Source organism: Leiobunum rupestre, chromosome 9, assembly GCF_980474605.1.
Source record: "Leiobunum rupestre chromosome 9, qqLeiRupe1.1.hap1, whole genome shotgun sequence".
Lineage (NCBI taxonomy): Eukaryota > Metazoa > Arthropoda > Arachnida > Opiliones > Sclerosomatidae > Leiobunum > Leiobunum rupestre.
The window spans coordinates 20762021-20886506 of NC_143392.1; the positions used below are offsets into that span (position 1 = coordinate 20762021).

The 124486-nt window shown below is 35.7% G+C and overlaps 9 protein-coding genes and 1 long non-coding RNA gene across 15 annotated transcripts; 4 read left to right on the forward strand and 6 right to left on the reverse strand.

The window, feature by feature from the left end:
• Positions 1-7051: 7051 nt before the first annotated feature.
• Positions 7052-20183, reverse strand: LOC149926801 (uridine phosphorylase 2). Its single transcript, XM_090158301.1, has 8 exons — positions 20065-20183; positions 16814-16967; positions 14123-14284; positions 13877-13991; positions 13095-13165; positions 11335-11476; positions 8124-8270; positions 7052-7290 (listed from the first exon to the last, which is right to left on the reverse strand). Exons 1-8 carry the CDS (start codon positions 20103-20105, stop codon positions 7154-7156), a joined length of 969 nt encoding a protein of 322 aa, XP_090014427.1. The 5' UTR covers positions 20106-20183; the 3' UTR covers positions 7052-7153.
• Positions 20184-23196: 3013 nt separating this feature from the next.
• LOC149926802 (uridine phosphorylase 2-like) lies at positions 23197-38205 on the reverse strand. The gene is made up of 8 exons (XM_090158996.1): positions 38084-38205; positions 30392-30495; positions 30175-30333; positions 28978-29092; positions 28768-28838; positions 27613-27751; positions 25661-25807; positions 23197-24529 (listed from the first exon to the last, which is right to left on the reverse strand). Exons 2-8 carry the CDS (start codon positions 30491-30493, stop codon positions 24381-24383), a joined length of 882 nt encoding a protein of 293 aa, XP_090015122.1. The 5' UTR covers positions 30494-30495; positions 38084-38205; the 3' UTR covers positions 23197-24380.
• Positions 38206-57267: 19062 nt separating this feature from the next.
• On the forward strand, positions 57268-64206 carry CAP (Cbl-associated protein). Of its 4 annotated transcripts, none has more exons than XM_090158297.1 (20): positions 57269-57502; positions 58663-58850; positions 58927-59206; positions 59348-59401; positions 59656-59840; positions 59904-59985; positions 60041-60127; positions 60190-60392; positions 60461-60507; positions 60574-60734; positions 61376-61450; positions 61937-62052; positions 62121-62209; positions 62271-62399; positions 62464-62578; positions 62644-62793; positions 62865-62991; positions 63048-63139; positions 63201-63435; positions 63515-64206. In XM_090158297.1, the coding sequence occupies exons 1-20, from the start codon at positions 57436-57438 to the stop codon at positions 63562-63564; spliced, it is 2532 nt and encodes an 843-aa protein (XP_090014423.1). In that variant the 5' UTR covers positions 57269-57435; the 3' UTR covers positions 63565-64206. The 4 variants fall into 4 exon arrangements, with proteins under 4 accessions (XP_090014425.1, XP_090014423.1, XP_090014424.1 ...); XM_090158300.1 differs by lacking the exon at positions 57269-57502 and adding an exon at positions 58259-58397 and having other exon boundaries at positions 63515-64205; XM_090158299.1 differs by lacking the exon at positions 61376-61450 and having other exon boundaries at positions 57268-57502.
• A 1395-nt stretch (positions 64207-65601) lies between these two features.
• On the forward strand, positions 65602-69186 carry LOC149926804 (nucleolar protein 9). The gene is made up of 9 exons (XM_090159196.1): positions 65602-66224; positions 66294-66731; positions 66789-66890; positions 66961-67093; positions 67170-67362; positions 67420-67548; positions 68426-68605; positions 68673-68816; positions 68887-69186. The coding sequence occupies exons 1-9, from the start codon at positions 65657-65659 to the stop codon at positions 69184-69186; spliced, it is 2187 nt and encodes a 728-aa protein (XP_090015322.1). The 5' UTR covers positions 65602-65656.
• A 1326-nt stretch (positions 69187-70512) lies between these two features.
• LOC149926805 (vezatin-like) lies at positions 70513-73232 on the forward strand. Its single transcript, XM_090158863.1, has 2 exons — positions 70513-70917; positions 71152-73232. Exon 2 carries the CDS (start codon positions 71179-71181, stop codon positions 73210-73212), a length of 2034 nt encoding a protein of 677 aa, XP_090014989.1. The 5' UTR covers positions 70513-70917; positions 71152-71178; the 3' UTR covers positions 73213-73232.
• On the reverse strand, positions 73228-77947 carry LOC149926806 (glycine receptor subunit alpha-4-like). The gene is made up of 9 exons (XM_090158864.1): positions 77864-77947; positions 77661-77803; positions 77269-77333; positions 76700-76944; positions 76555-76637; positions 74815-74946; positions 74049-74309; positions 73827-73990; positions 73228-73759 (listed from the first exon to the last, which is right to left on the reverse strand). Exons 1-9 carry the CDS (start codon positions 77899-77901, stop codon positions 73376-73378), a joined length of 1515 nt encoding a protein of 504 aa, XP_090014990.1. The 5' UTR covers positions 77902-77947; the 3' UTR covers positions 73228-73375.
• A 1916-nt stretch (positions 77948-79863) lies between these two features.
• synr (BH3-only protein sayonara) lies at positions 79864-104072 on the reverse strand. Its single transcript, XM_090158370.1, has 11 exons — positions 103950-104072; positions 95224-95353; positions 89372-89470; positions 87488-87663; positions 87302-87425; positions 87086-87212; positions 84756-84954; positions 82904-83048; positions 81908-82252; positions 81742-81847; positions 79864-80892 (listed from the first exon to the last, which is right to left on the reverse strand). The coding sequence occupies exons 2-11, from the start codon at positions 95272-95274 to the stop codon at positions 80708-80710; spliced, it is 1557 nt and encodes a 518-aa protein (XP_090014496.1). The 5' UTR covers positions 95275-95353; positions 103950-104072; the 3' UTR covers positions 79864-80707.
• A 3697-nt stretch (positions 104073-107769) lies between these two features.
• On the forward strand, positions 107770-109091 carry holn1 (CD2 antigen cytoplasmic tail-binding protein 2 homolog holn1). Its single transcript, XM_090157625.1, has one exon. The coding sequence runs from the start codon at positions 107911-107913 to the stop codon at positions 108973-108975; it is 1065 nt and encodes a 354-aa protein (XP_090013751.1). The 5' UTR covers positions 107770-107910; the 3' UTR covers positions 108976-109091.
• Positions 109066-115416, reverse strand: LOC149926809 (uncharacterized). Of its 3 annotated transcripts, none has more exons than XM_090157624.1 (16): positions 115207-115416; positions 113794-115051; positions 113617-113732; positions 113431-113557; positions 113322-113365; positions 112892-113262; positions 112537-112830; positions 112076-112473; positions 111844-112014; positions 111667-111779; positions 111255-111602; positions 110943-111174; positions 110612-110876; positions 110502-110545; positions 110039-110290; positions 109066-109436 (listed from the first exon to the last, which is right to left on the reverse strand). In XM_090157624.1, exons 2-16 carry the CDS (start codon positions 115028-115030, stop codon positions 109171-109173), a joined length of 4278 nt encoding a protein of 1425 aa, XP_090013750.1. In that variant the 5' UTR covers positions 115031-115051; positions 115207-115416; the 3' UTR covers positions 109066-109170. The 3 variants fall into 3 exon arrangements, with proteins under 3 accessions (XP_090013750.1, XP_090013748.1, XP_090013749.1); XM_090157622.1 differs by having other exon boundaries at positions 109067-109436; positions 110355-110545; positions 115207-115410; XM_090157623.1 differs by having other exon boundaries at positions 109067-109430; positions 110355-110545; positions 115207-115404.
• Positions 115417-117508: 2092 nt separating this feature from the next.
• Positions 117509-118125, reverse strand: LOC149926810 (uncharacterized). Its single transcript, XR_016474163.1, has 3 exons — positions 118050-118125; positions 117905-117974; positions 117509-117834 (listed from the first exon to the last, which is right to left on the reverse strand). It is a non-coding gene; the product is annotated as an uncharacterized LOC149926810 (long non-coding RNA).
• Positions 118126-124486: the final 6361 nt, after the last annotated feature.

A 124486-nucleotide genomic window follows, 5' to 3' on the forward strand; every position in this document is an offset into this window, starting at 1 on the left:
AACCTACTTTTCCCAAATAAATTATGTTTAAAAAATTGTACATTGGGTAAATTCCGGTTAATTAGGGTAAATGCGTGTAAACTTGGGAAAAAATAAGCAAATTGGATAAATACAAGTAAATTTTGGTTATATTATTTAATATGGGTAAATGCGTGTAAATTTCGGTAAATATTAGTAAAATGTGTTAATTAGGTTAATGCAAGTAAATTTGACTAAATTTTGGTTATGAAAGTAAATTTGCTTAAATTTTGGTTATGGAAGTAAAATTGACTAAATTTTGATTATGGAAGTAAAATTAAAAAAATTTTGGTTATGGAAGTAAAATTGACTAAATTTTGGTTATGGAAGTAAAATTGACTAAATTTTGGTTATGGAAGTAAAATTGACTAAATTTTGGTTATGGAAGTAAAATTGACTAAATTTTGGTTATGGAAGTAAAATTGACTAAATTTTGGTTATGGAAGTAAAATTGACTAAATTTTGGTTATGGAAGTAAAATTGACTAAATTTTGGTTATGGACGTAAAATTGACTAAATTTTGGTTATGGAAGTAAAATTGACTAAATTTTGGTTATGGAAGTAAAATTGACTAAATTTTGGTTATGGAAGTAAAATTGACTAAATTTTGGTTATGGAAGTAAAATTGACTAAATTTTGGTTATGGAAGTAAAATTGACTAAATTTTGGTTATGGAAGTAAAATTGACTAAATTTTGGTTATGGAAGTAAAATTGACTAAATTTTGGTTATGGAATTAAAATTGACTAAATTTTGGTTATGGAAGTAAAATTGACTAAATTTTGGTTATGGAAGTAAAATTGACTAAATTTTGGTTATAGAATTAAAATTGTAAAATGCTATTATATTGGATAAATTCGGGTAAAACTCAAGTAAAGTGGCTAAATTTAGGTAAATGCCATTAAATTGGCAAAATTTTAAATAATATAACCCAAATTTACTTGTATTTACGCAATTTGCTTATTTTTCCCCAAATGTACACGCATTTACCCAAATTAACCCGAAATTACCAAATGATAAATTTTTTAATATAATTTATTTTTTTAATATTTAAAATTTTTTCAAATCAGCGATTTTTCCATTTTAATTGCCATAGGGAAAGGTAGGTTTTAAGTAATCAAAAACATTTTTGGTTGCCATGGCAAAACTAAAGCCCGTCGAAACTTCTCCTTTTGGGAAATTTCAAGATACATAAAGGTCTACTTATCCCCCGAATTTAAACAAAATCAGTGAAAATCACCTCGGGTCTCCTGTAAGTAAAAGATTAACACGCGTAACTGACACACTTATAAGATTAACTTTTATAAACTTGTGATAAAACGTGAATCGGATGAATTCTTTTGAAGAATTTGCTATTTGGGGATTGCGAACCACTGTGACAGGTATAAAAATACCTCAATTTTTTAAAAAAGGAATCTCTCAGGTATAATATATTTATCCGGTTTGCTTCTTCTACTGCCCGCTTTTATAGATTGTATCAAGTTGGCCGTTCTCTTCTCGTCCAACTCTAGGGCGTTCCCCTTTAATTCCACGACACAGAAATTCCTCAAATATTTTCTTAACTCCTCCCCCTCATCCACTTCATTTTTACACACAACCCCCAGGGATTTGTGTATACAGGGTGTTTCGAAAGGTTATGCAAAAATTTTAAGGAGTTGTAGGGAGTGAGTTGAGAAGTATGCCTGTTTTTTTACCTCTCCGAGGGGACAAAGTTTTTTCGCTCACCGTCGTGACGGTTTGGTGTAATACGTTTTTGTAATGTTTATGCGTAGGTTGTGAGTGTTGAATTGGTTGTGTTTGTGTTTCGATGGTTGTGCATGTTGAGTCTGTTGTGTTTATATGGGCGTTTTCTCTCCAACTTCTTCTTAATGACTTTGGGACGGACCGAGTGCTGAGTGTAATGCTACCTCTCAAAGTCCAATGGCAGGGTTTCAACCAGTTGTACACGGTATTCGTCTTAGTATCAATTTGCGATCGCATCGGGCGGGATTTGAACCCCGAAACCTCCTGCTTGACAGGCGGACGTTCTACCACAGAACCACCGACACTTGTTACGCCTTATTGAAAATTAGACCTTCAGCTTTATCGGAAGCGTATTTAATAGAGTACGAAATTTTGGTTTAATTGAAATAGAATTGAAATTGAAATTATTGCATCGAAGAAATTCTAATTTAGCGTTTCTCTATTGATTAAAAACAAATGCGCCACCCAGGTTTCGAACCCAGACCATTCGGCTTGGCAGTCGAGCGCTCTACCACAGAACCACCGATAGCTGCTTAGATTCACTGAAATTAAGACTCGCATCGTAAGCATAATAGGCAATAAAGTCTTTTTTTATTAATGAATTTATGAAGGCCTAATCAGGTTTTTTTACGAATGAAATTTTAAAAGTTAAATCTTGTTTTAGCGCAGTCGCCGAGATAAGAGGGTTAAAGGGTAGACCCTGTGGGTGGTCCACTTTGTTAGTTTTTTTGTTATTTATTTACGGGTATTCTTAACGACCTATATATAGTTGTGTTAATTCAAAGGCGATTATTTACCGTTTATTGCTTTAAGAGCTGGCGGTTAGTCAAGTGGCTCTCTGTGCTTTGTTGATGGTAAGGTTTTTGCTTCTTGTAAATATATTTGGTGTGGATATTTGGATATCTACGATTTCTAACGCAGTCAATGATTTCCTGGGTGTGCGAGTCATTATATGATATTGGAAATTGGACGGCATTGATCTTTTTCATGCGGTATGTGTCACAACGTCAACTGGAAGTCTACGAGTGTTGAAATAAAATGAGCGTTAAAGATGCGGCAAGTATTTCGTAAGCGAGAAAAATACAAATACCATCTGTAGATGTTTCTTTCATTAAAATTTGCTTAGTATTATATTCAACTGACAAACATGTACTGTAAAAAGGGTTAAATTCAATTGTGCATTGTTTTAGTAAGTCTAACTCGCTGTTGTAACTACTTAATTTATAATATTCTGAATAAATTAAACTCGATTGTTTCGTCTCAATTATTTAAATTAAAATTAAAATTTTATACCGGGTAGGGTTTGAACCGAGAATACGTTTTTCGTAAATAACCCTGAATTGCGGAGATATCTTTGGAGGTCGTGTCGAGAAATTAATACCACTAGGGACCATTCTTCCGAGGAGAGGTATATTTTGGCTTGCCAACTTGTTTCCTTTTTCCTACGATGAGTTAAAGGAGCGCCAGAGAGCTTCAAAGTGTGGCCTACTAGCCCCTGGAAGTAGGCTGCAACAAGCGCAAAACCAAGCAGCAGGGAACTTCGAACATTAAGGTTTGGGTTCGTGTGATAAGTACCAAAGGACTTTGTAAACAAATCGACGTAATCAGCGTAAGAAAGTAAACTGAAACAGTATTTAAAGTCGTGATGGACCGCGACTTCTCATCACTTTCAAACTGCAACAATGGAGTTTACTTCGGAAGAACTGGCGGATATTCATTTCGTGCATGGACTAGCGGATGGTAATGCTTTGGTTGCTCAACGTCTCTACCCGGAAAAGTACCCGAACCGGCGCACCCCCGTGCTTGTTGCAGCCTACTTCCAGGGGCTAGTAAGCCACATTTTGAATCTCTCTGGCGCTCTTTTCACTCATCGTAGGAAAATGGGGAAAAAACAGGCATACTTCTCAACTCACCCCCTACAACTCTTTCAAATTTTTGCATAACCTTTTGAAACACCCTGTATTAGTTTCACGTATTGTGTCCGCCGCTAGCGTTATAAAAACAACTGATACGTCAATCGATTGGAAAAATCTAGCCATCGCCGGCATGGTTAACATTTGAGAGATCGGGGCCCCAGAAGTGGGTCATTTGCCCATTTTAGTGATTTTGGGCGATTTTCAAATTTAAATGTACATATTTTTTTAAATTAAGAGCGACTTGGTTGAATATTATATTTTTAGTTAGTACTGATCATTTCAGAACTACGTTTTCGGTGGCAATAAGAAATTTTAATTTTAAGTGAGATTTCTTGCCGAATCGCTCACTATTGTCATATTTGAATTTCGTCCCAATTGATACTGGCGCCATCTAACTCGTTCGCGCGTCGCTACTTTATTTCCAAAACCAGGCTACTCGAAAAATTCGATTTGTCTAAAAATTAATTTAAATTAATGTGTTGGCGTGTCGCAACGTTATTTCCAAAAACCGGTAACTCAAAAAATTATTTTCCGATTAAACTCTTCTTGGGTTTATTAAGTGAATGTACAAAATGATTGAAAATTTTTCAAATTAAATATTTAAATATAGTTTTAACATCGGGGGGGGGGGAATTGTGTGTACATCTTGTACTTTCTTAGCAAGAGCCGTTCACACTATACAACGATTAAAGGGCACTTAGTTTGGCCACCAAATTTGTTCAACTAATTGGTTGTGAATGAAGCGGTGTGAAAACTTTGGTACACTTTGGGGGAACAACACGCAATTATTTTCGGGCAGGCGAACGAATTGTGAGATGTAGAAATTTTAAATCCACCAATGAAATTAAGATATTCCAGTGACGCGTTAACTTTGAAATCTTTGACCCGTCGTCCGCTTACTATCTAATATGGTTTATGCCCACTGCGTAGTTTCCATTTGCGCGGTTTCCCAAAAGCGCGGTTCCCATTTGCGCGGTTTCCCAAAAGCGCAGTTCCCAATAGCGCGGTTTCCCAAAAGCGCACTTTCCCGTTTGCTCACTTTCCCGAAAGCGTGGGGCCTCATGTGGTTTTCCACCGCCACAGTTTCCCATTAAAAACAAAGAGTCGTAAGCCCTATCTCAACAAATGGGTTGAAAACACCTAACCTAACGTACAGTGCCTACGCGCCTGCGGCGCTCCCGGCTGACCTAACCTAACCTAACCTAATTCCTTTGGTTTATTTTCATTAATTTTTATATACATATACGTAATAATCGAAACCGCGCTTTTGGGAAACCGCGCTATTGGGAACTGCGCTTTTGGGACACTGCGCTTTTGAGAACCGCGCTATTGGGAACTGCGCTTTTGGGACACTGCGCTTTTGGGAACCGCGCTTTTGGGACACTGCGCTTTTGGGAAACCACGCTATTTGGAACTGCGCTTTTGGGACACTGCGCTTTTGAGAACCGCGCTTTTGGGAAGTGCGCTAATAGGCATATACCTCTAATATTGCAGGGTAACCACACTTCCTATATTTTATAATGTTCCCTATATTTTTCTATTTTTCGTACTTTGCGCTTTGTTTTCAATATAGTTTTGCCAGCCTTTTACTAAACACCTAACCTAACGTACAGTGCCTACGCGCCTGCGGCGCTCCCGGCTGACCTAACCTAACCTAACCTAATTCCTTTGGTTTATTTTCATTAATTTTTATATACATATACGTAATAATCGAAACCGCGCTTTTGGGAAACCGCGCTATTGGGAACTGCGCTTTTGGGACACTGCGCTTTTGAGAACCGCGCTATTGGGAACTGCGCTTTTGGGACACTGCGCTTTTGGGAACCGCGCTTTTGGGACACTGCGCTTTTGGGAAACCACGCTATTTGGAACTGCGCTTTTGGGACACTGCGCTTTTGAGAACCGCGCTTTTGGGAAGTGCGCTAATAGGCATATACCTCTAATATTGCAGGGTAACCACACTTCCTATATTTTATAATGTTCCCTATATTTTTCTATTTTTCGTACTTTGCGCTTTGTTTTCAATATAGTTTTGCCAGCCTTTTACTAAACACCTAACCTAACGTACAGTGCCTACGCGCCTGCGGCGCTCCCGGCTGACCTAACCTAACCTAACCTAATTCCTTTGGTTTATTTTCATTAATTTTTATATACATATACGTAATAATCGAAACCGCGCTTTTGGGAAACCGCGCTATTGGGAAACCGCGCTATTGGGAACTGCGCTTTTGGGACACTGCGCTTTTGAGAACCGCGCTATTGGGAACTGCGCTTTTGGGACACTGCGCTTTTGGGAACCGCGCTTTTGGGACACTGCGCTTTTGGGAAACCACGCTATTTGGAACTGCGCTTTTGGGACACTGCGCTTTTGAGAACCGCGCTTTTGGGAAGTGCGCTAATAGGCATATACCTCTAATATTGCAGGGTAACCACACTTCCTATATTTTATAATGTTCCCTATATTTTTCTATTTTTCGTACTTTGCGCTTTGTTTTCAATATAGTTTTGCCAGCCTTTTACTAAAACACTAACGGCTAGCTGGTGTTTTAAAATTAAAATGTAATATAACATTAATACATATCTCTAGTTACAAAGTTAATATGGTTTCATGTTAAATGTAATATTACTATTAAACCAAAGTTGCTTTAAAAGCATTGGTTTTATCTTATTGAAATTATTCCTATAATTTTCTATAAATTCAGCTGGACGTTCCTATATTTACGTAAAAATTAATCATATAATTTCCTATAAAATGACTAGGATTTCCTATAAAAATGACTAGGATTTCCTGTATAATGACTAAGATGTCCTATAAAATGACTAGGATTTCCTATAAAAATGACTAGGATTTCCTGTATAATGACTAAGATTTCCTATATAATGACTAGGATTTCCTATAAAATGACTAGGATTTCCTATAAAATGACTAAGATTTCCTATATAATGACTAGGATTTCCTATAAAATGACTAGGATTTCCTATATAATGACTAGGATCTCCTATAAAATGACTAGGATTTCCTATATAATGACTAGGATCTCCTATAAAATGACTAGGATTTCCTATATAATGACTAGGATCTCCTATATAATGACTAGGATCTCCTATAAAATGACTAGGATCTCCTATAAAATGACTAGGATTTCCTATTAAATGACTAGGAATCTAGGATCTCCTATAAAATGACTAGGATTTCCTATAAAATGACTAGGATTTCCTATAAAATGACTAGGATTTCCTATTAAATGACTAGGATTTCCTATTAAATGACTAGGTATTTACTATTTTTCCTATAAAAATTGGACAGTTGTCGTACCATTGCTAACCGCACCAATAATAATCCATTGAAATTCCACGTCAGATTGTATAAATTTTAATTTATAAATTTCCTATAACAATATACATTGTATATTAGTTTTAAAATTTAGTTTTTTTTAAGTTATAAATACGTAAATAATGAGTTGAAAAAGGCAAGTTTTATTTCATTTCTCTTTTGGCGATAAATTTCGCCAGAAGTTCCTGAGGTCTGTGTTGCCATTCTTCCAAAGTTTCTCTCGATTCTCGGACTTGGTCGCCTCTCAAACGATCCACAATTGCCACGCACACCACCGCGCCTATTCCAAAGAACAAATATCATTCAATAAGATTGCCAGAATAAATTATATCCACAATATACGATAGATATCACACTAAAACGTAAACTTTGTTTCACTCCATTTTGTACAAACCACGACATGCAGTGGGTAAGAAATTCATATACCGGTGCTCCAAGCGAATCAAAAAGCCCACTACACCGGTGGTCTCATCATAATGGCCTACGCCAACGTCCAGAAGCCCGGACTACTGATGGTCTCACCCTCGACCCGAGCCACTCATCCCGACAAAAGGCGCGGCAATGGGGCGACCAGCTTCCACTGTAAGAGTGGATGCTATAGCAACTCGGAAACTCCAGCCGACACCCAACCTACGTAGGTAAAGAGTCATACCCTTTGGAGAGAGCTCCCAAAGGGGAACGATGGGCACACAGCGGCCCACGTAACCCGGCACAACTGGCACCGGACACCCGGTGTTGCCCCACAAGGCCGGGAAACAGGACCACTGCACCTCATACGGAGACCCGCCGCCCCACAGCAGGCTACCCAATCCGCCGAGGCGGCCAGTTTGCCTGGACCATCTCCGTTAGCCTGAGCTGAAGCTCAGTTTTCAGCCCAAAACCTGACCGAAGTCGGAGGTGGAGATACGACCATTTGATCAGAGCTAACATCTCCCATTGTGCCACCGCCCGTATGGGTTACAACAGCCGGACCCCGACTCCCCGGTAAAGCCACCAGTTATTGCACACTCTGACCTATTAAGGGCCAACCACGACAGGCAGCTAGAATGTGGGTTCAAAATTCCAAATCCCGTACTCAAAATTTGCAAATATCAATTATCAATGTGGATTTACATTTGATGCCGGCGTGATGGCACAAAGCCGAGAAACCAACGGATTCCATTTCGATGTTAGTGACTCCGTTCTTCTGCAGTCGTCTCAAAAAGGCCATTTTGTCCGTAGCAGTGTAGTCGCAAAACGCCCCGTCCAACCTGCCTTGACCTGCAAGCGCGTCATTAAATCAAACGCTGTTTTATTCCCGAATTGTAATTTTTCACTTAAATAGAGCCACCTAGTGACTAACACGACATAAGCTCTCCAAATTGCTGGATTTTCGTCATTTACAAAATGATAAGTGAATAAGAACCACGGCTATGGACTGCATTGCAAAGAGTGGTAAACACACGAATAGGTAGAATAGTTCTAATGGACAAATAAGCTAAAACCTAAACCAATTAGTAAAAACTAATATAAATAAAATAGCCAGATTTAGGCCTAAGGTGGTGCCTTGGGTATTAGCCTAGCTGATTATTATTATTATTATTATTATTTTCAAACTGGTCTATCGTTGGAATTTCTGACTATTTTATTTAGTTTTTTACTCGAAGACCTATTGGTACGAGTTATTTGTAAGTTTTTTAGTGTTGTAAGTCGGAAAATATTCCGCGAAAAATGACCGCTCAAGGCCTTTTTTCCGGAAAATTTTCCGTATTTTTCCGAAAAAAATAAAAAAGTTTTCATTCCATGATTAGTCTAATATATTTATTGCAAATTTAAATAAAGTGGGATTTACGCCTCATTTTTTCGAATCTAAAAGTAAAACTTAACCTCTAGACTAGTTTAAACTGATTAACAATGTAACACTATTAATGTTTTGTAGTATGTTTACTGATATTAGACACTTTATATCGATAAAAAGTTAAACACATTAAAAACCCTTAAAAAGTAATTTATGTTTAAATTTTTATTTTTCCGATTTGCGGAAAATTTTCTGGGAATTTTTATTTTTCCGGAAAATTAACAACACTAAAGTTTTTTAATTTCTTTTGTCCATTTTCATTACGGACTATTCTCCCTATTCGCGTATTTTATCACTATTACCTTTTACAAAGTTTGCCATTTCAGTTCGGAAAAAAAAAACACATTTTCGTTTTGGAAATTACTTTTAAAACTTCACTCTTAACTGCATTAAATCGACAAATCAATCCGAAGGCTACCGACAATCCACCGATCTAGATTAAACAATTTAAGCCTCTGCTAAAAAGAGACGAGCGTGTAGCAGACTAAATCCAGCAGTTTGAAGAGCTTCTAACGTTATTCACTAACAAAGGATACAACCCGAGCTCATTTTCACCGATTTTGTTTAAATTCGGGGGAAAAGTAGACCTTTATGTAACTTGAAATTACCAAACGGAAAAGTTTCGACAGTCTTTAGTTTTGCCATGGCAAACAATAATTAAAATCTACTTTTCCCTATGGAAATCAAGAAGCAACAAACACAAGGAGAACGCAGCTAGCCTTTCAACACGCTAACGAAGGGTTGTGTACGAATTTCATTGGACGAGCGTCACGAGCCTTTACGCTGAACGTTTTACGGGCGGGGGGTAAGACAATTTCCGAATTTTCCCCTTCCGACGGCAGCAGGCGCTAAAGCGTCTAGCCAATGAAAACTGTACACAAGAAAATCCACGACTTTTGACGGGTTGCGTTCTCCTTGTGTGGGCTGTTGTGTTTGTTGCTCCTAGATGGAAATTAACATGGAGAAATCGCTAATTTGAAAAAAAATTTAAATATTAAAAACCAATTGTACATTGGGTAAATTCAGGATAATTTGGGTAAATGCGTGTAAATTTGGGAAAAAATAAGCAAATTGGATAAATACAAGTAATTTAATATTATATAAAATGGGTATATGCATGTACTTTTCGGTAAATTTTAGTAAAATGTGTAAATTAGGTAAATGCAAGTAAAATTGACTACATTTTGGTTATGGAAGCCTTATTGGAAAACGCCATTAAATTGGATAAATTTCGGTAAATACAAATAAAGTTTACCCAAATTCATCCAATTTAATGGCATTTACCAATTATACTTCCATAACCAAAATTTTGTTAAGTTACTTGCATCTAGGAGTAACAAGCACAAGGAGAACGCAGCTAGCCTTTAAACACGCTGACGAAGGGTTGTGTACGAATTTCATTGGACGAGCGTCAGGAGCTTTAACGCTGAACGTTTTACGGGCTGGGGGAAGACAATTTCCGAATTTTCCTCTTCCGACGGCCGCAGGCGTTAAAGCGTCTAGCCAATGAAAAACGTACACAAGAAAATCCCCGACTTTTGACGGGTTGCGTTCTCCTTGTGTGGGGTGTTGCAGACTTGGGGCCAATGGCTCTTAATAAAAATCAGTGGGCTCTTAAAATAAATCATTCGAACGGGGGTTGCGGGCCACCGGGGCTCTCAATTTAATTAAAAAATATGTATTAAACATTTTACGGAAATTTCTGGAACATGATTTGTACGCCGTTTTTGAAACTCTGTTTTCCTACCCTTTACGAGAGCGGGATCTAAAGTTACAAATGATTATGTGTGATATTATAATATACTTGCTGGTTTTAAAGTTAATAAATGTTATGTAAGTAACGTAACCAATTTTTATTTTCCTATTTTCCCTACCTAATTTTAATTTTTTCCCCCAATTCCCCCCCCCCGCTTGGGCCCCCTTAAAGAATATCACTATTTCCAAGTCTGGGGTGTTGTGTTTGTTGCTCCTAGCTTGCATTGACCTAATTTACACATTCAGGAATCCATACCTCTACTTGGAATGCTCTTCTTGGCTATCGCGTATAGTAAGATCACTCTGACGGCTTTGGCCTCGCCTACGATAAAAAAAAAATCCCCTCTGCCCGCGCTCCCCTCTCACGTTGTTGTTTGTCAAGTTAACATAGTGACGTCAAAAAAACCGTCAGCCACATCGAGACGAAAATCTGCCGCGATAAGCATTCCAAGTAGAGGTATGGATTCCTGACACATTTTACTAATATTTAACGAAATGTGCATGCATTTACCAGGAGCATTAAAATTTGCGATTTCAACATGTTAATTTCAATAGGGAAAAGTAAATTTTAATTAATCAAAAACAATATTGGTTGTCATGGCAAAACTAAAGCCCGTCGAAACTTCTCCTTTTGGGAAATTTCAAGTTACATAAAGGTCTACTTATCCCTCGAATTTGAACAAAATCAGTGAAAGTCACTCTATTTAAGCCGAAAAGGATTGGTAACGTTACCTTCGTAAAAGTCGTTGGTGCACATAGTTTTGCCCAGAACGGTTGTGTATTGAGGCAGTTCTCGTCTCGATATGTCGTACAATTCTTTGACCAAATCCTGGTCAACAATCGATGGACGTTTGACCGTCTTACCTATCACGTGCTGGTAAAAATTAAAAAAAAATATCAAATTGGCCATTTAGGCAGTATAGCGTAAGTCTAAAATTAGGTTCAATAAGTCTGTCAGTGTGTCAGAATTTATAGCCCGGTGTACCTAGTAACAGAGTCCATACCACCGGAGGCCTATCATCATAGTGCCCTACGCCAGCGTCCCCCTAGCCCGGACAGGTGACAAATCCAGCATGGGTAGCAGAACCCTACTACTGATGGTCGCACCTTCGACGCAAGCCACTCAACCCAGAAGAAGGTGCAGCAATGGGTGGACCAATCCCCACTTCGCACACAGCAGTGGGATTTAGAATGGATGCTATAGCAACTTCAGCCGACACCCTACCTATGAAGGTAAGGAGCCAAACCCTTTGGAAAGAGCTCCTAAAGGGGAACGACGAGCACACAGCAGCCCAAGTAACCCGGCACAGCTTGCACCGGAGATCCCGGTGGGCTCCAAAAGGCCGGGAAACAGGACCGCCGTGCCCGCATATGGAGGCTCGCCGCCCCACAGCAGGCTACCCAATCCGCCGAGGCGGCTAGTTGATTTAGAATTGACGTCATACGCCTTGACACACGTATGACTAAACGTAGCAACTGTTCCCAATTTTCATTGGTCAAAACTCGTCTAGCAACCCAAAGTAATTGTGCAAACCAAAAAATCTTGGCTGCGTTCAGTAACACTTAACGCACTGCGGCACTCAACGTTGAGTCCGGATTCATACTGTACGCTTTTTAGCGTTTCCGGTTTGACGTCACGTTGCAACGAAGTCATCAGCTGTAGGAACAGGTTTTTTCGTTGCTCAACGGTCACGTGACGTCGCAGCACCCAGGGCCGTACTTAGAGATCCTGGGCCCATAGGCAGATAAGGAGTCTGGGCCCCCTTTTCACGCGCTGCATTTACTCTTATCCCTGGAACTAGGCTGTGCCTGAATTTCCCTGATTCAGCGTAGAAGTCTGAGCTCTACGGTTATATTACTTAATAAAAGCTCTTAACAATCGTCTACTAAATATGCGATAATTATGCAACATTGTGATTTAAGGCTGCGTCCGTAAACTGCCAGGCAGAAATTTTGGGTAATTTTAAAACAAAATCTTCTACCTAGGAATTTCTCCAATATAAATTACGATTGATATTTTAGATTTATGTCTTCGAATACAGAAATTACGGTCACTGGAGGGCCCCTTCCAAGGATGGGCCCCTAGGCTTTAATACTAACGATAAGGATGGTACTTGTCACCACAAAGGGTTGCCTAAGCTGACGTCATTGGTGACCGAGGTCATGCTCCTCTTCGGCTTTTTCGTCTAACAATTATTATTAAAACTCGCTTATTTAAACTAACCTTAACCTAAACCAAATATAACCTAACCTCAATTAATCAAAACAGGTTAAAAAAAACTAGGCCTATTTCTGAATTGCATAGACTACTGAAAATAAACTAAATTAAAGTCGTGGTGAGTTTTGCCTGGCGCCATCTATATTCAGAAGACAGAACTTAAGTCCCTATTGGCTTTTAGTTATTTTCTTCGTGTGCAGATGTCGCCAGGTGAAAATGAATCCCTGATTTAGAAAACAAAATAAATTTAGGCCGATAGAAAGTGAAATTATACCAGTTTCAGCTCCGGTTTCAATTTGGAGTTAACTGTTTCTTTCGAGATGATTAAAGTCCCTCCTGGAACACCTTTGATAAAATAGAATTTTACGTTAAATTGTCAATTTTTTATTTAATATTATCATAATCAATATAATATAAATATGTAGAACAATAATATTTTTACATTATAGTCTATTTTGCCAACGAACGGATGTTACTTATCAGGCTTGGAAATAAGGTTTATTTCTAAACTGGTCTATTGGGCCAGTGACTCCCAACTCTTGAATTATTTAAGTGGTCACGTAGACCAGTTGGTTAATAATACGGTAGATAATTTTGAATTAATAAACTGGACACTGGACCAGTGAACCCCTAGCTTTTGAATAAAAAAACTGGTCCGAGCAATTAATAAACTGGTCTTTGACCCAGTGATCACCGCTTATTTCCAAGCCTGGTTACTTATACTATAATGTTAAAATGTGTAAAATAAATGGTTTTTGTCGTGGGAAATATATAATATATTTTATAATGTAGTTTGTCGATGGTTAGACGATGATTTGATGTTTCAAAGGGTTGAAAACTTGAAATCGACGTGCTAAAATATTTTTAAGGTATGGCGCCATCTGCCGGGTATGTTTTAAATTATTATTCAACGTAAAATTTAATATTGTTTTTAAATAGCCACTAATTTTTAATCAGTCTTTGTAAAATATATTAGTTTATTATATTTATTATTATTTATATAATTATGGAACATATGTGTGTCGTGGATATTATAGGATAGATGTCGCTTCTTACCGATTCCGCCGCAAGTTCCTATTCGTATAAAAGTGACGTCTTTGCATTTGGCATGATGTACGAGTTTGATCATTTCGTGAAGCAGGATAGACATGGACGGGATGCCCATTCCGTGCTGTTCGCGAGAGGTTGTAAATTAAAGAACAATTAATTTTATGGATGACCGAGCCAGCAGCTGCGTGGTTGCAACCCCAGCCTCACGACGGCGCTCGTTTGATAAACGAGTCTATTGATAGAGGATCTTACGCTAACGGAAATGACTGGTCCTATTTTAAACAAGGCGTAACGGTAGGAACGGTGACTGATATCACAGATGTCGGAGCCAGTGGGCAGTTGCATCTTCAGCTCTTCCTTCAAGTAATGAGCCAGCGCTTCCATGCGACGAGGTGTACCTCCCATGAACACATACTTTCAGATAATTAATTGTCATTTATATCCATTAGCGTTAGTCGCAGACATGACAGGGTTGTCTGATTTAAATCAATTTGATTAGAATCGAGATTTAATTAAAATTATTTTTAAATCAAATTATTTTTAAAAACAATTCGCAAGTTTCAATAATGTAAATGTATTTTAAAATACCACAACTACAGCCAACTTCAATAGTTTCTACATGCGCTTTTATTTTATCGCAATTGGCCAGGATGGTACTTTACGCGAGACTAATTTTAAGAACGCGCTGCCTTATTCAGTGCAATATTTTTGAAACCGATAGATGGCGGTAATGTTATTGAAATTGGCAAATTATTTTAATTAAATTGTTTTTATTTACTTTTTTAATCAAATAATTGTTTTTAAATCCAATAATTTGTTTTATAAAATTTCATTATTTTTAAAAAAAATCTAAATTTTTTTTTATAAAATTCCATTATTTCTAAAAAAAATCATTGTTTTAAATCAAATGATTTTTTTGAAAGAATAATTTGTATAAATCAAATAACTTTATAAAAATCATTGATTTAAATCACATGATTTAAAAAAATAATTGTTTAAATTCACATGCTTTTTAAAAAAAATTATTTAAATCAAATGATTTTTAAAAAATATTTGAATAAATTCAAATGCGTTTTAAAAAAAATAACTGATTTTTATCAAATGCTTTTTTAAAAAAAAATTATTTTTATCAAATGAGTTTTCAAAAATTATTTACTAAAAAAATCCTTCATGTAAATCAAATTATTTTCAAAAAAAAATCATTGATGTAAATCAAATTATTTTCAAAAAAAAATCATTGATGTAAATCAAATTATTTTCTAAAAACATCATTGCAGGGCTACCACCTTGAAATCGGAATTTGTTCCCTAAATTCCCTATTTTTTGTAAATTTGGCTGATAATATTGAACCCTAATTGTATCGTTTCGCGTTTATAGCTACAATTTACTACATTTGGTTTCGCCACGAGCTCGACAAAATTGAAATATTCGGTAAAATTCATAATGAGCCTCCCGGTCGTAAAGTTGAACTATATAAATTTGAGTAAAGATAGGTCATTTTTTGTGATAAAATATTTTTACAAATTAAAAATAAGTCAGCTTTAGAAATATCCTATTTAGAAAGTAATTTTTTGGAAAAATCAAGTTAAAATAAAGATCTAATTTTTTATTAAAATGGTCCCTATTTGGTTCCTACTTTTCAAAATTGTGTCCCTATTTCCCTATTTTATTTTCAGAATTTTGTGGGAGCCCTGTCATTGATGTAAATCAAATTAGTTTCTAAAATAATCATTTATTTAAGTCAAATTATTTTCTAAAATAATCATTTAATTATTTAAAACAAATTTTTTTCTAAAATAATCACTTATTTAAATCAAATTATTTTCTAAAAAACATTGATTTAAATCAAATTATTTTCCAAAAAAATTTATTTAAATCAAATTATTTTCCAAACAAATTTATTTAAACCAAATTATTTTCTAAAAAAACATTGATTTAAATCAAATTATTTTCCAAAAAAAATTGATTTAAATCCAATTATTTTGAGTTCGGTATGTTTTTTCGAATTTCAAATGATCGAATCAACTTATTATCGAAATAGTTGGATCGAAAATACATTCAGGGTAAACTAATAAACCAGCAGTAGATTAATGAAATTCCGTGTAAATGCACATATTTCAAAATTATAATACAATCGCCTGCCAACTAACATCACGAGAAACACCTTAAACTCGACTAAGAAAAACCTATCAATTATAACATAACCTAACCTAACATAACATAACATAAAAGGTAACAAAAATATACTTTTAGTATAGTCCTAACCACTATTCCCTTTAGCAGAATATTCATAAGTTCAACTACACTTATTTACTCCTAAAATAGTACTTTAACAACTATTCAATCAACTTAAAATTCTACCAAATGCAACTACTGCTGAATGAACTTTCGAACAAACAGCATTCGATCATAATTTCTGTTCGATCAAACAGCATTCGAACATAACGTTTTTCGATCAAACAGCATTCGATCATAACGTTTTGTCGATCAAACAGCATTCGATCATAACTTTTTTCGATCAAACAGCATTCGATCATAACTTTTTTCGATCAAACAGCATTCGATCATAACTTTTTTCGATCAAACAGCATTCGATCATAACTTTTTTCGATCAAACAGCATTCGATCATAACTTTTTTCGATCAAACATCATTCGATCATAACTTTTTTCGATCAAACGTACCTAAACCACATATTTTGCTTTAATAAAGTGTACAGAAGTAGTTTATATAGCATTGCCTATTTCGAACAAACTAAACTACAATTAAATGCATGCAAAATTAATTTCAACATTAGCTTATATTACCCCTGCACGCAAATTATCAATCAATTTGTCAAAAAATAGCTACATTTAAAGAAATAATATGATTAAAATTTAAAAAAATCCGATTCAAATAGAACAAATTGATTTTCGTAAATCAACAACACTGCGAGGTGGCTCACTTGGACGTCGGAAAACATTCTTCTGAGGTCGTGACTGCCGCTTCCCAGGGCCAAGTGGTACAGCACGTCATCCGTCAAGCCGGCGATGTGCGTGTTCTTAATGTACCCGATCTTCTCCTCGCTGTCATCTTTCCTCTGCTCCAACACTGTTGGGCTAAGATACAAAAGACACATTCAAAACAGTGTCTCAAATAGTGTCTTCGCTACAGTCAAATATGTATGCCAACGTGTTCTGCGGTTGGCCTACCACCAGGATATTTGCGCGGCGGGAAGTAAACTTAAAGGAAAACAGGCAGAAGAAATCCTAGGCCTTTAAGACCTCAAAACATTTTGTTCATAGGAATTAGAAATTAAAAATTCTCTATATTTTCGTGATTGGAATAGACGCTTAAATGAAACCAGGATTGAAAAAAAACCTGGTTTTTTAATAAAAACCCAAAAAAGTTTTTTTTGTTTAAAACAGGTTTTTTTCTATTTTAAATTTAATCTAATTTTCGCTTTTGTTTAACAGTGCATACATATTATCTTAAGTGTATAATATTGTTACATAAGTGTGACGCTTCTCATTCTTCACATGCAAAAGATATACTGATAGCTATTCACAAGACAGACTAGACTGCATTACGGTTTTCGTCGCCGTTAATTGCGTCCGCTTGCTAACGCGTCACACGTAGCCTTTGACAGCGCCTCGCTAGGGGGAGATTTTCTTCTTGTGATGACGTCACTCCGTTACTCAGTAAAATATTCCCCAAAGTGACAAACTTATGGAACAATATTATAGACTTATGATATTACCAATCAACTAAAAATTCATATGAGTTTTAGTTTTGGTTTCGTTTTTTACAAGTCTCACCAGATCGAAGTTTCAGTTTTAGTTTCATTTTTGATTTTGCATAAATGCCTCGAAAAATTTACAGAAAAAATAGGAAATTTTCAAGCGAATTAAGGGAAAATATAGGAAAACCTCAAGCAAAAATAAGGTTTCTTATCGAAAATAAGTAGCTAAAATAAAGTGAAATATAGGATGAAGAAGGGTACACGACGACGGAATGTTTTCGGGCTTATACTACATCAGAAAACCTCAGGAATTTATAGGAAGGCCTAAGGTATTGGAAATATAGACAATGTGGTCATCTTGTAAATGATATAGAAATGTAATAATTTCTGTAAGAAAATGTACAAACATTTTGGAAACATTTTTAGTTAAAAAAAAATTATTAAAAAACTGTTTTTTTTTAAATCGCTTGGTTTAAACCATGATTTAAACCAGCCAACCCTGAATAAAACATCCTCCCAGGAAATCGCCAAGAAGTAATATTTCCGATAGCCAGGACCTGCAAGTTACTGTTTATTTGGTGCTTGATAAAATATTGGAAACTTTTTAGCGGTAAATAGAACGTCGTGTTTTTGCTAAGCCTTATTATGTCAAAAAAGCTATCTGGTTAATAGGGAACACTTGTTGCATACCCTACAAGTGAAAAGTTTCCATTATTTTAACAAGCACTGTATAAAAAGTGACTTGCTTTAAGCTCCAGTATAGCGTATAGTTAGTATTATGCTCCTAAACCAGCGGTTCTCAAAAGGTGCTCCATGGAAGGGTCACCAGGGTTCCAAGAATTCGCAGCGCGGCCATCTTTGTTTGTGCCAAGAGTCTTTTAAGATAAGTAAAAAAATTGTGTTGGGGTTCCGCCAGAATTAGGTGGATAATTTATGGTTCCATAGTCAAAACAAATTGGGAACCGCTGTCCTAAACAATCATCAAAACGCACGTTTATGTACGTCAACGTGGTAATCCCGCCATTACCCGTTCTATACTTACCCTGGACTCGGCAAACGGAATTTTAATTTTTTTAAGTATGCCTCATTTGTAGTACTAAAACAAAATTATTGTTTTTAAATCTTATCTATGTTAATTAAATAATTGTCACTTTGAAATATAACGCAAAAGACGGTATTTTCCAAAATTATATAACTCGTAATTAAACCGTAAACAGGCCAAACTCGAAATTCCCGCCGCCGATTTACCGGAAATTGGTGCTAGTATCTTTCCGCCAAAGTTACTTGATATTTTACCTTTCTTAACCTGCAACTGAGTATTACCCTTACTAAATACAGTAGAAATCTAGAATTCACCATTATAAAGTTGAGTAGAAATCCAGAATTCACCATTATAAAGTCCAGTATAAATTTAGGATTTACCATTATAAAGTACTTGTAGAAATCTAGATTTAATCATTATTAAGAACAGTAAAAATCTAAAATTTACCCTATATAAAGTACAGTAAAAATCTAGAATTTACCCTATGTAAAGTACAGTAGAAATTTAGAATAAAGTATATTAGAAGTCTAGAATTCACCATTATAAAGTATAGTAGAAGTCTAGAATTCACCATTATAAAGTATAGTAGAAGTCTAGAATTCACCATTATAAAGTATAGTAGAAGTCTAGAATTCACCATTATAAAGTATAGTAGAAGTCTAGAATTCACCATTATAAAGTAGAGTAGAAGTCTAGAATTCACCATTATAAAGTATAGTAGAAGTCTAGAAGTCACCATTATAAAGTAGAGTAGAAATCTAGAATTTACTATTACTAAGTACAGTAGAAATCTAGAATTTACCATTATAAAGTAAAGTAGAAATCTAGAATTTACTCTATATAAAGTACAGTAGAAATCTAGAATTTACCCTATATAAAGTAAAGTAGAAATCTAGAATTTACTCTATATAAAGTACAGTAGAAATCTAGAATTTACCCTATATAAAGTACCGTAGAAATCTAGAATTTACCATTATTAAGTATAGAAGAAATCTGTAATTTACCCTATATAGAGTACCGTAGAAATCTAGAATTTACCATTATTAAGTATAGAAGAAATCTAGAATTTACCCTATATAAAGTATAGAAGAAATCTAGAATTTACCCTATATAAAGTACCGTAGAAATCTAGAATTCACCATTATAAAGTACAGTAGAAAATCTGCGAAATACTTCTAGAAACCCAATCCAATCTAGCATTATAAAGTACAGTAGATATCTATGATATACTTCTGGGACCATACTCTCTAATCCGAACTACAATTATGAAGTACATAGAAAAACAATTTACAAAACAGGATCTCTGATATAACTTTATAATTGTAAAAAATAATATTTTCCATACAAGATATATTTGACGATTTGATATATAGGACGATCATGACAACGCATTTTGCAACAACACCAATAACAACAGCCAGTAGTACCTTACCCTTCGCGCTCGTGCGTCTGACTAGGACCTTCTCGCTCCATATTTCAGCACCTTTTCTCTCGGGAAGAAGGGACCTTTTGAACCCGACTCGTTGCGAATCGCGGTCAACTGTGGCACGAACCAGCCAGATGGTGCTTAAGACGCGAAATAATCGATCGCCTTCCGCGAAGCCACTATCGAAGTAAACCGGAAAAAAAGCGACTCCCCGCATCCGCTACGCTGACGGGAAACGTTGTTCCACCCCGCCTTCCACCTCTACGTTTTATTAAACACCGGTTTGCATTGGACGACAGGGGTCATTAAGTTGAACGTCTATTGTACCTGCTTAACGTACACGCAAACCAGTGTCCCGGTTTTGGTGAATGTCGACGTGAAGTTCCGTCGCGCGGCTGACGGTTGCGATAAGCACAGACCACCTACCCCAAGAGGGACATGTATCGCTGGTAGTAATTTCAATATTTTTATGTCTCGAATGTGATGCGGCTTTTCTAACTTTATAACTGCCTCTACCTGTCATCTCACGGCAGGTAGAGGCAGTTATAAACATAGATATTTGAAATAGTATAGATCCACAATTCTACGAGGACCGATACGGAAGTGACAATTAGCGGACAACGCGTATTTTCTGGATGTACAACGTTATATCGCCATCTTCCCACCAAAAGCCAAAGGAATTGACATGTGACTTCAACTCCACGTTACTCTAGGGCTATCAACATTATTAGGCCTAATCTATCGCGTACTTTTTTCCAAATACTAATTTTGAACACCGATAGATGGCACTATTACGTAACGCAACCAGTAAATATTTTCCAAATATTATTTTTGGTCACCGATAGATGGCACTATTACGTAACGCAACTAGAAAATATTTTCCAAATTTAATAATTTTAGTCCCCGATAGATGGCACTATTACGTATCGCATCCAGAAAATATTTTCCAAATACAAATTTTGCTCACCGATAGATGGCACTATTACGTATCGCCGCCAGAAAATATTTTTCAAATACAAATTTTGGTCACCAATAGATGGCAGCCAGAAAATATGGGTCTTCTGCTAGCTGTCTCTTCCGTGTTCTTAAAAAGGGCCCGTATGCAGCGTAAGGTATCTATGATATATTATATATCTATGGTTTTTAAGGTACAATGACGAGCACGCGCGATAATAAAAATTGTATTGTTGAAGCTAGCTTGCGCACGAGTTTTTAATTTTAATTTTGTAAAATAGGAATTTCCACGCGCTATTTTCCTTCGGCTTTTAAAAAAAAAAAAACATCATTTTGCAGGCACCTTTTTTCGAGGTTGATGCCAGTCCTTCTTGGAGTAGGTGGTCTGTGATATAATTTTATTAGTTGAATGTAGCTGTTGAAACGATCCAGTCTCTTGTGTTTTGCATACTTTTCTCGACGGCCTTGAAGGGTCCTAATTATATTTTAACTAGAATTGGTTTTTCCGACAATTATGAAATGAAAGGGATTCCGCTCTGATATCCTTCGAGATTTCTAATTATCGTAATTATTGTAATTAACGGCTAATTTCTAGCGACCAAACACTTAACCAAACTGTTTAGATTTCAATCGTCGGATAGGTTTTTTTTAATACTCGTTTCAGTTACTTTGTAGACACATTAACGCCTAGTGGCCCACCCAGGTGTAGGACACGATTTTAGAATTTCATTTAGCTTCAAGGGTTTCCTCGTTACCTGGAAAACCTGGAAAACCTGGAATTCCGGGAGAAGTCAGGGAATTTTAAAAATTAGTCTAAAGGTCAGGGAATTTTCAAAATTAGTCTGAAAATCAGGGACAAGAAAAGTCAGGGAATTTTCAAAATCAGTCTAAAAATCAGGGACAAGACAAGTCAGAGAATTTTAAAAATTATCCTACAAATCAGGGAAAAGTCAGGGAATTTTAAAAATAAGTCTAAAAGTCAGGGAATTTTAAAAAATTAGTCTAAAAATCAGGGAAATGTCATGGAATTTTTAAATATTAGTTTAAAAATCGGGGAATTTTCAAAATTAGTCTAAAAATCAGGGAAATGTCATGGAATTTTTAAAAATTAGTTTAAAAATCGGGGAATTTTCACAAATAGTCTAAACATTAGGGACAAGACAAGTCAGGGGATTTTAAAAATTAGTCTACAAGTCAGGGAGAAGTCAGGGAATTAGCTAGTGATCGTACGGGGTGAAATTTGAGTCGGGGTCTGGGTCGGGGAGAGAAAAAAACCCGAAAAACCGGTTCGGGTCGGGGTTTTTTGGAATTTTTATTTTTAAGCGTTTTCTAATTACAAAAGTGACGAGAGTAGTCGCTTCAACGGCCGACTATTTAAAAGTAAAACCACAAGTGTATAGTATTATTCCATAAGTGTGACACTTCTAATTCTTAACATTCTAAAGTGAGCTACTCACAAGACAGACTGCATTACGGGCTTCGTCACCGTTTTGCGTGCGCTTGCTCCCGTGTCACACGTAGCCTTTGACAGCGCCTCGCTAGGGGGATATTTTCTTCTTGCGATGACGTCACTTCGTTACTAGCTCTCAGTACAATATTTCCCAAAGTGACAAACTTATTGAACAATATTATAGACTTATGCTAAAACCAAAAACTAAATCAAAACCACGGCGAGCCTGGCGAGTGTGACGCGACCTTTGTACCTTCGAACGAGAGATTAGGCTGCTGGCTTGCCCCGTCCTTCTTCGTTTTGGTTGTAGGCTGTAGCTAAGCACTCGCTCGGGCGTTTATTCATTTTTTTTATTTGGAAAACCCGACTAAAAAAAAACCCCGACCCGACCCGTCGGGGTTGAAAACCCGGGGATCCCCAACTTACAGGGTCGGGGTCGGGGTCGGGGAACCGGACGATCACTAGAAATTTAGGATAAAATTTTGGCACAAAATAAGTCGGAAAATCTCCGGAGATGATAAGGGAAAACCTGGAAAAGTTAGGGAATTTGAATGCGGAAAAACTGTGGCAACCCTGAGCTTAAAATAAATGTTAAAATAAATTAGTGCATTATTCAATGGATGAAACACTTTTATTGAATTGTCATTTATTAATATAATATTTCATTTAGCTTAAAAATAAATGTTCAAATTATTTAATGCACTATTTAACGTATGAAATACTTGACAGGATGGTTAAAAAATAACATTCTTGTATTTTATTTCCCTTTAAAACTGTACAATTTATTTCGTGCATTATTCCACGGTTAAAGGGCAACGCAAGTGGCCACGTTGGGGGGCGCTTGGTTTGGAACTAGGTTTTCTTCTACAAGTCGTAAGTTGGTTTTCAATAGAGCTTTCCATAAAATGTTCGTTACGGTAAGAGGGGTAAGGAAAACTGTTTTTGCAATGATGATTTAGATCAACTTAATATATATTACTCGGATTTACTCCTTGTTTTTACCCTCGCTCGGTATATCGTCTGCTACCGAGTGTAAGTATTTACAAAGCACGGCGGATTAAAATTAATCCAAGTGATATTGTTAAATTTGTTATATCAAATGTTTAAAGTATAAAAGTATTTCGCTTACTTAACTAGTCCTAAAAGGAGAGGATTAAAATATTTAAAGTAACGAAAAATTAGCATTGTTTCGATGATGTTTAACAGTTTATAGCCTCGTGAACTAAGGCTTAACATTTCATTGTCCGTCTCAGTAGTGTATCAGGTAAAGATTGTTGTTTATCATAAAATACTAGCTAATAAATATCAATGTATTAACAATACTTTCACAGAATTGATATGAGTATTGTAATAATAATTAATTTAATTAGTATCGAAAAAAATTAAAATCAGTTTGAAGTTTGAACTCCGAAGTCACTAAGCCTAACACGAGCTCCGTATAAAATATTTGGGGAAATCTTACTGGAAAATGCAAAAAGTACAGCCAACTTTTTTTTAGTTTTAGCGAAATTGGTGGTGGGTGAGGAATTTAAATGTTTATTCGTTATATATATAATTTTATTGTTGCATTCTGTAACTTATATTTGTTACTTTCCAGTACTATATATTATATATTTGATTTAATGTAGTGTATTGTTTTTAAACCGTGCTCCCTTTAATTTGGTGACGACGCCCCGATTTCAAGGGGTTCTACTTTGTATGGGTTTACCAATAATAAAAGAACCGCGAGAGGCGCATTTATACAAAATAAACGTGGCAAATATGGTTCTTCTTTTTCACAGAAGGAAAGGCTATGTCAGATAGCGCATGCGCAGTCGTTCTTTTTATCTATAAGATAATTTATCCACTTGCGTTGCCCTTTAAATACGTTTGATATGTCTATGTACAATCTCCAGTTATGACAAAATTTTAGGTTCATTTATGTCGTTTGTTTGTTGAGGACTTTTCTCTTAATGTAAGCGGCGCAGAGCAACTGAGGACGCCCTTCGAACTCTTCTTTGTCCTTGCTGGTGATCTTGACCTGGTCGCCCTTTAACCGGTCTAACAAGGTCACGCAAACGACTAGACCTATTTTAAACGCTCATTACTTTCCTATTCATACATTTTTGGGAAAATTAAATAGGACAAGAAAGTCTAGCGCGACCTGTTTACAGGAACTTTGTCAAAACGTTTCCTTTGCCGCGGTAAATATATATATATATATATATCGAGTGGCACTATTGCTATGACCGAAATGTAGTAGTAGTTGTTGTTGTTGTAGTTTAATGTGAGCGACACCATTAGAGATGGAGCTAGTGCCGAGGGAATATAATTTTTTTTTTAAACTGGACTGGGTTAATGTGGAACTAATAGTACTGCTGGACCGACTTGTTGAGATTTAATAAGGCAAAATTTAATTCTAAATTTTTTACGACCTTACTTCTTTGTTTCGCTAAAGTAAATCAGATTTGAATTAATTTAAGAAATTATTTAATAATTTGGTTTGAACTATTCAAGGTATAATAAATACAAAATTTATTTATTTACCCAGCATTATTTAGTATATAAAAATAGCAATAATAAAAGTACTCAACTAAGCTAATACCCAACAAACATCAATTTTAACAAGGCTGCCAAATTACCAAACTCCTTCGGTAAAATCGCCAGTTTTTAAATAAAAACCGCACACTAACATACTTTAAAATTACACTCAAACGCCTACAAAATAATTCATTGAATCGATATTATAATTACCACAATACTAATAATAATCAGCTAGGCTAATATCCAAGGCACCACCTTAGGCCTAAATCATCAAGCGACTTTTGAAGCCATTAATTTAGGTGGCCGGGTTACAATGCGTAGGAGGGTACCGGCAAGTCCTTCACGCCATAAGAGCCAACATCTCCCTACACTATAACTATTACCGTTAACCTCAACAAGTTTTTATAGAAGGGGAACCGAAGAGCTGGGGGGAAAACCCCTTAAACCAGTGGTGAGAGAACTTGCAAACTCACACAAGCTGAAAACGAGGCGAAAGTGCTTACCACTCGGCCACCCCACTTAAATAATAAAATAAATAAGTAAATTCTATGGGCTTGTCGTGACACGTGCTCTCGAGAGCGTTTGAAAGCATCGCGAAACAATAATTTATGCAATCGATCCGAAATACTTTCTTTCCTATTTACTTTTGGTAAAAGTGAATCTATGTTGTTGTACTTTTCAAGTGGCATTTATGCAGGATGGCGCCCATGAGGAGGGCTTCCATTTCGATGTTGACCACGCCGGCGTCCGCCAGTGTCTTCAAGTAGTCCATCTTGTCCTCCATCGAATACGAACAAATGGCGCCGTCCAACCGACCCTGACCTGTTAGTTCCAATTAGACCATGCATTTATTCATTTTACCCAAAAATAAATATATTCATGAATAGACAGATAAACATGAGTTAAGACTTAAGAGAGAAGATACTTTTACGGGATAACGCCGTTAAAGGCCGATTTTTTAATACCCAAAATCTTAGCAGATGGCGCCAATCGTCTCAAACATAATAAAATAAAATAATATTATTTGTTCGTTTTTTATGACGAATGTTGTGTTGAAATAAGTTTTCGATTAATGTCTTTACATGTAACAGTTAAAACTGCTTTTAAAATAATGGTAAAAGTTATTTAATGAGTAAGAAATCGATTCTTTTTTTTTTAGAAGCTCGTTATAAGCGATTGTAACGGGTGGGACAATTCAGTCCGCTCGTCCATTTGATTAATCAGGTCGAGATATGTGTTACGGCCACGCCAACGGGGGGATACTTAGGGATAGGGTTGGGACACCCGTGGCGGAAGTATGACAATCACCCGTTGGGGGATTAGTGGTCGTCCTCACACGGCCATCCACAAACTCTGCCTCCTGGACGCCTGGGATTACAGGAGTGAGCCACTACTCCCGGCGAAATCGATTCTAATTCCATTCCCGGCAAAAAGTGTTGATTGAGGGAAGTTTTTAGGATCAGCCACTGATTAGATGGCGCCACTAAGTGCTAACGAATTAGCTATTTCCACCAATGGGAAAGCGGGTGAAAGGTTATTGGCCTTTTCCCTTCTTTTCTATTGGGCAATGAAAAGGGTGACCTTTCACCCGCTTTCCCATTGGTGGAAATAGTTTTACTCCCCTCTTACTTAGTGGCGCCATCTAATCGGTGGCTGCTCTTAAAAAATTTCAACATTGGCGCCATCTTCTTTAAATAAGAGCATTAAAATCGAACCGCTTAGGGCTTCGCTCTTAATTTTTGTTTCCCTGTAAGCAAGCTGTGAATCTGTATCAAGCTCTTGATTGACCAAGAACACATAGAAGTAACTAAGAACTACCATTGTCCCCTGCTGGCATAATCTAAAAACAGGTTTTTAGCGCCATCTGTAAAATGCAAAAGTGATATAACTTTTTTTCCATGTTTTTATTGAAGATTTCAAAATAATATTATAAAAATATTAATAATAAAAATATATAAAAATAATAAATTACAATTTAGAGGGCGGCAGTTAAGTATAACTTCATTTAATATTTGCTTTGTACTTAGTTACTAGTACGCGTTCTTGATTGACCCATGGACCAAGAATCTAACGGGACTCACTGTTCCCGATATTTTGACACGGTAGGCGTGACCTAAATCGGAAGGCTTACTGGGGTACACCAGCCGCTTTGAAGCGCATCAAGAATTCTGTTCAACTATCACTACGTGCGAGAAAGTTAGGTTAGCCTTAGTTCATAAATTTTTTTAAGTTTATAAATGAAATGGATTCCAGTGAATTTGATTAAAAAAAACCTCAGCCATACGCGGCCTACTGGTTATTTTTACTTAACACAATGGTTAATTACCATTACTTAAACTTTTAAAGGACCAATTCCAAAAATAAAAGGTCTAAGATTTGCTAAGCCTAATCATTGAATCGCCAACAACGGCGCCATTTTGTCAAAATTGAACGTGAGCGCTACAGCTTCTCTACGAAACTACGCCGGAAATCGACTTCAGCGACGCCAAGTTTGTCCACATTGAACTAAAATTAGTCGTGATTTTCTTCTTCCCAGTATTCACGCTTGATTTTTAAAGCCTGAACAGAGAGTCCCCTTCGATTCTTGGTCCATGGTTGACCAATATAGTAAAGTGTCTTTCGCGTACCTTCGTAAAAGTCATTGGACGACATCGTTTTCCCAGAAACGACCGGAAACTGAAAATGGTCTTCAGCGACATTTTTAACCTCGTCGATCAAGTCCTTGTTGAATTTGGGGAAACGTCGTACCTTTTTACCTATAATATTCTGTACACATTCGAGAATCAAACTGACGTTAGTTCTGGAAATTTTTAAATTTAAAATTACAGAGTGACCAGGAAATAAAATAGGCGAATTTTAGGAAATGAAATAGGTGAATTTTACGAAAATATAGGACACTAAATAGGCGAATTATAGGAAAATATTGAAAATAAAATAGGTGAATTATAGTAAAATACAGGACACTAAATAGGTGAATTATAGGAAATAAAATAGGTGAATTATAGTAAAATACAGGACACTAAATAATAAAATGTAGGAAACTAAATAGGCAATATAGGAAAATATAGGAAACTAAATAGACGAATTATAGGAAAATATAGGAAACTAAATAGACGAATTATAGGAAAATATAGGAAACTAAATAGACGAATTATAAGAAAATATAGGAAACTAAATAGGCTAATTATAGGAAAATATAGGAAATAAAATAGGCGAATTATACTAAGATACAGAACACTAAATAGGAAAATGTAGGAAACTAAATAGGCAAACTATAGGAAAATATAGGAAATAAATAGGCGAATTATAGGAAAATATAGGAAATAAATAGGCGAATTATAGTAAAATACAGGAAACTAAATAGGCGAATTATAGGAAAATATAGGAAATAAAATAGGCGAATTATACTAAAATACAGAACACTAAATAGGAAAATGTAGGAAACTAAATAGGCAAACTATAGGAAAATATTGGAAATAAATAGGCGAATTATAGGAAAATATAGGAAATAAATAGGCGAATTATAGTAAAATACAGGAAACTAAATAGGTGAATTATAGGAAAATATAGGAAACAAATAGGCGAATTATAGGAAAATATAGGAAACTAAATAGGTGAATTATAGGAAAATATAGGAAACAAATAGGCGAATTATAGGAAAATATAGGAAACTAAATAGGCGAATTCTAGGAAAACATAGAAAATATGTTTATAGAAAGGCATTTAATAATATAGGAAAATATAGGAAGTCTGGTCACCCTGAAATTATAGTGCTAACTGACCATATCTACGAAATTATTCAAACATTCATCAACCGCCGACTCGGTCAGCACTACCGTTCCGGGTTCCACGCCTGAAATTAAGTACAGTTATAAGTTTATATCAGATACCAGCAGTTAATTAGACGAGGAAAAACTTAATAAATATATATAAAATCATACGTAACATATGATAAAAAAAATGAAATAAAAAATATCAGGAATATACTTTACCGATTCCGCCGGAAGTTCCGATTCTGATAAAAGTGACGTCCTCGCACTGGGCGTGTCTTACTAGTTTGATGACTTCGTGCAACATTACTAGCATAGAAGCCATGCCAATACCGTGCTGAAATATTCGAGATATATTATTAAAAAAAATTTAACATTCCCTCATTACTGACTATGTAAAATGTATCAATTAATGAATTTATTATTTACGTTTATTGGAATATTTTTAGAAAATCGATATGATGTATCCCACCTCTACGATATTTTTTCTTTAGTAGCGTATTTTTAAAACTAAATCGATTCGTTCGGTGGGTTTCAATATCGTTCCCCCCATCTTGTGAAGACTTACTTCCGCTACGTCACTACGTCCTCTGTTACTTAAGCTTGCGACAGTGGTCGATAAGACGACTGAGCAGATGATGGTATGACGTAGGGGAAGCCAGTCTTCACAAAACAGGGGAACGAGATCAGGGTTGCCACACGTCAGGAAAAAAGGGAAATCATGGAAAAGTCAGGGAATTTAAAAATGGGCCTAAAAAGTCAGGGAATTTTAAGAATTTGTAAAAAGACAGGGAAAAGTCTGGGAATTTAAAAATGGGCTTAAAAAGTCAGGGAATTTTAAGATTTTGAAAAAAAAAACAGGGAAAAGTCAGGGAATTTAAAAATGGACCTAAAAAGTCAGGGAATTTTAAGAATTTGTAAAAAAACAGGGAAAAGTCAGGGAATTTAAAAATGGGCCTAAAAAGTCAGGGAATTTATGAATTTGTAAAATGTCAGGGAAAAGTCAGGGAATTCACTTTTATCTTGACACGTTTTGAAGGTAAATTTACTCTAGATCTTTGACAAATTCTTTGATTATCATTCATTTCCTCGACAGTTTCGCTGCAACATTGCAATAACCTTTTTACTGAAATATAAGTCCATTTAAATTTATTAACTTCTGATAAAAGTAAAGCATATAATAAAAATTTTGTCCATAAATGTCAGGGAAAATCTTTTGAAATGGTCAGGGAATAGTCAGGAAATTTGGATCTAAGTTTTTGGCAACCCTGGAGATATAATATATTATTAAATAATAATAATCAGCTAGGCAATGCACCACCTTAGGAAAGCCCTTCATGCCACGCGAGCCAACAGCTCTCTACACTCACTATTACCGTTAACCTCAACAAGTTTTTATACACATCTAATATTACGTACGTTTACAGCTATGACCGGCCCGATCTTATACATGGAGTATCTGTCAGCGTGTCCGGAGAGGTCTTTCAGGTCCTCCGGGTCCACTAGGATGCCCAACTGGTCAGAAATAAGGTGGGCGAAATGCTTCATTCTTTTGGCCGAGCCTCCCATACACACAAACTAGCCAATTAATTTATTATTTAATTAATCAAATTGGACTGTAATTTGGTAAATTTACTTGAACGTCTCCAAACATAGCCTTCAAGTCGTGGGTCTCAGTTCCCATTCCCAAATGGTACAGAAAGTCGTCTTGGGACATTTCCCAGTTTTCGTTGTTCATATCTGAAATTACCGAAATTGACTAAGATTAGTATTTATTTTCCCGCTGATCTATCTCACTCTATATAAATCAAATTGTTAAATTGGAACGTAGCTTAGATTTCTACACGCATACTTGATCGATCATATTTATGTCATGAAAAGAGTTCATCTGTTTCATGATGTTGTAATTTAATTGGGGCGAATTCGGATAAATTATAACTTTTCATTTTCAAATGTTTGCCTGCACGGAGTTGGTCCAAATCAAACTATCGATAATATAGGCATAGAACAGTGATTATCAATTGGGCTTTTTACCTCTCCGAGGGGACAAAGTCCCCTAGGAGGGGCTATACAATCACCGTGTCTGTCTGTCTGTGCAAAGGTTAATCAATGTACGCGATGTCTCAAAATCTCTGCGTTCGCAGTTTTTCGTAGTGTGAGCGTTAACGGATTATTTTGGGGTTTGGTTTGGATGGTGGTTTTTTCGCTTGGTGTATTACGTTTTTGTAATGTTTATGCGTAGGTTGTGAATGTTGAGTTCGTGTTATGTCGTTTGTGGGTGTAGAGATTGTGGTGTGTCTGTGTTATGATGGTTGTAGATGTTGAGTATGTTGTGTTTGTACGGGCGTTTTCTCTCCAGCTTCTACTTAATGACTTTGGGACGGACCGAGTGCTGAGTGTTATGCAACCTCTCAACGTCCACCAATTGTTCACGGTATTCGTCTTAGTATCCACTTGCGATTTCTTGGCGCCGGCCGGGATTCGAACCCGGGTCTGCCTCGTGCAAGAGATTTACTCTAACCACTCAGCCACCAACGCTTGTTAAGTTACGGTGTTTTTCTAAAAAACAGCTTTGGCGAATGTCATTTACAAAGTTATAACGTTAGGTACTATAATTTATTCTACATCATTTTAAATATTTATAAATTATATTAATCTTATATTTAATGAAATATTAATAAATTATATTAATCTTATATTTAATGAAATATTAATAAATTATATTAATCTTATATTTAATGAAATATTTATAAATTATATTAATCTTATATTTAATTAAATATTAATAAATTATATTAATCTTATATTTAATTAAATATTTATAAATTATATTAATATTATATTTATAAATTATATTAATATTATATTTATAAATTATATTAATATTATATTTATAAATTATATTAATATTATATTTATAAATTATATTAATATTATATTTATAAATTATATTAATATTATATTTATAAATTATATTAATATTATATTTATAAATTATATTAATATTATATTTATAAATTATATTAATATTATATTTATAAATTATATTAATATTATATTTACTTAAATATCTGAGTATTTTACTTTATTTGATCGTGTTCAGGAACTGAATTCGGGTCGCATCGTTACAATGCAGATAGTTTACCGCCGAGCCATTAACTTCCTTTAGGAATATAAAAAGTAAAGAAACCATTATGATAAGGCGGGTTTTTTACCTTTTAATAACGCTTAGAAAAAGGATAATTATTCAAAACTCCCGCGGAAACTATATAAAAGTAATAATATAGCGCCACCGTGTGGAGAACTATCAATCAAACCGGGTAAAAAATATAATCTCTTCAATTTTTCGAACTTTAGTCAAATCTTGACGGATCTAAAAAACATCAAATAATCGTATATAAAGCCGTTGCCGTGAATATGGAAGAATAGTCTTTCTTAGTTCTTGGCGGTCAGACGAACTACCACAGGACGGGGTCCTGGTGTCGGTCAAAAGTTATGAGGTAACTTTGCGGTTTTAATTAGTATGTTTGGTCTTCGGTCATTGAAAGAGTTAAATTGTGTTTCGCGTTTGGAACGTGAGCGAATGGACTTAAGTGTATGAACAGTGCGTGTTTAAGACTGAAAGTGTTAAAGTAATTGTGAACTAACTCAAGTCAGCTGTAAGATAAAATTGATTGTTTTTTTTTGAATTGGAATAACCTAATTATACCCTTGAAATTATCAACTCAACCTGTGAGGCTAATTAAGTAGATTGGAAGTAATTAGTAGCGAACAGCTCTCAGCTGTTAATTAAGACAAGAGTTTATAGTAAGGTAGTTTGAATTTAGTTAAAATTACTCAGTATAATTTATGATATTTACTTAAGTGTAAGTATGTTTTGGTTTCTTTTTCAATCACGATGAACTAAGACAAATCTAGTCTTGGACACTTGAGTACCAGTTCTGTACAATTACGTAGGAGGGATATATATTGTTGGCTTAGTGAGGAAAGTTAAATCTAGAATGTTCCATAGACTGTTCTGAATAAAAATAAACATTTATAATTTTGCATAATTCTGGTTGTCATTTTATTTTTAATCACTCGCCCACAACATTACAGTTCTGGCAATCCCGAATCAACTAAATTTGCGATATAACGGCGACGGGGAATTATTCTCGTAAATTTATCGCGCGGCCTTAGGGAATATTATTATAACCAAATTTCGATAAACTATCGTTTAATTAAAATCAGCTCGATTCCGTTAAAATTATAAACGGTCGTTATAATACCCTCTGTAGCTATTTCTTTCATTAAAATTTGCTTTGTATTATATTCAACTGACAAACTTGTACTGTAAAAAGGGTTTAATTCATTTGTGCATTGTTATAGTACGTCTAACTCACTGTTGTAACTACTTAACTTATGATATTCTGAATAAATTAAAATTGGTCGTTTCGTCTCAATTATTCTAATTATAATTAAATTTTATACCGGGCGGGATAGAACTGGGATAACATTTTAAACAAATAACTCGAAATTGCGGAGATATATCTTTGAGGGTTATCTCGAGAAATGAATACCACTAGGGACAATTCTTCCGAGGAGAGGTACATTTTGGCTGGCCAACTTGTTGTTTTCAAAATGCGAAGTAGCAAATACTTTCTCCATAACTTAAAATGCGAAATACAAAATTCACTTTGAAAATTGATTCTTATAAATGTAAAATGGCTTTTGCGGCTCAAAATGAAAATACAAAATGCAAAATGGTTTTACAAATGTACTCTGTTTACTTTTAATTATTAATAATTAATTACTAATTAAGTATTATTATTAATTAGTAATTAATAATAATTACGTAGAGATTTCCAAACCATCCTCGCAGCCAGCCTGGGAAATAAAGCGGTGGCACTGTACGAATGTTCGTCTGCTTCTGAGTAAGTTTCGGCCCAAAAAATTTAAATACCGAACTTTTTTTCAAGAATCCGGGAGTAGTGGCTCATTCCTGTAATCCCAGGCGTCCGGGAGGCAGAGTTTGTGGAAGGCCGTGTGAGGACGACTTTCAATCCCCCAACGGGTGGTCGGAATACTTCCGCCACGGGTGTCCCCACCCTTGTCCCCACGTATCCCCCCCGTTGGCGTGGCCGTCACACATATCTCGCCCTGATTAATCAGATGGTGTCTTCGCCGGGCTCGCGGTCTTCTCAGACTCAATTCAGCCCTTTCTTCTTTGAATAAAAAAAAAATTCAAGCAAGAGTTCCACGATAAATTTGAAACTGAAATAGGGTTCCACGAGGTGACAAAGGTTGAGAACCACTGGCATAGAATATTGTAAAACATACTGGTACTTTAAGCAAATCTTTAAGATTTTTTCTTATTTTTTATTCTAGACCGATTTTAGAAATGAAATTGATTACCGACATATTTCTATTCCCCTTACAGCATTTACTTTTCTAATTAATTAATTAAATTCATTCTTGGAAATTAATAATCAACCGATTCACGTTTTATCATAACAATGAATCTGATAAGTGTGTCAGTTACATATATCACGCGTTTTAATCTTTCAATTTCTAGAATGACTACCACTAGAAGCGAATAACATATCTCTTAAGATATAAGTATCCATTTACCGAGGATATTACTTCTTTAGAAGGTGTAAAATATAATATTAAAATTACACTGCGTAGGGATATTTACTTAATAATAAACCTATTTGCCTCGCACTATTTTTTCTTCCCAAACTTTTTATAAATAATCAACGGGAGCCTGCGACGGTACAATTGTTTCAAGCGCATAACATTTGCAAGATGGGTAAACGAATCCTTATCTCCTAAGAAATATGTTATATACTTCTGATACAACTAACCACTAACAAGATGCTCAAATATTGAGTGAACCCCACACCCTTAAGATTTTAGGTTTTGCCAAATATTGTCATCAGACTCTGGTAATTACGGTTAAGGTATAATAATAATAATAATAATAATAATAATCAGCTTGGCTAATACCCAAGGCACCACCTTCGGCCTAAGTCATCAAGCGACTTTTGAAGCCATTAATTCAGGTGGCCGGGTTACAACGCGTAGGAGGGTGGAGCAAGCCCTGTATGCCACGCGAGCCAACAGCTCCCTACACTAACTATTACCTTTAACCTCAACCATAATTATGAAACATAAACACTTATAAATATTCCATAAACAGGGTTCAGACCGGTTCAGACAGACCTGGAAAACCTTGAAAACCTGGAAATATTAGGAAATTCGATTGTCGACAGAAAAATCAGGGAAATTTATGAGGGTTCAGAAAGTTTGGCCTAATGAATACAAATTTACATCAATAGGTTTTTCTTATTAAATATTTGGCTTTGTCTTCTTTTATATAAAAATATTGAACCAATTTCACTTAAATGACAATCATGAGATGAGTTACTCTTATTTTTATTTTAACTTACACATGGAGAAATCAAGGAAATATTCGTGGGAAAACCTAGATTTATCAGGGAAATCGGGTACCTGATAAAGTTAGGTTTTTTAATGAAATCTTGTTCACGGGATATTACGTTAATTACTTCATCTCTATATTGTTTCTATGGTAACCTGTGCACGAGGAAGCCTTTTCTATTTCCGGTGTGAAGCAAGATGGTATTGAAATGTTGTATACAGAGGCATACTTATGGTGATAATGCTACATATGGTATGGCTAATCAAAATATCTCGAAATTAATTATTCTGTTATCTTAAGAATTTGATACGGAAATTACTACTCATAAAGCAGTTTTAAAGTCGATATCTAGAGCTAGGCGGAACAGATTAAAGGCATTAAAAAGTGGCTAGATGACTAAGGTGGTGCCTTGGGTATTAGCCAAGCTGATTATTATCATTATAAATTAATTAATCGCCAATATTTCGATTATTCATAAAAATTACGGTTAACTGTTTATTTATTGATATTATTTGTGGTTATAAAATGATTAAATTTGCAAAAAATTAGTTTTTATTCTGATAATTTAATAAAACGGATATTTCTTCTCCAAACACCGAGCTCTATCGATATCACAGCCAATTCAAACATATTAAACCGCAAAAATTTATATTTTAGTATCTATATCTATAAAAATGGATGGTGGTATTATGTATAAGAATGATAAACTCCCACATTGTTTGACCGATCACCACGAAAGTTGGCACTTACAATTGTTAGATGTGTAAGTGTTTTTTAATGGAGAAGGTTTTTATGCTATCCATTTCACCATAACTCGGCACTAGATTTTCAGTTAAAGATATTCATATTTAACGTTTACACTCAAAACCCAGGATTGTTGTAATTTCAGTCATTTCCCAGGAAATAAGGCTAGAAAAATAACTAAATTTGCAGTTACCTCAAATTTGGGTAAAATGTTTTAAACAATTTGCGACCAAAAACTATAGCTACGCCCCCCTTTGGTTCGGCATTTAAACTTGTGTAGGTAGCAGCTAAAGCAGACGCTATTGGTTTTATAAATAATGATTCAATTCATTCAATTCAATTAATTTATTTAGTTAAAAGTTTATTACAATACCTCAATACAAGGAGTTGAGGATATATAGCCCTCGCATTTTATATTATTATTACTTGTTAATTAAATATTGGCATCGTTTGCTTATATTTGGATAAGTTTATTTAAGAAAATACATCGAAGAAGCTAACGCCGTTACGCCACGTAGAGTAGTTTTAATAATTTCCTTTAATTAGTTAAAAAGTAATTAAATTAATTAAACGTTTTTAGGTTGTAAATTGGGCAAAAAGTGGGGTAATTAAGAATGGTAACCTGATAAAATGTTTTACTTTTTATTCTAAATTCAAAATAATAAATTATATTTGGATTAATAATATTGCCTTTACTAATATCAAATGAATTTTTCGACTTGGATCAGGGTCCTATTTGCAGGGAACGTCCTTTATTCAAAACAGGCACAAATTATTCCCACAACCCTTTAGGAAAAATGGTGCGTGGAACCCATTTAAAAGAATGCTAACCACAGTGTAATCTCAAATACGAGGTCACTAGTTGCTTTTGATAATATGATAAGATTCGTGAATTGAAAATAACAATTTCGGCAAACGTTTCACAAGGCGTTTTGTGTTTACGTGTTTATGTAATCTTACAAAATAAATTCCTCGACAAAATATTCAAGGGCACAAGACTTAAAGTTTGATTCATCTTACGTTAATCAGTATATAACATTGAGGGATATTTGCTGATAGTGAATTTATTTGGTCTCTTATCTTATCTGACATTAGAAGAAGTTAAACAATACCAATGTTAAAGGGAATATAAAACTCCATTTTTATGATGGATCATATAATTTCTCAATTCTGTCACCAGATTTTAACAGAAGCTTAAGGAAACTGGCGCAAGTTAAGTTGAAAGCAAATACGTGTTAGTAGACGATATTTTATTTATAATGAACTCCCAAAATTTAACATTATTCCTAATTAACTTAACTATATTCCTCATTAACTTCCTCAGTAACTTAACTTGATTCCTCAGTAACTTAAATTGATTCCTCAGTAACTTAACTTGATTCCTCAGTAACTTAACTTGATTCCTCAGTAACTTAACTTGATTCCTCAGTAACTTAACTTGATTCCTAATTAATATAACTATTCCTTATTAACTTAACTTTATTCCTAATTAACTTTAACTTTATTCCTAATTAACTTAACTTTATTCCTAATTAACTTAACTTTATTCCTCAGTAACTTAACTGTATTCCTTATTAACTTAACTTTATTCCTTATTAACTTAACTTTATTCCTTATTAACTTAACTTTATTCATCATTAACTTAACTTTATTCCTTATTAACTTAACTTTATTCTTAATTAACTTAACTTTATTCTTAATTAACTTAACTTTATTCTTAATTAACTTAACTTTATTCTTAATTAACTTAACTTTATTCTTAATTAACATAACTTTATTCTTAATTAACTTAACTTTATTCTTAATTAACTTAACTTTATTCTTAATTAACTTAACTTTACTGTTAGTAGAGCTACGGTTAACGGTTATAGTTTCAATTATCTCATCTCGAAAACTTATTTAATTTAATTTTCTGACTTATTTATAGGTCTTTTTACGTTATCAATCACTAGACCAATCTTGCAACACTAATAGCAATTTTGAATCAACAGTTACTAATCTTTGAAGACCAGACAACCCCAAAATTGAAAACTAAACAACTTATTTTCTTCCTAACGAAAATCACCCTAAAACTTTATGATTCTTAAAGCTACGTTCATTCTACCATCTATTGAAATTACGAGCAACGTGAAAACCAGGAACATAGAACACTTGGCTACTTACCTCGTCAATTCCTGTTCAAAACGTCTATCCTGAGAAACAAAACCGTGTTTTTCTTGAAAGTTAGAGAAATGATCGACCACGTGCAGCTGACTGGTGGCTATATCGCCAACTGAATTGATCTTTCTGGAGCTTTGGGAGTCGTCGATTACTTTTAGTTTTGTTTATAATTATTGGCGAGTGGTTGCTTCATTGTAGATAACGTTTTCAGCTGATACGTAACGAAGGACATTTAAAATTGAGAGGAGGTTGGCAATAATATTTGAATATCATATCATTTGATCCTGATAAATATGGAACTAAAACCAAGAATGTATCGAAGGAATAAAGAGAGAAACACCCAAAATGTAGTGAGAACGATGCGATGACCGTTTCCAAGAAACAAAAAGGAGCGATATTTTCTCCCCGGAACACCTCTTTTGTCGTGTCAAGAAGGTCGACCACTTTTATCGCACTAACGCGTTTCCATGACCGTTCAGATGCCGAGACACCGAAAGGTCGCTCTGGGTGCGCTCATGGAAAGAGCCTCAGTATTTCAAAAGATCGGAGTTACATTCCTTCATTTTGTATTTCTATTCTAGAAAAATTTATAACTAAAAAACTAATTTTTAACAAAGCAACGCGAACCGGCCGTGAGAAATCATTTCGCGGTGGTTCTGCTCTCGTAAACTATCTTGCGCTAAAATGACATCATTTCGCGAATTCGTTCTTATTGACTGAAAAAAGTAAATATACTCGTGTGTCGCGAAAATAGGCTCCGCCCTCGTTTTCTCGTAGTATACCATGGCTAATGATAGAGTTGAATATTCATGGGTTAAATAGATTCGTGGTAGTATTGAGAGATGGATGTATCAGCTAGGCTACTACCCAAGGCACCACCTTAGACCTAAGTCATCACGCGACTTTTAAAGCCAGGTGGCCGGGTTATAATACGTAGGAGTATACCAAGAATGTATTGAAGTGACTAAGAATATTGGACTACAGGATTCTGATTCCCATCCTCGCAGCCTTTGTAGCTTAAATTCGTCTGCTTTCCCATTCAAGTTTGCTATATGGTATGACTTTGAATGCCCCTTAAATGCAGACGAACTTTCTCCACAAAAGCTGTGAGGATGGTACCAGGGGTTAATGCTATGCTGAAATATTCTTAGTAACTTCAATACATTCTTGCTAAAACTAAATAAACACAAATTCAGTGAACAGTTTAAACACGCAATGAATTCATTTCAGGATATTTTGAAAGGAACGGGATTTCGATTAAATTACAGTTTAATGCGAAACACAGTGACGTTAATATACTGTACAATGCTAGCTAGGAGAAACAAACACAGCACCCCACGCAAAGAGAACGCAACCCGTTAAAAGTCGTGCATTTTATCGTGTACATTTCTCATTGGTTAGACGTTTTAGCGCCTGCTGCCGCCGAAAGGGGAAAATTCGGAAAGGCTCATCCAATTAAATTCTTTATATTTTCGCCTAATTGAAGAAACTATAAAGAAAATTTGGAACGCCAATTGCGAATATAACAGTCGTCAGAGAGAACGGCCAGCATTCAAACGCAACGAAAGGTATTTTAAAAGAAACTTAAAGTATAGGAGCCTAAGAGGAATAATTAAGGTTAAGAGAACTTAACGAAAGAGCAATATTTTCCAGGATTTAATATTTAGGCATTACATTATCTCACGTGGTAGGGAAAGCGCGATTTCGCCCAACTGTATACGTCCTTACTTTCAAATTTCACAAATTGTTTGGGCGTAGCGTATTTCGGAGATCGGTCTTAAAAGCCATCTGTTGCCCCCAATGCCGAGGGGTCGGACATTCCGAAAAAAAGCGTACGGGATTTCGAAATCTCTGTGATTTCGCGATTTCGTCAGAGATTTCGCGGTTTCGTCGGAGATTTCGCGATTTCGTCAGAGATTTCGCGATTTCGTCAAAGATTTCGAGATTTCGTCAGAGATTTCGCGATTTCGTCTGAGAATTCTCGATTTCATCTGAGATTTCGCGATTTCATAAGATTTAGCGACTTCGTCAGAGATTTTGCGATTTCGTCTAAGATTTCACGATTTCATCTGAGATTTCGCGATTTCGTCTAAGATTTCGCGGTTTCGTCTGAGATTTCGCGATTTCGTCAAAGATTTCGCGGTTTCGTCGGAGATTTTGCGATTTCATCAGATTTCGCGATTTCGTCTAAGATTTCTCGATTTCGTCTGAGATTTCGCGATTTCATAAGATTTCGCGACTTCGTCAGAGATTTTGCGATTTCGTCTAAGATTTCACGATTTCATCTGAGATTTCGCGATTTCGTCAAAGATTTCGAGATTTCGTCGGAGATTTCGGGATTTCATAACATTTTGCGATTTCGTCAGAGATTTTGAAATTTGGTCAGAGATTTTGCGATTTCGTCAGGGATTTCGCGATTTCGTTGGAGATTTCGAGATTTCGGGATTTCATAAGATTTTGCGATTTCGTCAGAGATTTTGAAATTTGGTCAGAGATTTTGCGATTTCGTCAGGGATTTCGCGATTTCGTTGGAGATTTCGAGATTTCGGGATTTCATAAGATTTTGCGATTTCGTCAGAGATTTTGAAATTTGGTCAGAGATTTTGCGATTTCGTCGGAGATTTCTTGAGAAGTGTACGGGATTTTGTACAAATGTCCGACCCCTCGACCAATGCTACTGTATTTATGCAAATTTTTCTTTATAGGTCTTCGAGATAACATAAACACGCGAATCTCGGACCAAATAGATGCCTAATGTAAGTTTTCTAATTTCTTCAAATTTGTTTAGGGTTTAGCTTTTTTGTACCTTTTATTACGGACTAATCTACTTATTCGCGTATTTTACCACTCTATGCAATACAGTCCATAGCCGTAGTTCTTATTAACTTAAAATGTTGCACAGTTTTTATTGAGGTTATTTTAAAACAGTAGGTGGAAAAATTAGGGAAATATCAGTGGGAAAAGCAGCTAATATCAGGGAAATCGGTTTGCCATTATCTCGATGAACCCTGAAGAGATTGCGCGGGGAAGTTAGTTGACCTAAATTGACAAAAAAACGACCGAGTTGCCATTTTTCTATTTTATATTTTCTAAGCTATCATCAGATTTGATAACAATTTTCAACATAACAACAAAGATGGAGTACAACTACCTATAGACGAAGCCCGCACTTCAAAATTCGAATATTATCAAACTATTCGTAAAATTTTAATACTAACCCTAAGCCTTATTTAAAAATGACTAGAAAATTTATCTTTTGCGTCGTGATAAACCATATTTTATTTAAAATTAACGACACGACTAGTTTCAAAACCTTAAATCCAGTGCCGTAACTATCTTTTCTTGGGCCCTGTGCAAAATTAAATTTTTGGGCCCCTTATTTTTTGGGTAAATTACTAAGACAAACACAGAACGAATTGTGCAGGGAAAATAATTAAGATCGGAAATTTTAGTTTGTGGGCATCAGTGAGGTTCGACGGTGATAATTATGGTTATTCTATGCATACAAATTTTAAATGGTAATGTCATTTTTAACCATTTTTGGCGTCTACAAATTCAAATTATAGAGGGTTATATTTCCATTTATTAATTTCATCGCCCTTTTTGGATATTTACTGAATTTAATAAATATTTCAAGTTTATTGGCCGAGCGCGCGAGGTGTTAGGCTTAAATAATATTAATAATTGATTTTCAAGAGCCACACCGACATTTACTGCAAATTATCTTTTTCATTTTTCGTAAGCCAAATTGGAATGAACCGTAAATTGTTTTGGTCGTTTCCCGTAAGCCAAATTGGAATGAACTGCAAATTATCTTTTTCATTTTTCGTAAGCCAAATTGGAATGAACCGTAAATTGTTTTGGTCGTTTCCCGTAAGCCAAATTGGAATGAACTGCAAATTATCTTTTTCATTTTTCGTAAGCCAAATTGGAATGAACTGTAAATTGTTTTGGTCGTTTCCCGTAAGCCAAATTGGAATGAACTGCAAATTATCTTTTTCATTTTTCGTAAGCCAAATTGGAATGAACCGTAAATTGTTTTGGTCGTTTCCCGTAAGCCAAATTGGAATGAACTGCAAATTATCTTTTTCGTTTTTCGTAAGCCAAATTGGAATGAACTGTAAATTGTTTTGGTCGTTTCCCGTAAGCCAAATTGGAATGAACTGCAAATTATCTTTTTCGTTTTTCGTAAGCCAAATTGGAATGAACTGTAAATTGTTTTGGTCGTTTCCCGTAAGCCAAATTGGAATGAACTGCAAATTATCTTTTTCATTTTTCGTAAGCCAAATTGGAATGAACCGTAAATTGTTTTGGTCGTTTCCCGTAAGCCAAATTGGAATGAACTGCAAATTATCTTTTTCGTTTTTCGTAAGCCAAATTGGAATGAACTGTAAATTGTTTTGGTCGTTTCCCGTAAGCCAAATTGGAATGAACTGCAAATTATCTTTTTCATTTTTCGTAAGCCAAATTGGAATGAACCGTAAATTGTTTTGGTCGTTTCCCGTAAGCCAAATTGGAATGAACTGCAAATTATCTTTTTCGTTTTTCGTAAGCCAAATTGGAATGAACTGTAAATTGTTTTGGTCGTTTCCCGTAAGCCAAATTGGAATGAACTGCAAATTATCTTTTTCATTTTTCGTAAGCCAAATTGGAATGAACCGTAAATTGTTTTGGTCGTTTCCCGTAAGCCAAATTGGAATGAACTGCAAATTATCTTTTTCGTTTTTCGTAAGCCAAATTGGAATGAACTGTAAATTGTTTTGGTCGTTTCCCGTAAGCCAAATTGGAATGAACTGCAAATTATCTTTTTCATTTTTCGTAAGCCAAATTGGAATGAACCGTAAATTGTTTTGGTCGTTTCCCGTAAGCCAAATTGGAATGAACTGCAAATTATCTTTTTCATTTTTCGTAAGCCAAATTGGAATGAACTGTAAATTGTTTTGGTCGTTTCCCGTAAGCCAAATTGGAATGAACTGCAAATTATCTTTTTCATTTTTCGTAAGCCAAATTGGAATGAACCGTAAATTGTTTTGGTCGTTTCCCGTAAGCCAAATTGGAATGAACTGCAAATTATCTTTTTCGTTTTTCGTAAGCCAAATTGGAATGAACTGTAAATTGTTTTGGTCGTTTCCCGTAAGCCAAATTGGAATGAACTGCAAATTATCTTTTTCATTTTTCGTAAGCCAAATTGGAATGAACCGTAAATTGTTTTGGTCGTTTCCCGTAAGCCAAATTGGAATGAACTGCAAATTATCTTTTTCATTTTTCGTAAGCCAAATTGGAATGAACTGTAAATTGTTTTGGTCGTTTCCCGTAAGCCAAATTGGAATGAACTGCAAATTATCTTTTTCATTTTTCGTAAGCCAAATTGGAATGAACTGCAAATTATCTTTTTCGTTTTTCGTAAGCCAAATTGGAATGAACTGTAAATTGTTTTGGTCGTTTCCCGTAAGCCAAATTGGAATGAACTGCAAATTATCTTTTTCATTTTTCGTAAGCCAAATTGGAATGAACCGTAAATTGTTTTGGTCGTTTCCCGTAAGCCAAATTGGAATGAACTGCAAATTATCTTTTTCGTTTTTCGTAAGCCAAATTGGAATGAACTGTAAATTGTTTTGGTCGTTTCCCGTAAGCCAAATTGGAATGAACTGCAAATTATCTTTTTCATTTTTCGTAAGCCAAATTGGAATGAACCGTAAATTGTTTTGGTCGTTTCCCGTAAGCCAAATTGGAATGAACTGCAAATTATCTTTTTCGTTTTTCGTAAGCCAAATTGGAATGAACTGTAAATTGTTTTGGTCGTTTCCCGTAAGCCAAATTGGAATGAACTGCAAATTATCTTTTTCATTTTTCGTAAGCCAAATTGGAATGAACCGTAAATTGTTTTGGTCGTTTCCCGTAAGCCAAATTGGAATGAACTGCAAATTATCTTTTTCGTTTTTCGTAAGCCAAATTGGAATGAACTGTAAATTGTTTTGGTCGTTTCCCGTAAGCCAAATTGGAATGAACTGCAAATTATCTTTTTCGTTTTTCGTAAGCCAAATTGGAATGAACTGTAAATTGTTTTGGTCGTTTCCCGTAAGCCAAATTGGAATGAACTGCAAATTATCTTTTTCATTTTTCGTAAGCCAAATTGGAATGAACCGTAAATTGTTTTGGTCGTTTCCCGTAAGCCAAATTGGAATGAACTGCAAATTATCTTTTTCGTTTTTCGTAAGCCAAATTGGAATGAACTGCAAATTATCTTTTTCATTTTTCGTAAGCCAAATTGGAATGAACCGTAAATTGTTTTGGTCGTTTCCCGTAAGCCAAATTGGAATGAACTGCAAATTATCTTTTTCGTTTTTCGTAAGCCAAATTGGAATGAACTGTAAATTGTTTTGGTCGTTTCCCGTAAGCCAAATTGGAATGAACTGCAAATTATCTTTTTCATTTTTCGTAAGCCAAATTGGAATGAACCGTAAATTGTTTTGGTCGTTTCCCGTAAGCCAAATTGGAATGAACTGCAAATTATCTTTTTCGTTTTTCGTAAGCCAAATTGGAATGAACTGTAAATTGTTTTGGTCGTTTCCCGTAAGCCAAATTGGAATGAACTGCAAATTATCTTTTTCGTTTTTCGTAAGCCAAATTGGAATGAACTGTAAATTGTTTTGGTCGTTTCCCGTAAGCCAAATTGGAATGAACTGCAAATTATCTTTTTCGTTTTTCGTAAGCCAAATTGGAATGAACTGTAAATTGTTTTGGTCGTTTCCCGTAAGCCAAATTGGAATGAACTGCAAATTATCTTTTTCATTTTTCGTAAGCCAAATTGGAATGAACTGTAAATTGTTTTGGTCGTTTCCCGTAAGCCAAATTGGAATGAACTGTAAATTGTTTTGGTCGTTTCCCGTAAGCCAAATTGGAATGAACTGCAAATTATCTTTTTCGTTTTTCGTAAGCCAAATTGGAATGAACTGCAAATTATCTGTTTCATTTTTCGTAAGCCAAATTGGAATGAACTGCAAATTGTTTTGGTCGTTTCCCGTAAGCCAAATTGGAATGACATGCAAATTATATGTTTCGTTTTTCGTAAGCCAAATTGGAATGAACTGCAAATTATCTGTTTCGTTTTTCGTAAGCCAAATTGGAATGAACTGCAAATTATCTTTTTCGTTTTTCGTAAGCCAAATTGGAATGAACTGCAAATTATCTGTTTTGTTTTCCGTAAGCCAAATTGGAATGAACTGCAAATTATCTGTTTTGTTTTCCGTAAGCCAAATTGGAATGAACTGCAAATTATCTGTTTTGTTTTCCGTAAGCCAAATTGGAATGAACTGCAAATTATCTGTTTTGTTTTCCGTAAGCCAAATTGGAATGAACTGTAAATTGTTTTTGTCGTTCCCCGTAAGGCAAATTGGAATGAACTGCCAATTGTTTTTTTCGTTAAACCAAAAACATTTTGCAGTAATTCCATATATTTAAAAAAATTAGGTAATCAACTAAGTAAACATAATATAAGACCAATAATGAAACCTTATAATAAAACATATAATTCTATTGACCCTACAAAAGACAAAATTTCGGCCTACGTGTAACGGTGTCTATAGGGAGCTAACAGTTCTACGTCACAAAACGTCACCCATGCTTCTTCCTATTGAAAAAAATTCTACCCAACATGGCGGCCACAGCCAAAGCTACGGAGTGTTACTTCCCTATACTGGACAAACCAAAAGGAATTTTAAACTAAGACTAAACCAAAACCAAAATGACGTAAAAAATGCTAAAATTCACTCTTTCGCCCTAGCGCAACATATCGCAAAAAAACTTTATTCTGATTTTAAAATTCAATGTTACTTAACAGTAAGATCAACGTAATACTATGGTTTTCTAAACTTTATGTATGGGCAACGGGTAAGGTTTTGATAGCAATCTTGCGTTTTGAAAAATGCGAACCAAAGGGGGCGTAGCGATAGTTTTCGGTCGCTAATTATCGTCTTTGGTAGTATAGTATACCGTGTATTTTGTGTTGACTAAACTAAATTTTGATTTCTGAATATCTCTGTAAAACAGTTCGATGATAATGTTTGTTAATAATAACTTATTTAGCGTTTACCATTTGTAAGTTTTGGTCCATGTTATATTATGGAAAAAACTTTTTATAGTAAAATATTTACGTTACAGCTTAAGATAATTGACGATAACTTAAATCATTTTAATTTCGTTCTACCTATGCGACAGTTAAATAACATAAAAATTAGTATTCTTCATTAAATATAGATTAATAAAAATTAGTATTTTAAACATCGAGGAAAATATTGTTATATTTAAAGAATGAATTAAATTTATATTATTCAGGGTTGCCACACGTCAGGAAAAACAGGGAAATCAGGGAAAAGTCAGGGAATTTAAAAATGAGCCTAAAAAGTCAGGGAAATGTCAGGGAATTTAAAAATGGGCCTAAAAAGTCAGGGAAATGTCAGGGAATTTTAAGAATTGGTAAAAATTCAGGGAAAAGTCAGGGAATTCAATTTTATCTTGGCATTTTTTTAAGGTAATTCAACTCTAGATCTATGACAAATTCCACGATTATCATGTTTGGCTAATTTTTTCAACATTGCAATAACCTTTTTACTGAAATATAAGTTCATCTAAATTTATTAACTTCTGATAAAATTAAAATATAAAAGAAAAATTTTGGCCTTAATAAGTCAGGGAAAATCTGTTAAAATGGTCAGGGAAAACAGGGAATAGTCAGGGAATTTGAATCTGAAAATTTTGTGGCAACCCTGTTATTCGATTTCTTCGCTAGATATAAATAACGCTCCTATCGCCAACTATTCAAATTTTAAAATCATGTGCATTTCAAAATTATTTTGTGGAATTAATTATTTAAAAGATATGATTTAAATAAAAATGCATAATTAAATGGTCAAAATAGAGCCTAGAGCCGCTGATCCAACCAGGGCCGGACTTAGAGATCCTGGGCCCATAGGCAGATAAGGAGTCTGGGCCCCCTTTTGACGCGCGGCATTTACTCTTATCCCTGGAACTAGGCTGTGCCTGAATTTCCCTGATTCCAAGTAGACGTCTGAGCTCTACGGTTAACAAATCCGACTATACGTACATTTGAATTTAAATCATATCTTTTTAAATAATTATTTCCGCCAAACAATTTTAATATTTTGTTAACCCTTGACAACTGATTAACCAAAATTAAAATAAAAACCCCCAAAAAAACAAAAGGTGTTATTGTTAAAATTAAACTGTAAAGCAACCCAACTGGTTGGCATGATAGCAGCGCAAAAGTGACACTGTCTGGTTCGGATGGATACTTATGTGGTCGGATCCGTTGAGGTCCAAATTAGTTGATGACCCTAGCGACATCTCCTCGATTCTTTCGACGTAGGGTTGGGCACGTCCACACTGACCTCACCAGGCTCACCGTATCTTTTTTCAACTAAGCCGGGGCTCAGTACGTTTTCCCGCGGTTGACCGTTACTAAGTCCGCTCTGGTCGTTCCACAACTTGGGATAACTTTAAATTACGCGCAACCATAATTGTATCCAAGAGAGACCCAGCTTTACTCTGCCGAAATTTGCGTCCACCCTCTGGTTTTGTTCCGAGATCAAGTCACCCCAATTACGAGCAAGGAACTCGACCCGACCAATCACCAACATACATTGTAGGCTTGTAGCCTCCTCATTATCGCTTTGGATTTTTCCATTTCACCGATCAGGACACCTCAAAGAGCTAGCCGAAGCGTCCGCAATAAATCGTGGTTCCAAATTGTGTCAAACCTGACGCCACCTAGACGCCCGGCATATATCTTGGGACATTCCTCGTGAATACAATATACAGGGTGTTAACTAAAAAACGATACAGAGCAAATTACTCAAAATGTGTTTTATGTAAGAATTTGAAATTTGCAGGTTAAATAGAGGGTGCAGGGGGACAAATGGCAATGAAAACTTCAATGACCTTGAACCAGGTCTTCAAGGGCATTAAAATTTTATCTCGAGACCCATTAAGATTAGAAGAATGGTTCCCATTAGAAATGTGTTCTACGTTTAATTTTAAGTTTAAACAGTTTCGACCCGATCTAATTGGGCCAATGGGAAGCCGAGAAATGTTAGACAAAAAACATAAGGTCGTGTGTGGTATTCTAATAAAGAAACGACATTTAAGGCCTTATAAATCGAAAACTACCAGATCTAATGGATCAAAGTTGTCGTGACACTCTAGATATACAGGTGGTTAACTAAAAACCGATACAAGTACAATAACTCCAAATATTAAATTTTAGCTAGGAATTTCAAACTTTCAGGACACATAGAACGTGCCGGGGGGTCACTTGACAACGGTAATTTCCGTGACCTTGAACCATGTCTTCAAGGTCATTTAAAAATTATCTCGAGAACCATTAGAGATACAAAGTTGGTTTCAATTAGAAAAGGTTTCCCCTTCACATTTTAGGTATTAATAACTTTGATTCTTCCAGATGTGGCTAATAACAAGTCGAAAGAATTTAGACAAAACCATGAAGATCTGAAGATGTACCAGAGAAAAGGTTGAAAACGTTTTCATCGTGGGGTTTAGCATCGGGTTAAAGACAATTAAACTTAAAATTTCAATTTACACACTTTTTAAATTTGAACCATTTCTCTAAATCCATCGGTTCTCGAGATAAACTTTGAATGACCTTGAACCATGAGTTGAATGTCATCCTAGGTTTCAAATTATAAAAACTTCCTACTAGATGAGTATGTCTAGCAAATTTTTATACTCTAGCATGAGTACTTTTCGAGTTAATACCTAGTCTCTGGTACGTTATTTGTATCACAACCTTCCTGTTTTTCTCTAAATTCAATAAACTTTTTATTAGTGGAATTAGGTGGTTTCTATGTTATTTACACCTAAAATGTGACGGGGATCACTTTTCTAATTGAAACCAATTTTGTATCTCAAATGGTTCTCGAGATAAAGTTTAAATGACCTTGAAGACATGGTTCAAGGTCATGGACATTTCCGTTATAAAGTGACCCCTTGTACGATATATGTGTCCCGAAAGTTTCTAATTCTTAGCTAAAACTCATTTTGAGTTATCGGCCCTTTATCGTTTTTAGTTAACACCCTGTATATACAATACACACACTCAAAGGAGACTTTCTCAAGAACGATAGTGCTAGAAAGAACTCCAGCCGGGCCCGCAGGGTGGGGACGACCATCCTCGTCACCAAAGTAGCCCAAAGCTATCCCAACTAATAAATTTCTAAGAAAGAGACAATGTTGAATTTTTAAACGTGGGAAATAAATATGTTTAAATGAACTCTCAAACTATAGAACTTTTAAATTGGTCGCTAAGCAGAAATAAACAAACTATTGGGCCTTGGAGGAATAAAACAAGTATACAGGAGTTGCGGAGAGCTGCGAAATCGGTTTCGTCAGTGACCGTGATCTCGCGCGATTCGGAGGGGTTCAAACGCGACTAGCGCCAGCTGCATTCGGGATTTTGTAACTATTCTCATTTTATAGCATTGTTTTCGCGTCGTCTGGTTTGTTTTATTCCTCCAAACAAATACGAGTCATTTTGGAAAAAGGCGCAAAGAATTTAGAAATGTTTCAAAACAAACCAGACGACGCGAAAACAATGATATAAAATGAGAATAGTTGCAAAATTCCGTATGAAGCTGGCGCTAGTCGCGTTTGAACCCCTCCGTCTCGCGCGAGTTCACAGTCACTGACGAAACCGATTTCGCAGCTCTCCGCAACTCCTGTATACTTGTTTTATTCCTCCAAGATTGGGCTTCTGAAACGAACCTTGGATAATAAATTAATTCGAACCAGCCATCCAGCCAGTCATTTTTAATAACGCTATAACTTTTGATTTGAAAAGTAATATCTCAAAAGTAAATTTAATTTTTTAGTAGATTTAACATAATCGCAAATGAAACTGCGTCACAAATGTTATCTATTGAAAAGTGATACTTGTAATTAAACACTTGTTAATGACATTTTAAAAGTGCTCTTATACGCACTTCCGTCATAGCAGAGATGCAATGCAGCTATCCACATTATCTTAAAAAATCGACGTTGAGTAGCTCTTTCTTCAACAGATGTCGCTAGCGTCGAAATAAAAACAAGGTAGCTAAGTTACATTTTGACTCAAAAGGCGGTACATATAGGTAAAACCTCGCTTTGATTTGAATCGTTTGTATGTTGGTCAATAACATAAATTACAGTATTTTTTCACTTTACAACCGTAGTGGACTTTATTTTGAAATTAGTGCTAATTAGGGTTAGTCCGTTATTGTTTTTTTTTAAATTGTTTAAATTATTGTTTAAATACCGTAATTTTAAACAATATATTTTATATGGGATATATAATTTAGGTTAAAGTTCACCAAATAGAGTATAAGTTCTCTAAATATAATATTCTACAATGGCTCTCTGACAACGTTATTCATTTGGCTGATTTGAATTTTAACTTCCTTTGCCATTAATAGATGGCACCACTCTCTCCACTAAAGTCGCTTTTTTTCCACGAAGAATCGGAAAGATTCATCATCGACAAATTTGTCGATGGATTCATGGCCATCTCTAATAATAGGGGCCTTTTCATAATACAGGTGGCAGTGATAGAGCCGACAGTTGCTTTAAATAAAATCACCTACAGTTCTAGAGCTCTATTGGAGCCCGAATTTGCTTATGCCGGAAATTGATTGTGCCGCGCGTGGCGGTAAAATTTTTTACACTTCAGTTCCTCTTGATGAATTATTTCTTATTTATCAATAGATCTTTTTACATTTCTCTGCATTAACGGTTTTGGAAATACCTAAATCTCAATTTTCTGATTCCCTAATTGCTTAAATCTAGGGGTGTGCAAAATATTTGGTTAGACCAAATAATTCGATCGAATACCAAACCGAATCGAATCGAATAGCACTTCGGAAAGTTCGCGAATATTCGTTTTTCTTGATCAAATAGTCGAATATTCGAAAAGATAGGAAAAAGTGTTTGGTATTTCCAAATAGTTTGCAAACTGGTCGAATAACCGCGGGTCTTTTTCTAATTTGTTGAGTTTCAAGGCCATCACAGGAGAACGCTGTGAAATTTCCGAAATTTTGCTCTCTTTAGGCCACAGCGGCAAGGACCATAAAAAGAGTAACTTGCACGTCCATTATTCATACCGTGTGTATTAAAACTTCTTAGCGAAAGGCAGAAGCTGTTTATTGTAGTCAGTAGTTACTAAAGAGTAAAAGTCGCTAGCTGACTTGGGCTTTGACGTAGTTAAACTTTAAAAATGTATTTTAAATTTTGTTTGTAAAATTTTTCTTTGAAAAAGTTTAGTATTATAGTTTAAATTTATTAAATATAATGAAATATAAATTATACATTTGATTTAGTATTTTACTATTGCAAGTAAAATGAATAGTGATTTCAATTACTTTTTTATTTTTTTGACAAATAAGCCAACTATTTATTTATTTCAAAACCAAATACGTCGAATTATTTGGTATTCGAAATACTATTTGGTATTTGATCAGTTAACTGGCTTAAAAATTTGGTCTAAAAATATTCGACCAAATTATTTGACGTTATAAGTATTCGATTTGGTATTTGACGTGCCTTGAAAAAAATATTTGATATTCGATTCGATCCCCAAAAAATGGTATTTGCACACCTCTACTTAAATCATAAGTAACATTATATTATAAGTATTGTTTTAATGCTAATTTTCAATTCAAATCTATTTTCGACACTGGCACTATCGCCCAGTGTTTTAAAGAATCAATTTTTTTGTCAAAAATTAATTAATGATCAGATTCAGATAATTTTTACATGCTTAGTTCAAGGAAAGGACTAGGAGTGACGTAGCACAGAGGTTATCAAGCTGCGACCGATTACAAATAGTTTTAGGGTTCCAAAATTTAGTGTAACTACTGAACTTGAAAAATAATCAGCTAGGCCATGGAACTAATAACTAGTTATTAGTTCCATGGCTAGGCTAATACCCAAGGCACCACCTTAGGCCTAAGTCATCGAGCGACTTTTAAAGCCATTAATTCAGGTGGCCGGGTTACAATGCGTAGGAGGGTGGTGGCATGGGTTACATTAATAACCACACTAGATATGATAACTGTGAATAAATATTCCAGGATATTTACTACGACGACCACGTGTATTATTTTTGAAAACTGCCCCCAAAATCGCGCATTTTTCCCAATATTGGGCAATAGTGCACTAATTAAATTGGAATCAAATTAATTTAAATTGAATTTAAAAATAAATTTAAATTGAATTTAAAAATAAATTTAAATTGAATTTAAAAATAAATTTAAATTGAATTTAAAAATAAATTTAAATTGAATTTAAAAATAAATTTAAATTGAATTTAAAAATAAATTTAAATTGAATTTAAAAATAAATTTAAATTGAATTTAAAAATAAATTTAAATTGAATTTAAAAATAAATTTAAATTGAATTTAAAAATAAATTTAAATTGAATTTAAAAATAAATTTAAATTGAATTTAAAAATAAATTTAAATTGAATTTAAAAATAAATTTAAATTGAATTTAAAAATAAATTTAAATTGAATTTAAAAATAAATTTAAATTGAATTTAAAAATAAATTTAAATTGAATTTAAAAATAAATTTAAATTGAATTTAAAAATAAATTTAAATTGAATTTAAAAATAAATTTAAATTGAATTTAAAAATAAATTTAAATTGAATTTAAAAATAAATTTAAATTGAATTTAAAAATAAATTTAAATTGAATTTAAAAATAAATTTAAATTGAATTTAAAAATAAATTTAAATTGAATTTAAAAATAAATTTAAATTGAATTTAAAAATAAATTTAAATTAAATTTAAAAATAAATTTAAATTGAATTTAAAACTAAATTTAAATTGAATTTAAAACTAAATTTAAATTGAATTTAAAACTAAATTTAAATTGAATTTAAAACTAAATTTAAATTGAATTTAAAAATAAATTAAATTGATTCAATTTAAGTTTAATTGATTCAATTTAAATTTAATTGATCCAATTTAAATTTAATTGATTCAATTTAAGTTTAATTGATTCAATTTAAATTTAATTGATCAAATTTAAATTTAATTGATTCAATTTAAATTTAATTGATTCAATTTAAATTTAATTGATTCAATTTAAATTTAATTGATTCAATTTAAATTTAATTGATTCAATTTAAATTTAATTGATTCAATTTAAATTTAATTGATTCAATTTAAATTTAATTGATTCAATTTAAATTTAATTGATTCAATTTAAATTTAATTGATTCAATTTAAATTTAATTGATTCAATTTAAATTGAATTAAAATTAATTTCAATTGAATTAAAATTAATTTCAGTTGAATTAAAATTAATTTCAGTTGAATTAAAATTAATTTCAGTTGAATTAAAATTAATTTCAATTGAATTAAAATTAATTTCAATTGAATTAAAATTAATTTCAATTCAATTCAATTTCAATTAAATTAAATTTTATTTTTACACACGCAAAGTATTAATTGGTCTGTAAAAATGTGTAAATACCAATAACATAATGATGAAAAATCGCGTTTAACTGCTGTCGTTTACGATAGATGTCGCGTAGAAATAGAAACAAGTTGATCAAGCATCAAAGCGGCGTTCATTGGGTGGAGTGAATTGCTTCCTCTAGCTATTATTGTTTGAAAGACATGTCTATAATATATTTAGATAAATGCATTTATAGAAGCGTATCATTTTTAGTAGATTTTTTCTCTCGTGATTTTGCGCTCGCTCTTAAAAATGAAAGAAAAACAATACTACCATAAGTAACGTAAATCCTATAAGTATGACACTTACTATTGTTTTAATTCAAATTTTATAATAATATATTGCCTTGGTCATATTTAGACACTAACAATAACTCTGAAAATCAGATATATGTTAATTTTTGATAATTGTATTATTAACTTATAATACTATTAGAGGGCAGCCTATGGTATGGTGTTTTTTTTTTGTTCTTTTAACAGCCACTACTTGCTAAGCAAGTGGCGGCTCCTGTCTAGTTGCATTCGCTCGCACTAGATGTCGTTAGCGTATTAATAATAATCATAATAATAATAATCAGCTAAGCTAATACCCAAGGCACCACCATAGGCCTAAGTCAACTGAAGACTTGTAAAGTCAATTACCGGTGGCTGGGTTAGAATTAATCAAAACAAGTTGAGTAAGCATCAAAATCTAGCCTAAAAGGTGGGACAAATTGGGAGCTTCTCGCGTTGATTGGCTTTTCGAAATCACGTGATTATTAACTTATTAAACACGTGATTTCGGGAAGCCAATAGATCTCGGACAACTCGCCTCTCGCTTTAAGTCCCCGGAAGGTGCTGCCACCTAGGAGCAACAAACACAAGGAGAACGCAGCTAGCCTTTAAACACGCTAACGAAGGGTTGTGTACGAATTTCATTGGACGAGCGTCACGAGCCTTTACGCTGAACGTTTTACGGGCGGGGGGAAGACAATTTCCGAATTTTCCCCTTCCAACGGCAGCAGGCGCTAAAGCGTCTAACCAATGAAAAATGTACACAAGAAAATCCACGACTTTTGACGGGTTGCGTTCTCCTTGTGTGGGGTGTTGTGTTTGTTGCTCCTAGCTGCCACCTAGAAGCGTTTTTAGAAGCATATTTTTGTTAACTTGTTTTTACTTTTTTTGATAGAGCCGCCATTGCAAAAATATAAATATTTAAAAATAAAAGGCGTAAATTTTCATTTTAAATATATTTCTTTATAGAGAGCAGGGACTAAATAAAAAATCTACTGCTAAAACGCACTACGGTTTGTTTTAAACGTAACTAGCCACAATCGCCCCTAGCTTCTGTTAAACCTGGTGATAGTAATGTGAAGTACTGCTATTAATAATGGTATATTTTTAATAAACATAAAATAAACTAAAAATAAATAAAAATGCAATTGGCGATTTTAACAAATTTTACCTGGTACAGATGGCGTAACAATCGTATCCACTGAAAATAGTCACAAATGTTCATAGTCCCTTTAACAAAGACCCTACCAATTTTAGGTATTACCTCATCAAAAAAACCATTAAGCAGCGTCATTGTAGGGAGCGGACAACATTGGAACCCTTTGGGCAAGCTGACAAATCTACTAAAGGTTTACTGACTTTTATTCTAGTTTGTAGGGCGTGATAACAACATCAATAAAGTTGCGAGTTGTAGGCCTGGGATGCATTTTTTCATTGACTGTATTTTATCACTTCTTTTCTTAGTATATAATTATCGAGCATTTTCTCGCGTAGGCTTTACCCCCATCACGCGTTACTTATTTAAATTGTCGCTTTTCTGTCAGCGAAAATTGAGCTAGCTGTCAAACCCCGCACCCGAGACGAGTCCCACATGGCCAACACGGCGCTTTTTTTTTTAATTCTTTTTAATTCCTTGTCACGTGGTATCGGAAACTTGCTATCGGAAGTTAATGATATCTCTCTTACTAGGAGTATACATTATTTTTCTACGCTGCTAATTTTATTTGCTTGATACAGATAATTGATCGATTTCAAAATTAAGTTTTTGCGCGTGACAGTACCTTTACATTGTGCGGTATAGCAGGCTTATTTACCCGCTTTTATACCCTAACATGGCGGCGTATTTTCACGCGCCAAATGAATTTTAAGATCCACCAATTCGACAGAAAACAAAATAGTGTAAGCTATTTTCTAAATGTATTTCATCAGGAAAATATGGTTATATATATATGTTAATTTTTCATCTTTTGATTGAGTAATACATTCTGAACCGTGATCTGTTTCTGATGTATGCTTTACATTCGTACCAATCTCGTACACTATAGAGAAAAATGATGAAATCAACTTGAAAATCCTGAAATCTAAGCCAAATTCCGTTCCGAAATCTCAAAATCAGCGTAAAAAACCAGAAATCAAGCCAAAAATCGTTTTCTGAAATCTCAAAATTAGTTTCTGATTTCTGAAATAAATTTGAGATTCAAAATACCGTACGCTAAATTTGAAAATTTCGGACCCCTTGATGTTTTAGCGGTTCGACGGGAAAATAGCCCTCAAAACTTCGTTATTTTTCATTTTTACAACCAAAATGGATACTTCTAGTAAGATATATTTTATATACTTTTGATACGACCCATCCACTCCGACCATATCTTTGATAAAATTCCCTCACTTCCAAATTCAGATTTCGCTGAGAAGCGAGATCATTCTGAACCATTGAAAATTTTCAACTTTGAGATAAAGAATGGAACGTTTGTCACCGCGGATGCTTTCTAAGTTTTGCACGAAATGAAAACATCACGACCGTTCTAGTTAAGGTGTGCTTGTGTGTGTGTGTTTTTTTTATCGTATGGAAAAAGGATCTAGTCATTCGTGAATCGTAAAAGAGGAAAGGTGGTGTCTTATGTTTAGATACACTCAACTCGGTGCTCCAAATTTGGCTTCTTTTGCCTGATCCCCCTCCGACCCGACGTCTCTTCAATGTGATCGTAGTTCCGGACCAACTGTACACTGACATCTTTCGAGGGATTTTTTTTTACCATCCTCCCGTTCTTCCCGCGCGCTCCAAAAATAGTATTTCATCCCACCTAAAAAATTACGCGTTTCCCTTTAAAGATTACGATGGAAAAAGTAGTGACGTAACGATGAATCGTCTAGCTACACGGTCGCCGGAAGTAGGCAAACATTAGATTATCACCCCTCTTAATATTCAACGAATGTGGACTAGAGTTAAAGCGACAGCGTGGGTTAGTAGTTAATTACCGGTTATAATTCGATTAATGTCGTCATAGGGATGAATTCAATTCAAAGTTTTGGTACCTTGGATTGAAGGGTATAAAATTAGTAGGCAAACTTCGTTATTAGATGAAAAAGCGTCGTTTGACGGTGTGTATATTGTAAAATTTGGAGGAAATCGCAGCTGAAACTTTGGTAGGCCATTAGACCGTAAAGACCTAGTCACGGAAAAGTGGTGGCGTGGACTGGATATATTGGCGGCTTTCAAAACAAGTTAAAACGCGGTGAGTGTGTAGCGTGGTAGCTTCTCGGAGCGCTATTTTTGGGATATTTCCCCCTCTCTCTCGCTGCAAACGGAGGAACAGAAGAAAAAAACGCGTCTTTTTACTGGGTAATGCCAAAATACACCGACTGCCGCAGCTACTTGGGTGCTTCATTGCTTTTAGTACGTGTCTTCACGCTCCCTATTTCGCGGCAGTGGTAAGATTCAGGTCCCCTTGATCTTGGGGGAAGACGCGAAATTGACGAAAACCATCTCGAACTGCATCTTGATCCGATAAAATTCGTATACGCGACCAAAGATACGAGGTCCTCTACAAAATGCTGGGTGGTCCAGAAACACCACCCCCCGCCGGACCAACGTTTAAAGCGGCCGCCCCGAAAGCTGGTAAATATACAAGTTCTTCGTCGTATTTAATAGATATCACTCGAGTCCCGGTTAATGATTATTAAATTTAAGATCTCCGCTTCGAAAATGAGGGCGGTTTTAAGCGCTAATTAGATAATTTTAACATTAAGTAATTTCAACTGTTCTTTTTTTTTACTTTTTTTTCGCTACTTTTCTTTGAAAAATTTTCATTTTACGGTCATAAAGAATTAATGTTTGAGTGTCTTTGTTGCGCGGGGGCCCTGTTTTAGGGGATATGAGTCGTGTTCCGCATAGCCAACCCACGCGTCTTTCGGTTATTAATTTCAATTAAAAGATGTATTATTTGGTGGAATTTTATTCCGTGGTGAAGGTTGCATCCGTCTTACCGAAGTTACTCCTTCGGACGTTCCACTTATCGTAAATTCTCGCCTAAGCGGTTACGTAGTACGTTAAATCTAACAGATTAATTGCTCAATTTGTTTTAAACGCGATTTTCACTTAATGGTTGACTGATTGAAACGTTTTAGAGACAGGAAGTGTGTTTCCAAAATCACCCTAGTATTCGGTTTTTGTTAATAATTTATCATCTTTCGCGTTTTAAATGTCAGCCGTCGGATGTGTGTCACGCTAGTTTTAAATAGCTCGTATATAATTTGCAAATTCACGGGAGAAATTGGCGCTGTCAGCTTTAATGCGTGTTTTATTTACCAACCTTGATGGCTATGTCAGTAGGCTGGCTCGTTCGTGACTCGAATATCCTTGAATACAGGTTAACCTCAGCCTCGCCAGAAGGCGCTGGTGTTACTATATCTCAAATAATAGTGTCGTAATGAGTGGCAAGACGACGTACGCGTTTTTACTTCACATTTTAAAACAATAAATGTAGTATTTAGCCCAATATTTCCATAGAATGGTAAATAAGTTTATTACTTTTAATTTAAATAAAATCATTTTAATATCGTATATTAAGGCATATTTCGGTGGTTAAAGTCGAAACCGCAAAATGAAAAAGACCTTGAAGGTTGCCAACACTAATCTCCATAAGCCTATAATTTCCTAACTTGTTTTCCAGTTATCACAGTACGTGTACGTGTACGGTGTATAATAGATTTATAGATAATAATTTCTGCCAGATCTCAGCCCTTAAGCAATTTTTTTATAATATATATCTCAAATAGTATGGAGCCCTGGTCAAAAAGAAACAGACTTGTCGGAAATGACAGAGAGATCAGAAGTCACAAGTACTAACAAGGAGGATAAGGAAAATCTATCACCAGTCTGGCAACCGTTCGGACCTCTTGATGACAAACCCACTTTTCGAAGCGTCAAGCTGGATCATTTGCAATTTAAATCATTACAGACTAATGTAATTCATTTATTTTATCACGGTCTATTTTGTAGTTTATTAAAGCTTCTGTTCTTTTCTTTTATATTTTGTATAGACCTCAAATTCCTCAACCGATTCGTCTAGTAGCGTTATCACCGTACATTCACCTGAAAAGACCCATCAAGAAAACCAGGAGCCCAAAACTAGCGTTAGCACAGCAACAATTCAACTTCAACAGCCCCGTAAAAAACAATCAACCGCTTCCCAACCACCCAGTCAAAATTTACCCAATGGATGCCCTGGCTCACCATCATCTCATTCAGGAAGTCAAATTGGACCAAGCGGGCTTCCATTACCTCAAAATCCAACCATCACATTGCTGCAGAAAGCTAGAGGTGATATAAACAGATGGTTTGTTTCTTACCTTAAAAAAAAACACATTTATTCAGTTCAGCGTAATTTGTATTGGCTAGCTTCTATTAATTGGCTAATGTACTGACACAAATCAAATGGATAAGCTTATTGTTTGTTTTTAGAAGGCCAGTTTTCAAAAGGAGCCAGTTACATAGAAAATGTACCCTATACGAAAGGTACTCGTGATGTAAACTTAATTTAGCTACGCAAATTAACACTAACACCATCTTCAAAATTAGCACTAACACATTCCTGCTTTATAATCCACTACTATTAAGTTATTGAAAAGGTTTCCTTTTAAATTAAATATAATCCGCACCTTTTATGGCTTGTAACCTTCACTTCACTAGTAAACTGTTTTAGGTTTAGTGACCACTCTGTTGACTTTCACACTATGAAATGTAGTCTTAAAATAATTTATAATCTGCAGAAACGGGAAGTAAAGAACCCTTCAAAATTGGTGAAATGCCATCCGTTGATGGAAATGAGAGTTACGTCGTTTATGCAATGCCAGTGAAAGAAGACGGAGTGAAAACCGTAACGACTATCAAAGCTCCCGAAAAATACGCAGGAATTGGACCAACTGAACGTGGCATTCCTATTAGTCTCAGAACTGTATTTATTTTTTTTAAATGAGCTTTTAAATTCAATCATTTTAACATCTTATTTTATTTTAAGGGAGTTAAAGATGAATATGCGAGTGATTGGTACAAGACTATGTTCAAATCACTACACAAATTTGACAAAAATAGGCCTAATGGTAAGTTAAATTGCCCATTTAAATATTTTTGTTGTTGACAATGATTGTTTAACAGATGATCTTCAAACAATTCGATACACGAGGAAAAATCGATCTCCTCACTCGGGAGGATACATGTCAGAGCCGGAGTATGAAAAAGATGGTACGTTAATCTCTATACAATTGATTAAATATTCATCTTACATGAAATGTTTAATTTTTCAGAGGATTTTTACAAGTCTCGTAGTGCTGCCCGTGGTCATAGGTATCCCGGTGACAGTAAATATCCAAAATTTTCAGTTTCAAACCAACAACACGATCCAGGGTGGTACAATTATTATTTCGATACGTACCATAATCAACCCAAAAGTATCGCCGAATACGAACCGGGCCATTCATCAATTGCGGAAAGGGAAAAATACAGATCTGTAAGACTGGATATTTTTGTTCTTAAGTTTAAATCGTAGAAATTTTTAATATTATATTAATTCTCTAGTTAACAAGGAGATATTTACCAACGTTGGATCAACCAAAACCAAAATAGTGCGTACAAATATAATAAAAATATCTTTTTGGGGTAAATTTGCTTTAATATTTGTTGTTGGTTAGTATTGATGGCTATGAATCTGACTCAACACTGATTCGTAAAACGGGGAGTAAATTACAAAATGTCGATCCCGAATTACAAAAAGCCCAATACCGTCAAGTTCAAAAAGGCGGAGATATACCTTTCGAAGGTCTCGGTAAACCAGCTCCAGAAAGGCCAAAATGTAAGCTTGGTTTACTGTTTTGTTCTTTTTTTTTTATTACAAAGTGTTTAGTTAGATGATATTTTAAAGGCTTGACTTAAATGAAATATTTATAACTGACATTTGCAGTCTGAACTAACCCGTTAAATTTGAGTGGACGAGTACGTTTAAAATTACCTGTTCATATATAAAAATTCTGGTTTTGAGTACTCTTCTACGGATTTGTATCTTTTAATTTTGGTTTAATCTAATATATGTCTGCTCCATAATCAATCTTACATTATTTATAACTGGTAGGTGTAGTACTAAAAATTATTCAGAAATTTCAAATTTTATTAGACTTTTTTTAAATATGCACCCCATTTGCATGCCATAAAAGCATGTGGTTTAATTTGCTAAAACTTTTCCTTCATCTTTTGGCTCTCAATTAATGCTTGTTTTCTTTTAATGCAAAAATTTAATAAGATTAACTAATTCATTTTTAATTATGAAACATATACGTTGAGAAATAATTAATTTTCCCGTTGGTTTTTGCTATTATAAAATTGCCGCAATATACAAAATAATTTGCTAATAGTTAGAGCTGCTAAGGTTTATTTTGGGCTTTTATAAGTAGAGTAGAATATTGTTAAAGTAGTTATTGGGCTTAATTTCCACGACAGTTCCTCAGATTGGTCCTGCATCGCCTCTCCCTTACTACTCTGAGGCTGATTTTATGCTGGATCTGGATTCCGCAGGTAGGCTTGGTTCTCCCCGTTCCCCTCAACCCCCTTGATACCCCTAATCAAAACCAAAATTCAAGCTAACTTTGGAATGGTATATTTCCAACTCTCTCTCCCATTCGTCTGTCTGTCTGTCCCTTTATTTCTGGCTTGTTTTCTCTGGCTTCTTTTTGTAATTTATAAAACTTGGCGCATTTTCAAGTTTTTCTCTTCAAAAATATTTTAATTAGCAATGCTCGCTATAGTTTTTAAATGTTATCAGAGTCAACCCGAGTGAAGGAGAGATGTCCGTTAAGTGGTAAAAATTCACTAACTCTTTGGATTTGTTTTAACTTTAGTTTTCAGTCTTTAATCTCTCTAATTTCAGAAAAATAATTTACTTTTCAACCTGTTACGCCTATTACTAATAATATTTTTATGTATTACCTATTGAGGTGGTCCCGTCTCTAAATTGTATAATTTCTAATGTTTTTAATTAAAAATTATCCCGGGTTATTTCAGTAACTCCTCACCGTTATCAAGAATCGGAGGTTAATATTCACTACAAAACACCCGTCCGCAATTTGGAGAAAGAATTTATCGATGAGGAAGAACTGGGACAAAGACAGGAGGAAGCTGTACGTTGCTCGTAAAAAATTTGATACAAATATAACAAAGTTAATCTTTTTCTTTTAACTTGATAAAGATGAAACGTTTCTATGAAGAAGAGCGATACAAGAAACAATTGCAACAGCTGCAAGAGCTTGAAATGAGGCGTCATAATGATAATTTATTGTTAGTTCATTTGTTATAAAAAGAAAGTATTAAATTTTTTACACAATTTTTTTGTCGATAGGCCTTCCCAAAAATCACCTATACCCTTAAACCGTTACGATAACCCTTTCGAAGCTGATCCATCCATGAAACAACCTGCAGATTTAGGAGTAGCCAAAGTTCTTTACAGTTTTAACGCTCAATCATCAAGGTATTTTTCCTGTGACCCCATATCTTTACTACATATTATAAATACTCATTTTGTTTTCCTGTAGAGAGTTACAACTTAAAAAGAACGACATTGTCAAAGTTTTACGCAAAGTAGATAAAAATTGGTACGAAGGAGAATCTGATGGATTAACTGGTATTTTTCCAATTAGTTACGTTCAGGTATGAATTGATTGAGTGGGGGGTTTGAAGAATTTATAATTTTTAAGCCTTTTCTTTTTACACAGCTGATTGTCAAGTTAACGACTTCATCGTCAACGACACCAGATTCTTTGAAGTCACCAAAGGACACGCTAAAACAAAGTGGATCTGACGGTCATGCAAAAGCTAAATTTAATTTTAAAGGACAGACGCCAGTGGAATTATCATTGGCGAAAGTCAGTATTTATAACCCGAGTGCTTATTATCTTGAACGATCTGGAATGCTCAAAATTACCTATAAACTTAGGGAGAGACGGTAATACTTAAAAGGAGAGTTGATGACAACTGGTTTGAAGGACAAACTACCTCTGGGAAAGGAATTTTTCCCGCTTCGTATGTCCAGATACTTTCTCTACCCAAAGAAGATAAAAACTGTAAATATTTTTGAACCACTAATTATTAAAAAATTGGTTAATATTTGACATTTTAGATGCAAAAAAGAATCCGAAATTAAAGAGTCATCGCTATGGCAACACTGATCCAAATAAAGAAGCATTTAGCAGCTATCCAAATACTTCTCAAGTAAATAATAAACATTTTTCACGTATGCATTGTTCATAATTTTATTTATAAAAATTTGCAGAGTACTCAATCATCTCGAGAAGAATCCCATTCTTTAAGTTCAATTGAAGAACGAAGACAACCTTTGAATCAAAGCCTACACATAGATACATGCAACGACGTAATACCGTATCGAGTTTTGTATTCTTACAAGCCTCAGAATGATGACGAATTAGAATTGATCGAAGGTGATACAGTTTTTGTAATGGAAAAGTGCGATGATGGATGGTTTGTTGGCCATCGTGCCGCACCAGACGGTACGTACTAGTCTGATGGACTTTTTAGTTAACAGAGAAAATTAAATCCATATTATTTTCTTAATTCTTTTTGGTGCAGGTATGTTCGGGACATTTCCTGGGAATTACGTTGAAAAGAAAATAAACTAAGGTCTGTTCTTAGAAGAGAAACCTTCCAGAGATGTCGGATGAAACGGGAGTTTAAATATAAGAGATTGTTTTTATATAATTCGGCAATCTAATTTGATAACAAAAACGAATAGAAATGACTAGATATTAAGAAGGTCTTCGTTTGTTCTTGGACTAATAAAACCGTATTATTTAGTCCAAGTTTTGTTATAGGGGTGCAATTTAGAGATGTGTGAGTAATCGCTTGGATAACACCAATCAAATTATTTATCTAATATTTAAAATAATGAAAAAGGATATTAAAATTCAATTCAATGGTTTGATAAATTTACAATCCGGATTAATTGTTGCGAGTTATATAAATTTCTATATATAGATCTATTGATTTTATATTTTTTTGCTATTTGATAGTGCTATTTTTAAAAACAATTCACACATCCCTAGTGCAATTTGAAACCAAAGTATTAAAAGTAAGATTTTTAACCTAACTTCAATTCATCGAGAGGAACTGAAGTGTACAAAATAAAAATGTTTTCTCTCTTCAGTCCTAAAAATGTATTATGCTGAAGAAATATTTTACAATTAAGCTGTACAAAAAAAATATATTTGCTTATTTTGATGTCATGTCCCAAACCATTTTCCGATAATTCATTAATTATTGAAGAAATTTTTTAAAAGCTTTTATTGTATGTAGTTTGTAAAAATATATAACATCTATGATAAGTTTCATATTATTTTTATGTATTCTAGAGTAGATTTATTCTACTTTTTATGATCAACTTTTCTGATATGTTCCATTTGGTAGAAAGACTTTCTAAATTTTTTTTCCACTTTGTAATATTTGATTAACGAGCAGCTAAATCAACGAACGTTATCCATGATGGCTGACCAGTAATATCATCTTTTCTTGTGATGATTCAATGAGATTTGGAAGAAACTGTTATTCTATTTGTCCGTTTCTCCTTCCAGAGCTAAGATTTACTTTGATTAATGGTATTTAATGCAACATCTTTGACACCAGCTTCTTTCAATTTAACTTTCTGGTAGGCTATTTTCTCTCTCCGTAAGATAATCTTCAAAATACATTCGGGTAATTTTAATTCCTTTTACGGTTATCTTTGCTATTTTGCAATGATAAACTTTTGCAGTTTTCTGATTATAAAGTATAAGGCTGGTGAGGGAATTGAGATTTTTATCTAGGAGATCGTTCATAACTGAATTAACGATATCTTGCGTTTTAACTTGTGCTTCCGCTCTCAACATTTCAGTCATTTCACAATTAATGGAAAACAAATTTCCCAGTATATATGGAATTTCTTATTTTCCATCATTAATTTCAAACGCAGTTTAAAGTGTTGGTTGCACGAAATTTTAGCTATGGCTAATTAATGATTCATTAAAAATAGGGATGCACCGATATGGGCACAGCCGATATATCGGCCTAGGATAGCCGATATATCGGCCGATATTAACAAAGTTACCTATCACAATAATATGCTTTTTTGTTTACTCTCGTAACCACCTGTTAAAAAATGATATGATCTATGGCTTTTGGAGTCGAAAAACCACTTATGATTCCTGACCGTTTTGGACGCGAATAATTATTTAATACAAAAGCGATCAACTGGCCTTTTTAAAAGGAAATGTAAGGTTGTGGCAATAAATGTTTTCCATTAATTAGTTATTTGAGTATCGCCTTTTTTTATAGTTTTTCATGAAAATATTTTTCTAATACCAGAAGTATCGGCTAATATCGGCCTCGCTTGAGCCGATATTGGCTGATACCGATATTTGAAAAATTAGCCGATATATCGGTGCATCCCTAATTAAAAAGAGCAAACATTTTATAGCAAGTACAGAAAATTTCATCAAAATCGGTTAAGTGGTCTTTGAATTATTATAAAAAGAAGTCGAAACAGTGTTGCCAATGTTCGAAAGTTAAAAATCCCACAGTTTCGGTGAAAAACATAGAAATCGAATGTTATCCGATTTCTATGAGGCTAGCTGCGTTCTCCTTGTGTTTTACTTCAGTTTCCTTGGTTGCTCCTAGCTGCCAGCTTCACACCACACGGTCTATGATTCTCTAAAACAAAATTACAATTTTACAAAAAGCATGGCGAATTTTGGAAAGCGTGGTCGGTTTCGAGGTGGTGGTGGTGGTGGAAGAGGAAGGTCAAGAGGGAATTTTAGAAACTTTGGTGGATCTAATTTTGAGCCATGCAACATTAGAGATATCTTCAAAAATCGAGATGTAAATTCGTTTGAAGAGAATGACGATTCTGCTAATCACAGTAAGTCAAAAAAGTTCGGTAAGCAAAGGCTTAATACACCACGTGTTAACGGTGTCGGTGTGGCAGAAGGAGAAGTGACAACACATGAACGTGAGTCGGTTTCGGTACCAGAAGAAGAGCATTCTGAGATAGAGATCACAGCGAAAAATCATAAGAAACATTCATCCAAACAAAAATCGCAAAAAATAAAGAGTGAAAATTCGAGTTATGATAATACAAATTGGGAAAATGAATGGACTGACCAGGGAAGCTTTGAAGCCTCAAAATCAACGTCATTTCAAACAGAAGAAGATGATTGCCCATTCCCTAAACTTAATGATAAAGCCAAACAATATTTCAAGCGTGTTTATGATCAGCTACAAGAATCTTTTGACAGTCCAGAAGACGAAGGTAAGTTATACTTACCAATATTGAGTGTATAAACTTGTGTTTTGAGTAATTCTTCTTTTTATCTTTAAGAAATGTTTTTTAATAATGTAATGGAAGAAACAGTTGGTCAAGAGACTTTTTTAGCAACCACCAAACTGGGAAGTCGTTGTTTAGAATTAATTTTCCTCAAGTGTAAAAATGGAAAAGTTATTCGGAGATACATAGAAGCATATTCCAGTGATTTATGGTTAATTTGCGTTGATTTGGGTGCCACTCACGTTACTCAAGCTCTTCTAATTACTTGTTTGCGATTAATTCAACATAAAGATGAGTATCAATTGTCTGAAGAAGACTGTTCATTCTTTGAGAATTGGATTGTGCAAGTTACTGAATTTGTCATTGAAAGTTTCGAACAATTTATATTCCATGAAGCAAATAGCACTTATGTCATCAGAACTCTCATCTCGGTTTTATGTGGGAAAAGTGTAGAAAGTGGTGTTATTAGAAGGGTTCTACCGGAGAGCATGAGTAAGTTTGGATAATTTTTACAAAATTTTACATTTTAACAATTTTTTTACATATTAGAGAAAACTGCTATTAATTTCAACTACAACAGCACTCCATCATCATTTAAAAGTCTCTTTAAAAAAATTTCTAAATTATTAATGAAAAACGAACACTTACTGGGTAAGTTTCTTTTAAAGTAAAATTTACAGTATTAAGTACAAATTTACAAATTTTATTTAAAAAATTTCAGATATAATCAAAGGTGAAACTAGTGCTCCAATTATTCAAGTGCTTTTATTAGTATCTAGCGGAAGGTACCCCAAAATTTGTCAGAAGTTTATTAAAACAATTGGAAAAAAATTTTTTGCAAGAGAAGAAAATGAGTAATGTTCAATTATAATATTTTTATTTATGAAATAGTTGGTTATATAAAACTTATATTGGTTCTGTGTTCTTTAGATCAATTTCTAGCTTATTTTCTGACCAATATGGATCATTCGTTTCTGAAAGGGTTTTTGAAGCTGCAAATACTGAGAAACGACAGTGGCTTTGGGAAAACTTTATAGATGATCAGTTTGATAATTTATGTGTGGATCCAAAGGGAAATTTTATCGTTCAAAAAATAATTAAAACTTGCAGCGATAAGGAAGAAGTAGGATTTTTTTTTTATATACTTCTGATATTCTTATATTGATTAAACTTCTTCCAGTTTGAAAAGATTTTTGATAGAATAGAACCACTTATAAATGATATTTACTGTCGTGGCTATGGTGGCGTACTTGCTAAACTTTCCGAAAAGTGCAAAGATTTGGATGTTTGTCAAGCAAAATTAATAAAGGTAAATTTATTTATATCCGTTTACTTCTAAGTTTCATATTGATGGTTTTTACCTAAAAATTTCATATTGATGGTTTTTACCTAAAACATGGTTGCCACGCGTCAGGGAAATCAGGGAATTTAAAAATGGGCCTAAAAAGTCAGGGAATTTTAAGAATTGGTAAAAATCCAGGGAAAAGTCAGGGAGTTCAATTTTATCTGGGCACTTTTTGAAGGTAATTTAACTCTAGATGTATGACAAATTCCACGATTATCATTTATTTCCTTGAAATTTTGGCTAATTTTTTCAACATTGCAATAACCTTTTTACTGAAATATAAGGCCATCTAAATTTATTAACTCTTGATAAAAGTAAAATATAAAAGAAAAATTTGGCTTTAATAAATCAGGGAAAATCTCTTAAAATGGTCAGGGAAAATCTCTTAAAATGGTCAGGGAATTTGAATCTGAAAATTTCGTGGCAACCCTGTAAAAATTTCATTTTGATGGTTTTTGCTTAAAAATTTCATTTTGATGGTTTTTGCCTAAAAATGGCATTTGATGGTTTTCGCCTAAAAATTTCATATTGATGGATTTTATTATTCATTTACCTAAAAATTTCATATTGATTTATTTTATTAGTGATTTAACTAAAAATTTCATATTTGTGGATTTTATTAGTCATTTACCTAAGAATTTCATATTGATTTTTATTTTATTAGTCATTTACCTAAAAATTTCATATTTATGGATTTTACTTAAGAATTTCATTTTTATAGATTTTATTAGTCATTTACTAAAAATTTCATATTTTACTTAAGAATTTCATTTTGATGGATTTTACCTAAAAATTTCATTTTTGGGGATTTTAATATCAAATACATTCATTTTTCTAACAGGTATTGATGACAACTCTTGGATGTTATGAACCTGTGGAGAGACAGGAAGAATTTGCAACTTTGTTACTTGGTTCCAAAACATACGATGAATTTCATGAAACCAAAAACCCAAATTTTATTGTCACATTAGCCGGATGTTTAATAGTTCAAAATATCCTATGGTTTCATAAACCTCACAAAGTAATTCTGAATTTAACTATCCATTTTATGTTTGATAACTTATTTAATTATTTTTATAAACTTCCAGGTGGTAATGAGTTTATTGAACATGAAGGATGAATATCTTGTGCTACTAGGTTGTAATAAATTTGGTTCACACGTTTACGATGTTTTGTTTAAGAGCACTTTTGTTGGAGAGAAGAAAAGGGATTTAATTCTTAAAAAATTACATGTAATGTCCTTTTTATTTATTGTGCTAAATCCATTAATATATTATTTGTTAAACTGAAACTTCATTACAGCCTCATTTATCCAAAATGGCATGTGACGTATATGGTAGTCGATGTATTGATGCAATCTGGGTCATTTCTAACATTAAAACGAAAGTATCGATAGCTGAAGAGTTAATGAAAAGTGAAAGTGTTCTTCAAAATTGTCGTTATGGAAGAATTGTTTTTAGAAATCTCGCTCTATATAATTTTAAATCTCGTAAAGAAGAATGGAAACAATATCAGAATGTTAATACCAAGAAACGAAAAATGTTTGATGAAATTATTGGAGATGTTGAGGAAGTAAAACATAAAATTAAAAAGGATTCTTAGAAGTTTAAAAGAATTTTTTTTTTATACTGTCAAAAATGTATTTATTTCTACTTTGGGAAAATAACTGTTGAGATGATTGATAACATTGCTCCCAATCCCCCTTACTCTCTTAAGTCGGCTACACACATGAGACGCAAAGCAATGCAAAATTTAAAAAAATCGTAGTTGATTTTTTAAACTACGCATGCCTGCGCGCTTCAAATTCGCTTGGAGCTTGATGTGTGCAGCCGGCTTTACAGTAAGCTCCTTCCCCTTAAAAAAGTCAAACCAACCTGGTATCTCATTGGTTCCCTAAAGCTTACATCTACCGACGTTTTTCCTTCTCCCCTCTCATGGATATGGGAAATTTGGGTGGGACCGTGGGGTGCATTGGCCGACTTTTCACATGTCCGACAGCTGAAAAGTCGGCCAAATGAGCAGAACATATGGCCGACTACTCTAAGCCGAAATTATGGTCGGCCGAATGAGCAGTCCACTGTCTTGACCGACTGAGAAGTTGGGCAAATGAACGGCTCATTTGACCGACTGATAGCCCCCGCCAATGAATCTTACCAAAACTAGTAGCAACTAATTCTTTACCCCTTCCTCTTAGTTATACAATTAATATTTCAGGGCGGAAATGTGTGTTTTTTTTATTAGGTTAATATCAGGGACGCCGAATGCGGGCACGGGCCCCGGTAAAATATAAATTCCGGGCCCCAAAGAGAGCCTTTAGTACTGTAGATAGCTATATTATTTCTGAGATAAACCAGGGTGAAGTATACTTGGATTGTTCAAACCCGGGACCCTAGGCTGCACGGGCCCCGGTAAATTGTACCGGCTTCCAACCTCTCTTGTCGGGCCTGGGTTCGACAAGGCAAAATAAAATAGACTCTCCCACCGAAAAAGATAGTGAAACCAAAACTACTGTAGGAAATAGACTCGTCTTCTAAGTATTGGCGCCGCGTACTCGCTTCTCTCGAGCGCTGTATAACAAAGAGGAAGGGGTAAAGAATTAGTTGCTACTAGGTTCGGTAATATTCATTGGCGGGGGCTATTCTAGACTTTACCTCAATTGACCAAATGGACAGTCGGCGTAACATGTATTTTGTGGTTGACCAAATGAACAAACGAAACTCTCCGGAAATTCGACCATTAATGATGCATGCCATAAGCTTGACGGAACTGCACCACTACCAACTTTTTAAATTAATTTCCAACAAAATTGAAGTTTGTAATTGACCGTAAGTATTCGCCCTTAATTTTGTTGTTTTAAAATACCCGCTCTTTGTTATGTTAGCGCCATCTAGCGGTCACCTTCGAGAAATAATCTGTGGCTGGCCCGGCCAGTCCACTGCGTGCTTTTGCCATGGATATGTCCTAAGCCCCAACTTTTTAATACAATTTAAGTTAAGAGTTTTATTGAAAGTTTTTGTTTTGAAGATCTATGTGGTTCACTATATACACAAGTTCATGACGATGAGCCTTATCATGGGCTAAAAACCATGTATTCATTTCTCAGACTCAGCTTGTCACAATACTTTCCAATTTCAGACATTCAACAACTGGAACTTTACATACGGTTTGTAAAGCAAAACCCCGTGTTAAGATAATCTTTTATGTGAAAAAATAAAGCTAAGTGTGATATGACTCGAATGTTCTGACTGTCATCACAACCTGGTTAAAACAACAATTTTAACTGCTGAATAATTCATTGTCTGATTATAAAGAAAATTGTTGGTCTCATTACCAGTAAGTTGGTAAAATTTTTGATGTGCTCATAAAAAACTAACTTATTTAACTTGCGTTACTTCCCCGCATATTTCTCACCTGCACTTTCATAATGAGTAAATGCAATAAGGTTTATCTGTTGCTTTGTGGGTTGCCTTTTTGTACATTCAGTTTACTTCACCTGTGTTTGGGCTGACTCTGAATGCTATAATTATCAGATACAGAGTCTTAATGAAATATAATTTTGTTTCAAAGATACACCGTTCCTGAAAACTATTGGAGATGGCAGACGATGATGATAGCGTTCTTATTGAAGGCTCTCCTTTGTATGACCTTATGAAGAACAGTGATATTGACTTGGGGGAATTTGAAAATTGTTCTAAAGCTACAAGTTTAACCAAGAAGGATTACATGTTGAATAATGAAAGACATGATTCAATTAATACATTTATAAACCACATTAAAATGAGGTTATTGTTATTTTTCAACCTTGTTAGACCTAATGACTCTAACCAAGCTTTGAACTGGCCTATTTTTGAATCAACATCCAAGGTTATTTTCGATACTAAATTACTCTTTCCATACGATGAATCTTTATTGAGAGGATTTTTGGAAGAGTATAATAGACCCCAACTTAATGCTAATAATCAAAGAAACTATTTAAAATTAGGCTATAATATTGTTTCTCATGCGGTTTTTGCTGTCTTAGGATTTTTAATTTATTTATTCATTTATGGTTTTTCTGCAAACCTATTGCACTATTTAATCACCCTATGTGTATGTATATTGGTTTCCTTCTTAATCAAATGCTGGTGGAATTATCAAATACAGAAAAGGTGCCCAAATTTTATCCAAAAAATTAACCATTATTTAACAGACTTGAGAAGGTTTTGGAAAAATGTGCAAAATGGCTTGCGTATCATTCAAGAATCCGAGATTATAGCTCGAGGTTTAACTTTTGCGAGTGTAAGGAACTCTTCTTTGGAAAGTAGCTCTATTTTACCATCTCGTTACCCTGAAAAACAATGTCCAGAGTTGAGAGCCGCTATTTTTAAATTCTGTCGTGAATATTTCTTAGCTTGTCGAGAAGGAACCACTCTGCTTCTAAAAATGTGTCCTCTGACTAATTCGGTGGACATTGAATCACATTATTTGTGCAGTTGTGAACTCTCGGAATTTGGTCCCTTTGTAACTATGGAAATAGATTCCGAGGATATTTTAAAAGCGACTGAAAGCTATTCGACTCTGGCAATTAAGACATTAATTGAACTAGCAAAAGCTCAACAATCTGAGTATCTTAGGAGGTTATCATTTTGTTTTCTGTCAGATAAGGGTGATATTTATATTTATAAAGAAATAATCAAGAGTATAAATAGCATAAAAAATGTTTTACAATACTCGTCATCGGACCTGGATAAACTTTTGTTCTACTACTCTCTACTAGGCAGGGGGAAAGATTTGAAGAGACCCAAAATTAGCAGTGATATTTCAAATCCAATAAAAAGTTATTTAACTTCAATCCGAAGTCTAAGTCTTCATCTTCAGGCATCGCTAGTTCGACTTCAGGAGCTGGAACAACAACTTGATAGCTTTAGCGATCAAGAATTTTCCACGGTCAAAGCATTTATTGGTGAACAAGCCACAAAGTGCCTTACGGAAGTCAAGTCAGAGCTGAACGCAGCCAATGTCTGTCACGAAGATATTCTAATACGCTCTAAAGAGATTGTTGAAGGTCCTTTGCGAAAAAATAATCATCCACAATTGCCTGAACTTAATGAACCCACTGTGTCAAAGAAAACTGAGCCCATTGATATCTTTGAAATGGGTGATCCTGTATCAGAAGATCAAGTGTTTGAAGGACAAGCTGAATGGATTGTTGATGCAGAAGATGATTCTGATAGTTTTCCATCGCTGTTGCCCAAGAAAACACCTGGAATATTGATGAATGAACTAAAAACCGTTTTAGCAGTCAAAGCGGAAGAAAGTAAAATAAGGGAAGCGAAAGCTCTGGGAATCGATCCTTCCGAAATGACAGACACCAGAGTGCCATTGGATTTGCCTTCCCAAAGTCAACAACCAATATCAGAAACTGAGGAACCGAAAGTTAAAGTAAAACACTCTACTGGTCCATCTGATGAAGTCCTCCAAGACTTGAAATTGAAAGCTTCCCTCGGAAACTTCTCTCCTATGTCGTCCATCGCGGCCCAAGCGGCTCTCAAATCTAGAATGTTTGGTACCGATCAAAGAATGCGCGTTGAGGAAACGTTGGGTGACAGTAGTAGTGACTCTGATGACCAAATGGTTGATACTGATTGAAATAAAGCGACTATGTTTAAAATAAACTGGTATTTTACTCATTTACAAGTTAGCTCATATCCAACCATGCTTCTACCCGTAACAGACCCATAGTATCTGCTTTAATGTAAAGTAGTTGGTCTACTACTCTCGTTCCACTCTTAAGACATTTCCCTCATTCCAGTTAGTAATATTTGGAATTTGTGAAAATAATTGTCCAATATAAAATATTGAAGGCCAGAAACAAACAGGGGAATATTATCCGACATTTCCTGTCAATGCCGACGGCGATTTCTTGGGGGCTCTTTTTAATCAACCATCCTAAACCGCAATTGGGTAGTATGTCCCCGACGGTGGTCGCGTCAGAATTACAAGTGGCTACGGACGCCTGTGACGCCCGGCGACTGCAGGGACTGAAGTGATTGTGTATTTTGTTATCGGGAATGTAAAGTTTGGTTCCTTTGGAGATAGTGGGTAGAGGAGTCATATGGTCGTCTCCGATCGTAAACTTGCATTCTTTGCCACGGTTCTCTGCGTTGTTGTTGTTGTTGTGGTTGTTATTGTTGTTCTGCGTGTAATGGAAAATCTTTTAGTGATTAATTTAAACGCGATATCTACGGATCCAGTTTACTTACGGTGGGAGGCAAAGCGTAGAGGCTGGCAAACGAATTTCTGTTGGATTGTAACGAGTACAAGTCGAATACGGAACTGTCCCGCCTTAACGTACTTTTCTTGCGTTTCTCCTTGTTGTAAATGAAATTTACGCAGGCGTATTCCAGCAGCGAGGCGAACACGAAAGCTAGAATTGAGTCAAAAAATTAGATAAAACTCAGATGTCCAGTAATCCGTATATATACCGGTGCAAGCGAAGTTCCATATGTCGATAGCGCTGATGTACGGATACCGGGGCAGTTTTTCCCTTATTGCCTTAAAACTGGTCACTAAGGTTAGCATCGAGGTGATACCAATGGTGACTCGAGCTGGAGCAGCGGGGATCTCCACGTAGAAGGAAGTCCAAGAGGTAAACACGAAGAGCATCGTCGGTAGGTAGACGTCCAACACGAAATGACCAAATTGACGCACCAAGTAGAACGTGATCAGTAAAGTGCTAAAGTTACCTGAAGACGTTAGTTGGTTAAGTCAGGAATTTGAGGTGTATAGTGTGCTATAGCGTTTACCATGGTGACCACACTTCCTAAATTTTAAAACTTTTCCTATATTTCGATTGTCATCCTATAATTTGTCTATTTTCCTATTTTTCGCACTTCGCGCTTTGTTTTAGTTCGATAGAAAGCGCTGAAAAAACGCCAGCTTATATCATTGGCTTTTACGGCTGGTTGGTGTTTTAAAATTAAAATGTAGTAAAACACTAATACATATATCTAGTCACAAAGTTAATATGGTTTCATGTTAAATGTAATATTACTATTAAACCAAAGTTGCTTTAAAAGCATTGGTTTTATCTTATTGAAATTATTCCTATAGTTTCCTATAAGTTCACCTGAACGGTCCTATATTTACCTAAAAATTACTCCTATAATTTCCGATAAAATGACTATGAATTTCCTATTTTTCCTATTAAAAATTGTAGGGTTTCCTGTGGTCACCCGGCATGTACTTTACCGGTACGCTTGTAAGCCGCCGTTTCACTGGTTAGACTGTAGTTCGTGTTGAATCCGGGCATTTCAAAACTATCGCGAAAAATTGGCTCGTCGTCCGCCCATTTTAATACCATATTCGCTTCGGAGAGTATGCCTGCACGAAATGGAAGCTGTTAACTATATTAAAACTATACAGGGTGTCCACTAAGAAACGAAAAGTTATAAATAACTGAAAAACGTGTTTTTTTTTTTAAATTGATAATGTTTATGGAACATTCCTCGTGCAGGGGGACATTTAGTAGTGTAAAATTGAATGACCTTGAACCATTTCTTCAAGGTCATTCAAAAACTTTCTTGAGAACCGTTGGGTTTACGGATTTGGTTCCAATTAGAAAGTTGTTGCTCGCCATATTACTAGTTCAAATAACTTTGATTTGACCAAATTTTACAAATCAGAAGCCGATAAATTGAAGGTTAATAAATTCAGTGTTTGATAATAAAACAATCCGATTAAATCAAATAAATACTGAATAGTTTACGATACATGCTTGAGCTTATTTAACGAACGAGTTCAATTATTCTAAAACTTACTGTCATGACAACCAATCTTACAGAAATCCGGTTCAATTCATTAAACTTCAATTTCTCGGCTTATGATTTGTCAAATTTGGTCAAATCAAAGTTTTTTTTAACTAATAATATGGTGAGCAACAACTTTCTATTTGGAACCAAATCCGTAAACCCAACGGTTCCTGAGATAGTTTGAGAATGACCTTGAAGACATGGTTCAAGGTTATTCAATTTCACACTAGTAAATATCTCCCTGCACAAGGAATGTTCCATAGAAATTTTAAATTAAAAAAAACTTTCAGTTATTTATCATTTTTCGTTTTTTAGTGGACCACCTGTATAATATATTTCTTACGAGAGAAGTATTCATATCTCTAAACTGCTTATATTACACTCATAAAACATTTTAGATTTTGAATTAAATGGGTGCAGTAATAAGCCCACTGCACACATGAGACGCGAAATTCGTTTGCTTGTGCGCGAACTTGGTTTTTAGAACGATGCATGTGTGCTTCAAGGTTCCTAGAGATTTACCATAATATTTTGCGTGATCAAAATACGCTTGCGATCTTTTACCGCATCCCCGTTTCTCTAATTTCGCGTTGCGTCGCTCGCTTCGCGTCTCGTGTGAACAGCCGGCTATACACACGCTTCGATACTTGTCTCGTCAAAGATATATAATAAACTTCTGGCTATAGATCGATTTACAATTTTCAAAAGGCAAAGACGACTTTCAAGGGGTAAAATTCATCCGAGGTAACGTGGTAATGGCGTTATTTGTTAGTAGATGGCGCTCTGATAGCAACAAGACGGCATAATTTTGATTTTCAACGATTGGTTGAAAGTTTTCAGTTGTTAGTGGAGAACGGTTTTGTCGAGCTTTAAAAATACAAAATTGTCTTCCCTGATTGGATGTTTAAAATTGTATTATAGTGCCATCTATGGCGGAGAGTGTTAACTACTGTTAAAATTAATTGTTAATTTAAATTACAAAAATTATATACTTTTAATAAGAATTTAAAGTACTATAATTTAGTAATTAATTAATAACTTTTAAAAAAAATAATTTTCATAAATTTTATAGTGTCGCCATCTATCTCAACCATTATTAAATAGGAAGGTACCTCGGGTGGATTTCGCCCCTTTTTGCATATTTTCCTGTAGGCAATATGTGAATGCGTCTATACGTAACTGCTTTCGAACTGAATGACGCAGGTCTGGTTGTCCAGGGGATAGTTGTGATATTTCATGCTGCAACTCAGTCGAAGCGACACTCTGTATAACAATGATATTTATTGGTATTTATAATGGTTCGAAGATATTTTTAGGGTAACCACCTTAAGCTCATGAGCACCCTTCCCATGGGTTCTATATGAATGAGAACGGAACCCGAGTTGAGGTAGCTATCCAGAGAGCCTGGACCCCTTTCGTTGACAACGTGGATGGACGGTATCCACATCCTTTGCGCGTGGTGCAAGCTCCCAACGATGCGTTCAGTCGCTGCGTCCCGTAAGACGTCCCTGTCGAAATTGAGTCGACTATCGAACCATCTTAACCTGAGCAGCGTGGTCAATTGGTATTCCTTATTATAAAATATTGTAAATAGTAACCTCCATATGCTAATTCAGCCACAGTCACACCAGAACTTAAAGGGAATATAACTTATAGTCTTTCTGTAGTAAAACCAGTTTTCGACTGCGCTTAGTGGTTTTGTTGCGAAGTTAATTCCTAAAAGTGTTGGGATCTTCCGTAAAGCACGCGTTGGAGGTTATATTCCCTTTCAGACCAAATTTAAGTCGGTTTGATTGCTTGTTTTGAAAAAGAAATTTAGTAAAACTCGCTATAAAAACTGGTTTCAAGCGTGACCGTGGTTTACATGCGCTGATAAATTAGTAAAACGTTCTACCGATCGCAAGTCGTCCACCGTTGACAGTCCGAAAAGGTAAAGGCTGAGATTGACGGTCAATGGTGCTGTAAAAGGTTCAGAATAAGCTCCTTGCTATAATCGTTAGTAAAATGGGGTTTATATAAAATATTGCATTTATTTTTAAATCGGAAGAGAGGAGATGATAGTAGGCAGGTAATTTACGATCTACAATCCCACAAGTACCCTCTACACTTTTGGGCGGGGCCGCTTAAAGGCCGACTACATAAATCTTCGGTTTACTCTGTCTTTCACTGGAAGTAGGCTGACTGCATGGCACACGTGTATTGCAGTGAGCCTACTTCCAGTAAAAGACAGAGTAAACCGAAGATTTATGTAGTCGGCCTTTAACCTATCTAACTCGACAAACTAACTTGACTTATTTTCATGCAATGGCCATATTCGCTTATTATAATGTTTTTCGTCGGTGAGAAGCTCGAACAGTTCTTCCTGATTGATATTTTCCATCCTTTCTCTTCCAACATCTTGTCCATCAATTTCGCCCAACAAGCTTACGCTATCGTAAAATAACATGATTAATTACTCTATCGATATTAAGGAACTGTCAGCGACTAACCAAACGCCAGCGATAATGCAGGCCAATATTTTCGTCATGATGTGAAAGAAATCGCTAATCACGTCCGTAAGCTACCGGGACTATTATCGAAGTGAACACTTTAAGTCACTCTTCTGCCTAAAAAAGTTAATATCTTGATTCTATCCTCTTCGTTTATAGCCTTCAAGGAGCCGATTGGGTACTTGAGAAATACAAATTCAACTTTACAATCCGCCTGTCGTAAAAACGGTACTTTTTGAAGATCGTACACTATCTGTTTGATTAGTTCCTATACCACTTGATAAGTTTAATCCTTTCGAGCTTACCTGGGTTGTTTATTATATTCCCGTAAATTATTTCGACTGATCGTGTCCAATTAAGCGTTTCGTAACCGCGAGGTGTAATTTGTTATTTTGATCTTACCTCATAGCAACTGTCCTTCTCTTTTAGACTTTCTTATATCAACTATTTCGTAACCCGAACTCTTTGGCCAATAATTTCCTGACAGTTTAGTTCGATTTGTTCTGATCTTTAGGTTAGGATATTAAAGCAATTGTCAGCTCTATCATTGCCCTTGTTATTAGATATGGCAATGAATCTATCCGTTTCTTCGAAAAAAACGACTTTACAGGCAGTATTAATGGCAAAGGAAGCTAAAATTCAAAATAGCGAAACAATAACGTCGTCACAGAACCATTTATAATTATTATAATTAGGCAACTTATACTCTACTTAATGGACATTAACCTTAACTATAGATCCCATATATAATATAATGTTAGAAATTACTATAACTTAAGTTGTTGACGAATTTACAAACGAGCTAATCAACGCGAGGGGTACTTTTAGGTTAAAATGTAGCTTAAGCATCTTGTTTTGATTTCGACGCTAGCGACATCTGCTGAAAAAAGAGCTACTTCAATAAGGTACACGGTTATAGTAAGTGTAGGGAGCTGTTGGATCGCGTGGCTTAAAGGGCTTGCCACTATCCTCCTACGCAATTTAAGTGGGCTTAGGCCTGTGTGCAGGCCCGTCTTAAGACCTTTTGGGGCCCTGGGCTAAATTATTTCTTAAGACCTTGGCGATTCCCAACGGTCAGCCTTTGTATGTCCGTTGTCTAAGTTTAACTACACAATAATCAAACCAAAACTTTTAATTTCAAAAGAATAACATAGGCCTACTGAAAATCATATTTTTACTGACAGCTACTCGCTGCTAGGTCTTAGAAATTGTCGGTACCGTATGATACGCGATGTGGCGATGAGACAAATTACTTAAGATCTCCTGATTTCGTTTCCATGGTAACCTTTACAATAGCGCGAAGATTATAATTATTTTCCGTTTTTGGGTCCACTTTTGTATGTTCCGTGTGAAACAAGGTCTCATTGCAATATTTTCTATGGAAATGTTATACAGAGGCACACTTATGAGTAATTATGTTACATAGGTTATTTTTATGTTTCATTAGCAAGACAGGGATATGGAATACTTATCTCGTAAGATATATATTGTATACTTCTGCTCATACCATAAGTAACATAATAACAATAAGTATGACAATTAACGAGATTTACAACCAAATTGATTTTCACAATTATTACATAATCAAGATGTTTTCGCAGCACAGAGCCCTCTAGTGTCTAAAATATGCGAGACTTCCGCTAAGCCGAAATATCTGGTTTCCGATAGATAGGCGGAATATTAGGCTAAAATGATCAAAATTCCAAATGTTTTTCTCGACGCCACGAACTCGTGTTTTTTATCACGCGTAATTCGCACGCGGGCTTCTAAACAAAGCCGAACCCCCTCGCGACTCCAGAACGTGCTCTCCGATATTATGCCTAAATTTTTATCAAAAAATAGTCATTCAAAACGGTAAGTCGCGAGTCCAAGTCACAGCTTGAAGAGAGTATCAGTGCCGAAAAAAGGTTCGGTTAGAAAATTAACGATAAAGCAATAGAAAGTGTCATACTTATTGTTTTTATGTTACTTATGCTCATACTGACTAAATACAAACTCAATTAAAAGTTAAATAATTTTTATTAAGAAAAAAACTAGAATTATGCGTGTTTTTTGTTTTTGTACATTCGATTTTTTTTGCCTGTTGAAATAATCCCTTTCATCAGGCCCTATTTTGATACCTTTAATTATACAGTATTTGAAATGTATAAATAATCATATCGTTGTTTGAGGAGTGCCGATAAACAAGTGATGATTTCATAATAGCTAATATGTTATTTCCCCAATAACTGGTATACTCTTTCTTTGAACTTCCACAATATATCACGAGACCCTCGCTACGCAACCTTTCACTCTTCGACTAAAAATAATCTTTTTCCGCTTTACAATCTTTCTCAAAATATCTTATCACATTCGCGTATAATTCATTTTATATTATAATATAATAATATTATTATATATAATATTTGAAACTCCCTTTAAAAGAAATGTATTTCAAATAATTCAACCAAAAAAATGTAATTATAATTTCCATGAGTTATGTAAAGTTTTTTTTTATTCAGTTATTGCGTAATGGAAATTTGTTCGATTTAGGCCACTATGTATTTTGAATAAATGTGAAATCATCGTTCGAACTTCTCTCTTGTCTTTTAATTTTTTTAGTGCGGGTTGGATTGGTTTAGGCCTATTTAAAACGTTCGTAGAATTCACCACTTTTTGCCTTTTGAAAAAAGTTAAGTATTTCTTCTCGGACGCTGGTCGATATTTGGTCGACGGACGTCACTAATTGTTCCTTTTGTTATTGCTATTGTTTATTATGCGCGTGATGAAATCCCTTCCCCCTTTTCATTCTTTTCTCCGTTCAAAAACATCGATTTTTTATACCCCCCCGGACGCGTTTCTGGATCAGTGTAAGGCCGGCGTCATAGCTTGAACTTCCCTCTCGTGGGCGTCGCGCGTGAGCCGCCTGTTACGCCTGGCTTGCAACTTATCCTTCAGGCCTTGCGCCATTCTCGCCTGATTCATGGCTTGAGCTTTGGTGAATTCTTGCATTTTGCTCTGGTGCTCGCGTCGGACCTCTTCGATTTTACCTGAAATTGAGGACACAGGCCTCGTTAGTCGCGTCGAATGTAGGTTCGTTGTCTGCCTGTAGTCTGCTCTGTTCCAGACGTTCAATTTCCGCGGCCAAAAGCTCGTCAAGGTGACATTGAATTTACCATCAACGTTAAATTTCCATAGCTAATATATCATTTTATATTGTCAGATTGTATACGCTAAGATCGCAATTTGGCTGCGGTAATTATAACTTCTACATGAGCTTTGGCAGTTGACGTGTTTGGTAAACAAATAAACTACGTGGTTGGACATTATCTTAATTGAAATCATGAGTTAAAAGTCTTTCAAAGACTTATGCAAGAAAACGAGAACACCAACAACGTTTGGGGAAACTAAAATATGAAATTAAACTGATACGCGGTACTTCGGCTGATAGGCCTTCAAGGCAAAGGTACAAGTTAAGACTAACTAACGGAATGTATTAAAAAATAAAAACACGCGACAAGAAAAACGTGAACACAAAAATAAACCTACTAAAAAGGACTGTCAAAAAGGAGATTGTTCACAATAAGTTTGTTGTAAAAAAGGGGGGAACGGGGAAAAACAGAAGGGGGAAGGCAAATGCTTGCAAACAAAACTCCAAACCAGCGACCAAAAAAGACTTGGGCGGTGGTTGTTGAGCGAAAAACGCATTTCAGGAGTTATGATGTTTTGTTTTGACGTTGGCCTAACTGGCAGGTGAATCGGCCACCGCCCAGATGAGAGGAAAATTAAATGGGGTCAGCCAATATCGCGTTCATGTATTCAAAAAATGGGGGAGTTGGCGTGGGAATTTGCGAAGGTTACTAAAGTAGGTTAGCGCGACTGTAAAAGAGTGACCTTACCGAAAATGATTTCCGTGCTTGGCATTGGAGCTAAATCGGACATGGGTAGCGGCGTTGGAAGAGGTACCGGGCCCATTCGAGATTCCGGGGTTAGAAGGAACCCAGCCTATGGGACAATAATGTGTTAATTTAACTGTCCTCACGCGTTGCAGAGTAGGAAACTCACCTTGCCCCTGAGGCGGTCGGCCTCAAAGACTTGGGCGACTTGTTCGTCGGCGAAGACGTCATCCAATTCGCTGTCGATTCTGCTATCCGTTCGGATGTCCACGTCCTTACCCGTGACCTCTTTAACCTTCAGCTTGATCAGGCGGATTCGCTCCAGGCGCAATTCGGTGGATTTGCTCTTGACCTGATCGGTCAGGTCGGCCAAATCGCGGGCTATCGTCGTGTTGACCACTTGCTCGAACCATTGTTTGAGGGCGCCCGCTCTCCGATACGTCGTGTGGTAACAACCCAGCGCGTGGTCGTAACGGTCCTGAGATTGCAAGTCGGTGAAGATGTAGGTGATGGCCTGCGGTCGAGGAATAATACCAAAAAAGATACGCTTAATGAAGGACAACTCCAATTGGATAAATCGTAACTGCCACGAATACGACCAATGTAACAAGGTGCTCGGCGTGCGTCCTAAACATTTCCAGTTGTCTAAGGCATTTGATGGGATTGAACGGGAGGGAGAGTTGGATCATTAACAGGCATTATACGCTTCAGTGCTAAACGTTTTTAGTCGCGAAACCCCTTTTCTATCTGAACGAAAATAAAAAAATTGTAATAAAGGACTCGCGAAGAACGGAATAAACCTTTAGACTAAACTATAAATACTGAAGCATCAAAATATAATAAAAATGTAATGACATTTGGGAACCACTAATATAATTTTACCCCCAAACGTGGTTACATTTTACAATATTTTTCTACGGTTTTTTACAGAGATATTAGATAGTGGAGTGCGTAATTTAGCGTCTCTTGTAGAAGGCGAGATAGCGTTTGATCCATAAATTATCAACATCAGCGGGACCGATTAGTCTTTCTACTCCTGGACTCTCTAATCTCTCCGATTAGATATAGTGGACCATGGGAAGGGGGGGAGGCGGGTTTTGGTTAGGTTAGGACTCACGCTGGCCAGGCTGTTGCGGTCTTCGATGGTTTGGTCGTAAATGGCTACCTTATCAAGGGTCTCCATTTCCTCCGGGGTGCAGTACGGGAAGGCAACGTTGGGAAGGTATCGGTGAGCTCCTTGCAGATTCTGGCTGGCAGCCACCAGGTTGTTGCGTGTTTCGGCGGCGTAGTGAAATTTCTTCTCAACGTCACTGCGGAGCACGTGGAAAAATAATTCGTCATTTCACAAATGTATAATTTGTCTTACGCGCAGTGGCGTCACCAGAATTTCCAAACTGGTGGCGCTTAAACCGTAAGCACTGGTCAGGGCCATCCCATTGAGTGATATGGGGGAGGGGTGGCTCCCAAAAAGGTTTGTAAAGTTTAAACATTGAAGCCGGCTAGGAAAAATTAAATTTTTTATGCCCATTTTTAAATTCGAAGGAACATTTCGCCAAGTAAATTGTAAAAATTCTGAATTTTAGGAGGCGCTTTTCGGAAATTTTAGGTGGCGCTTCAGAAATGTTACAGGTGGCTCAAGCGCCGCCTAAAACACCCTAGCGACGCCACTGCTTACACGAGAAGTATTTGGCTTATGTTATTCGCTTGAAACATCATTATAATAATAATCAGCTAGGCTAATAAGCTTCGTGCGTAGTTTAAATTTTGCTTAACGACCGAGTTTTAAATTTTCCGACGTCGCCGCCAATAAATTTTGATCCCGCCGCCTAATTTATTTTGAGATTCTCTACTTAACTTTATTTTTTTTCCATCAAAAACATTTCGGAATTTTTTTTTACAAAATGTTTCAAAAGGGTAAAGAATCTTTTGACCCCTCACGCCGACGTAGCCAAAAAAAATCAACCCCACCGAAGATTTTTGAAAAATCAGGGCGTTGCGCCGCCGACGGGGGATTTTCGGAGCTTTGCTCTAGGTCAACAGCTCTCAACACTAAATATTACCGTTAACCTCAACATGTGACTTCGCAGGCTGATTTATCAAAATGATTTTAGTGCAGGCCGAAATACATAATATACTATTCCAGATGGAAAAAATGATTTATTAATTCGTATGCCGTATAACTTTTACATTTTACATAATTATTAAAAGTAATACCATAAGTCTATAATATTGTTTTATTAGTTTGTCACTTTGGTGAATATTTTACTGAGAGCTAGTAACGGAGTGACGTCATCAGAAGAAAAAAATCTCCCCCTAGCGAGACGCTGTCTAAGGCTACGTGTGACGAGTTAGCAAGCGGACGCCAAACGGCGGCGAAGCCCGTAATGCAGTCTGTCTTGTGAATAGCTCTCAGTAAAACTTTTGCATGTGAAGAATATAGGAAGTGTCACACTTATGCTAGAACTTTAAAACATTTGACCCGTCATCCGCTAAATTACTATCTAATATTGCTATTATCGAAATAGAATAATTTTGACAGGCTAAAGCTATTTTCTAAATTTCATTCAAGAAATATTATAGCAGACGACAATAATAAATTTATTTATAAATAAATAATCTCAATGGAGGAACCCAAATCGTTGGCCCTCGTGTGAGCAATTGTCGCACTATTTCTAGCCACAAAAAATTCAATATAAACGCATTATCTGGTGGAAACATGTGAACAGCGTAGGCTAACCAATTAATTGGTACATACGATATGAAAAAATAATTTGGTACCAATAGCTGCCAGTAAAACTTTTGCATGTGAAAAATAGGAAGTGTCACACTTATGTAGCAATATTATACACTTATGGTAATACCCAATGGAATCTACGTTGAGCCTGCCAATTTACATGTTTATTTTATAGCTTTGATGTATATCTATAATCTATCTCGGATTATAATATTCTGGTAATATGCACCATTATTATCACCCCAAAAAAGCGGAAAATGTCAACTTAAGAATGGGACTCAACTGGTCGGGTATCGTGGCTATTCGCTTCCATTTTTGTACAGCGAGGCCGAGTTGCGAGAAAGCTTGCTTGACCATCATTTGCGCCTGTTTCCATTTGAAGTAGGCCTGGTCCACGTGCTGTTTCCGCTCCTGCAACAAGTCCAACTCCCTTTCCATCTCATTCTCCAACTCGCTGCCGTATTCGCCACCGAATACCATGTCTAAAGAGATCAATTTCATTTAGTTAGTTCATTCTATTTACGTTCTTAGATTTCATTACATCAAATTAAATTACATTAAATCAATAACTAAAGGGGCTCGATGTTCCTGGTTTTAGCCGAATCGCCCAAGGGTTAGGGAAATCAGTTAATCTAATTTAAAACGTTGCGATAAAACCTATTTGTAGCTAAAACACAACCGAAAGAGTCATCTTTATAACATCATATAAGCTAAAGTAAATTTATTATCCCCTGATCAACGAAAAATATAAACTTGCCGTAATTTTAGACTTAAAGAGGTCAGGATAAATCTCTAAAAATAATCAGGGTAAGGTCCAATTTTAGACTTAAAGAGGTAAGGATAAATCTCTAAAAATAATCAGGATAAGGTTTATATTTAAAACTTAAAGAGGTCAGGATAAGTCTCTAAATATAATCAGGGTAAGGTCCAATTTTAGACTTAAAGAGGTCAGGATAAATCGAGGGGATAAATCTCTAAAAATAATCAGGGTAAGGTCCAATTTTAGACTTAAAGAGGTCAGGATAAATCGAGGGGATAAATCTCTAAAAATAATCAGGGTAAGGTCCAATTTTAGACTTAAAGAGGTCAGGATAAATCGAGGGGATAAATCTCTAAAAATAATCAGGGTAAGGTCCAATTTTAGACTTAAAGAGGTCAGGATAAATCGAGGGGATAAATCTCTAAAAATAATCAGGGTAAGGTCCAATTTTAGACTTAAAGAGGTCAGGATAAATCGAGGGGATAAATCTCTAAAAATAATCAGGGTAAGGTCCAATTTTAGACTTAAAGAGGTCAGGATAAATCGAGGGGATAAATCTCTAAAAATAATCAGGGTAAGGTCCAATTTTAGACTTAAAGAGGTCAGGATAAATCGAGGGGATAAATCTCTAAAAATAATCAGGGTAAGGTCCAATTTTAGACTTAAAGAGGTCAGGATAAATCGAGGGGATAAATCTCTAAAAATAATCAGGGTAAGGTCCAATTTTAGACTTAAAGAAGTCAGGATAAATCGAGGGGATAAATCTCTAAAAATAATCAGGGTAAGGTCCAATTTTAGACTTAAAGAGGTCAGGATAAATCTCTAAAAATAATCAGGGTAAGGTTCAATTTTAGACTAAAAGAGGTCAGGATAAATCTCTAAAAATAATCAGGGTAAGGTCAAGGATTTTGAATTTGAAAATAGGGTGGTAACCGTGTCAAGTAAAAAAGGCCTTTAAGAATTCCGTTCAACTATAGCAACGCGAACTTCGCAAAGTGATCAGAAATCGTCTAGAAGAACAACAATTTTGTGGGAAATTAATGAAAATTTACTCCAATTTCCTGATTCCCTGCATTAGCTCCAAATCATAGCTAATACCAAAAACGTATAAATGTTTTTCTTTAGAAAAGTTAACAACAAAAAATACGCGTGTTGACCTTGATCCCCGAAAGAATTGGCATTATAAGAAATCCTTTCATTTCCATTGTTTACCGAAATGTCAGAATATTATAATATATATCTTTCCGCTTTATTTTTAAAACGATCTTTCGATTGAAACAATAATAAACCATTATATTTTATTTTTGATATAATTGTATCTATTTTATAGATAGATAGTTCCTTATTTCTTTCTTTCTTCTAAAATAAATCTTATCGTGTGATTCACTTTTTCTTCGCAGGCTTTTTTGAACTTGATAAAACATAGACCTATAATGTACCGTTAGCCCATTTATTTTCAAGGCTCCTAAGCATATTTACCGTCGCACGAACGATAGTACTAGTTGACTCTGAAATCGATCAATACCTTGGGCGACTGTATTTCTTTGGCTAGTATTTTCACGTTTTTAGATAGAAATTGAAGAGATTATAGTAAATGGGATTGTTGTAACAGCGTTTCTGATACCGATTTCTTGGATTTTTAGGACTATAAATACTTTTACCCCTTACTTAAACGCAATAATGTAATGTTAACGGCACGATTCCGATCGTTAAGAGAAAATTGTAGTGTCTTTGGAATTGCAAATAGTACGTATAGCGTAGGAAACGACGTTTTGGATGATTGAACGGAGCTCGTTATTTAAAGTAAGACGAAACTTAAGGCGATTTTCCTTCGATTGCAAATGGTAACTTACCGAGCAGCTCGTCCCTTTGCTGGTAGATGTGTTGCAACTTCTCCCCCTCCAGCCCCAAATAGACGACTTCCTTCCGGAGCCGGTCCCGCTGTGTCATAGTACTTTCCATTTCCCGTTGGATTATTTCCTGAAATGGGTGGTACCGTAAACTTGGCAAACACGACTTCGTACTCGTAGATGAATGTTTACATTTTAACGCGTTTGGTGAAAACTTACTTGTCTGTTTAGAGCGTCAATAATCTCTTCTTCCTGTTTGCGTAATTTCCCTTCGACTTGAATGTTGTCCATTATGAATTGTTTCAAAGATTGCGGGGGTTCCGAACTGGGTTGCAAGTTTTGTCTACACGTGTATTGCGTGGTATTACTTAACTTTTACGGGGTTTACTATTGGTGGAAACTTACATATACTCTCCCAGCTCCTGTTGAGCTTCTTCCAATTGTTCGATGGCCATTTCCAACTGTTCCAGTTGTTCGGTTTTTACCTGGTACGTTTCCAAGACGTGTCTCTTTTCGAAGAATTGAACTTCGCGTTCCAAGTCCAGAAACCGGTCCAGAGTGTCCGTTGTGACAGTTTTATTCTGTTATTGGGGGAATATTATTCAGTTGCGTAATTGAGGATATGGTTTTACTAGTTGGTCTTTTTTGCGGTTTGTCCCGACGCGATAAGTTTTGGTGTAATTAGAGAGGTTAAGCAGAGCGTTCTAGAAGTTCGAACGACAACCTCGATAGTCACGTGATCATTCTTCACGGTTTTCTTTTCGCGTTTATAGAGTGGTATCACCTCGTAGCTTTGGCCATGGCCGCCATTTTAGGCGCGTTTTTTTCTCTATAGGAAAAAGCATGGGTGACGTTGCGTGATGTAGCACTGACACTACTCTATACACTCTTTTTCGCGATATTTTCCTGGGCGCGTCCATGTTTGGTTTTCCCCTTTTCAGCCCCATCCTCCATTACGGATACCCAAAGAGCATGAAATAAGCACAGGACACTGGACATTGTCCGATAAATTTGGCATATGTCCGATAACTTTTTCAAAATCTTAGGGGGGTCATTGGACATTTGCCCGATAACTTTTTCAATAAACTGGGAATATTTTTTTTTCTACAAAAAATATTAAAGTTATTGGACAATGTCCGATAAAAAAAATTAAATGAGGGGGGGTCACTGGACAAATGTCCGATAACTTTTAATTTCTTATTTCCTGCCCTGCGAGTTTCTTCGAAATGCTTCCTTAAATATACTCATCAAAAACTTAATTCAACATTCCAAACTTCTTTGGACCAGGGCTTATGGCTTAAGCGCCGCCAGTTTTGAAATCCTGGTGACGCCGCTGAGGCTGAGGGCAGAGGCAATGGCCGACGAGCGGGAGGCAAGTAAGAGGGGTAAAATAAAGGCGCGAAAAAGAGTGTATACTTCGGATTCGGAACCTTTTATAACTTGAAGACGACGCCATATTTCTGTCGAGCTAATGTGAGACGTAATATAATATCTATAGCGTTTTAATAAAAACACTGAATATTAGAACTTTCCTGCTCATCAGATCGAGATATATAATTATGGGTGGTTGTTCCTTTTTCTAGCAACGTGCGTTTTAGCTATCGTAATACTGATTTAAATCGAAATGCTTATAAACCTTTTATATTATGGGTGAAATCGAACTACGAAGACACATTTAAAGTAAAGCAGAGTACAAGAAAACCAATATTTGTTATTAGATAATGCTCGCAGCCATACATAAGTCGCGTTTTAGTGTTGGACACTTTATTTTCGTCGTGTACCCGGGCTTAGCAAATATTTCTTAAATTGTATTAAAATTCATTTGTAACTTTTGTTTTCTTTGGCAGTCAAAGTGAAAGCACGTTTAACAGATTTTAAAGAAATTAATTTAGTGAACTTCTAGATACTCCCAACGTTGTCATTCAGACTTCTAGTGCGTCCTGCTCAACCTCTCTATTATGTAAAATATGTTTTGAAAAAATCAAATAAAACCTTCCAAAAACGAAATAAAATATTTCCTTTTTGTAGAAAATACATGACTCATTTTTTTTTTATTTAGTGAAATACTAATTCTAGAGCAGCGGTTCCCAAAAGGTGTTCCGCGGAACCCTGGGGTTCCGTAAAAGGGTCACAGCTAGGGGTTCCGAGAATTCGCAGCGTGGGCATCTTTGTTTGTGTCAAGAGTTTAAGATGAGTAAATAAAATGAGTTGGGGTTCCGCCAGAATTAGGTGGATAATTTAGGGTTCCATAGCAAACAAAAATTGGGAACCGCTGTTCTAGAGACTGACCTGGAAGGAGCCTTTGGTGGTTTTCTCGATGCTTTCGTCGGCATCCAGATCGTAGTTGTTGTTGTTGAGCGTGAAGTGTCTACGATCCAGTGGCACGTGCTAAAGTCAAGGGAATCGAGTTTCATTTTAATTAACTTATTTTTCGTGGTGGTTAGCGCTTAGGGCTGTGCGAGTAGTGGTTTTAGGCAATCAAGTCGGGTATCGAGTACGAAATTTTTTTCATCGAGTATTCGAGTCGAGTAGTATTGAAGTCGAATCGAGTAATCGAGTACTTGATTAAGGTGAAATTTTCTCTTATTCGAATCAAGTAATTCAGGAAAAAAAAACACTGAGTCGTGTTATCGATTACTTGATTTGGAGCTGGTTTTATTCAAGTAATGAGGAAATTAAATTTAAAATGAGTATTAACTAACTTTCAATGCTGAAAAATATTTCTTTAATTTAAATGAACCACAGTTTCCACAACTTTAGTAACCTTAAAATGACTAGTGGGATATAAAAGACTAGTATACTAGGCTACTAGCCTAATTATAGTAATTAATAGTATACAATTTAATTTTTTTTTAATTATTAATTTATCAACTGTCCGTATATTGCTTAGGAAGTTAAGACTCCTGAGTCCTAACGCCGGCCGACATCTGAACTCGTGAAGAGACATCTAAGTGACACTCCAAACCAAAACCAAAACTTAATAATATTGTTTGGAGAAAAACCATGCAGGCGCACTTCGTATTAAGAACCGTGATCCATCCCCAAAGTTATTCAAAGCATTTGTTGTTTGTACGTCTTGTAGGTACCGTTTATTATTGCCACCCCAAAAAGTCGCAAAAAGCCCTCTTTGAACTTCGAGCAGCTTATTCGAGTAATCGAGTACCCGACTATGCAATTTATTGGTACTCGATAATCGACGAGAATTTTCCAAAATTACTTATTTGGAGTACTCGACCTCCAAAAATGCCGATTAATCGATGATGTTCGAGTACTCGCACAGCCCTATTAGCGGTCTTTCTTTATGCTATTTATAATGGGTGATAATTTGGTCTATTTTGACCTATTAACACCTGTAAAAGTGTTCCTTTTGAAATGAATGAATGAATGAATGAAAATTTATTTTCCTTTCTGTACATACAGAACTAGAGATCGGCGTTTGAATAAGAAATTATCCAATTATTTATTTATATTCATAACCGCAAATTATCCAAAAAATATACGAAAAAACCGATTATTTTTGCATGTTAAATCGTTGTTTATTCGTATAAAATGTTCATAAAAACAGTTAACCAAACTTTTTATGGTTAATCGAAATTTTGTCGGTTAATTTATTCGTTCCGCCGACCTCTATACAGAACCCTTTCGTATCAGTTAGGAATCCTTTACAGTAGGACTCTCAGCAATACACCTGTGTTCAGGGAGAAGTTAACACCGTTGTTCAGGGATAAATTAATTTACCGCGTTTGGCCAATGGAAAAATAAATTAATTTTATTTAAATTAAACCACTTTTTAAAGTTCAACACACCTGTGAGAAAAAATTATTATGCAAAATCAATTCCCCATAGCGCTTAAAGGTCTAGGATTTCTTCTGCTTGTTTTCCTTTAAGTTTTCTTCCCGCCGCGCAAATATCCTGGTGGTAGACCAACCGCAGAACATATTGGCCTACCACCAAGATATATGCGCGGCGGGAAGAAAACTTAAAGGAAAACAGGCAGAACAAATCCTAGGCTTTTAAGAACCTTGAAATTGCTGTAGTCCAGCCGTTAAATACTGGTAATTACAATAGTATTAATTTATTATATTAAGTGTTTGAAGGTCATGGCTGCGCGATTTTCCTGCTTCCCATACACGGTTTGTCTACGCTCTATCGCGCTTCCAATAGTAAAAGCTAAACGAAAAATATCATTAGCCTCGTTTCATAAATTGTTGATTCAGTCAGCGGTATGTAGCAACGCATTTCGGGGAAACTTTCATTTAGTCCCGTGCGTTCATAAATGGCCCTTCGAAGATCCTTATACGTAAGACTTATTTAATTGGTCCCAAAACTTAAATAATAAGGCGTTTTTGAAACTAGTAGTACCCTAAAAGTTCTAAATTTTGTACCAAAAGTAGGACACGCGTGTTTTCTTAGCCGTTCTGGCTTTTCCTTTAGCTTATCTGCCTTTTTCTGAACTTATCTGCCTTTTTCTTAGACGCTCTCTCTTTTGTCGCTTGAACCTTTTCCTTTAGCTGCTCTCCCTTTTCGCTTTAGTTTTCTACCTTTTCCCTTTGTCGTTCTACCATTTCCTTTGGTTGTTCAACGTTTTACTTTGGTTGTTCTACGTTTCCCCTTGGTTGTTCCCTTTTTTCGTTCTACCTTTTCCCTTGGTTGTTCTACTTTTCCCTTTGGTTGTTCTACTTTTCCCTTTGGTCGTTCTACTTTTCCCTTTTGTCGTTCTACTTTTCCCTTTGGTCGTTCTACTTTTCCCTTTTGTCGTTCTACTTTTCCCTTTTGTCGTTCTACTTTTCCCCTTGGTTGTTCTACCTTTCCCTTTGGTTGTTCTACGTTTTACCTTGGTTGTTCTAGTTTTCCCCTTGGTTGTTCTACCTTTCCCTTTGGTTGTTCTACGTTTTACCTTGGTTGTTCTACTTTTCCCTTTGGTCGTTCTACCTTTTCCATTGGTCGTTCTACCTTTTCCCTTGGTCGTTCTACCTTTTCCCTTTGTCGTTCTACCTTACCCATGTGTTGGTCGGTAATTTCTAGCTCCTGTTTCGGAAGTAGTGTTTTCTGCAAATTAGAAACTTGGCAGGAAGGAAATTTCATTTAGAAATCTCTTCATAAACCTTTTCGGAAACTATGTTCAGATCGTTGAACCGAAAAGAGTCATTCCTGGAGGACCACAGGCAAAATGACAGTTTCGTTGTACAAGTATTTCTTTCGCCGGTCGTCAGAACTGACTGCCGCGTGTAAATGTCAAAATGTCGTGTTCACGGCCTTCCCCCATCCTTTCTGTTCGATATTCTCTCGGGGACGTTTTCGTTATGTCGTGACGCCAATACTTTCGTAATCTCATTAAAATGGGAGTCAATCATTGGGAAATGGGCGTTTGTTGGAAAATAAGCGTTTGCCATTTCTAACGCTCATCGATTCGCGTGTCTTAATTACATCTTCGTAATTACTTTTTTATCCCTTCCATTTCTGTTCTGGCTAAGGTCCAGCTGAATGGAAGCACTACATGTATGGAATTTGGTGGGACTAGTTTAATTTGGTTTAGCACTTGTGGATTAGCTTTCGGGCCACGCACTTGAGTAAACATGGTAGAGCAGATTTCTGAGTGCCAAAGATTTCCTTCAATTCCCAGAAATTTTCTGATTTCAAAAACCATCTTGAATTTTTAAGATTTCCCGATTTTATGGTCAATTAATTATTTCCAGGATTTTTTTTATTATCAAAAATTTCCCAGATTTATTTTGATTCTCAGTAATTTTATGATTTAGAAATCATCTTGGAATTTAGGATATCCAGATTTATTTGGTCAAAGTAATAATTTCCCGGATCTTTTAAAGATCACTAAAGATTTTCGGATTTTTTTTGTCAAAGCAATGATTTCCGGTATTCTTTTCTGATTAGCAAAGATTTCCCAGATGTCTTAAGTAATTTTATGATTTCGAAAATAATCTTGGATTTTTAAGATTACCATTCCAAATGATGTTATGATTTCTAAAATAATCTTTGATTTTTAATATATGCATTAAAATTCGTTATTTTTATAAATTCTTTTTGATTAATTTGGATTTTCTAAGATTATTTTCGATTACTTTTTTTTTAACGGAATAAAATCCAGCAGTTTGTTCGCGCATTGGCTAAGCAGACGCTTTAAGTTTGTGAGGGGGAAATCTAACAGGGGGTACGTTCAGTAACTGTCAACGGGAAAAATCCCGATGGATTTGATATTTTCCAGAGATGAGCTTTTTCGTCATAATGACTTCGTAAGTTGCTGAACGCTTTTATTCAGTCATCGGTGTTTTTTAAAATGCCGTAGCTTTTATAGTAGTTGTACGTCAGTAATGACGTCAGTCATCGGAAAAACCGACTCTTCCAGCCGATGACTTCGGTGAGTAACCGATGACTATCGTGACGTCAAACCGGAAACGCGACAAAGCGTACAGTAGGAAAACGGTGTCAGCGATTGCTAACCGGTGTCATCGGTGAGAGTTGTTGAACGTTACCAGTATATGAGCTTCTTGTGTTTACCGCTTTATGCAAACTGAAAAGGGTAATTGCCTTGACCAAAGATAATTTAAACTCGTACCATAGATTCGAATACTGAGAGCTTTCCCATTGACGGTTTTGTTACGAAGCGTTTACCCTTTTCCGGCACGTGACCTCAGAAAAATCGGGCTCTATCGGTTGCGGTAAGGCGCAAACCATGGAGCGAATTTTTCTGAGTTCCAGCGGAAAGTGGCTAAACGCTATCGGCAACGCGCGAGAGGGTGATTTCGAATCTAGGGTACGAGTTTAAATTATCTTTGCCTTGACATACCAACTTTTATTTAATCTAAATTAGATTTCTATCGAAGCATATAGGTCATTCTTCCAGCCAAAATTATTCATTCTATATTTTATGGCATATAATATAGTACATCGAAAAACTTAATAAATTAGTAAGAAGCTGAAGGCTTCACCTGGTTCCCAGAAACCACTCACTTTTATTGACCAGCAATCTTTCACCCTCTCAGTTATTTAAAAGTGGGCGACTTTTGCGCGGTATCGCCGGCCAAAGGGTCATTATTTGTTAATCTATATTGCTCTTTTTATTGGTTGCATATCTGAGGGGGGGGGAGGTCCATATTTAATATTTGTCTTGTCGCCACACGCGACTTGATAAAGGTAGAATAATATAAATGTTTTTAGCGGAAAAAAAGCTAAAATCCGATCGCGATAATAGTGTTCGTAAAATGACCAAAGTTCTTTTTATTGTTCTGCTCCTTAATCGAGATATTGTTTTTATGGCAGTTGATCGAATATTTTAACATTTTAAACGAAAAATAGTTCGAAACGGTAGTTTTTGGTTCAATTTCGATATTTTGATAAATATTAGGTTTGGCTTATGCAACATAATCACCAGGGTTGGCCAAAATGAAAAATTCAAAATACTTGATGCATTACGAAAATTGGTTTTTCTAAATGGAAAATGGTTTTTGCAGCTCAAAATAAAAATACAAAATGCAAAATGTTTTTACAAAAACACTCTATTTACTTTTCATTATTAATAATCAATTATTATTAGTAATTAGTAATTAATAATAATTGTGTAGAGATTTCAAAAGCATCCTCGCAGCCAGCCTGGGAAATAAAGCGGTGGCACTGTACCGTGAGTATTACCATCTCTGATTACTTGGGAGTAAATAGTAGACGAACTTTCTCTACTAGAGCTGCTATGATGGTACCAGAGTAAAAACCATTTTGAAAATGTTTTTCCACATATCAAACCCACAAAATGCAAATATTTTAAAAATTATTAAAAACTCTGATATTTCTTGTGCCATTTAAAAGGTTACCATGGAAACCAAATCTAGTGATCGCGAGGCATGAATGAATTCTGCTAGATTTTCAAATCCGGTTCACTAGCTTCCTGTTCCCACTGAGGGGCAAATCACTCTTTACAGGCTGTCCTAATAATCACGATTAAAAATTTAATCATGATTTAATCAATTTTAATCATTGTACAGCTAAAGCTACAGATTTAATTTTAATTTAATTTACGTCATATTTGGTGAACAAGGTAAATATACCCTTGTGAGTGATTGCTACGTGTGGTAGCGTTTTAGGATTGAAAAATGGAGCAAACTTTTATGAAAGATTTGAAAGTAACTCGCCATTCTGTGATGTTGGTCGTAGTTAGGTTTGGTGTTTCCACATCCCATCATCGATACAGATTCCGTGCGTTGGTCCAGGTTTTCCAATCTTAGTCGAGGCTTTGTTGCCCCATGAAAGCGAATCAATTACCTGCAGAAAGATACAGAAAAACAGAACAACTTAAAATCAGTAATCCGAGGTGTAAAAATCCAGGTGGCAAATAGTATGGAAAATAGTAAAAATGTCCGGCCTGGGTTACGTGGTAAATAGTTAACAATATATTATTTACGGAAAAAATCGTAAAAGTTACATATACTAATAATAATAATAATCAGCTAAGCTAATACCCAAGGAAACACAGTGACTTAATTGTGAAGCCAATTCACTGATATTAAAAACTGTTTTTGAACTTTTTTGTTGTATTTTTGAAAATTGAAGTATTACCTATTGCGTTACTGCTCTAAAATAAATAGTTTAACATTTCAATCAAACTAAATAGTTTAGCTTTTTACTATTGGATACTATTATCCACTTTTTACCATATTTTTCACTTCATTCCATTTTTGACATATTTGCCACTACATTCCATTTTTGACATGCTTTCCACTAAATTCCATTTTTGACATACTTTCCACTACATTCCCTTTTTGCCATATTTTCCACTACATTCCATTTTTGCCATATTTTCCACTACATTCCATTTTTGACATATTTTCCACTACATTCCATTTTTGATATATTTGCCACTAAATTCCATTTTCGACATACTTTCCACTACATTCCATTTTGGACATACTTTCGACTACATTCCATTTTTGACATTTTTGCCACTACATTCCATTTTTGATATATTTGCAACTAAATTCCATTTTCGACATACTTTCCACTACATTCCATTTTTGAAATACTTTCCACTACATTCCATTTTTGCCATATTTTCCACTACATTCCATTTTTGACCTACTTTCCACTAAATTCCATTTTCGACATACTTTCCACTACATTCCATTTTGGACATACTTTCGACTACATTCCATTTTTGACATTTTTGATATATTTGCAACTAAATTCCATTTTCGACATACTTTCCACTACATTCTATTTTTGAAATACTTTCCACTACATTCCATTTTTGAAATACTTTCCACTACATTCCATTTTTGCCATATTTTCCACTACATTCCATTTCTGACATACTTTCCACTACATTCCATTTTTGACATATTTGCCACTACATTCCCTTTTTAACATATTTTCCACTACATTCCATTTTTGATATATTTGCCACTAAATTCCATTTTGGACATACTTTCCACTACATTCCATTTCTGACATACTTTCCACTACATTCCATTTTTGACATATTTGCCACTACATTCCCTTTTTAACATATTTTCCACTACATTCCATTTTTGATATATTTGCCACTACATTCCATTTTTGACATTTTTGCCACTACATTCCATTTTTGATATATTTGAAACTAAATTCCATTTTCGACATACTTTCCACTACATTCCATTTTGGACATACTTTCGACTATATTCCATTTTTGACATTTTTGCCACTACATTCCATTTTTGATATATTTGAAACGAAATTCCATTTTCGACATACTTTCCACTACATTCCATTTTGGACATACTTTCGACTACATTCCATTTTTGACATTTTTGCCACTACATTCCATTTTTGATATATTTGTAACTACATTCCCTTTTTGACATATTTTCCACTACATTCCATTTTTGACATATTTTCCAATCCAATCCATTTTAGACATATTTTCGACTAGATTCCACTTTTTGACATATGAAAATTAGCCTTTTGGTAAAATGCGCCCTATACTCATACTTTTTTAAATCTAATCTGGGAAACCATTGTCTTTAATATGACAATCGATATAACAGAACGCCACCTGTTGGTCATTGCCCAATGGTCAAGGATATCAAGGGAACCTTTTATTGATCAAACGCGGTCCATTAGCGCTCTCGCAAGTGTAAAGCAAGCTCGTTTATCGAATGCAAACTTCCATCAGCAAGAGTGGCACGTGAAACAAATTGAAACTTTGTAGCGGTATTTCTGCATTCGTATTGATTTCTCATGTTAAACTGACTAAACACTCTATATTTTGTAGTCTACAGCTATGTCGAATATAAACGTTTAAGTAATTATCGCTCCACGGATAAGGTTTAATTTAAAGTAAAATATCTCTTGTACTCTTAAAATATATTCCTATTTTATGGGCGAGGCATAAATTAGAATTCCTAGTTCTATTTCTGTTGTTCTCCGACTACACGTGAGCTCCGAATTCGTTGAAGCTGCAATTATGTTCTCCGAGTTCATTTTTAGAATTAATTTTTGTCAGTGTACACCCGCCAAAAATCTATTGGAATTTGATGATTTAATTGCATTTCTGTAACATTCTTTATAGAGATCTAACTTAGAAACCGAACAAAATAGCTAGGCTACAGTGATTTTTTGGTTTTTCAATATTTATAACACTTCAGTCACATTTTATGAATAATCTTACAATACTTTTTAAAACTCAGATTTTGGTTTAATTTAAGTCTACAAACGTCTATAATTTAATAAATTCCACTCTTTTGATATGACGCTAGTTTGTCTTTGAGGGATGGTAAACAACTTGTGACTTTGTTAACGGGCTTGAAGATAAGTACGAATCCAAAATTCGAAAAATTATTACCAATTTTTTGTACTAGTGTTTACAATGAGCGCAATAAGAGAGGCGCGCCGTTTTCGTTTAACAATGATCATGGAATTAGTTGAGCGCTGTTCTAGTGTTTACAATGAGCGCAATAAGAGAGGGGCACCGTTTTCGTTTCACAATTAACAGGGAATTAGTTAAGTGCTGTTCTAGTGTTTACAATGAGCGCAATAAGAGAGGGGCGCCGTTTTCGTTTCACAATGATAATGGAATTTGTTGAGCGCTATTCTAGTGTTTACAATGAGCGCAATAAGAGAGGGGTGCCGTTTTCGTTTCACAATGATAATGGAATTTGTTGAGCGCTATTCTAGTGTTTACATTGAGTGCAATAATAGAGGGGCACCGTTTTCGTTTCACAATTGTCAGGGAATTAGTTGAACGCTGTACTAGTGTTTACAATGAGCGCAATAAGAGAGAGGGGCGCCGTTTTCGTTTCACAATTATCGGGGCATTAGTTGAGCGCTATTCTAGTGTTTACAATGAGCGCAATAAGAGAGGGGCACCGTTTTCGTTTCACAATTAACAGGGAATTAGTTAAGTGCTGTTCTAGTGTTTACAATGAGCGCAATAAGAGAGGGGCGCCGTTTTCGTTTCACAATGATAATGGAATTTGTTGAGCGCTATTCTAGTGTTTACAATGAGCGCAATAAGAGAGGGGCGCCGTTTTCGTTTCACAATGATAATGGAATTTGTTGAGCGCTATTCTAGTGTTTACATTGAGCGCAATAATAGAGGGGCACCGTTTTCGTTTCACAATTGCCAGGGAATTAGTTGAGCGCTGTACTAGTGTTTACAATGAGCGCAATAAGAGAGAGGGGCGCCGTTTTCGTTTCACAATTATCGGGGAATTAGTTGAGCGCTATTCTAGTGTTTACAATGAGCGCAATAAGAGAGGGGCGCCGTTTTCGTTTCACAATGATAATGGAATTTGTTGAGCGCTATTCTAGTGTTTACATTGAGCGCAATAAGAGAGGGGTGCCGTTTTCGTTTCACAATGATAATGGAATTTGTTGAACGCTATTCTAGTGTTTACATTGAGCGCAATAATAGAGGGGCACCGTTTTCGTTTCACAATTGTCAGGGAATTAGTTGAGCGCTGTACTAGTGTTTACAATGAGCGCAATAAGAGAGGGGCGCCGTTTTCGTTTCGCAATGATCGTGGAAATAGTTGAGGACTGTACTAGTGTTTACAATGAGCGCAATAAGAGAGGGGCGCCGTTTTCGTTTCGCAATGATCGTGGAAATAGTTGAGGACTGTACTAGTGTTTACAATGAGCGCAATAAGAGAGGGGCGCCGTTTTCGTTTCACAATGATAATGGAATTAGTTGAGCGCTATTCTAGTGTTTACATTGAGTGCAATAAGAGAGAGGGGCGCCGTTTTCGTTTCACAATTGTCAGGGAATTAGTTGAGCGCTATTCTAGTGTTTACAATGAGCGCAATAAGAGAGGGGCGCCGTTTTCGTTTCGCAATGATCGTGGAAATAGTTGAGGACTGTACTAGTGTTTACAATGAGCGCAATAAGAGAGGGGCGCCGTTTTCGTTTCGCAATGATCGTGGAAATAGTTGAGCGCTATTCTAGTGTTTACATTGAGCGCAATAAGAGAGGGGTGCCGTTTTCGTTTCACAATGATAATGGAATTAGTTGAGCGCTATTCTAGTGTTTACATTGAGTGCAATAAGAGAGTGGCGCCGTTTTCGTTTCACAATTGTCAGGGAATTAGTTGAGCGCTGTACTAGTGTTTACAATGAGCGCAATAAGAGAGAGGGGCGCCGTTTTCGTTTCACAATTATCGGGGAATTAGTTGAGCGCTATTCTAGTGTTTACAATGAGCGCAATAAGAGAGGGGCGCCGTTTTCGTTTCACAATGATAATGGAATTTGTTGAGCGCTATTCTAGTGTTTACATTGAGCGCAATAAGAGAGGGGTGCCGTTTTCGTTTCACAATGATAATGGAATTTGTTGAACGCTATTCTAGTGTTTACATTGAGCGCAATAATAGAGGGGCACCGTTTTCGTTTCACAATTGTCAGGGAATTAGTTGAGCGCTGTACTAGTGTTTACAATGAGCGCAATAAGAGAGGGGCGCCGTTTTCGTTTCGCAATGATCGTGGAAATAGTTGAGGACTGTACTAGTGTTTACAATGAGCGCAATAAGAGAGGGGCGCCGTTTTCGTTTCGCAATGATCGTGGAAATAGTTGAGGACTGTACTAGTGTTTACAATGAGCGCAATAAGAGAGGGGCGCCGTTTTCGTTTCACAATGATAATGGAATTAGTTGAGCGCTATTCTAGTGTTTACATTGAGTGCAATAAGAGAGAGGGGCGCCGTTTTCGTTTCACAATTGTCAGGGAATTAGTTGAGCGCTATTCTAGTGTTTACAATGAGCGCAATAAGAGAGGGGCGCCGTTTTCGTTTCGCAATGATCGTGGAAATAGTTGAGGACTGTACTAGTGTTTACAATGAGCGCAATAAGAGAGGGGCGCCGTTTTCGTTTCGCAATGATCGTGGAAATAGTTGAGCGCTATTCTAGTGTTTACATTGAGCGCAATAAGAGAGGGGTGCCGTTTTCGTTTCACAATGATAATGGAATTAGTTGAGCGCTATTCTAGTGTTTACATTGAGTGCAATAAGAGAGTGGCGCCGTTTTCGTTTCACAATTGTCAGGGAATTAGTTGAGCGCTATTCTAGTGTTTACAATGAGCGCAATAAGAGAGGGGCACCGTTTTCGTTTCACAATTAACAGGGAATTAGTTAAGTGCTGTTCTAGTGTTTACAATGAGCGCAATAAGAGAGGGGCGCCGTTTTCGTTTCACAATGATAATGGAATTTGTTGAGCGCTATTCTAGTGTTTACAATGAGCGCAATAAGAGAGGGGCGCCGTTTTCGTTTCACAATGATAATGGAATTTGTTGAGCGCTATTCTAGTGTTTACATTGAGCGCAATAATAGAGGGGCACCGTTTTCGTTTCACAATTGCCAGGGAATTAGTTGAGCGCTGTACTAGTGTTTACAATGAGCGCAATAAGAGAGAGGGGCGCCGTTTTCGTTTCACAATTATCGGGGAATTAGTTGAGCGCTATTCTAGTGTTTACAATGAGCGCAATAAGAGAGGGGCGCCGTTTTCGTTTCACAATGATAATGGAATTTGTTGAGCGCTATTCTAGTGTTTACATTGAGCGCAATAATAGAGGGGCACCATTTTCGTTTCACAATTGTCAGGGAATTAGTTGAGCGCTGTACTAGTGTTTACAATGAGCGCAATAAGAGAGAGGGGCGCCGTTTTCATTTCACAATTATCGGGGAATTAGTTGAGCGCTATTCTAGTGTTTACAATGAGCGCAATAAGAGAGGGGCGCCGTTTTCGTTTCACAATGATAATGGAATTTGTTGAGCGCTATTCTAGTGTTTACATTGAGCGCAATAAGAGAGGGGTGCCGTTTTCGTTTCACAATGATAATGGAATTTGTTGAACGCTATTCTAGTGTTTACATTGAGCGCAATAATAGAGGGGCACCGTTTTCGTTTCACAATTGTCAGGGAATTAGTTGAGCGCTGTACTAGTGTTTACAATGAGCGCAATAAGAGAGGGGCGCCGTTTTCGTTTCGCAATGATCGTGGAAATAGTTGAGGACTGTACTAGTGTTTACAATGAGCGCAATAAGAGAGGGGCGCCGTTTTCGTTTCGCAATGATCGTGGAAATAGTTGAGGACTGTACTAGTGTTTACAATGAGCGCAATAAGAGAGGGGCGCCGTTTTCGTTTCGCAATGATCGTGGAAATAGTTGAGGACTGTACTAGTGTTTACATTGAGTGCAATAAGAGAGTGGCGCCGTTTTCGTTTCGCAATGATCGTGGAATGTGTAGAGCCCCGCCTTTTTGTCCATAGAAACTTAAAAGCGAAGTGCACAATTTTTTAGTATCTAAGAGCTTCGCTGTTTCATAATGAGTGCTAAAATTATTATAGGATTTGAAAGTAAATCGTTTAAGAAATTATAAAATACGAAATCTAAAAATATAGAATCGTTCTGCCCCTTGGAATTGGTGCTCCAGGCAACCGCTTGTTTTGCCTGACGGCCCTGCAGGAATGTTCGATGGAATTATCTACAACCAGCTTGTGGCACTGGGTGAAAACTCGGAACCACCCCTTTTGCATTGAGTTTGCAAGTTCTCTCCCCATTGGTTTGAGATGTTTTCCTCCGAGCTCATCGGTCTCCCCTTTCCATAAAAATTTGTTGAGGTTAACGGTAATAGTGAATGTAGGGAGATGTTGAATCGTGTGGCACGAAGGCCTTGCTACCACCCTCCTACGCATTGTAACCCAACCACCTGAATTAATGGTTTTAAACGTCGCTTGATTACTTAGGCCTAAGTTGGTGAATTATTATTTTAATTATATTTCGAGAAAAGTGTTCCGTGGAATTCCCGGTTAACACATATTTCTAAAAGGTTGTTTCGTAGAATTCCGAACAACCGGTTAACACGTATTTCTAGAAGAGTGTTCCATGGAAACCCCTATACATATGGTTAACACATGTTTATAAAGGGTTGTAATATGGAATTCCACACAACCAGTTTATATATTTCTAAAGAGGTGTTTCATGGATTAATATTTGGAGGGTTTCATGGATTAATATTTGGAGGGTTTCATGGATTAATATTTGGAGGGTTTCATGGATTAATATTTGGAGGGTTCCATGGAATTCCCTACAACCGGTTAACTCATATCTCTAGAAGAGTATACAATGGATTTCCCTATGTACAACCAGTTAACACATATTTCTACAAGAGTGTTCCATTAGCACATTTCTCAGTAGTATTCAATGGAATTTCCTACAACCAGCTAACACATATTTCATCATGAGTGTTAAACCAACCAACGTCATATAACCGTATAATTACGTATCTAAACGTTTACTTAATTTACACAAATATTTACTTTATTCCTAGTTGTGAAATAAACGTTTTCTTTAATTTCCATTAGTATTTTCAATATAGCCCAATTCGTAGTCGTAAACGCCATTTGCTCGGCCCATTCTCCAAACGTTGTTATTGTATTTAATGATTTGAATAAAAGGTACCGATATCTGGATTTTCTATTAGCAGAGGCGCCTCGCGACCCTTTTATTATAGTCCTTTGGCGTGTTGCTGGACGTTGGTCGAGGGAGAAGAGGGGAACGGCATTGGAAAAGTTGGACCGTTAACGTCCTGAGCCGCTGGATTTCTAATCGATCATGCCAAGTCACGTTGTTTGCTGTCGATACAAGTTCCCAGCCTGAACTCGCGTATTCTCGTACCAAACCAGTTTTAACAACTGGTTTACTTTGGTTCAATATCAATAATAAATTACGTAGTCCGGTTTCGAATTATAATCCTCCTAGCGAAACTAAACATTGACCGCGGACAAAAACGCTTGATCAGCCTTGCGATTACAAAATTCCACGCTTGCCAACTTTGGAACATAGATCCCCCAATCGTTACTATATTTTACACCAAACTGTTGCGTCATTTGTTAATTAAACGCTTAGTTAATTAATTACCCAAAGTTCGGTGGCAAAAAGAAGAAAATTAAGCATGCTTTTCATTCCCCCCAACCCCTCACTCGGCCTTGGCAGAGGCGGGCAGAGTCAACCGTAAATTTCGCACTTTACTGACTTTACACACATTTTGCCACCGAACTTTGGAGCCCTCTTAAAGGAAGTATGAATTTCGATGTTGATGGTGGATAAATTAATCTCACATTTCAACGACAAGTTTTAACAGGAGCTAGAAGTGATTGGCGCTAGTTAAACCAAGAATGTAGTAGACGTATAAAAATATTGTAAGAATCCGTTATTATTTTTTTAATTTAAACGCTATAGTTCCTCCCTCAATATTAGGTTAACGATCCGGATTTCCCGTGGAGCCTTAAAAACGCCATTACCGGATATGCTCGATTATACCCCCCACGGATCGTATCCGTAAAGCCCCACGAATCCTGACAACCTCTATAGAGTTATAAACGTTGATTTTTCTTACCTGCCCAACTGTTAGGGAAGCCGAGATCTCAGTTTCCTCGTCAGTAACCATAGCGGTACACTAAGTACCTTATCCATATGCGAGAAACCACGCGGTCTTTCAACTATTTTGCCTTTTTATTTTAACAATTTAATAGCAAAATCTTGAAATTTGCAGATTTCCAAAGAAACCTTCAAATGGTACTAGGAGAGAAGCAACGGTTAACCCGTGGCTGCGGCTTCCTTGCAAAACAACTTGAATACTTTGGTCGGCGAAAAACGCGTTGTTTATCGGTTTTTCGCGAATCGATGTAACCATGGTAATATAGTGCCGTTGGGAAACAACGAGAAGTGGTAGAACTCCGGTTTAGATTAAGCTACCCCCCCCCCCTCTTGTCGTACTAACCCCCCTCCCCTTATAGGATTTTAATAGTAACGTCACGCATGCCGACGTACAATCACGATACTTTGGGGGAAAGTTGGAAAACAATTTAGATAGTGGCGTTTCTTCGTTTTTAATGTTCATAACTTTGAGTAGTTTTAAAGAAGTCCGATTAAGGAGCTTATGTTGTTAGTCTTTAGTGAAGGGATTTTGAAGTGCATGAAAAAAAATCAAATTGATTATTTTATAAAGATCTTGTACTAAAACTAACAATTAACAAAAATGTATTTATTTAATATTTGTTGAGTCAATTTTTAGCGTTGCTCCCAATCCCTTTAATCACGCCGGGTTTTCATGGACGCTTGTAGCTTGAAAAAATTTGGCTTGAGCTAGAAATAGTTAAAAGTTCGTGCTCACGCTGCAATCGCTTCTGAAACTATCCCTTGGGCGTAAAAATATCTAGTTGGATTTCATTGGCGCTAGAAGCGTGTTCCAATCTATTTTCACAAGCCCACACTCCAAACGCAAAATACAAGCGTTCTTGAAAACAGAAGCGATTGCAGCGTGAGCACGAACTTTAAACTATTTCTAGCTCAAGCCAAATTTTTTCTAGCTAGAAGCGTCCATGAAAACCCGGCTTAAGCTCCTTCCCCCTAAACAAAATCACATAAGCACGGTATCTAATTGGTTCCCTACGATTGAAGCACACGCTGGTGACGTTTTTGCTTTCCCCCACCGAACGTGAAGGGGAAAATTCGACCATTATGCTCACAAGCATAAAAATAAGTACAAACAACAATGGTGAAAAGTCGCCAAAACCCACTATAAAAAGGACTTTCATAAAAGGAGGTTAATGAAGAATTAAGATGAAACAGTGGGAACTGAAAAGGGAAGGTAAACTTCAAATGCTTGCAAACAAACCAATAGACGCCAAAAGAAATTATTCGCTCCAAAATAAAAACCGTCAAAAGGAAGGGTTTTTAAATTAAAAACGCGTGAATCTCGATGATATCGGCCATTTTTTCGTCGCACGTGTAATTATTTATTCTGATAATAAAATAGAATCACGTGGGCTTAGCAATATTTATCTGCATTTGTCTTAGCCAATAAGATTATCCCTTCCGAGCAAGCACGCGCCAATTTACACAATGAACCGATGAAGATTTTCAAATCAATTTCTTTTAAGATCTATTATCCGACGACCAAAAAAACCCATTGCAGTTCGAAAGAGGCGTACCAACCTAACAAGCTAAATAACCTTTTTGAAAAAGCTAAAACCAGAAGAAAATAGGGGGAAGTACGCTTCTAGTCAGCTTTGGAAAGGCGTCACTTTTCACGAATTTTCGCGCCAAAACGGTTTGGCGGGAAATCGCGGATGAATACATCGTTTAAAAAGTCATTTTTCTTAAATTGAACAATTGTAACATATTGCCCTTCTCATTCTCTGCTATTTGAGCTAAGGCGTATTTGCTTTCGTCGATTATAGCCGTGTTGAATCAAAACAAAAGTAGGACTACTTTTTCAGTTTGGTTTATTATGCGTAAAAAGGCGTTTTCGTGGGTCACACGACGACTTCTACGGCTCAAAGCTACAGATACGTACTTCCCCTATTTTCTTCTGCTAAAACCTAATAAACACCAGCTTGTTGTTTTAACATACAGGAAACTCTACACCGGTTTTAATGATAAATGAACAAATTCGACCAATTGATGTTGTGAAGTGATCGGTGATGTGGTCCGTTGCTGGAGTTTTTCCGATGTCATTAAGATGGTTCCTGAATCTATCTCAGAGCCACCTATCATTCTCTCCAATGTAGAGACTTGTTATAGGAATTTATGGTCTTATAATCATCTTGATCCGGCCAGAAGCTAGAAATGAGTCTAGAATTCAAGTTTTTATCGCGACTAGGTCTAAGAGGCTCATTAAAAATATTGATCCAATTCATTTGAGGATATGTCAAACTACATTAAACCTCGCAGTACTCAGTAGCAGACTGCTTTTGGTGTATGGCAAGGGCCATGTTGCGAAAAACAGTAAAAATCCTGTTGAGAATTTGAGAACTGGCTGCAAATCTTAGTAGAAAGACTTCTCACCGGCAAAGGCTAACGTCAATCGTTTTGTTGAAGCCGTCATCTGAAGAGGAAATTGATAGTGTGCTGAGAATACGAACGGCTTGCCATACAACGTCATTGAAATCTAAAAAGGAAGCTGAATTCCAGAGCAGGATGCGTAAGGAAGGTGTCTAAAGCGATTACATGATGCAAGCTTGCAAGCTGAGTTACCTCATAGAGCAAACCTCTAGAGAACTCCCAACCGACAAAGAAATTATCAAAAATACTATCCATCTTATTTCCCATAGCAACACCGCTAACCTTTTTACTGGGATTTCAAAACCAAAAAAGCACAACAAACCTCTGAATTTCTCTATCCGGGAAACTCGAAAAGTACTTTGTGGGATAAGTACAGTAAGAGGCCATAGATCAAGTATTATTTGTCTTATGAATCTTAGCCTATGTTATTAATGATATAAAAGCAACATCCACCAAAAATATTATGCGAAAATTAATAGTTAAATTAAATTTAAATGCTGATCTGGAATTATGAACGTTAATAATCCACCCCTCGGAAACGTGTAAGGGAATTTCGTCACTCAATGACTTAGGCATAAGGTGGTGCCTTGGGTATAGGCCTAGCTGATTAGTATTTAGTGTTTTAGCTTTATTTGGTTCAATCTGTGTTTCTAAATTCTTTCAAAAGTAAAAATACGGTTAAGTTCGACGAAATAATGTCAAATTATTAAATCTACCATGAACTTATTGTTATAAACACGGGCTTCGTTTTGAAATTTGATATCAACAAAAAAAGAAGAACTAATAGCTTGTCCTCAGCTGAAGAAGTAAATTGTTCTATGTGGACGAGGATCCTAATTGTAGAATGTTTGTGTTTTACAATGAGCAAAGATAATTTAAACTCGTACCCTAGATTCGAATACTGAGAGCTTTCCTATTGACGGTTTTGTTACGAAGCGTTTACCCTTTTCCGGCACGTGACCTCAGAAAAATCGGGCTCCATCGGTTGTGGCACGGCCAACTTCGATCACGGGCTGCCGCGATATAGCGCGGTAGCGCGTGATCGAGGTTGGCCGTGGTTGCGGTAAGGCGCAAACCATGGAGCGAATTTTTTCTGAGTTCCGGCGGGAAGTGGGTAAACGCTATCGGCAACGCGCGAGAGAGTGATTTCGAATCTAGGGTACGAGTTTAAATTATCTTTGCAATGAGTTAAATAAAGATTCATAAATTTTATTATCGTCAGGGACAGTATTTGTAAAACAAGATACTCTTTTTCCATTGCTTTGAATTTTCGCGCCTTTTAAATAATACCAGAGTTACTGACAATATACCGAGTTTCCATACTAGATAGCGCTACTGCATTAGTTAAGTCGTTTTTCTTATCATTTATTTAAATAAATATGGTGGAAATCGTTGAGATGCTAAGCACGCCTTGCTTGAAATGAGTTTATTTCTTCGTGTAAGATCTATTTAACGTTAATCGTAAAATATTTTCCAGTTTCCCGTATTTGTATGTGAATGCTTGAGTGAAAATGACCAAGAGAACAGCGCTTCAGGAAAATTCATCGAAAAGGCGAGGGGAAGTTGGTTTGGGTCCATTAACTTTGGATGATTTAGGTCTAAATTTGAATGAGTCGGATGCCAGAGCTGAAAATTCAGCCCGTCCTGAACCCGAAGGAGCCTCTCGATTTAAAAAGTTCAAGAACTCCTTAGATAGTGATGAAGAGGATGACGAAGTAGCATCCAAACGCTACAATGTACTCAACCCTAATGATTTAGAAGGCCAGGAAGAGGGTACCATAGATCATGATGGAGAAATACGAATAACTCCATTCAATATGAAAGATGAACTCGAAGAAGGGCATTTTGATAAAGAAGGGACTTTCATTTTCGATAAAACTGAAGAAATAAAAGATCATTGGCTGGATAATATTGATTGGATCAAAGTTAAAAACCAACCAGTTAAGAACGCAAATGAATCGGATAGTGACATGGAAGAAGAGCCAGTTGATGTTTACGCATTATACCGAGAAATGATAATGTTAATGCAACCTAAAGAAACTGTGTTGAAGGGTATCAAAAGATTAGGTGGAAATGTTAAGACTTCGGCTAGCAGTCGTTGGCTTAAGAAAAAAGTAACCACGGAAGAAGAGGATGCTCTAGCGGCAGAGAATCATGAGAAAATGTTGCGATTAACAGCTCTAGCTGATAAAATACTAAGCACAGGGAACATGGATATCTATCAACAGACATACGAAAGATTAAATTTCCTAATTCAACTTAAAGAAAAACCTGAAAAAGAAGCGGCTGATATGTTTGGTGATGATTTTGATACCAAAGGAGTTGCTACTACAGACGCTGAAAGAAAAGCTACTGCTAGCGCCATGGAAGCTGCTGAACATAATCAAGAAGTTCAATGGGAATTCAAATGGGAAGAGAGAGAAGATGCACCAGTTTATGGTCCTCATTCCTCAGAAGAAATGCATCGGTGGGTGGAGGAAGGATATTTTAAGGACGGGGTTTTAGTTCGAAGGGTGAATGAAGCTAGTACTGTATTTTACAGCTCCAAACGCATTGATTTTGAACTTTACACTTGAACTAAATTAACATTTGTAAAAAAGATGTTTTGTTCATTGAATATGTTATATAAATCATTTTCAAATGATATAAATTACTTATTTTAAGATTGTAATTTTTATTAAGAATTACACTGATAAAGTCATTAGTAACACCATAAGTGAATAAGATTCTTATCCACCTAGAATTTTTTTAAAACGTTTTTAAATATTTATTTAATCAGCAGCAGTCTCCAATGAGGGAGGAGCGTCTAAATCAATTTCATGAGATGCATCTTGATTGTCTTCCATTTCTTTTTCAGTAGTTCTAGCTCTTTTAGCCGTTCTAGAACTTCGAGTATTTCTCGCTGGGCCTTTTCGTGGTTTATCATCCAAGTCTTCTCTAGTTAGTAAGGGTGGATCAGTTTCATCATCACTGTGTGAAGATTTACGTCGTACTAAGCCAAGAGCATTCATTATGCTAGGTTTTTCAGCATCTGAAACTGGATAATATAACATTTCCCCAACTTGTTTAGATGATATGTATAGGGCTGTGCGATTAGTAGTTTTAGGCAATTGTGTCAGTTATAGAGTGTATTTATATTTCATCGAGTATGCGAGTTGAGTAATATTGAAGTCAAGGCGAGTACTTGATTAAGGGGAAACTTTATCTTATTCGAGACGAGTAACTAAAAAAAACCTTGAATAATATTTTTAACGAGTCGGGTTATCAAGTACTTGATTAGGAGCTGGTTTCATTCAAGTAATTAAGAAATTAAATTTAAAAAGAGTATAAAGTAACTTTCAATGTTGAAAAATAATCCTTGAATTTAAATGAACCACAGTTTATTGCCCCCCAAAAAGTTGTAAAAACTTCTCTTTGAACTTTGAAGCAACGAGGATAGAAAAAACAAATATTCAAGGAGTTTAGAGAGCAGGTTATTCGAGTAATTGGGTACCCAAATATGCAATTTTTTGGTACTTGGTAATCGACTAGTATTCTCTAATTACTTATTCAAGGTCTGGTTAGAGTACTCAACCTCAAAAAAGGCTGAATACGCAATAATGTTTTAGTACTCGCACAGCCCCATATGTGTCTACATACCAGAGCCACCTTCTCCTTCAATTCTCTTTCGTTTTCCAAGTGTGCTTTGTTTTTTCTCCGTTGGTTCTGGGATTTTAGACAACGTGTTGTTAACAAATTCTTCTTCATTTTCATCCAGAACAACCAATGGTGGGAAAAAGGCGGATCCCTTGTCACAGGGAATATCCTCCGGCTCTATTTTAACTGTCGCAGCCAAAGCTGCCACTGCAGACTGATAGCACGTTTTGTATCCACATTTTAGCAAATGAGCGGCTGAAATTATGGACATTTTTCAGTTTTCTATTAGTACATTTCCTTTTGTGTCCAAGAAAAACACCTATGATATTGCAATGAACGCTCTTGAATCCGCAAATACAGTGTAGAGGATTAGCAAGTTCAATTGGTTCTGCCATAAAGTGCATGTCCTTCTTGGCTTTCACGATATTGGAATGCTGCGCTATCATGTGCTCCACAAAAGCCTTACCACAATTACTAGTATACCGGCATTTCCCACAGGACATTCTCTTTCTGAAATCAATAAAGAAGTTAAAATCAGTTTATCACCATAATTAACAGAAAACAATCAGCAATTACAAGTAATGAGTGCGTTCAATAGGCTGTTTGCACTCCACACAAATATGATTTGCAACATCGTAATTGTCAGAAATAAAGACTGGACCCAGTTCTTTGGTCTCATATTGATTTATCACAGGTTGAGGTTCTAGCACCGGAGGACCTGGTATGGGAGCTTTTGACCTTCTTGGACCCGTATATGGAGGACTTTTGGCACCCTTTGGTTTCTTTGTTGGTTCCGGAACCAATATTGGGTGCTGAGTGTTAATTGGTAGAGGAATAACATCTGTAAGAAGACTAATATGTTATTTCTTTTTGGATTATATCAGCTACTTAGATAAAAGTAGAATACCCTTTTTCTTAGCCATTGACAAATGGTCTTTTTGCCTGTGGGTTTTCAATTCTAGAACATTAACGAAGACCAAACAACAATTTGAACATTTCTTGTTGGCAGACTTAATCTGATGCTTGTACAAGTGATAGTAATAATTCTGAATCATTCCAATTGCGTTGGCTGAATTGAATTTTATGTTGTAAGTTTTTAAGCAATAATGGCAGAGCAATTTGTTGGTGCCATTGTGATTCTGTCAAAAAAAAAGGCTCGTTTGAATCAAGGAAAGATAATTAGAGAAAAGATTAAAATAGAAATGTGATGCTTCTATACCTGTTGAAAATGATCAATCACTTCCCTGTGGAAGGAAGAACGGAAATTGCATGTTGAGCAACAGTATGGAATTTCCGATTGCACATGATGGTGTTTCATATGGTTAATCAAGGATGTTTTGCTGACTAATGCGTGGTTGCATATCTTGCAAGCCAGGTTGTTGGTACTCAGATGGACATTTTCCATGTGACACTGCATGCTGTACGGAGTCTCAAAATCTCTAAAACAATATTTGCACTGCGTCAGATCACTCAAGTCTGGATTACGTTGCCGCGTTTGTTCCAAATGAGCCATTAAATGTTTCATAACTTTGATGTTATTGTCTAAAATTTTGCGACAGACTAAACACTGAAAAAATATATATTTTTTTAATTTATATTAATTTTAGATACACTTTCGTTGTTCCATTTACTTTAAAATGATAGGTGTTGAGACTGGGATCTGAACCTGATAGACCTGCATCAGGATTCTTTCGTGCGTAATAGTAATTATTCAAATCAACTAGTTTCGGAGGTTCTGGTGGTGCTAAAATATAGAATTGAAGGGGTATTTTTGAAAATTCTCAGAAAATTTTTAAAATTAATTTCACCTGCTGGTTTTGGAGTAGGTCTTATTATTTTGGGTTGATGGGACCAAGATCCAGCGTGTTTTAATAGATTTTGTACTTGAACTTTTCCACTTTCATCTAAAATAACATCATCATCACTGCTGCTTGATGAAGCGGTAGTGGTGGCCATGTCAACTTCCTTCGGTATCATTACTTCATTGCAAAATATAATATAAATTATACTATACAATTCAAATTATATTTCATTTTATACTTTTCCTTCCGCTTTGATGAGCAATATCGCTGATAATGTTCCAAAAGGTAGTTCTAGGTGTTTTGCCATATCTAACTCTCCACTGATATTCGTCCAGGAACCCTTGAATTGTCTCTGGTTTCAATTGAACCATTGAAAAACCTCCAAACATGCGAACTAATTGGGTTTCCATGCTTTCAATGGCGTTTTTAACTGTCAAGTCGCTGTTGTATGGGACATTCATGTTGATATATTTATAGGTAATTGAGTTTCTGTTAATCGTAGACAGCCTGTAGTCTGTAGTAATAACTGTGGAGTGAGGCATCACCCATTGCTCGAGATTCTTTAGAATAATGGAAGTTATTCCAAATGGCTGGCCTTTGTTTTCAGTGACTACTTTCATTCTTGAAAGAGCAGTCCTGTTAAATAATAAGTTAATTTGTATTAAATTGACTCACACCATTAATATCTCATTTAATTACACTCTATCGTAAGCTCCAATGACGATATGCCAGCCCATTTTAATCGTCGCTACTTCTACTTTTGAGCCTGGCCCTCCCAATTTGACACTTTTATTTTCCAAAGCTTTGCCACAAATCTCTTGGATGGCTCTCCAAACAGACCGCACCATATAAATATCAACAACGGTGTCGTGAATAACGTGCAAAATGTCGGACTGCACGCTCCAGTGAAAAATTAAACGATGAAGCTTATAAAGCTGCGCACCAAATCTAGCAAAAAAACTAATCCGTGGAATTTGAACCGTTCGCTGACACCTTTTAATACAAAAGAAATTTGTAAAACTTGAAAATTCATTCGGTATTTGAAAAAAACAACCTTGGAGCTCTTTTACACCGCCATAGATATCCATCTACAGAGAATTTACAAGCAGAAAGCTCCATACGATCTTTCATGCATAAGCATTTAATTTCCTTGTCAACCAATCCAACTTTGGAGAGCCACAAAATTGGAGCTGATAGAAACTTGTCTTTGTCTAACACTTGCCCTAAGTGGGTAATCTGCATGTTTCTCGTATCCTTATTCTGATCTTGACCAGGCAGAACTTTAATCGAGAGCAATGACTGAGCTACGACAGTTTTATTTCCTCCAGATATTATTTTGTTGTAGGCATTGTCCGTTGTATTCACATTGCCTTGAACCCCAGTTATAGTAATACCCGACGTACTAGTAGCGCTTATAGTCTGAACCTACAAATGAAATTCATTTAATATTTAATTCAGGCCTTATCAAAACAAGAATTTCTAACTGGTTTTGATGGTTGAATTGTTAAAGTTTGTGGACTGTTAGCATCTGCAAAATAATAATAATGTTATTGAGTGTACGTTGTTATTTATTTTTCTAAATTTGGTTTATACTTGTGTTCTGAAGCAGTGGGGAATCATTGGGAATTGTTCCAACTACTAAACCGGTTCTAGAATCTACTAAAACCTTGTAGCTAATTTGACTATTAGCACCTTGCGTTACAGTATTCGTTGTGTTAGCCTGTGAGTAAAAAATTTTTTAGTTGCTTTTATTTCTCAGAATTTGCTTCTTATACATACCAGAACTAAACTTTGTTGGGGCACTACTCCTCGAATTAACTGCATTCCTTGTGGGGTTTGAGTTATCACCATCCCAGGTTGAAGTAAGGGAGCTCTGACTGGTTTTGCTACAGCAGCTATAATAAAATGCATTAGATAAGCTCATGGACCATATTATTTAACCAATACTGTCTTTACGTTTTTCGGTCACTTTTCCAGTATTGCTTCCTTGGGGCATGGCAGGGCTAGTGGTGGAAATTAAGCTACTCGTGTAACTACTTGTATTTATTGGAGGTACTTCATTTGTGGTGCAGTATATGATTCTGGTATCTTTAGCGGTCTTGTAAGCTTTCATCTTCCTCTCGAACTCTTCGTAAGCTTTAACCGCGTTATGTTGGGCTCTGAGCTGAGCGGGTGACAAGCTAATCTCAACACACTCCATGACAAGATTCATACTTTCATCTCGTGGTCTGGCCATATAATTATTTTGTCTCGGAGCAATGCCTATTTGAGGTTTTGGAGCCACAATTTGAGGCTTTGTAATTTGAGTTTTTTGAGTTACACTTTGAGTTTTTGGAGTAGCCGTTTGAGGTTTTGGACTCATAATTATTTTGGGTAGCTGCTGTTTGGATGGTGGTACTATTTTTGAGGTGACTGTAATTGGTTTCAAAATGACAGTAGTTGTTGGGCTGGATTGGATTGGTTTGGCAATTGCTGTTGATGGTTTCACAGAATATGTAATTTGATTTCTAGTAGTGATGGGAGTGGCTCTTTGCGGCTGGGGTATGGCAACTTTTAGGGATATCTGTTGACCACTACTTGTTGTTTGAATTTTATTTAATGGTAAATTTATCACTTGCATTTGGGTTCGTGGCGCTAATGTAGGTTGAATTTTTTTCTGGCCATAAACATCAAAAGATTGTTTCACCATAGCGGTTGGCTTTTCAAAAACTGGGTTGTAGTTTAGTTCAACTTTCTTTGGGCTAGGGGGAGGACTGTCATCATTTAAGCCATATTTTCTGACGGTATTTTGGATTTTTTCCGCAGCCATTCTCGCTGCTCGTCGCGAAGGTCTTCCTTCAGGAGTAGAAGTTGGGGGTGTAGGCTCCTCTTTCTTTTTTTCTTGCACCACTTTAACTTCATCGTCTGATAACTCAATATCTTCATCATTGATGAAATGTGCCTCTCCTTTCTTGCCTAAATGAACCGATGGTACCGCGTCGGTTTTCAATATTTTGCTTTTTGAGATATCTCTAGCTTTGAAATGGAACGAACACACTCGCGTGCTTTCAGTTATACTAGAATCTTTAATCCCTAATATGTCCATCCATTGATCTCGTAGAAAACCTGGTTTTGGTAAGGGAAACCAAAATAAATTGGTATTGGTTCGAGATGTATTGAAACAAGTTGGGCAAGCGCATATGCGTAATGCCATTTTGAACAACACTGTCCTTTTCTGAAAAGCAAAGAGAGGCTAAACAATGGAACTTATGGACTACCCATGCTAATATTTCGTTAAAAATTGATTAAAACAATATTAATTATCTGTAGAATTTTCACTTTATAACTGAAATATTTCTTTTTGTAAAAAATGATTATCTTTTTCCTTACCAAAGGCGAGATACTACAATCAAATATTCTTCGTAGAGGGCGACTTTACGCCATCTTGAATGTCGCTGAATTTTCTTTTTAAACTCGCTATCCGATTGGTTTAAACATAGCATGTTACAATATGACGCAGATGTTGGCTTTAAAAAGTGAAAACTTAATAATTATTGAAATTTTATTATGGTAATGTGAATATTTAATTTTAAATTTACAAATATTCGCTTTGTTTGGTTTTATTGATTCATTTCCCTTCATTGAAACTAATTCGAGTAATTTCTAATATGTTTATTATTATTATTATTAAAAGCTTATGGTGTCATTATCACTTAGTCCAATAAAATCTTGGGTAAAAATGTAAATAGCTATGAAATATTTAGTCTGTGGGTACGAAAATAATAAACCATCTTTAAGTCGATAATTCAAAATAACGGTTGAAATTTGAAAAGCTGCCGCCTAGTTTAGGGAAATATTACGGTGGCGTAGTTGTTCGCCATTTTCGATACGAGGGAGGGGGGGGGGGGTGTAAAAGTGCTGCCAGGTACAATCATTATAAAAAAAGATAGTAGTAAGATTTAAATTATTTTGTTGTAAATACACCGGAAATGCCCTAATTTGGTTTTCCCGCCAAATGTGGAGGAAGATAATTAATATTTCGAGGCGTCTGATCGGAAAAGATTGCCTAACTACCTTTATTTTCTGTATATGGTATTCGCGACATAAAATTATCGCTAAGCCCCTTTTGGTTCGCCGTTTGGCTAGATACTAGCATGATACTAGGTAGAGGGAGCTTGCTCGTGTGCGTAGCTTATTTTCGTTGCCATGGTAGCGAGTTTAGGTCAGCCATGACAGATTTGAGCTCATGGTGGTCACGTGATTATTTCTTCCTCCAAGGAAATTTTTTGGCATCGTGACCTGTGACGTCAGACCTGTCATGGCGACGGTTTTTAGGCGGCGCTACCTAGTTTTTCGTCCTCGTTATTCGTAAATTTGACTTAAAATAAAATGACACTTGCATTTTAATATAATTTTTGCATCGTTTGCTTATATTTTGATAAGTTTATTTAAGAAAAAACGTTATGACTTTTTAATTTTACTGTATTACACGCTAGATCATAGGCGCCGATACCGTTTTTTGTTCATCTTACAAAGTGCGGTGCTACCAGCCTACCAGACAGCGTTGCCAGATCGAAAATCTGAAATTATCGTATCTAAGCCAAAATATTATCGATTTTCCTGGAAAATTATCGTACATTTCTTTTTGGCGATAAATTTTAATTCATACATAAATGCGTTGAATTTAGATGATTTTTTAAAGCACTACAGGAGTTTTATTTCAGGGAAATAAACAAAATGTCTATTATCATTATTAACTGAACTTAGTATGTTTAAAAATGTTTTAAAAAATGCGGTAATAGCTAGGAGTAATAAACTCACACTCTGGACTACACGTACAGAAAATGTATATCATTCATTTTTAAGTAGAAAAGTTATATAAATTAATAATAAAATATAAATCGTTCGTAGGTTTTTAAAAAAATCTAAAGATTATCGTACATTATAGTACGTTGAGGCAGAATTATCGAAATAATGGTACGATATCGTACGCCATGAAAATTATAGTACGCCCTAAAAATTTTGATTAAATTATCGCACTGTGCGATAATTATCGTACGTCTGGCAACGCTGCTACCAGAATATCGGAGATGACGCCTCTCGTACTTTCAATAACTGCCATAGATGGCGCTAGATCTTCCCAAACCAAAAAATTCGAGGAATAATAATAATTTTATGGTTTTCTCTTTTTGAAGCTTCGAAAGTATTTGTGACTCCTACAGATCTGAAATTTTTTCCGTTTCTAATTTAGATAATATTACGTGAGTTACTTGAGAACGCTCCCAGATTGATCTCCGAACTCTCTGAGAGTGGAAAATTGAATTTAAAAATTGTGTCGTTACAATGAATAGTCCCATAAGTAACATAATAACCTTAGTATGACTTCGGACGATTTCGGTTAATGATAGTGATTGCGTCATACTAATGTTTTTTATGTTACTTATGGTAGTCCGTATTTCGAGAGTAAGATTCTAAATGCACACAATCAGCACGGAGTGAATCTCATTCTCTCAATAAGATTCCAAGTTAAATGCAACACTTGAATCTCTCGCAAAGCTGTTCGAGATTGTTAAATTAAACTGGGAATAATTAATACCAATATGTTATTTTAAATTATTTTAATGAAAATGGAATAAAACAATAATTTGATTTGGGATAATATTTAGTGTCATACTTGAACTAATTTGTTACTTATGATATTATTAGTATTTTTAAGGATTTTGACAAGGTGTTGGTCTTTATTCTTTCCCTGCAAGGCTGCATATAAGCTTTTAAAGTGTAGCACTTTGCATAATTTGTGCAAATAAACAATATAAAAGCGTAAACTACATTATATAAAATAATAATAAAGTATGTAACTCGCTTGCACAGTACTGTACTACTGTTACTTCAGAAGAGCAAATAGTTTTTGGCATTTAATCTTCGTTTTTTATGTTATTCGTGAGGAAACAATGGCCTAAAATACCCAGGATAAGTTCCCAAACGTAGCGTTGAATCTCTTTTCCTGCTTACAAATCTCTGCGTAGATTAATACAGCAATTTATTAAAATAATGTTTGAAAAATAAAAATAAATAAGTTGAAACTCACCCCAGCGGTCATGACCCTCCTTAAACGCCCATCGTATTTCGCCATGTCACTTGAGAAGTACAGCTCTCCTCTGTAACCAGATATGAACGTAATTAACACGACTATTCCGATAAATACTAACGAATATTTATCCATCTTATATTACTCAAAGATTTTTATTACTGCTGAGTAGTGTATGTATTGACAGCTGGAGCTTTCTTCTTACTGAAGTTTTAGTTTTGAAGACAAAAATATTTATCATGTGTACACTAGCAATGGAAATTCTTAGTTCTAAAGGCTGTGTATACATTTCCCTGAATTATCGTAAATTGAGCAATTGATAACGTATTTTAGCCGTTTGCTGATATACTTAAAATAAACCAAAGGTTAAGTTTAAATTTTATTTCACGGACGACAGTCATCAATATAAAACAGTGGTAAATTAAAAACAAATTGGAATGATGGTTAAATATACCACGTTTATGTTCACGTTTGTGGTTTTAATTATGTTAATTGGCGACGCTTGGGGCGCCAATGTTCATTATCCGGGTGACAGATACAAAAACGATGGATTGTTTAGAAGGTTTAGCCGACAGGTGATTTTTCTTTAATATCATTTCATTACACCAGAAACGTGTACTTTCGCCGGCTCGATGCGGTTAACAGTGGGGTTGCGTAGTTGTTAGCATTCTGGCCTCGCAGCAAGAGTAGCCGGGTTCGATACCAGCTTGTAGCACTCCGAACCACTTCTTTCGCGTTGAGTTTGCAAGTTATCTCATTGACAGTAAATTTAAGAGGACCAGAGAGGGGCCCGGTTTTTAGCGGAAAATTTTCCGACTTACAACACTACTTTAAGTTCTGCTTATATAAAATTATTTTTCTTTTCAGAGATTTGCAAACAGTCACCTCATACCAAACCTGAAATTGGGATCTCCGCAGGGATATTTTCACAGGCACTTTCCCCATGATTAACCGATTAACCGATTAACCGAGGAATTTACGACCATACACGCAACTGACTTTCTTCGACTAAATTGGCCATCGCTCAAGTCTTATACTAGTAAATTTAGTAATCCATTAATTTAACTTCTTATTTGAAAATTATGTGCTATTCATTTCATTTTTATCGAATTAAACGTTGAATTGTTATTCTTGAGCGAACTTGTCCTCCACGATAAACAACGTATTATAAAAAACTCTAAATAACGCAATTTATTTAATTTTTACCGAATTTAATTAATGGTTATTCTTGACGATAAACAACACGCAAGACAAACTCTTAATAGCGTTATTTATGTCATTTTTATCGAATTGAATTAACGAGTCATTTCTGTTTTAAAAGCACTTGTTCTTGGCAAACCCTAAATCCGGGCCGGTTTCTGAATCAAATTATTTTCTATTAGCACAATTACCAGGATAAACAGAGATTTTAATTTTAGAACCAAGATTAAAGCTATTCAAGAATAGATTTCCAATCCCCCCCCCCGTTGGGTAGTATCTTCTTCAAAATGACCACAAATTACCTATTTTCCAAAATACTATTTGTGGAAATTTAAAAATAAGGAATGCCTTTCTTCTTATTTGACGGCTCTCATCAGCTTATAGTCTCTATAAACACACACAATGCATCCGTAAGAATATATATATTTATACATAGAGAGAATAAGCTCCTTCCCCCTAAAGAAAATCAAATTAGCCCCGAAAACTGACGTCCAGCGTTGCCAGACGCACAATAATTATCGTACACGTCGATAATTTGGGACGTACGATATTTTCAATGGCGTACTATATAGTATACCATATTTATCGATAATTCAGCTCACGCGTACAATAATGTACGATAATTTTTTTAAATGGCTGATAACCAGTTAAAACTGCGATTTTTAAACATAAGTTTTCAATCGGTCAAACTTTAATTGTTATTAAAAAATTTGATTTCACAAGTTAACCGTCACTATTTCACACACAATTTAAACCTACCACCAGTTTTCAGGCATACGATATCAGGGTTTGTACACGACCTGGAAAACCTGGAAAATTCAGGGAATTTGAAAAGAATTCCAAAAGGTCAGGGAATTTGAAAATGATTCCAAAAGGTCAGGGGAAAGTCGGGGAATTTGAAAATGATTCCAAAAGGTCAGGGAAAAGTCGGGGAATTTGAAAATGATTCCAAAGAGTCAGGGAAAAGTCAAGGAATTTGAAAATGATACACAAAATGTAAGGGAATTGTAAAATGACCCCAAAAAATCTGGCAAATAAATTTTTGAAATATTTAACCTCAAACCATTCATTTAATCTACAAAAATGGTCCGGGAAAATTGGACAATTTGGTCAGGGAATTTAATTCCGGAAATTTTGTACGAACCCTGGATAATTTTTTCTGAGATCGCTGTGGTACGATAATTTGAGTTTTAGGAACTGGCAACGCTGCTGACGTCTTTCTACGCTTCTGAAGCGCAGGCCGGTGACTTTCCCAAATGATACCCGAGGATCGTTTCAAAGTAGTCATTCTTTCTCAGTATAAATAAATTCTTGGTCTCCGCTTTGAAGATTTTTCTATGGTGAACCGCCCCTTCATTATTTTTATTTCGGCAACTTCGTGAATCGGGAATAAAAACCGGCAGAGAGGACCACATAACAATGACCTTAAAGAAGAATTCATTATATCTTTTCCCTCACTTTCTGGTGAGTTGTGGAACGGCTGTGAAAAGGTCAAACGGGGTACGCGGGGATCGCGCCCCGAAGAGACTAGAGAGAGAGAGTGACTGGTGTCGAGGGAAGGTCGATGTACCTTCGAGAAGAGACAGCGGGCTAATAGGGGTCTCCCTCTGTTATGTTTTTAGTTTCTGGAAAGTGGGGCTTACTCCATTCAAAAGGGATTTTAATTATACGACCCGCTTAATTCTCACCTCAGCTGCTCGCTTTTACCTTTTCATCCGTATACCCTTTAATCCTGGGAACCATATGCAATTGGGATTGTTGCCTTTAAGAATTGGAATTTAACGTCGATTGCTGATTAAAAAGTTAATAAGTTAAATGGGGTAGATTACTAAGCTTTTGGGCCTTCTAATAATCATGATTAAATTATTAAAACTATCATGATTAAATGATTAAAAACTATCATGATTAAATGATTAAAAACTATGATGGATTAAAAAGAATAACGACTAAAAATCATGATTAAATTATTAACAATAATCGTGATTAAATGATTAAAAACAATCGCGATTAAATGATTTAAAGCAATCACGATTAAATGATTAAAAACAATCGTGATTAAATGATTAAAAACAATCGTGATTAAATGATTAAAAACAATCATGATTAAATGATTAAAAATAATCATGATGAAATGATTAAAAACAATCACGATTAAATGATTTAAAATAATCATGATGAAATGATTAAAAATAATCACGATTAAATGATTTAAAACAATCTTGATTAAATCATTATTCAAATTATTTACCTCTTAATCATTATTAAATCATTTTATTCAGGATTATATTCTTTGAATCAAGATTATATTCTTGATAATTACTTAATTTTAATTAACATTGCATTATTTTAATCATCATTACTTAATTTTAATCTTTATTACACTATTTTAACAACATTTAAAACGTATTTATAATCTTTTAACCGCGCTTACACAATTTAATAACAATTATTTTTTTTAACCGAGTTTACATTATTTTAATAAAAATAATCATGTTTCAATTTTTTATAATCATGAGCGAGTTTCAATAATATCTGACACATGCGCAGTTAGACGAAAACGCAGACGAGTATGGTACTTTGACGTCATACCTCAGATAACCTTGATGACCTATGACGTCAGCTTAGGTTTCCCTTTGGTGGGACAAGTAACATCCTAGTTATTTTAAAAGCCGACAGATGGCGGTGCAGTTATTGAAACTCGCTTATTATTTACAGGTAAACAAACATTTAAAGCGAAGCCCTTAGAGGTTCGATTTGCATGCTTTTATTGATACTAGATGGCGCCCATATAAACATTTTGTTGGGAAGGGGGAAATACTTAATAGTCTACTTATTTAAAAACACTATTTTAAGCGATATGTTTTAGGTTAAAATTACAAATTTGAAATTAAATTTTTTCTCAGTTTTTACTTAATTTAAAATTTCAATGTTTCTCACTGTTGGCGCCATCTTTAAAGTCTCCCGGTAGTTAAAAATCGACCTCTAATGGCATTACTCAGGTGAAAGGATATTAACCTTTGTCAAATAGTTCTTTAATCATGCTATCGTATTGACAAGAATAGTAAGAGCCAAGAACTTCAAATTCAGAAATATATAAACCATATATAAACTTCAAACCAAAGTATTGGTCGTCTTTAGTCTCCACCAGCTTGTTTCCTGGAAATACGCGAGAAAACGAATGCGGAATTGGAAAAAGGGACGTTCAATAGATTTGCGAAAACCCCACGCTGCGCGACCAACAAAAATTTCAACTCCGAAACACTAAATATAGACGAATGAAACTCTTCACGCAAATACTAGGCAAAGATTTATTTTACGATTGGTAATTAAGGATACTCATTTGCTAATTGGAAAAACGTCATATTTCATATCCCGGTGCGACATCTAAATACTGGTGGCGATGGTTTAAAATTAACTTATTTTATTATGAATATTATTGGGAGCGTTATAAATTACTGGGAAAAGGAGGATGTGTCTAAAATACGAGGATAAATATCATATCCGAATTACTAATATCTGGCCCCACTGTCTTCGATATCCGCCCAAGAGTACTGACACCGGTGGTAGGCTGACTCTGGTTAAGTGACTATACACGGTTCCTGATGCGAGAGGTGACTGACTGTTAAAAGCTGGTTTTAAATAAGATAAAAACATCACGACGGTGAGCGTTTGGCCTAACACATTTTTTGCGTCTACGGAACTCGCGGCGTTTTACTTGACTTAGGCCTGTGTGGTTCCTTAGACTTAAGATCTACTTGTCTTAGCCCTGTGGGGGTCCTTGTAGACTTAATATCTACTTGACTTAGGCCTGTGTGGTTCCTTGTAGACTTAAGATCTAATTGACTTAGGCCTGTGTGGCTCCTTGTAGACTTAAGATCTACTTGACTTAGGCCTGTGTGGTTCCTTGTAGACTTAAGATCTAATTGACTTAGGCCTGTGTGGTTCCTTGTAGACTTAAGATCTACTTGTCTTAGGCCTGCGTGGTTCCTTGGGTATTAGCCTAGATAAGCTGCTGATAATAAGTGGTTTCTTTTCGCCTGTTCTCGGAGTAAATGTGTACTCTTTTTAACCTAAAACGTCCGCCATTTCGGTGTGGAAAAACAGCGCTGCCAGGCCAAAAAACCTTTTCAGTTAAAATATATAGCAGTGTTGTCAGACTCAGATTATTTGCTTTGAGATACACCGAAAATGGCCAAAATGTGGAGGAAGGAAATGGATATTTTGCGGCGTAGTGGGTAGTATCGAGTAGGACTATAGCGGCGTAACTCAACTTTGGCACGCACAACAGCTTTTACGTAAAGAAAAATACATTATGACCGTATGACGGGGGCTAGTTGATGGTGGAAACCAAGGCTTAGGCTTAGGTTCCACTAGCGGCAGTAATGGTACGTCACTCAACTTTGGAACATGCAAAAATTGCAAATGATATTACGAGTTTAAGGAAAAATACATTATTCTAAGCTTTGGGCCTAATACAATATTTTTGCGTCTACACTCGGCATTCCTAATGAAAACCAGCCTTCAAATGGTCTTCTATAACCGTCAAATAGTGTAGACACCGATGCTAGGGTAATTCGAGTTAAACTAGTTAAAAGTAGTAGAAAAATTGTTTGCTAACACGCGCTACCACTTGTTTTTAACGTTTAACTTTCTTTAAGCTTCTATACACGGTTCCTGGTGCCAAAGGTAACTTACTGTTAATTTTAAATGGATCTTTTATTAAGCCTAGGCTTGAAAGCATCACGTCGAGAGACGGGGAGAGAAGGGTTCATTTGTCCGTGACGAAATATTTTATCGATTGAGCGGTCTTGCTGCGTGATGCGCATGATAGTTCAAAAATGTATTTGTCGTTTTCATCTCTATAGAATCTTTCGTTTAAAGAGATCGTTTTGGGTTAAAACTAATCAGCCAAATTGATCTCAGGATCGTAATTGATGATTTCCCTAAACCTCTGACGTCTCATTTTGTACGCTTTTCGACAAAGAATGTCGAGACAACTGGGCCTATTCTTTCCCATTAATTTTATTTTTGTTAATATTGGGAAACAGTATTTGTCCTTTGTCCACGGGCTATCGTATAGCAGAAGTAAATAACATATCGTACGAGAAAAGTACGCTTTTCTGACGCAAAAAAATAAATATGTACCTTGGAAGGCCCGAGGAAGTTTTCTATTGGCTCGATTTTAGATTGTACCAGAATAGGCCCTTCAATAAAACACCTTCAAGGTAATCACCAAGAAGTAATGTTTCCGAGAGCCAGGACCATCAAGTTACTGTTTATATAGTGCTTGTTGAAATAATGGAAACTTTTCACCTGTACTGTATGCAATAAGTTTTCCCTTTTTAACCAGGTACCTTTTTTTGACATAATAAGGCTCAGCAA

Coding starts and splice junctions, on each gene's coding strand:
- LOC149926801 (XM_090158301.1), bottom strand. CDS start 20,105: ATGGAGCGAGAAGGTCCTAGTCAGACGCACGAGCGCGAAGG. Junction 11,477..13,094: donor TGAAACCGGAGCTGAAACTG/GTATAATTTCAC, acceptor AATTTTTACCAG/CACGTGATAGGTAAGACGGT. Junction 7,291..8,123: donor CCATCACGCCGGCATCAAAT/GTAAATCCACAT, acceptor TCTTTGGAATAG/GCGCGGTGGTGTGCGTGGCA.
- CAP (XM_090158297.1), top strand. CDS start 57,436: ATGCTGGGTGGTCCAGAAACACCACCCCCCGCCGGACCAACGTTTAAA. Junction 60,128..60,189: donor GCCGGAGTATGAAAAAGATG/GTACGTTAATCT, acceptor TTAATTTTTCAG/AGGATTTTTACAAGTCTCGT. Junction 62,053..62,120: donor GACAAAGACAGGAGGAAGCT/GTACGTTGCTCG, acceptor AACTTGATAAAG/ATGAAACGTTTCTATGAAGA.
- synr (XM_090158370.1), bottom strand. CDS start 95,274: ATGATGGGATGTGGAAACACCAAACCTAACTACGACCAACATCACAGA. Junction 84,955..87,085: donor GCAAAGGGACGAGCTGCTCG/GTAAGTTACCAT, acceptor TGATCTCTTTAG/ACATGGTATTCGGTGGCGAA. Junction 80,893..81,741: donor AAGCACGGAAATCATTTTCG/GTAAGGTCACTC, acceptor CCTCAATTTCAG/GTAAAATCGAAGAGGTCCGA.
- LOC149926805 (XM_090158863.1), top strand. CDS start 71,179: ATGGCAGACGATGATGATAGCGTTCTTATTGAAGGCTCTCCTTTGTAT.
- LOC149926809 (XM_090157622.1), bottom strand. CDS start 115,030: ATGGCATTACGCATATGCGCTTGCCCAACTTGTTTCAATACATCTCGA. Junction 110,877..110,942: donor GTCAATGGCTAAGAAAAAGG/GTATTCTACTTT, acceptor GTCTTCTTACAG/ATGTTATTCCTCTACCAATT. Junction 110,546..110,611: donor ATTGAACGCACTCATTACTT/GTAATTGCTGAT, acceptor TATTGATTTCAG/AAAGAGAATGTCCTGTGGGA.
- holn1 (XM_090157625.1), top strand. CDS start 107,911: ATGACCAAGAGAACAGCGCTTCAGGAAAATTCATCGAAAAGGCGAGGG.
- LOC149926802 (XM_090158996.1), bottom strand. CDS start 30,493: ATGAACAACGAAAACTGGGAAATGTCCCAAGACGACTTTCTGTACCAT. Junction 27,752..28,767: donor TGAATAATTTCGTAGATATG/GTCAGTTAGCAC, acceptor GAATGTGTACAG/AATATTATAGGTAAAAAGGT. Junction 25,808..27,612: donor GTCCAATGACTTTTACGAAG/GTACGCGAAAGA, acceptor TGGAACTAACAG/GTCAGGGTCGGTTGGACGGC.
- LOC149926804 (XM_090159196.1), top strand. CDS start 65,657: ATGGCGAATTTTGGAAAGCGTGGTCGGTTTCGAGGTGGTGGTGGTGGT. Junction 67,094..67,169: donor TTTGCAAGAGAAGAAAATGA/GTAATGTTCAAT, acceptor TGTGTTCTTTAG/ATCAATTTCTAGCTTATTTT. Junction 67,363..67,419: donor CTTGCAGCGATAAGGAAGAA/GTAGGATTTTTT, acceptor AACTTCTTCCAG/TTTGAAAAGATTTTTGATAG.
- LOC149926806 (XM_090158864.1), bottom strand. CDS start 77,901: ATGACGAAAATATTGGCCTGCATTATCGCTGGCGTTTG. Junction 73,991..74,048: donor ATGGAACTTCGCTTGCACCG/GTATATATACGG, acceptor ACTCAATTCTAG/CTTTCGTGTTCGCCTCGCTG. Junction 73,760..73,826: donor TCTACGCTTTGCCTCCCACC/GTAAGTAAACTG, acceptor CATTACACGCAG/AACAACAATAACAACCACAA.